The 121896-nt window shown below is 45.3% G+C and overlaps 5 protein-coding genes and 1 long non-coding RNA gene across 9 annotated transcripts; 3 read left to right on the forward strand and 3 right to left on the reverse strand.

The window, feature by feature from the left end:
* Window positions 1–4189: 4189 nt before the first annotated feature.
* On the forward strand, window positions 4190–9872 carry LOC101827227 (membrane frizzled-related protein). The gene is made up of 13 exons (XM_013112874.3): window positions 4190–4447; window positions 4526–4628; window positions 4739–4852; window positions 4956–5126; window positions 5261–5474; window positions 5921–6051; window positions 6166–6291; window positions 6400–6476; window positions 7587–7735; window positions 8066–8196; window positions 8312–8443; window positions 8923–9050; window positions 9139–9872. The coding sequence occupies exons 1-13, from the start codon at window positions 4394–4396 to the stop codon at window positions 9361–9363; spliced, it is 1755 nt and encodes a 584-aa protein (XP_012968328.1). The 5' UTR covers window positions 4190–4393; the 3' UTR covers window positions 9364–9872.
* A 195-nt stretch (window positions 9873–10067) lies between these two features.
* C1qtnf5 (C1q and TNF related 5) lies at window positions 10068–12031 on the forward strand. Of its 3 annotated transcripts, none has more exons than XM_013112811.3 (3): window positions 10068–10184; window positions 10549–10812; window positions 11137–12031. In XM_013112811.3, the coding sequence occupies exons 2-3, from the start codon at window positions 10599–10601 to the stop codon at window positions 11652–11654; spliced, it is 732 nt and encodes a 243-aa protein (XP_012968265.1). In that variant the 5' UTR covers window positions 10068–10184; window positions 10549–10598; the 3' UTR covers window positions 11655–12031. The 3 variants fall into 3 exon arrangements, with proteins under 3 accessions (XP_012968265.1, XP_012968264.1, XP_012968263.1); XM_013112810.3 differs by having other exon boundaries at window positions 10080–10214; XM_013112809.3 differs by having other exon boundaries at window positions 10156–10298.
* A 1602-nt stretch (window positions 12032–13633) lies between these two features.
* Rnf26 (ring finger protein 26) lies at window positions 13634–16352 on the reverse strand. The gene has a single exon (XM_040730002.1). It carries the CDS (start codon window positions 15785–15787, stop codon window positions 14504–14506), a length of 1284 nt encoding a protein of 427 aa, XP_040585936.1. The 5' UTR covers window positions 15788–16352; the 3' UTR covers window positions 13634–14503.
* A 17247-nt stretch (window positions 16353–33599) lies between these two features.
* LOC121133503 lies at window positions 33600–35380 on the reverse strand. Its single transcript, XR_005870362.1, has 2 exons — window positions 34742–35380; window positions 33600–33863 (listed from the first exon to the last, which is right to left on the reverse strand). It is a non-coding gene; the product is annotated as an uncharacterized LOC121133503 (long non-coding RNA).
* A 71-nt stretch (window positions 35381–35451) lies between these two features.
* Mcam (melanoma cell adhesion molecule) lies at window positions 35452–43660 on the forward strand. 2 transcript variants are annotated; one of them, XM_005069419.4, is made up of 16 exons: window positions 35452–35599; window positions 37315–37445; window positions 37533–37743; window positions 37833–37903; window positions 37998–38085; window positions 39820–39999; window positions 40120–40241; window positions 40354–40516; window positions 40600–40718; window positions 40789–40930; window positions 41066–41187; window positions 41288–41429; window positions 41522–41617; window positions 41769–41916; window positions 42174–42291; window positions 42676–43660. In XM_005069419.4, the coding sequence occupies exons 1-16, from the start codon at window positions 35533–35535 to the stop codon at window positions 42703–42705; spliced, it is 1950 nt and encodes a 649-aa protein (XP_005069476.1). In that variant the 5' UTR covers window positions 35452–35532; the 3' UTR covers window positions 42706–43660. The 2 variants fall into 2 exon arrangements, with proteins under 2 accessions (XP_005069476.1, XP_012968223.1); XM_013112769.3 differs by lacking the exon at window positions 42174–42291.
* A 7610-nt stretch (window positions 43661–51270) lies between these two features.
* Window positions 51271–121594, reverse strand: Cbl (Cbl proto-oncogene). The gene is given in 17 exon segments (XM_040730178.1): window positions 51271–52669; window positions 53942–54124; window positions 54891–54988; window positions 55333–55473; window positions 57367–57461; window positions 59055–59432; window positions 59520–59651; window positions 63067–63246; window positions 63248–63271; window positions 63709–63840; window positions 64364–64451; window positions 66179–66316; window positions 66938–67059; window positions 68307–68463; window positions 70510–70656; window positions 99950–100197; window positions 121275–121594. Coding segments are annotated over 17 exon segments (2745 nt in total). The 5' UTR covers window positions 121464–121594; the 3' UTR covers window positions 51271–52376.
* Window positions 121595–121896: the final 302 nt, after the last annotated feature.

A 121896-nucleotide genomic window follows, 5' to 3' on the forward strand; every position in this document is an offset into this window, starting at 1 on the left:
CTGTGATGAGCACTGCCCAGTCTGAGTTGGGGATGGAGAGGAGGAGGAGTCCCTGAGTCCCACTTTGAAACTGCTCCTGGTAGGTCATGAGCTACTAAGATGAGAATAACCAGCTGCATCAGCCTCCTGCACCACCCTACCAGGTCTGGTGTCTGCAGCCTCTAGTGAATAATCACACCATGGAGCTCACACCCCAAATTTACCATCTGCAGAGCCCAGTGCAGGCCAGTCCCTAGTCCCTAGGTTCTGGTCCTCTCCTCTCTCTGTCTCTGTCTCTCTGTCTCTCTCTGTCTCTCTGTCTCTGTCTGTCTCTATCTATCTCTGTCTCTCTGTGTCTCTGTCTCTGTCTCTGTCTCTGTCTCTCTCTCTCTCTCTCCTCTCTCTCCAACTCACTATGTAGACCAGGCTGACTCCAAACCTCACAGATCTGCCTGCCCCTGCCTCCCAAGTGCTGGGATTAAAGATGTGAGCCACCATACTTGGCTATTCCAAACTCTCCATGGCTAGGGATATGGCTCAGTGTGATCCAACCAGAAAGGGTAAAGACTTGTAGCCAAAGGTTATGTATGGTAGTCTCTTCAAGACACTTGCCCCTGAAGTACCAAAGCTGGCCTTCCCTAAAGACCAGGGCTGCTGGACTCCACGTTAGGAGTCCAGGAAGAGGTTTGAGGCCTAAACAGAAGCAGCCAGGCCCCTGAGAGGGCATACAGAGAAAGACTCCTCCCCTGAGTGCAGACAGTGTCTTAGATCCATCGGACTCTTCCACTCTCCTAACACGGCTTGGCCCCCTCTGGAGTGAAGTTGTATACACGCAGAACACATGCTCAGATTTAGCTCTTTTAGTCTCTTCATCTTTTCAGCCGTGTGACATCTCAGAACCTTAGTAGCATCTTTTGTAAAAATGGTTATGGTGCCTCATTGAGCTATGTGTGAAATGACAGAAAACAATATTTAAGACCTCTTGCCCAGGACCTAAAATACTATAGACATTTCTACAAGTGGTAACTGGAACCATGAAATTGTTTCCACTCTCTCAGACCTGCCCAGCACTGCAATGTAACAAGACAGACAGGCAGGCTGCTGCCTTTCTCCCTGGAACAGCTGTGCCAGACAGGGATAGGACACTCCCTTGTCGTATAGGCCTTCTATCCCATGACAGCAACCAAGACCAACAGCCAGACTCCTGCCTACAATGTCAGGCACCCTCTCCCACCCTGCCCTTCCTCCTGCAGGCTTGGGGACCCAGATGTGGGGAGCCAACCCCTCAATGCCATGCCACGCTTTCTGTGCAATGGCTTCTCCCCTCATTCTTGGAACACAGACAATGGATAGAACAGGGGCCTTTCCCAAGCAGAAATGAAAACGCACTCCCAACAGCAGGGAGACTGAGGCAACAGGATAGCTCCACGTTTGAGAGTAGCTTCAACATGGAGAGACCCTGTCTCAAAACAAAAGAAAAATAGCACAACAAAAAAAGAGCTGAATGGCCGGCGGTGATGATGCACGCCTTTAATCCCAGCACTCGGGAGGCAGAGGCAGCCGGATCTCTGTGAGTTCGAGACCAGCCTGGTCTACAAGAGCGAGTTCCCGGACAGCCTCCAAATCCACAGAGAAATCCTGTCTCGAAAAACCAAGAGCTGAAGCTGGAGCTCTGTGGGTGGAATGCTGACCAGAGTGCATGAAGGTTCAACACCCCCTGCTCCCTTCCCCCCACTGAGGCGCCATGTGCTGGTACACACACAGCACTGGCGAGCAGAGATAGGAGGCTCAGGAGCTCCAGGTCCTTTAGAGGAAATAGCTTAGTGGATAAAGCACTTGATACTCATGGAAAGGCTGTGAGTGCCAGTGAGGCTCAGTAACCCCGTCTGTGATCCCTGGAGTAAGCTGGCTGACTAGACAGGCAGAATCAAGCAAGCTCTGGGTTCAAGTGAGAGACCTTGCCTCTATATATAATCTCATATATGTATGTGATCAAGGAAGACACTGACATCAACTTCTAGCCTCCATACACACATGCATGAGCATAACACACACATTCACACACACTATATATATATACACTATATATATATACACACTATATATATATACACACGCACTATATATATATACACACACACACACACACACACACACACACACACACACATGCCAAAAAATGTTCATGGGCATCCTTGCCTACATACAGAGTTTGAAACCAACCCAGGCAATATGAGACCACCTCACAAGTGTCTTGAAGGTATCCTTTGGTCACAAGTCTTTGCCCATTCTGGTTGGACCACACTGAACTGTATCCCTAGTCAGAGAAAGATAGAAAGAGTTTAGAATAGCCAAGTATGGTGGCTTACACCTTTAGTCCCAACACTTGAGGGTGGGGGCAAGGTGTCAGAGGCAGGCAGATCTCTGTAAGTTTGAGACCAACCTAGTCTACAGTGAGAGTTCCAGGACTATAAAGAAAAAAAACCAAAAAACAAAGAACAAATGGGGACTGGAGAGATGGCCCAGGGGTTAAGAACACTGGCTGCTCTTCCAGAGGTCCTAAATTGGTACATGGTAGCTAACAACTATCTGTAGTGAGATCTAGTGCCCTCTCCTGGCCCTCAGGCAAACATGCAGGCAGAGCACTGTATACATATTAAATAAGTAAATAAATAAATCTTTTTAAAAAGAAGAAGAAGAAGGGCTGGAGAGATGACTCAGTGGTTAAGAGCACTGGCTGCTTTTCCAGAGGATCTGAGTTCAATTGCCTGCAGCCACATAGTGGCTCACAACCATTCGTAATGAGATCTGGTGCCCTCTTCTGGCCTGCAGGTGTACATGCAGGCAGGACACTGTATACTTACTAAATCTTTTTTTTTAAGTGGGGGAGGGGGCTCAGAAAGACAACTATAGTATGTACTCACTCATAAATGGATACCAGACATAAAGCAAAAAAAAAATCCAGCCTACAATCCACAACCCCAGAGAAGCTAGAACCCTCTTCTGAAACAGAAGGAAGCAGATGCAGAAATCCACAAGGAACCATTGGGCTAAGCTCCTGGAGTACAACCAAGTGAGGGAGGAGCAGTATTATGAACAAAGGAGTCAAGACCATGATGGGGAAACCCACAGCATCAGCTGACCTGAGCTACTGAGAGATCACTGACTCAGGTCTGACAAATGGGGATTCTACATAATACGGAACTAGACTCCCTTAATATAGGTGACAATGGCATGACTGGGACAATGTATGAGGCCACTGGCAGTGAGTCCAAGATCTAACTCTAATGCACAAACTGATTTAGTGGAGCTCATTCTATATGGAGAGATACCTTGCTCAGCCTAGACACAGGGGTGTGTGGGGTGGAGGGGTGCCTTGGTCCAGCCTCAACAAGATGATGGGACAAACTTAGTAGACTTCCTAGGGCTCCCTCTCCATGGAGCAGATGGGAGGTGAGGGGAATGGGAGGGAGAGAAGGGAGGGGGAACTGGGATTGGAATGTAAAAAGTAAATTAATAAAAAGAGAAATACCAAAAAAAGGGGGAGGGGGCAGGAGAGATGGCTCAGCAGTTAAGAGCTTTTCCAGAGAACCTGGGTTCAATTCCCAGCACCCACATGTTAACTCACACCTGTTTGTAACTCCACTTCCAGGGGATCTGACACCTTCCTACCAACGCACATAAAATAAAATTAAATACATTTTTTAAAAAAAGAAGAAAAGAAAAACAACAAAAAACAAAAAGCCAGGGTGGAGGGGCCGCTTCTTTCAGAGGTTCAGGGCTAGCTAGTAACTCTGCCACTCAGTCGGGGCAGAGTAGTGGGCTGCTGGCCTTATCTGTGACCCTTAGAAAGCTGCCCCCCTCTCCACCAGCGCTTGCTCCCTGCCTCTGACTCTCTTCAGCTGGGATGTCAATGCCTGCCTGCACTGCAGTCATGTTCTCCAGCCCCCAGCTCTCCAGGAGCTCCTGCAACACCCTGGGTGAGGGGAGGGGCCCGATGACCCCCCCTTGCCACATCTCACAGAACCCTGGGTGAGAGGAGGGGCCCGATGACCCCCCCTGGCCACATCCCACAGAATACCTCACTTTCTCTGTTGGTGCTTACGGCCACTGTGCCTTTAAGGCCTACTGCTCAGTGCCAGGGTCTTGACCCCAGCATCCTCAGCTGAGTTGGATTAAGGACCATTTCGTGCCTTTTGTGAATTCCTTCTCGCATCAGTTCCCTCCCCCGCGTGGAGACAGAGTAGCCTGGAGCCCCAACCATTCTGCCAAAGGCAACCAGAGAACTGGTCTCTCCTGACAGCCTTGTCCCTCAGAGTTGCTTCCTTGATAGGTGACTTGTGACCAGGGAGTGGACCCTCAGGGGTCTTGGGCTACCGAAGGATCTCCAGAAAGCCATGCAGAATCTTAAGCCATGAAGGACTATTCCGATGTCATCCTCTGTCCAGAGGCAACTGAGTTGAGCAAGGTAAGACCCACATGAAACCCCCCATGTCCCCAGTAAACCTACCTGCCACAGCCTGCAAGCCTCTGCCTTCCTTTCCAGACAGAGTTCTGTAATCCTGCTTTCGATCCTGAAGCAGGGCCTTCCTGCCCTCCAGCAGCCTTACAGAAAGATGCCAGCAGCAGCCTCAAAGCTTCCTGGCATGGTAACTATCCTAGGGGTTGCTAAGGCATAGGAGGGAGACCAAAAACTAAGGCGTGAGGAATACCTCATGCAGGAGTGCTTCTGAAAAAGCCCACTGTGTCCTCCCCACAGCCCAGCATCTCCGAAGGCTACAACCAGACTGCCATTTCTCCTGGTTCTGTATCCTGCTGCTCAGTGGCCTTCTGGTCCTGTTACTGGGGCTACTGGTGGCTATCATTCTGGCTCGTAAGTACTTGGGAGGACTTTATACGGAGAGTCCATGAACTGTTCGGTCAGCCTCCGGGGGCCCGCTCCACTAAATGATACTCCTCCATCCTCCTGCCCCCAGAATTGCAGGCTACATCTTTCCCCAGGACAACCCAGAGCCCACTGCCCACCCGAGGCCTCGCCCCCAAGGGTGGCATTTCTAGCACCACCCCTAACACCAGGACCACCGCCACCACCCCTCCAGCAACCACAGGGCAGCAGGAGGGGGCTGTGAGCTCTACACACCAGACCAGTGAGTTCAAAGGGCATTTTTCTGGAGAAGACCCAAGGCGGCTTGGGGAGGAAAAGCCTGGAAGAGAAACATCGGGGATGGGGAGAAGGCTTCTCTCCTACTGACCTCTGAACCCTGTCCTCCATCGTCTGCAGCCTGCGGAGGCCTCCTTCCTGGTCCAAGGGGTTTCTTCAGCAGCCCCAACTACCCAGACCTTTACCCACCCCACAGCCACTGTGTCTGGCATATCCAGGTAGCCCCAGGCCAGACCGTGCAGCTCAAGATTGAAGCTCTCAGCATAGAAGGTGTGCTCGCCTGTCTTTTCGATCGCTTGGAAATTGCCCCAGAGCCTTCAGGCCCTCTCCTCAGGTGGGTCCCTCTGTTTCCAGGGGATCCCACTTGTCTGAAGGGTAGAGAAAGAGGGAGCAGAAGCAAAAGTCCAGATGGAATGAGCAGAACTGATCTCTGACCCCTTCCTGCCAGCACCTTGTTGTCCTGTGGCCTAGGAAAGTCACTTCCCCTCTCCAATCCTTTCCTTTTCCTTTTCCTTTCCCTTTCTTTCTTTCTTTCTTTCTTTCTTTCTTTTGTATGTGTTTGGGGGGGGAGGGTCCAAGACAGGCTTTCTCTGTGCAACAGTCCTGGCTGTCCTAGAACTCGCTTTGTAGACCAGGCTGGCCTTGAACTCACAGAGATCCAAACTGCCTCTGCCTCCCAAGTGCTGGGATTAAAGCGTGGGCCACCACCACTGCTAGACTCTGATCCATTTCTTACCTGAGTTCAGAGCCTCTATCTCTCCCAACCTGGCTTTTTTACAGGGTATGTGGTAAAACGCCTCCCGCCACACTAAACACCAATACCAGCCACCTCCGAGTGTCCTTCGTCTCTGATGACGACGTGGAAGGGTCTGGTTTCCAGGCCTGGTACCAAGCTGTGGCCCCTGGACATTGTGAGTGGCTTCCCATCGTGTCCCCAGCAGCCTCCCCAGCAGCTGTCCTAGCACTGGCAAAGAGGACTGAAACTCTGGGGAATTGTGACTCCAGATGGTTTGTCCCTTCTCCAGGGAGCTGTGCCCATAATGAGTTCCGCTGCGATGAGCTCCTCTGCCTGAAGCATTACTTAGTATGTGATGGCATGACCAACTGCGCCGATGGCAGTGACGAGGCCAACTGCAGTGCCAAGAACCTGGGTACAGGCCCAGCTAGGGACAGGGCAGGCACATCTTCAGGCTGGGCTCCCCTGCTCTGACCCAGATTTTCTTGCCTGGTCACTCATGTGCCATTTGGCTTCTCTCCAGGGTGTGGAGGGAATCTGACTGGGCTCCACGGTGTATTCTCTACTCCCAACTACCCCCAGCACTACCCTCACCATCAGGTAAGTGTGGTGCCCTCGGGAACTGGTAGAGTACTCGTCAGACACCAGGGTTCCTAGGTTTGTGTGCCTGGGAACAACATGCCTGGGTAAAATCAGTTCATGCTGGCCAGAAGAAAACATTGTTAAGCACCAACTGTATACCCAGATATTTCCATGCTGGGTAAACATATCTATCTCTGAAACTAGACAATTTGAAGGGGCATTTATTTATCTATAGAGAAAGTCTCACTCTGTACCACATGCTGATCTTGTAACTGGTGAGAATCCTCCTGCCCCAGCCCTCCCAAGTGCTTGGATTATAGGTATGAGCCACCATGCCAGGCCTGGGGTTTTGTTTGTTGTGAGACAGGATCTCACTATGTAGCCCTGGCTGGCCTGGAACCCACAGAGATTCACCTGCCTCTGCCTGGGAATAAAAGTGTGCACCCCCTACTTTCACCCCACCCCCACACCTGCTGGGTTGTTTTTGTTTGTTTGTTTGTTTTTCCATGCTGAGGAGCTTGTGCCTGCCAGACAAGTTCTTTACCACTGAGCTAATCCCTGGTCCTTGGCTTTTTTTTGTTGTTGATGTTTGGGTTTTTTTCTGGGGGGGGGTTGTTTTTTCGTTTGTTTGTTTTATGTTTGTTTGGTTCCTGACTTTTTTTTTAAAGATTTATTTATTAAGAATACAACATCCTGCCTCCATGTATGCCTACACGCCAGAAGAGGGCACCAGAACTTATTATGGATGGTTGGGAGCCACCATGTGGTTGCTGGGAACTAAACTCAGGACCTCTGGAAGAGCGGTCGGTGCTCTTAACCTCTGAGCCATCTCTCCAGCCCCTGGTTCCTGACTTTTTGAGACCATCTCTGTATGTAGTTCAGGAGGCTGTTTTGGAACTTGACATATAGCTGGGGCTAGCCTTGAACTCTGCTTACAAGCACTGGAATTATAGGTGTAAGCCACCATGTCTGATTGACTCTTCCTATTTTAAGATGCGCCAATGATGAAACGTGAGGTAGACAACACCCACTCAAAGCCTGCCTCGTATGCCCTGCCCCTGGGCGTAGAAGACGGGGCTGAGGCAGGGGACGGTTCCCCGCGAATTGTCTCACCTGTACCCTCCCCAGCTTTGCACCTGGTACATCTCAGTGCCCGAGGGATATGGCGTAGGACTGCAGTTCCGGAACTTCAGCCTGGAAGCACAGGCTGAGTGCAAGTTTGACTACGTGGAGGTGTATGAGGCCAGCAGTTCCGGGGCCTTCAGCTTCCTGGGCAGGTACCAACCAGTGCAACCCATGCCCCATCTGGCAGGCTGGGCTCCCCAGCTTTACTGTCTATAAACTAAAGATCTCTTTACCGGCACCCTGAAACAGCATGCACTTGCCTGCCCTGCTCTCCCCATCTGTAGGGCCTTTGCCTAGCCCATCTCCCCTGACTTTCCCATCTCATACTTTCCTCTAACAAAGCGCGTGTCTGCTTCCCCAGACCCTAAGCTCCATGAATCAGCAGTCATGTTCCCCATCACCCCTGGCATGGCCAAGAGCCCAGTCAGAGCCCCCAGGGCTGGCCAGTGGCCTGAGCCAGGATATATTTCTACTCTGGGCAGGTTCTGTGGCGCTGAGCTGCCAGCCCCCCTCATCTCCTCACAGCACCAGCTGGCCGTAATCTTTAAGACGGATTTTGGAATCAGCAGCGGGGGCTTCTTAGCCACCTACGAGGCCATCAATACTACAGAGAGTAGGTGCCCCTGGGCAGGTGGGTGTGGGCAACAGAGGCTTGTCCATGGAACATCGCTGGAGGGCAGTGGGCACAGACATGTCCTAGGGCACTATCAGGCCCCTAATGCCCACAGACCCTTGTGGGCCCAGAGAGCTCTGCCAAGACGGAGGGTGTAGGGACCTGCAATGGATGTGTGACTTGTGGAGAGGCTGTGCGAATGGCAGCAATGACAACAATTGCAGCAGTCACTTGCTCCCGCAGCCAGGTAAGGAGCCTTACCCCAAGCAAGTCCTGCTGACCACAACAGGCTGGGTTCCTACCACACTCTCCTCACCTCCCTGTCCTTCCCCCTTGATGAGTTCATGCCTGGGCCCCTTCCCCTCACCCTGGGATCACTTTACAGAGTCTTGGCTTGGCGAGGCTCTCAGCCCGTGTTGGCATTGCACACTAATGTCACCTGAAAGGGACACAGGAATGCAGGAATCAGCGGTGGGGTGTTGAGACTTGTCTACCTTGTCACTCGCAGTCCCTCTCCACGGGCTGCTTCACAGATCGCATGACAGAAGTCCCTAGCGGTCCCCAGGGGGTGCTCCACACTCCCTAAGATCAGAGGGGCCTACATGACGCTCAGGCTGGCAAGCACAGCCCCTGGGAAACAGAAGCGCTCCGTGAAGTGTGAGAAGTAAGGGCCCAGAGCCAGACAGCGTGTCGTTTGCCACAGTGACCCGGCCTTCCCCTTCACAGAACTGGCCTGTGAACCTGTCCAAGTAGAAATGTGCCTTGGACTAAGCTACAGCACCACAGCTTTCCCCAACATCTGGGTGGGCCTGGGCACCCAGTCGGAGGTGGTAGACATCCTCAGGGGCTACAAGGTGGGTGCTGGGGCACGGAGGAGGGAGGCCATAGGAAGGGGCGGGTGCACGGGCCTGGACATCTGAGGTCTGACTGTCCCTCCCACAGAGTCTGACAAGCCTACCCTGCTACCAGAATTTCCGGAGGTTCCTTTGCGGGCTGCTTGTGCCTCACTGTACCCCACTGGGCGCTATCCTGCCCCCTTGCCGCTCCGTCTGCCAGGGGGCGGAGCGACATTGCCAGTCTAGCCTGGCACTACTGGGCACCCCCTGGCCCTTCAACTGCAACAGGCTGCCGGAGGCAGCGAGCCTGGAAGCTTGTTCCCAGCCGTGACCCGAAGCCGGCTCCTAACCCTGCCTGCCCATCCTCCTCTACCTCTGTGGGTGGGCAGGGCAGGCAGGAAACAAAGGGAAGTGACCTGGGCATGGGGCTCCCCAGGGAGAAGGACTGCTTTCAGTGCTGATCCCACCCAGGGCTGGTGGGACTCCCCGTCCTCCCTGTATCCTTGCCGCACCTTCATTTACCACGACAGCTCTCAGCGGCCAGGCCCCGTATTGTGCGGTTGGACAGCCCAGAGACTTCCTATCCAAGTCTCTGACCCTGACTCCCTATCTTCTGCCTTCCCCCTTTCCAGTTGAATATTTAAGATCATCAGGCCTTCAACTTTCCCATCTAGGCAACAAAACTGTACTGAGTGCCTACTGGTGTGGTGGGATCCTACTCTATGCCTGGGGGGTCTAACTGGCTCTCTGCTTTTGGAATTCTTCACCCTGGGCTCTGCTGATCCAGTCACACACACACACACACACACACACACACACACACACACACACACACACTAGTCTTGACTTTGATCTGTATCACTACCCCATCCCTCCCTCCCTCCCTCCCTCCAACTCCTGGGAACTGGAGCCCCAAGTGTCTGTCTGACAGTCCAACCTCTGTGTAATGCAGACTCAAGTCTCTCCTCCTCCTCCCCCCTTCTCCACACCCCCTACACCCTCGCAACTTTGGCCGGCCGCCGGGCGACACCACGAGTTATTTCCCTGCTATTTCCCAGCCCCGGAGCTCTTGGCCCCTGAACAACTGGTTTCCTCTAGGAGTTTGGGAGGAGCGCTGTGGAGCCGGCAAGGAACAACCAGAAGCTGGGAACAGTCAGCAAGGGCAAGGGCTGCCTGGTTGGGGTAGGAGTGGGAGCAGGGCCAGCTGGAGGGTCTGAGGAAGCCATTCAGAAAGAGCCGCTATGGGAGCTGGAGAGCGGGGAGGGGGTGAGTCTGGCAGAGGAGGAGAGTGGGTGGGGGAGGGGATTGTGGTAAAGCCTGGGCGCCAGCTAGGGGACCGGGTAGGGAGGACTTGTCTTTCCTTTCCTTTCCTATGCCCTTCCAGTTCTTGGTGTGGGACACCCTCCTCTTCATCCTGTCACACTACGCTCAGCCCATGTTTGTGGAGCTGGGTTCCACCTGGGTGGGGCGCGAGGTGGGTCCCCAGATTCTGGGTTCCGACTCTGGTCCTGCCCAGCCCACAGACTACAAGAGGATCCTGGCGTCTGGGCCTCCGGGGTCATCACCATGAGGCCACTTCTTGCCCTGCTGCTTCTGGGGCTGGTGTCAGGCTCTCCTCCACTGGATGACAACAAGATCCCCAGTCTGTGTCCCGGGCAGCCCGGCCTTCCAGGCACACCAGGCCACCACGGCAGCCAAGGTCTGCCTGGCCGCGACGGTCGTGATGGCCGCGACGGTGCGCCCGGAGCTCCGGGCGAGAAAGGCGAGGGCGGGAGGCCGGGTAAGAAGTCGTCTGCGCCCGCAGTCCATGGGAACATCCTAGTGAGCACCGCAGCTGCTCTCTGAGGTGCAAGGGCCCCTCCAGGGGGCGCTACTCCCCCTCCATTCTCGCCGGCTGGGGTGGGGCGAGGTGGGCTGTGGGTGGAGGGGGGTGAGTTAGCCCCAGTGAACCAGAAAACCTAGATCGCTCTACTCAGCACTTCAGATCTGCTCCCTGCAGGGGACAACAGCTAAGAAGGCTGGGAGACTTAGGAAGGGTCAATGGAGCACCCTCCTGAGCTCCGCTGCGGCTCCTAATTTCTCCCCTTCGCCCCTTCACCCCAAGGACTGCCTGGGCCGCGTGGGGAGCCTGGGCCGCGTGGAGAGGCAGGTCCCGTGGGGGCTACCGGACCTGCTGGGGAGTGCTCGGTGCCCCCGCGATCAGCCTTCAGTGCCAAGCGCTCCGAGAGCCGAGTGCCTCCGCCAGCGGACGCACCCCTACCCTTCGACCGTGTGCTGCTGAATGAGCAGGGACACTACGATGCCACTACGGGCAAGTTCACCTGCCAAGTGCCTGGTGTCTACTACTTTGCCGTCCACGCCACCGTCTACCGGGCCAGCTTGCAGTTCGATCTTGTCAAAAATGGCGAGTCCATCGCCTCTTTCTTCCAGTTTTTCGGGGGGTGGCCCAAGCCAGCCTCACTCTCAGGGGGTGCTATGGTAAGGCTGGAACCTGAGGATCAGGTGTGGGTGCAGGTGGGCGTGGGTGATTACATCGGCATCTATGCCAGCATCAAGACAGACAGCACCTTCTCTGGATTTCTCGTCTATTCCGACTGGCACAGCTCCCCAGTCTTCGCCTAACGTACAGTGAACCTGGCACTTGCTCCTAGAGGAGGGTGTGACACTGGCAGGCGCATACCAGGCGGGCTGGCCCCCTGGAATATTGTGAATGACTAGGGAAGAGAGAGAGCCACCTCCTGTCCCACCGCTGGCAAGGAATGGAGACAGAGGCTGTCTGAGGTCAAGACAGGCAGCCTGGAACAGTGGCTGGGTTACTGCCCAGGACTTTAGAGTGTGCTGTGCTGGCGACTGTGGGTTCCTGGTTTCCCTAGCCCGGGACTCCAAGGTGGGATGCTCCTTCCTAGTTCTGCGCCCCCTCTAGGTCCTTGACGCCATCTCTCCTGCTTCTAGGGCTGGCCTTTTTCTCAGAGGTCACTCAATAAACCTCAAAAACCTTCCACTGGATTCTGCCTTTCTTCTGAGATACACAGCCAGAAGGGTTCCTGAGTGGGATGGAGCAAACAGACCTAGAATAATCGGCTCCACAGAGCTGCCAGCTAATTATGTAGACTCTGATAGGGATTGCCTGACCAGGGGTTTGCCCTCCTGATTTGGGGCTATGGCCACCGGGAAAAAGGGACACGTTTCTAATTCAGACATGCCAAACCAAGTGGAAGAGGCCACTGTCTGATCTAAAAAACAAACAAACAAACAAAAAATCAGGGACTTTCAGTCACTGCTGCCCTTGCTGTGAGCCAGATAATGGTAAAGACACCTGCTTTCTTACTTAACCGGAAAGCTTTTGCTGTCACCCCAACCCAGGGATAAGTAGTTTCTAGAATGACCACAAGGGGGGGACCAAGCTCCAAACTGCAACAATGATTTAAGGTTTGAACTTCTAAGGTGGTTAGGGGAAAAAAGAATTTCAGATGGAGGCGGAAGAAAGGGAGGTCCTTGACCCTCAGCTCAGGAAGTTTATCTTCCCTAATAAAATGTTTATCCTCCACATTAAACAGAGACTGTAAGGAGCCTGGCTGCTCTTGGCTCAGCAGGGGGTGAGGGTGAGGGGATTGTTTCAAGCCCTGCCACAGGCCTTCAATTCAGGGGTGGAGGTGGAGAACTGTCTCCACTATGCTGGGCACAGCCTGGGTGGGCCAAGCCATTAAATGGAAGCTGGCCACAGGCCCCCTGAGGGCTCACCTCCTGTGACACTCAGCTTAGCAGGCTCAGGCAAATGACTAGCAAACATCCAGGGTTTGCTAATCCCAATTGCTCAACCTCTCAGTGCAAGAGTGGAGGGACCTCCTTCAGGAGGACCCAGCCTCTCCCCCTCTCCAGGAGGCATGTGCTTCTAGGGTAACACAAAATTACAGGGGAGTGCCCCTAATTTCCTGCGAGCCCTGGGAAGGCAGCTGTAGCAAAGGGGCCCTAGGTTTCCTGTGTCTTCCAGACAGGCCTGTAGGCCTCCAGGCTCCAGCTCACACTTCTAGAAAAAAATCCCACACTCCAGCTCATCACAGTGCCAGGCCCTGCCCCAAGACACAAGAGACAAGCACCACCCTGGGTATGGTGGTACATGCCTTTAATCCCAGCACTCAAGAGGCGAAAGCAAGTGGATCTCTGAGTTCAAAGCCAGCCTGATCTACATAGTGAGTTCCAGGACAGCCAGGGCTACACAGAGAAACCCGGTCCTGAAAAACAAACAAACAAAACAGCAGCAGCAGCAGCTCCTCCAGGAATTGGAGGGAGGCCTGGCCTTCAGGCAGCACTGCGCCCTCCAGAGAGTGGCCCCACTGGCAGCACGGGAAGGGCAGGCTACAGGGGCAGCGAGTTCACACTCTTCACAAGGACTTAATGCAGTACAGGTCAGAGCAGAAGGGGTAAGCACCAAACAGCCATGCTTTTGTGTGGGCTTCCCCTCGACACAGTCCTGCCACCCTGTCTCCTTGTCCCCACCCCCAAGCTAGGCAATCCAGATGCTCACTTCTTACTCTAGCCAGTCTGAGAGATCAGAGGCTACACTGGCTGACCACCTGCTGGCACTTGCAAGGACCACACTGTTAGAGCTGTCAACAGAACTTTATTCATAGAAACTGTGCAGGCAGACCCAATGGAGCTGCAAGCCCAGGGCTAGCCCGGTTTGGACCCTAGTGAAATGTGCAGAAGGCCCTCCCCAATGCCGGAGAGAGACCAGGAGGAATGACATGTTCTATGCCATGTGGGGCGTGAGAGTAACGAGCAGAAATCTAGTTATTCCTTCTGAGGCTCCGCCTGGAGCTGAGGGTGCCTGAGAGAAAATGGTCCCAAAGCCAGGCTTAGCTGCACTCCTGTGCCCAGGGATAAACTCCTGACGCCAGGTTCTGGGTCAAGTTGGGAGTCTTTTAAGACAATGACAGGCAGAAGTGGCTCTAAGGGCACCTTCGGGATTCTACTCCCAGACCCACCAGGGCAGAGGCTCTGACTGAGCATAAAGATTCAAGATCATTCCAAAACAAGAAAAACCAAAAAATAGAAAAATTAAGATCACTCCAAGGCCCATGAGTTGCCAAAATCCTCACATGACATGGATGTGGTGTGGCGTAGGGGGAAAGGACCAAAAACCCCAACAGAAAAGCCAGAAGCAATGAAGGTATCTAGGGGGCCCTGGGCAGACTGAGGAAGAGCCCACCATAGTCTCAGGACCCTTGCATAGTGACTCATCCCCTCAACAACACAGGGCCCCACACAGGGTTCAGGGAAACTGTTACCCTGCCCCATCCAGACTGCAGTCTTCCAGAATATTCCAGCTACGTGTCCTGGATATATGGCTTGAGGCTTGACAGAGTCGCCATCATGTTGGGCCAAAGAAGACTCAGGCCCAAACCCAGAGGCAAAATGTTGGTGCTGTCCTAGTGTGTGGCACACAGAGTGGGCAGGCAGGGAGGGAGTCATCAGAGGTAAACATTGAGGGTCTGCAGGATGCCTCGGCGGCAGAGTGGGCAGTTGCGGTGGTAGACAGGGTGGCGCATGAGGATCTCGGTGCAGGCCTGGCACAGGCACAGGTGCCGGCAGGGCAGAAGCAGGACGGTCTTGCTCTGGTCCTGGCAAATAACACATTTCTTCCTCTCCTCTTGTTCCTTCAGCAACTTCCATGGGTCTTGCCCGGCTGTAGGCTCTTCCTCATTGAGTCTCTCCCGGCCCCTAGCCGGGGCTGCTCTGGTGGGCCTAGCATCCTGCTCTTCTGCTTCAGGAACAGTGTCTTGTCCCTGGACCCTGGTTGAGAACACCCTCCGGGGGCCACCTTGGGGAGCCCCTGGCGCTCCTCCCCGATTCGGCCAGCTGGCCAGCTGCAGGCTTCGGCTCCAGATTCTGCGCCAGGCCTCCAGACCCAGTGCAAGGCGAGACACCCGTACAACATCCTCTCGCAGGCGGTGGTAGGACGGCCGGGCACGGAGCTGACCGAGTGCTCGGGTGGCCAGCCTCAAGGTAAAATCTGGGTGCAACACTATCAAAGTCACTGCCAGCACACAAGCCAACAGCACCAAACCGGTGAGGTGGAAAAGAACACAGCTGGCCAGGAGGCGACCAGCCGAGGCCAACAGCTCTAGTACCAGCTGGCAGGGGGTCCACAGGAGAATGGCCATGGCCACGGCACTGCTGGACATGTGAGCAAGGAAAGCGGCCAGCACGTCCGTCATCCTCCACAGAGGCCCCACCACGGCATCCCACAGGGCCAGCACCAGGGAGAAGAGGTTCTGAGTGCCAATCAGGCAGATGTTGACCAGACTGTTGATCACATAGGCCACCAGGCTCATGGCGATGGCACAGATGTCACAGGCCTGCCGCAGCAGAGCATGGCCATTGGAGACCATGTTCAGAATGCCCCTGTTCAGTAGTTCCCGGCTCCTCAGCGCCCCATGAGAGGCCAAGTGCCCCAGTAGCTTTAAGCTCTCCAAGCCAGAGTAGCAGCTATAAAGAAAAGTACACATGGCCTGCAATCCCCCAAAGGTAAATCGGATCAATGCTTCCACCAAAGCCAGCAAAGAGAGCAGAACTCCTCGACCCAAGTGCAGAAGGCTAGTCAGTACCGTGTGTGGCAGGTTATAGATGAAGGCCAAAAGCCAGGCCAAGGCAGCCACGAGAGAAGACACGAGCAGGAAGTTGAGATCCAACACCAAGGTCAGCAAGTCCAGCACCAGGCCCACTCCGTTCACCACCAGGAACACGGCCTCCATGATAGGGCTGTGGAGTTCAGGACAAAAGGAAGGCAGGCTCCTCGCTGAAGGCGGTATCACGGTTGCCAATATTTGGAGAGTCGGGGGCTCATTTGGAAGGGATGTGAGCGCCTACCCAAGGGAGAACCAAGGTCTAAAGTGGGCTGGAGGGGAGACTCTTGGTAGAGGGAAGGAGTCGCGGTTTGGAAGGTGGGCTGTTTGGGAGCGAGGAGGCGGAACATCTCTAAAGTGACAGTGAGCCGGCACTGGAGGGAATTCCTCGGCTTTGGAAGGTCGGAGCGGCAGACAAGGCCGGGCAACCGATCAAACCGGGACGAGACCGGGAAGGATGGGACGGGATCAGGAAGGGCCGGGCCGGGGCCGGGTGGGGGCGGCGCAGGCTGGGCGCGGGCTCGCGGTCCAGCCACGCAGGTGCCTCTGTCCCCGCCCGGCCCCTGTCCTCCCGCTCGCGGCGACTGGCACCCAAAGGGAGAGAGGGACGGGGAGTCAGCCCCGGCAAGCCCCAAGCGCGGCCTCTACTCCACTGGGCGCCGCCATCTTGTGTGCAAAGGGGAGGGGCAAACGGGGAGGCGGGGCGATGGCCTATGGCCAATCGGTGAGGGGCAATGGCAGAAATGTCGAAAAGCCATTGGTCTTTTCGAACGGCGCCCAAAGGACACAGTTTCCAATAAGAGGGGTGGAAAAATATGTAGAAAGCCCCTCCTTTTTGAAGCACTGATTGGTCCGTTCGCACGTCGGTGTAACCTCCCCCTCCCGCCTCTTAAAGAGCCAGAGCCAGACTTTGAGGAGGCCGCCTTTGAGAGTTATCACCCTGACCCTCACCCCAAACCCACTCCGGCCCAGGAGCCTGCGCTCTTTAAGCTCTGGGCTGGGCTCTGGGATAGCACGGCCTCCGTGTCCCGCTGGGACCCGCAGCTTCATCTTCTCACTCATCATTTGTTATTTTATTATTATTTATTAAGCAGTTACCATGCTTTGAAAACAACTCTTTTTAAGACACCCTCTGGTCTCAAGCTATTCGCAAAGAGAAAAAGATCCCAAACTGCTTTTCCACACTCCTTGGCAGATCTTTGCATCATCCATTGAGAAAAGAAGAGGAGCTACGGACTGAAGGAGCTCTGCTTCCTACCTTGGCCCCACTTAGCTTGTAGGCCATCTGTGGCCCATTCATCAAGAGCCCTGGTGTCTTCTACTCACTCGGAGGTCTCCTGGGTGACTGTCGTCCTTGTTAGCCTTAATTGTCAATTTGGCACAGCCCTGGAATCATTTTAAGGAATCAATTTAAGGAGTTGCCTAGATCGGCTCGGTGCGTAAACGTGTCTTGTTTATTGATATTGGAGGACCCAGCCCACTGTGGGCGGCAACGTGGGAGGGGGGGCGGTGGCTGTCCTGGGCTGTATAAGAAAGCTGGCTGAGCACGAACCAGGGACTGAACCAGCTAGCAAGCAGCAGCCCCCCCCCTCCCCGCTCTTCTTCTGAGTGAATTCCAAGGTCCGAGGTACTGTGTGGAAGATAGGCTGTGACCTGGCAGTGCAAGATAAACCTTTTCCTCTCCAAGATGCTTTTGGTCAGAGCGTTTTATCACGGCAACAGAAAGTAAACGAGAACACTTAACCCTGGTCACCACTGTTTGTTTTAGTTCCCTACTTGTTTTGAATTCCAACTCTCTGTTTTCAGCTCAGACCCTGAACACTACATAAGCCCTTCATTTTCTCCGGGCACCAGCCGTGACTGCTCACCTAGCATGCCTGAAGTCCTGCGCACAAACCGTAGCATTACATAAACTAGGCTTTGTGGGGCACTTGAGAGGTGCAGGCAGTTTCCGAGATAGAGTGGGTTTAAAGACAGTCTTGCCTACATGAAATCCTGTGTTTAAAAACAAATAAACAGCCGGGCGTTGGTGGCACACGCCTTTAATCCCAGCACTCCAGAGGCAGAGGCAGGCGGATCTCTGTGAGTTCGAGGCCAGCCTGGTTTACAGAGTGAGTTCCAGAACAGCCTCCAAAACAATACAGAGAAACCCTGTCTCGAAAAAAAACCAAATAAACAAAGCCCAGCTACTTAGTTCATACCTTTAATCTCAGCATCCGGAAGGCAGAGGCAGGCAGATCTGTGGATTGGAGGTCAGCCTGGTCTATGTATCAAGTTTCAGGGCCAGAGCTACACAGAGACTCTGATTTAAAAAATAAAAATAGAAGCCGGGCGTTGGTGGCGCACGCCTTTAATCCCAGCACTCGGGAGGCAGAGGCAGGCGGATCTCTGTGAGTTCGTGGCCAGCCTGGTCTACAGAGCGAGTTCCAGGAGAGCCTCCAAAGCCACAGAGAAACCCTGTCTTGAAAAACCAAAAAATAAAAAATAAAAAATAAAAAATTTAAAAAAATAGAAAGAAAAGAAAATGACCACAGAGATTGCTGAGCATGTTGTCAGGTCCGAAATACATAGCAGTGCTGGTGACATGGTCCTTCCTGAACTAGTGGTTCTCAACCTTCCTAATGCTGCAATCCACCCTTTAATACAGTTCCTCATGTCGTGGTGACCCCAACCATAAAATTCTCTCATTGCTACTTCGTAACTGTAATTTTACTACTATTATGAATCATATTATCTGATGTGCAGGATATCTTATATGTAATCCCAAAAGGGGTCGAGCCTCACAGGTTGAGAACCACTGTCCTAAACAGAACAACTCTGGGTGAGTTAACAGAAGGATTATTACTTTGGGCACAAGCCTAAAGTAATTTTTCTATTTATTAGAAAAATCTCTTTTGGCGCACACCTTTAATCCCAGCATTTGGGAGGTAGAAGCAGGAGGATCTCTGTGAGTTCGAGGCCAGCCTGGCCTACAAAATGAGTGCCACGACTGTTACACAGAGAAACCCTGTCTCAGGAAGAAAGAAAGAAAGAAAGAAAGAAAGAAAGAAAGAAAGAAAGAAAGGAGGAAAGAAAGAAAATCTCTCTGTGTGTTTTGTTTTTCGAAACAGGGTCTCTCTGTGTGTAGCTCTGGCTGTTCTGGAATTCTCTCTGTAGACCAGACTGGGCTCAAACACAGAGATCAGCTTTGTAGGGAAAAGGGTCCACCCAAAAAAACACACACTGAGCAGAACCAAAGAAACACACTTTGGCCCTGCAACCAGAACCAAAGAAGTGTACCCTGACCCTGAAACCAGTGCCAAAGAAACACACTTTGTCCCTGGAATCAGAGCCAGTAAAAGAAACACACTTTGGCCCTGAAACCAGAGCCAAATCTGACCCTAACCCTGTGCAGAAAACTAACCAATCCCTGAGCAGAGCTCTAGCCAATCTGAGCTCAGCATTGAAATCTGACCAATCCCCACCCTGGAAAGCTCCACCCCCCCCCAAAGAGTTCCCATATAAGCCCTGTGTCTGTTCAGCTTGTGTGCTGCCCAGCTGTCCCCTGCCGCTGTGGTAGAGGGCAATCACTCTCCTGGATTCTTCCCTTCCAATAAATCTCTTTAATGAGATTTGGGTGAGACCTTCTTTTGCTGGAGCAGAGACGAGCCTGGGTAGAGCAGAGCAGAGCGGGACTGTAACACTTTTCTCTGGGGTAAACCTTCCCCTGGTGAACTGAATTTGTTACACTCTTTGGGGGGAATGGAGCTGAAGTGTAACAACTTTGCCAGGAAGCCCTCTCCTCCAGGAGCAGAGTTGATATGCTGGGGAAGCCTTTCCCTGAAGCAAGGCTGTAAGCTGCTATGCTTACTGTGACCTGTGGTGCTCTGTGACTCCCAAATGCCAGAGTACCTTTCCATTTAAGCTGTAACACTCAGTATTCTTTGGCTCCTGAGTGCCAGAATCCATCCCTGTCCATCACATCTGATCTGTCGAGATGCTTACAAGCTTGTCTCTAGGATTAAAGACATGTGCCACCACGGCCTGGCTGAAAATCAGATCTCTGAACATGGTTTCTGTTCACCACGAAGTTCTCTTAATCGCCCTGAGATCAACTCCCTCTGCTAAGGGCACCTAGTTCTCGTTCAGATCAACCCAGACAGCCTGGGTCAGCTCGGATGCCCCACCCCTGCTGGCTGTCACATACAATCTGCTTGCCATCCACCGTGTTGAGCCTCTCTGCCCTCCCTGACAGAGGTCTTGGCAATTTGATCCCCAATAAAATTGTACCTGTTCAGGGAGCAATCTAGGTCAGAGGTTTCTCTGCGCCATCACCCACACTGGTAAAAGCACTTGCTGTGTGAAAGCCTCTGGGTGACTTGAGCCCAACCCCCAGTGGAAAGAGAGAGCAGATTCCACAGATACATGCATGGGCATACCCTCGGGCATACATTCCGAGGCCAGAGGAGGGTGCTGGGTGTCTGGTACTTCCCGCCTCACTTTGTCCTGTTTTGACTGGGTTCTCTGGTCAGTGAGTGGGTTCCAGGGATCTCTCTATCTCCAATCACTGGGTACTTCGATTACAGGCGTATTCAGCCACACCGAGCTTTCTATGGTGCTGGAGATTCAACCTCGGGTCTCTTTCCTAGCACACACAGTAAGTTCTCTGGGCCATCTCCCCAGGCCTATTCAGGCTGCGGAGTTAGACAGGTGTGGCCCCTGGAGCTCACACTAGAACTTTACATTCGTGCCCATAATCAAGCCTAGCAGACATGCCACACTGCTGTGGTTGCAATTAAACAGCCAGTTAGAGCCTATCACATGACTCAGCCGGGGAAAGGTGCCTGCTGCTGAGTCTAAGGGCTCCACCCCCAGGGACCCACACAGAAGGAAGGAATTGGCTCTCCCAAAAGTTGTCCTCTGACTCCTGTGTGTGAACTGTGGCTCACCTTTGCTCATACACGTGCGCTGGTGCACACGCACACACCACACCACAAGAGAGGTAAATGTAATCTAAGCACTAACAACACAGCGAAGCAGCCAACTTTCCACAGCCAGAAGCCAGGGAAGCCTTGTCAGAGCTGGCAGAGTCCCTGAAGGCCATTCCTGTTTGCCGGGGAACAGACCCTTCCCTCTGCCTGAGGTGAGGCCTACTACTCCAAAGCCAGTTTGGGGGCTTTTGTTTGTTTTGGGGGCTTTGTTTGTTTTTTTTCCAAGAAGAGGTTTCTCCATGTAACAGCTCTAGCTGTCCTTGAACTCATTCTGTAGACCAAACTGGCCTCAAACTAACAGAGTGCTGGAGTTAAAGGTGTGGGCCCAGCCCAAAGTCACTTTCAATGAGCCACAGCCCTTGACCCAAGAATCCCAACTGTAGGCAATGACAAAGACTCAGCTAACGTGGTGGAGGAGATTGAAGTTACTTTTCAGTATGATGGAGGGGGGAGCCAGCTCTGAAGAAAACTGCATGCCTAGAGACCCTGTCCTTGCAGAACTGGTAACAGGAAATGCTATGGCAAGACTGAAGCCTTCAGGGCTCCTGAAGCAGCCAGAAGTGTCTACACTGGTGGGAGCCAGCTTTTCTTCTACTCACTAAGAGAAAACCCAGCAGGACAAGAGCCAGGCTTTCTCGGGGGTTAGGGTTAGGGGACTGGATGAGACCAAGAGAGTGTCTAATTCAGGAGGCTGTTCTGTGTGCTCCTTCATCTCCTCCACAAACATTCAGGAAGATATAGGTTAAGCTGGTAGTGGTGGCAGCGGTGAACCATCTCTTTAATCTCAGCACTTCAGAGGCAGAGGCAGCTGGATCATTGTGAGTTCGAAGCCAGCCTGGTCTACCCAGTTAGTTCCAGGACAGTTAAAGCTACACAAAGAAACCCTGTCTCAATAATCAAAAACAAATGAACAAAAAAGATATACGTTACTTGCCAAGATTTTTTAGATTTGAAGGTTTTCTTTTTAATTTATTTAACTTAATTTAAAATTTTAAGATTATTTTTATTACATATACACTGTTCTGACTGCATGTCAGAAGAGGGTGCCAGGTGTCATTATAGATGGTTCTGAGCCATCATGTGGTTGTTGGGAATTGAACTCAGGACCTTTGGAAGAGCAGTCAGTGTTCCTAACCTCTGAGACATCTCTCCAGCCCCTTAATTTTATTTTTAAATTATACAAATTAAGGTTAGGGTGTATCTCAGTGGTAGAGCATGGCATGGGCAAAGCCTGTGTGTGTGAGCCGTGTGTGTGTGTGTGTGTGTGTGTGTGTGTGTGTGTGTGTGTGTAAATTATTTACAGGGCCTCAAAGTCAAAACCACATTAAAATGGAGCTGGGGATAGCTCAGTGGTAGAGCACTTGCTGGCATGTACAAGGCCTGACTCAGTCACCTGCACTGGGTGGGGGGAAACTATATGAAAAGGCAGATTCTGAAGCAAGCTTGTTGGGTCATACCTGCAATCCCAGCGCTCGGGACGCTGAGGCAGAAAAATCAACATGGACTTGAGGCCAGCCTGGTGTAAGGAGCATGTAACCAGACAGGCAGAAGCCTGAGGGGAAGGAGGTTAGGAAAGGGAACACAGGCTCGTTACCACGCTGCTAGAGATAAAAATGAAGGAGAGTGTGCAGAATGTGATAAGCAAGGTGTTTGCTGAGAAGCAGAGCCCATCCTGAGGGTCTGAAGGACATGCCCTGACTGGAACTCTCTTCAGCCTGAGAAGCCAACCCTCTAAACCAAGAGCTGCGGCCCCGACCCAGACATCAAGACCTGGAGGACTGGCTGCTTGAATCCAGAGGACAGGCACCCCGGTTGTGAGCCCAGTGGCTATGGTCCCTAGGACTTTGCTTCTGCTTGTGTGTATTGCTCTGATGTAAGTGTGAAGTAAATACATATACTCATAGCCAACTTGCTGAGTCTGTCATCTTTGCTCCCGGGTCAAAGCCCCACAGGCTCGTGACATCTGGTGTCTCAAACACAGAAAAATAAAGAAAAAGGTGCGTTCACTGAGGGCTTGCTCACTACTCCTGTCCTCTCCACTCAGGTCCCCCTTCCAGGATCATGCAAGGGTTAGAGGGTACACGCAAGATTCGAAAGAGCTCAGGAGAGAATGACGTCACCTGTCCCTTCACAGCTGCACTCAGCCCATCGAGGAGCTGTCACGAGCAAGGCCCACTCTCCCAAGCTGAATTAATGCATAAGAAGTTATGGGTGAGGGCTAGAGAGACGGCTCAGTGGTTAAGAGCACTGGCTGCTCTTCCAGAGGACCCGGGTTCAATTCCCAGCACCCACGTGGCAGCTCACAACTGTCTGTAACTCTAGTTCCAGGAGATCCGACACTGTCACACAGATATGCACGCAAGCAAAAATACCAATAAAATAAGCAATTTTAAAAAGAAAGTTGCGATGGCGGGCACATCCATGGGATAGTGCAGGCTTCCATCCCCTTGTGACTTTTGCGATGGATGAGTGTGAAGAGGGCATCGGGCAGCAGAACAACACTGAGGCAACAGAAGGCTTGGAACAAAGCCAATAGCAGCTAGTCACAGAAAAGCTCACACAAAGGACCTGTTTCACTGTGTCATGAAGTTGGGGCTAGTGGGATGGCTCAGTGGTTAAGAACTGGTTCTATTCCCAGCCCCCACTCGACAGCTCACAGCCTTTGGGGAACTCCAGTTCTAGGGATTCTATGCTCTCCTCTGGCCTCCAAAGGATACAGCACATGTGTAGTGCCCAGACATACATAAAGGCAAAACACTCATACATATTGAATGTATACAACTAAAATTTGTTTTAAAACAGATCATCTGCATTTCCATGAGTTTTTAAAAGATGTATTTATTTTTATTTATGGACATAGGTCCTTTGTCTGAATGTGCATGCCTGGAACCCAGGGAAGTCAGAAGAGAGATTTGATTCCCTGGGACTGGAGCTACAGTTGTCACATCACAACTACCATGTGGGTTCTGGGAACTGAACCCAGGTCTTTTGAAAATGCAGCAAAAGCTCTTAACCACTGAGTCATCTCTCAAGACTCCTCAAGTTTTTAGATAAAATTTTATAATAATAAAACAAGAATTGTCTGGATACATGTTAATTCCTCTGTCAACCAGGCAGAACCATTAACGCTAACATTCGTTATGGAAATAACAGGGTCCTGGCCCAGAGAAGTATTCCTATTGCTGGGACTGGAGGTCCTAGGACCAATTTAGAACTTTTTTTACATTTTATGTGTCTGAGTGTTTCCCTGCATGATGTCGTTTTACCACATGCATGCAATTCCCAAGGCAGCCAGAAGAGGGCATCAGATCCCATGGGCCTGGAGCTACAATTGGCTGTGAAGTAGCCCTTTGTGGGTTCAAGAAATGGAACTTGGGGTCCTCTGGAAGAGGAGCCAATACTTTTAACTGCTGCGCCACCTCATCAGCCCCTCTACAACTTCTTTATGCCCCGAAAAACAGGGAGAAAGCTGGGAGTGGTGTTGCACACCTCTAATCTAAGCGTATGGGAAGTAGAGGGAGAGGACCAGGGACCAGAGATTCTAGGACAGCCTGGGCTACATAAAATCCTGTGCCAAAAAACCAAGAGCAAAACAAAAAATTTGAAAGTGGTATTCCCCTTGAATTCAAGGCAATCCTGCCTCAGCATCCCACTGTATGCTTGACTGAGGAGATGGTCTTTATGCCAACCCGGATCTGAGGAAAATGATGTAAACTATCTTAAAACTCTCATTTTCAAAATGGCAAGAAAGGGCCTTGGAGGCTTTCTAAATATGATGGATGAAAATCCGTGCTGAATAGTCTTGCACCTGGGGAAGAATGTGGGCTTTCTTTGTGTGCCTTGTTTTAAAGACAGGCCCAATTTTGCAAACAAAAGAGGTTGGTAGGATGGGGAGGGTCATCTATGTCTTATTGTGTTTTTGTTTCTGGAGACAGGGTTTCTCTGTGTAGCCAGGGCTGTCCTGGCGCTCACTCTGTAGAGCAGGCTGGCCTCTGGGTGAAAAGATTAGAGGAAGGGAGGCTAGGAAGGCCACAGCTCTGTTTAAGATGTGTCATGTCAAACCCTATCAGGAGGAAGCTGAACCGTTTTCCCTCAGGGCAGGCAGTTTGTGGCTGGCTGCGTATTCCCTGGCCTGCCTGAGGATTAGCTGAACACCACCATAAACTCATGTTCTCGGTCCTTCTACGTGGTGTCTAGTCTCGGAACCCGTGTCCTCGAAACATGAAGTCACTTCGTACAAAAGCCACGAGGTCTGTGGTTGTGGGGGAGAGAAGTACTTGGATGACCCTGCCGTCCCTTAGGGGTTCCAGAGGTACAAGTCACTGCCAGCTACCATGATCGCCAGTACGCCCAGATAGGAAACGACTCTCTAAGTTGTACTTTTTTCTAGAGCCAACAATCTGAGAAGAAAGGGTTAACGTCCTAGAGAGCAAGCCAGGTGATCAGGATGCCCTTTGCCCCAGCACTGGAGAGACAGAGGCAAGCAGATCGCTGTGGATTTGAAGCCATCCTGGTCTGCATAGCAAGTTCCAGGCCAGCCTGGGCTAAATAGTAAAGTCCTGTCTCAAAAAAAAAAAAATCCTGGGGGATGGGGGCAGGGGACGGGAAGAGAGGAGGGAGGGAAAACTGTGGTAGGTACGTAAAATAAATGAGAAAATGTTTAAATAAGAGAAAAGAAAAGCCGGGCGTTGGTGGCGCATGCCTTTAATCCCAGCACTCGGGAGGCAGAGGCAGGCGGATCTCTGTGAGTTCGAGACCAGCCTGGACTACCAAGCAAGTTCTAGGACAGCCTCCAAAGCCACAGAGAAACCCTGTCTCGAAAAACCAAAAAAAAAAAAAAAAAAAAAAAAAGAGAGAGAGAAAAGAAAAAAAAGTCCTAGAGATTTGCCTTCCCTCGAATCTCCAGCTAGCAAATGCTAGAGGGCACGAGAACAAATTCAGTCACCCCATGGTCTAGTCTTCCTGCTCCAGGTCAGGTGCCAGCTGATCTCTGAGGCTGGAAGTGTTGACAGTTCTCATCCTGCTTTCCCCTGTGCACCTGGGATTGCGGGCACCCAAGGGGGCTGAGGCTGGCATTCCTTCTATGGCACCTTCACCTGGCCTGGGGTTAGCTCAGGGCTTAACAGGCAAATCACTGGTTGAGCCATTTGCAAAGTGTACCTGCAGATGCTGTTCCACAATGGGAAGTATGAATGTGCCCTAAAGGATATGAAAGTGGCCCCATCTGTCCTCTTGTCCCCTCTCAGAAGCACTCACTCTGGAGCTTGAGGCAGGAATTTTGGTGCCAGCCTGGGTTATACACATACATGTGTATACACAAAAAATAAAAATGTGCGGTTTTTTCCTTTTTAAAACGTACTTTCGGATTTTTAATTGCATTTTCCTTTTGAGAGAGGGTCTCACTGTGTATCCCTGGCTGGCCTGGCACTAAGGATCTTCATGGCCTAGCCTCCTGAATGTTGGGATTACTGGTTCCTCACTCTGCCTGGAAATATATGCAAATTTTAAGAGAAGTATGTATTGATGCCATAAACTGTTCCTCAGACATTGTTGAAAATACCAATTGTTGAGTACTTATGTTTTACTTTATTTTGTCTTTGTGACAGGGTCTCCCTCTGTAACCCAGACTGACTTCAAACTTGAGACAATCCTCCTGCCTTAGCCTCCCAAGTAAGTACTTCTGATAGGGTATTGATGCCTCTACCCAGTAAGCCATTTTGCTAGCCCTCAAAAAAAATCTTAGTGGGATGAGGTGGCGCACACCTTTGATCCCAGCACTTGGGGAGGCAGAGGCAGGTGGGTCTCAATGAGTTTGAGACCAGTCTGATCTACAGAGCAAGTTCCAGGACAGCTAGGACTGTTACACAGAGAAACCCTGTCTCAAAAAATCTAAACAAAACAAGACAAAATCTTGTTCGAGACTACAGAGCGACTTCTAAGACAGCCAGGACTACACAAAGAGACCCTGTCTTGAAATGCCACCACCAGTCCCCAATCTTAAACGTGGCTTTGTGGCACTCAGGAGATGGACGCTGGAGACAGTAGGGTTCAAGGTTACCCTTGGCTACATGAGAAGTTTAACACCCTGTCTCAACAATAAATGGCACCTATAAGAAAACCATATGCTAGGCCAGGCATGGTGGCTCAAGCTTGTAATCCTAGAATTTAGGAGGCCAGGCCAGAAGCATCTTCAGGGACTACAGATCAAGTTCCAGGTGAGTATAGGCTACCGAAAAAGAGCCTCTCTCAAAACACACAGAGAGAAAGAAAAAAAAAGGCAAGGAAGGAAGAAAAGAGGAGAGGAGAAGACAGGAAAATAAAAGGTGGAGGGAGAAGGGAGGGAATCTGTGTCCTGTACATGACTGTGGTATTTGACAGGGCCTCAGAGTCCCCTCCATGGAGCAGTGCAATTCTTTAAGGCCTCGGCCAAGGGTTGTGGCCTCCTCTATTTGGATGTGGGAAGTAGAAGACACTGCCAAGAAAAACTCAGTCCCATGTAGGGGACAAACGGCTAAAATAAGGCCACACCCTATATGCTGTTAGAGACTGCCTCCCTAGGGGGGAAAATTAGGTATTTCCAGTCTCCACCATCTAAGGGAGACAAGGGACTTTGAAAGGAAACGGGATCTTGGAAAGCAAGGCCTTCTTTGGTTCCGGCCCTCTGGGGCCTGAACTTATTTAATGGATTTAAAGTAGTTTGGGATTGTTGCCTTCCTGAAAACCATGGTGCATACCCTGCTGCTGTTAATAATTTATCACAATTTACAAATCGTCTGTAATCCAGCCTCGTCCTCAGTAGCCTCCCTCCTCCCTCGCAGGATGTGGAGGGCCCACAGCGCCTTGTACAGAGCGTGTCTCCCCACCCTCTAGACACAGCATGCCCCACATCTAATTACCTGGTACCCCAAAGCTCGACCCTCAGAATGAGGCTAGGTGGCACTCTTCCAGGAAGCTGCTCGACACACACAGCTGTCACCAGCAGCTGTTCCATGTGTTTGTTTGCGTCCCAGTGCTCGGCTCGTTTTATTATAACGGCTCATGTACTTTCCTACCTCATCATGAATCCACACTTCCCAAATACAGGGACTTTGTCTTTGCGGTCACCCTGATGGACGCCATTCCAAAGACACAGGTGTTAGAACAGAAAGAGAAGGAAGGGTGCCGCCACGCTCTCTCCTTACCTGGAACCTTCTCTGTCACATCGTTTTGCCTCAACGCTTTGTCATCGCTGAGGATAAAATGGAATCAGACACAGGAAGCCTGCCTTTCTGGAACTGAAATCCTGCAATTCCAGGCCTGAATCATCACACCTACTCGGTAAAACGAGGGAACAATACAATTGATAGACACCAGGGGGCGCACTTGTGCTAAGAAGACATCAAGAAACCAGTATAAAGTCAAATTCCCATTTCATCACATTATTCTGCCATTGCTCAAAAGCCAGCAGTGGCTTCCCATTGCCTAACTTATCTTGAAATCCAAGATGTTTCCCCATAACCTAGTCCTGCCTCATCTGAATGTATCCTCTACCCTGATGAATTTCTAGTTAGCCCTGTAATACTCTCTTTACTGAATACTACCTGTTCACCAAGGCTTGGTAGTATAGCCCAAAATTTCTGGTGAGGTTAACATATAGTGGGAATGAATATAGGCCTGATATGAAAATAAAACCACAAGGTAGGTCACCAAGACAGATTCTCACCTGCCTTCTTGTCTGATAGCTCTGCCTGGAAACTTTGTAACAGAGTCCCTGACCTTAGCAGACCCTAGACCTTAACACAACTGACTCCATGGTGGAAGTACCATTCTAGCTGTAAAACTCAGCGTGTAGACAGCACCACCTGCCATAAATAAGAACAGTGACCCAATCCATCAAAGCCCGTAGTTCTGGGCAAGTCTACATGTACTGCCTGTTGGCTTCGGTAGCTCTGCTTCTGCTAACTGTTCTTGTTAACCGAACATGATTTTTGTGCTTAAAAGCTCACCCTGAGAAAGGCTTGGGACTACACTGGGTGTTCAGGATCCCAGTGCAGCCACCAGCTGGCTAACTGAAGACTTTCCATTGGCTTAACCCACGCGTGACCAGTGTTCTTTGGTGACTACCCCAAGACAAACTTGCTACACAGAACTACAGCTGGCACGCAATGTGGCCTGCTCCCTGCTCCTCTCTCCCTCCCTCTTCCCTCCCTCTCCCCTCCCCCCTCCCTCCCTCCCTCTCTCCCCCTCCCTCCCTCCCTCTCTCTCTCTCAGATGTTTGTTGGTTTGTTTCGTCGGTTGATGGTTTTTAAGACAAGGGTCTCACTATGTCTGACCAGCCTCCAACTCAGAGACCCACATGCATCTGCCTCCCAAGTTCTGGGATTAAAGACAGCTGTATACCACCATGCCAGGTCATTTTGGTTTTGAGCCAGGTTTTCATGTAGCCTAGGGTAAAATCGAAACCCTGATCTTTCTGCCTCTGCCTCCCAAGTGCTGAGGGATTACAAGCATGTGTAATCCTGCCTGGCTTCCTGGCCCCCTTCCCTCTCTTTGTTGGTGCCATTTCCCCTGCCTGGAATGGCCAGCCCTTTTTTTTTTTTTTTTTTTGAGACAGCATCTTGTTATATAGACTAGGCTGCCTTCCAACTTGCAGCAACACAGCACAGCAATCCTTCTGTTTCTGGGTCTCAAGTACTGGGATGGCGGATGCACACCACCACACCCCCACACCCCACCGAGCTTGCTCCCTTCTGCGGCTGATCTTTCACGGGCACCTCCAGGTTTCCAGAAAGCTTTCCTGGCTGGCAGAGGCTGAGGACAAGGCTCTGACACTCCCTTTCCAACTTCTTGTCCCACCCTTTCAGTCCCACAGGGTCTCCTCACTGCTGCGGCTCAGAGGTCTAGCAGTTATAGATAAACCTCCTTCGGCGAAGTCCTCGCTGCTTGCTGGGAATGTAGCTCATTGGCAGAGTGCTTGCCCAGCATGCACGGAATCCTGAGTTTGATCCACAGCATTGTATCAAACAGGCAAGGTGGCACATGCCTATAATACCAGGGTATCAGAGCTGGAAGACCACAAGTTCATGTTACCCTTGCTGTTTGAGACAGGGACTTGAAATCTTGCCCAGGCTAGCCTCAATCCCCCATCTCAGTCTCCCAAGTACCAGGAATGCATATGCCACCCAGGGCATAGTTTCCTCTGGAAGCTTTCTTTCTTCTTTTTTTTTCAGAGACAGGGTTTCTCTCTGTAGTTCTTGCTATTCTGGAACTCTGTCTGTAGACCAGGATGGCCCCTGCCTCTGCCTCCGGAGTGCTGGGATTAAATGTATGTGCCATCACTGCCTGGCTAAAGTTATTATTATTATTTGGAGGTGGGTGTTTTGAGACAGGGTTTCTCTGTATTGTTTTGGAGGCTGTCCTGGAACTTGCTCTGTAGACCAGGCTGGCCTCGAATGATCCGCCTGCCTCCACCTCCCGAGTGCTGGGATTAAAGGCGTAGGCCACCCCAGTCTATTTTTTTTTTAAGTTAAGGCCTCACTATGTAAATACAGGCTGTCCTCAAACTCAGAATCCTCCTATCTCCATTTCCTAAATGCTGGGACTACAAGCCTATTCAAGCAAGCGCGCAATCACCTTTTACCATTTTCTGTTGTAAAGATCAAGATAGACACGGTCACCACGGTGGCCTGTAAGTCAAAGTCCTAAACTGTAAAGTCCCATGTCAATAGAGGCAGCGTTTTTCTTCCCTCAGAGCCCTGTCTTCTCTCCTTGTTGAGGTTAGCAGCTGAACATGTAGGAAGCTGGTCTCGAGGCCACCAGTTCCTTCAAGTGAGACCTCACTGCTTCCAGGGGTGCAGGCAGGCACACGCAGGGAAGGCGGCATCTTCTAAGCGAGTTTGGATCCAAATCTCTAACTTTTGGAGTTCCCTTGATGGCCCAAGTCATCAGGGTTTGTAGTCTGGAAAGACAGCAGGTCGACCTTAACTATCTCCTTTCTTCTCAAGTCTGCTACTTAGGATCCCAGTGCAGTCCTGTCCCTGTCTGGAAGCTGACAGAAAGCCTTAAGGAGGGTGTACCCCTGTCCTTCCGAGAACACAGTGGCCAGTAGACCCAGAACGTGATACATCCTGATTTCTCTTAAGCCCCCTAACAGAGGACCAGCAGCTGGTCTTTGCCTCCGGGACAACGCAAAGTCAAACTCCCTCTGGGGACATTCCTCCCCCTGGGTGGTGGCATTTGGGAGAGCGGATGTAGGGGTAGGTGTAAACTCCCAGCATCCGGCCTGGGCCCGGGTATCCTTTTCCCCCACATCTATGCTGGGGACAGGGAAGTGGGTTACGGTGTGAACCCCAGAGGCCGCGGAAAAAGGACTCCACAGGCGAACAGACTTGCTCCGCGTGGAGCTGCAGGGTGCTCGCCACCGGGATCCGGGTGCATGGGCAGAATCCTCGGCCCTGGACCCTAGGGTACTGCCACACCGCACCTCCGTACTCCCCCGAGATCTGCCCCCCCCTTCCCAGAGGGGTGACCGGACCGACTGAATCACTGCCGAGGGCCGCGCTGGGAAAGACTCTGAGACCGGATTCGGGGTTTCCGGAGAGTCCCATGGTCCCCCTCCCAACTCGACCGAGCCGCCTGAGCATTTTTGGTAATGTTTGGGTTGGTGAGTACGGCCGGATGCCCCGCCTTCCCCTCGGCATCCCCTGGGCAGGACCGCGGAGCGCCCAGCTGCTGCAGTGCCTTCCCGCCTCGGCTGCGTGGTGAGAGTGAACCTAGGTGCTGCGAAGCGGCCAGGTAGACTGTTTCACGAGGACAGACCCCTAGGGTCAGAGGCGACAAGAGGGTCAGTCTATGGTCTAAGCATTCACGAGGGCTGGGAGCAAGGATGGAAGGCCATTGACCTCTGTCAACAAACCCCATCCACTACTGCCTTGTTGGTTTTAAGGGTTCCCAGTCTCTAGGGAGTATCCTAATTCGTTCACGCCACCACTCCCCCCCCCAACGCTACCGCAAGGAAGGGGCCAAGAGAAGAGGCCCAAAGCTCCCGGGGGAGCCTTGGAATGTTGGGATCCTGGGAACAGACCCAGCGGTCCATGGGAAAGCCAGGCGGTGGGGATCCCACCATCCAGCCCCCTCCCCAGGATGAGCCGCCGGATGTTGCAGACCCCAGCTCCCCAACAGCGGGGTTTATGCCTGTGGAAGTCCCCACCCTAGCCTTAGTCCGGAGCAACCCTAAGGTTCAGTAGGCCAGCTGTGACGCCGACGCCCCTCCTCCACCCTGTTCCAACATAATCCTCCCCTTTGTGTCACTCAGCCCCCCTCCTCTGGCTCCCCCTTCTCCGACCCCTGCACAATAGAGCCTTTGCCGCCTCCAGGGTGGAGATGAACTCACGGTTTTTCCAAGTTTAAAAATAGCTCCTCCCACCCCCCCCAGAAAGTCACCCTCCCCCTTTCCCATGTCACTGTTAGCGTGCACCCCAAAACAGCCTGCACCTCCTTCCTCCTGTCCTGGGTCAGGTGCTAAGGACATGAGTGAGACTTCGTGTCCGGCCTGAGTAGAGACTGCTTCCCTCCATTCAATTTCTTCCCCCACATCTTCCACCCACCCGCTAGTATCCGGTTTCCTGGCTTGATGATGTCCTCCACAGCAATTGACCCCCACCTCAACCCACCCTGGGTTTCACTCTGTGGTGCCCTCCCAGAGCAGATCCCCCTACTCTGCAAAGTCTCCTGCTACCCCTCCTGGATTCTGTTTTCTGGCCAGGCCAGGGAGGGGGTTCCCCAGCCTCTATAGATGCCAAGATTGCTGCCCACCCCCAATCTCCTCATCGCAGCTGCAAGCAGTCTTTATCCGTTTCCTTCCTCCGCCCAGCCCACCCTTCCCAGCAAGGAGGTGGGGCATCCTTGTCTTATTACCTCCAACTCTACTTACTTTCCCAACTTTTCTTACTTTTTCAACTGCTTAATTTTCTGTATCTCTTCCCCACTTTAACAAGGAATGGAAAGCCCCGACCACAAGGGAGATTGTAACTGACGATGGGGACCGCGACCCCATGCGACCCCATGCAGCCTCGGTGTGTCCTGTTCTATGCTCACACGTCTGTGGCTCTCACTCCTGGTTTACCGGAAGTCCTGAAGATGTGGGGGCTGTTCTCTGGTGTCCCCCATGAGCTGAAGCCCTACATCCACCCCCACTAAGCTCTCTGCACTCCCTCCTGGCTCACAGATCTCTGAGTCCTCTCCAGGGTCCTGACCCGTCGTCTTTGGTTTGGAATTTCAAAATGCCCCCTTCATAAGAACCATTACTAATCTTTGTGTCCCCTGATCTTTCCATACCAGCCTGAGGCTACTGGCGGCAGCTTCTTCTCCTCTTTCTTCTTCTCCTCCTTCTCTTTCATTTAAAGATTTTTTTTAAATCTTTAAAAATATCTTATTGGGCTCATTTTGATAAAACTAGGTACTTGTAAGGCAAGATAGGTGTTGAGTAAATGTCTTGTGGGGTGGAGATGGGGTGTGCTCTCCCAGTGTTGTCCGAATCACTCTTGAACTCAGGCTCTGAGTCTGGGAGTAGCTGACTACAGCTCAGGCATCTGCCAGCCATGAGACGCTGTCTACCTGGCACATAAATGACCTGGTTTCAGGGGTTTGTTCTTTTTGTTTTTCCTAATAAGCTAGCAGCTGCTGGCATCGGGGTCACCTGAGAACCAAAGTTCTCAGGACCTGCCAGACATCGGATAGAGGTCATCCTTTGTGGCCCCAAAACTGACAGCAAGCAGAAAGGGCTTTGTGCCCTGCAGGCAGACAGGATGGAAGTGCAGGCACACCCCAGCTAGGCACTGAGATTCCACCATAGGCTTCCGTCCTTAGGTGAGTGCAGAATCCAGGAGAAGGAACGTCTGGCCCTGTATGGTCTTCAGAGCTCTTCTTTGCAAATTATGACACCAATGGGTGTCTTCAAACCCCTCACAGTAAATGAGACACAGAAACAATGGTGAGAGTCCTGGGCCACTAATCTCTCAGAGCCTACGTTACTACCAAGTCTGGCCTCAGGGGCCAGACTTCTTAAAGTACAGTCTGTTTGTTTGCGTTGGTCACGTACACCCGGGAGGGATGGGAGGGACGGGATGTCACCCTGGGCTCTAATCTTATTTCCCTTTCACTGCAGAAATGACTCCTTCAACCCCCACCTGGCATCAATCGAAGAGGAAGTATTCAGAATCGACTGTCCTTGGTGGTTAGCTGGCTTTGTTTCCAGGCTGCCAGAAAAGAAAATGATAAGTTAATGGTGTTAAATGAAGAAGTAGGGTGTGTGTGTTGGGGGGGGAGAGGGTGCAGCTCTTGGCCTGCCTAGTCAAACGACATCCTTTAACCATTTCTGCAGGGAAATGTGCTTATCTTCCTATTTTGCTCTGGGCCAGGGACCAGTGCCCATCACTTCACTCTGGAGGGTAGAGGAGGCAGGACCCTTATTCTCTCCCCTCAAGGGCCTAAGCCAGCAGCCTGGCAGGCTCAGCACGGCTCTGGCTGGAGACTAATGGACTGGGGGGGGGGGTGACGGGCGACTCTGAAAGATGAGGTTGATGTGGTTTGCCAGTCATCTCTGAGTCATCAGAAAGCAACCCAGAGCATCCTCTCAGGTCACCTGGCCATCTCTGGTGCTTGCTGCCTGACCCTCCTCTCTCAGGCAGCAGTGGAAAGGCTGCCGTGCAGGGGGCAGACCACTACCCTAAATCCAGACCCCTCTGACTCTCCCAGCTGAAGAGTGTGAAACCCTTCCCGAAGCTATGGTCTTGGGGTCTTTTTTGAGTCTTAGTTCTAGAGTCCAGACGACCCAGGGAGATGTTGGGGTTTGGAAAGAGGAGAATAGCGTTCCTGGCCTCTTGCTGTGTGAGAGACTGTGATCAGGATTTGCCGCTGATGCATATGGCTCTGACTCCTCAGCCACTGAGCCAGGACCAGCAGTGTGAGAGAACTGAGGGATGGGTACGGGGGTGGTGGGGCGGGACACACACACACACACACACACACACACACACACACACACACACACACACGATGACAGCTTTCAAACATTAGGGGGAGCAATAGGTTTCTGGGGGTCAAGCCGGGCACTTCCACATCCATTAATACTAACCTTTCCTCATTCGGGAAACTGAGCTGGAGACCAGGAAGGCATGAGGAGCGTTGGAACAGAATTATCTGGGCCTGGGTGTGGACCACGGGCTTGTGAATTCAGACCCCTTCCTTCCTTCTCTAGTGTAAGAGGGACTTGCAGGAACTTGAATATGAAAGAACGACCTAAAAGGCACCGTTTCCAATTCCCCTACCCCTCTGACGGCACCTCTAGGTCTGTGGGACCTGGCACAGTTCTTCCCCAGGATTGCCAGACAGCGGAGACTCTGGGGCAGTGCCAAGCCGGCAGTCGCCGCAGTGAAGCAGTCATTCCAGAAGGCGATCAGGGCCAGCTCCATGCCTCCAAAGCAGGGTAGAGGAACCTTATTGGGAGGCTCCCATTGGGGAAACCGCTCTCCTGTTTCTCTGCTCTAGGGTCCCTGGGGCTACACCCGTTGATAGTAGCCAAATCCCAGTGAGTGCTGCTACTGCGTCCAGAACAGCTCTAAGGCGACCGGGCCAGCTTCTTCTGCTGCCTTGGTCAGTCATTTGAGCCTCAAGACACCTGTCATTGCTCCCTCAACCTTTCTAAGCCAGGAGGCTGGGAAGCAGGAGTTGGCTTCCAGGCCAGGACCGGGGCTCAGCTCCCAGTCCGCGCGCCGGGGCCCGCCCCCTAGGGCGCGGGGAGGGGCCGGGGGGCTGCGCGGGGCGGGGCGGGGCCGGGCGGCGCCCGGGGTCCCCTCCCCCGCCCCCTGACGTCAGTCCGGACAGCCGCGAGCTCCTCACTTAGCTCTCTCCATCCGTCGGGGAAGCATGGGTCTTCCAAGGCTGGTCTGCGCCTTCTTGTTCGCTGCCTGCTGCTGTTGTCGCCGCGCCACGGGTGAGTTTTGTGTGTGTGTATGGGGGGCGGGGGACGAACCGACCCGCGTCCCGCAGGGCCCAGGCGTTGGGAGTGGGGGATGTCTTCGACGGGGCCGGAGTGTGCCGGAAATCAGAGCTGGCAGCAAGGCAGAGGCCAGGGCACTGCACCCAGGCTGGCGCTTCTAGTCAGAGTCCCCGATTCCCAGGCGCTCCGCGTGCGTGCAAGTTCTTTGCAGCAGGTTTGCAGCCTATAGATTATTCTGGTAACGGACCGAGCCACGAGGCTGCCGCGGCAAGCGGGAAGGGGTGGGGCCGAGCCTCTGCAGGACTGTGGGGCCGGCCTCCCGCAGGTGCTTACTCTGGGTGCGGGCGGCTGGAGCCGGGACAGAAGCGCGGCTGGGGCGCATCCCCAACCCGTGCATCCCGCGCCCGCCTGTTGCTGGAAAAAGCTGTTTCCCTTGTTGGAGGGGGGCGCCGATCCCTCCCCCTCCGTCTGGGCTTCACGCCAGTTTGGAGGTGAGCGAGGGAGGAGGGACGGTGGCTTCTGCTCGGGCTGGGCGTTGGCAAGGGCAGTAGCGGGTGGTGTGGGTCGCCTCGCGCCTCCCGGTTTGATTTCCATCACAGCACAGACGACGAATGAAGTTCTACAATAGAAACGACTTAGGTTAGGGAATAGAGTCTGATGGAGAGCGCCTTAGCCTCGGAGCTTTTCCTTGAGCCATCTCCTGGGTTCGGGCTTCCCTTGCACGGCCTGCAGCAGTGTTGTGTGTTATTCTTGGCTTCTTATCCCGTCCCAGCCACTAGTCGGGCTGGGGAAGGGGAGGACTGGGCATTACCCACTTCGCTGGCCTCTTGCCCAGTGCCAGCCTCGTCCCTGGGGTACTGGTCTAGTGCCTCCCAGGCTGACCTTATATCTGGGGAAAGGGCTAAGCCAGCTAGGCAGCCGCAGCACAGCAAACCTAGCCTCACTCTGCCCTGTTCTTCTGGCTCTCAGAAAACAGCCAGAGATCCAAGGTTCCTGCTCTTGGCTGAAGACCACCCCACCTGCCCTCCTGTCTGGAAGCCACACAATCCAGGCTTCCCAGTGCCCAGTCAGATTGTGTCCAGTGACATCACCTTCTCAAAGGGCTGGCAGCATGCTGGCAGCACTGATGTCGCTCCTGCCTGCTCTTTGGTCCTTGACTTCACCCCTGGGGGAGATTCCTACCCCTCTGTACTTGGATAGGGTCTTCTGATTGTGTTGCAATGTTCCTTGACATGCTGCCTTGGGAGTATGAGTTGTAGCCTCTGGCCAGAGTTGCCCCACTGTGTCTTCTGGTGGATCTGGGGGGCAGAGGGTAGGATAGTGACGTCTTCGCAGGGAGGTGGGGACACAAAGGGGCCTGTTGTGCCCCAGCCTGGCACATGCCTTGCATTCTCATAGTCTGAGCTCATCAGGACTAGGAAGGGGCCCAGGAGCAAAGGGGCCTTCCTCTTGGCCCAGAGCCCATGTTCCCCTTATCTGTGTCCCCACAAGTTTCTCTTAAGAGATACAGTCTATGTTCCAGTCCATATCCACTGGGAGAGGTCTGGCCCAGGTTGGGGGGTGGGCATGGTGAAGTAAAGGGTAAAGAGGACAGTGCCCTCCCCAGACCCTTAGAGTAGAACAGCTGCAGTGAACCATGCGAGAAGGGACAGGACAGCCTGGAGCAACTGGGGCTGACAAAGCTGCCTGATGCTCCCCCCCTTCCCCAGGTGTGCCAGGAGAGGGGAAACAGCCTGCACCCACTCCAGATGTGGTGGAGGTGGAAGTGGGCGGAACGGCCCTTCTGAAGTGTGGCCCCTCGCTTCCCTCTGCCAACTTCAGCCATGTGGACTGGTTTTTGGTGAGTGCTTGGGCTTTGGAGGACAGCAGTTGGTGGGGAGCCCTGCCCCTCGGGTAGGTAGCTCATCTCTGTGTTCCTTGCTCTCAGATTCACAAGGAGAGGCAGATACCCATTTTCCATGTGCGCCAGGGCCAGGGTCAGAATGAACCCGGGGAATACGAGCACCGTCTTAGCCTCCATGAGGGCTCAGGGGATACTCTGGCCCTGAGTCAGGTCACTCCCCATGATGAGCGAGTGTTCCTGTGTAAGAGCAAGCGGCCACGGCTCCAGGATCACTACATTGAGCTTCAAGTCTACAGTGAGTGCCCACTCCTTCCTGCCTTCAGGGTTGTGTGGACCATGTAAAGATGGGTTTCCATGTCTCTGTGCATTTCCCTTCTGTTGTAGAAGCTCCAGAAGAGCCAACCATCCAGGCCAATGCCGTGGGCATCCACGTGGACAGGCAAGAGCTTAGGGAGGTGAGATATCATAGGTCAGGTGATGGTGAGCAGGGGCTAAGCTGGGTAGAGAGGGTTGTCAGAAGCAAGGAGACTCCCATCCTATCCTCTTTAGGTTGCTACCTGTGTGGGGAGGAATGGGTACCCCATTCCTCGAGTCATCTGGTACAAGAATGGTCGGCCCCTGCAAGAGGAGGAGAACCGTGAGTAGTCCCTTACTGTGTAGGCCATTTAGCCTGCGTTTTTAGAAATTTTACTGAAACAAACCAAAATAACATGCAGATCATGTTGGATAATTCAGACTGTGGGCTGGAGAGGTAGCTCAGTTAAGAGCACTGGTTGAGCCGGGCGTTGGTGGCGCACGCCTTTAATCCCAGCACTTGGGAGGCAGAGGCAGGCGGATCTCTGTGAGTTCGAGGCCAGCCTGGTCTACAAAGTGAGTTCCAGGACAGCCTCCAAAGCCACAGAGAAACCCTGTCTCGAAAAGCCAAAAAAAAAAAAAAAAGAGCACTGGTTGTTCTTGCAAAGGACTTAGGTCTGTTTCTAGTACTCACAGGGACAGCTCACAACTGTCCACAACTCCAGTTCAGGGGATCCGATGCCTTCTTTTGACCTCCAAGGGCAGCAGACATGCCTGTGGGACATGTGTGCATATTCAGGCAAAATAGTCATACACATAGAAAGTCGTTCCAAAGAAAGTTTTTACTTTTTATTTACTTATATTTTGTGTATGAGTATCTCTAAATGTATACCTGGGGCATCAGATCCTATTGTAGATTGTTGTGAGTGACAATATGGTTGCTGGAACTCTTAACTCAGTCAGTGCTCATAACCCCTGAGCCATCTCTTCAGCCCCCACATTTTTAAAGGAAAAAATTAGGCTATAAAAAAGCTAGGAACGCCTTTCTGGTGGACCCCCCGCCCCAGCAGTGGCCTCTGCTGTCAACTAGTACGTTTCTCTCACCCCCTTCTGTCACAAACACGCTTGTTGCGGAGTGGAAGTCTAGGCGTGGTGTTTTAAGACAGGAACACATGCAATTCAGGCTGGCTTTTAACTGCTCATCCTCTGCCTGTCACCCAAGTGCTGGGATTCCATGCATGTACCACCTCTCCTGGCTCAAGGCTTATGTTTTGTATTGGTTTGGTTTGATTTTTCAAGACAGGGTCCTCTGTGTAATAGTCCTGGCTATCCTGGAACTCAATTTGTAGACCAGGCTGGCCTTGAACTTTACAGAGATCTGCTTGCTTCTGCTTGTATTTTTTACTGTCTCAACCAGGGGTGATTTTGCAAACATACCAGTCTGGGGTATCCTTTGCAGTATTGGGAGGCATTAGGAGTTGTCACAAACACAGAGGCTGCTATTGGCATCTGGTAGGTAGAGGTCAAAAATATAGCTCAGCATCCTACAATATACAAGGTGGCCCCACCACAATGAATTAATTCTGGTCCAAAGCCTCAATAGTACTGAGCTTGAGGAGCCCTGACCTTAGTGACGATTCGGGCACACCTCCTTTTTGTAACGTCTCCAGGTCTGTTCAGACACTCCTGTGTTTGCCTCCTGTTGGCTCACTGAATGTGATGTGGTTATTAGCATTCTCCTGTTGGCACTCAGCGTCTCAATTTTTCATCACTCTGTTCTTCTGTTTTGGACTCTGAGGATTGAACCTAAGGTCTTACACATGTTAAGAACACGCTCTACCGCTAAGCCTTTTGCCTAACTCCATTTTCCTTTGTCTCTGGGGCGATCCTGGCACATACACTTGCATATGTGCTAAGGTGTAAATGTCTTTTTAGGGTAGTTAGCAAGCAATAATGGTTGAAGGGTCACCGATTTGTATTTGACCATGGGCCTATCCCTTAGATTTCTCCCTGCTAATCCCCAGGAGAAGCTGGGGTGGGGGAGTGCTGAGGCCAAGCCTTGTTCCCTCCTGCCCAGGTGTTCACATTCAGTCATCACAGATTGTGGAGTCCAGTGGCTTGTACACCTTGCAGAGTGTTCTGAACGCACAGCTAGTTAAGGAGGACAAAGATGCCCAGTTTTACTGTGAACTCAGCTACCGGCTGCCCAGTGGGAACCGCATGAAGGAATCTAGGGAGGTCACAGTCCCTGTTTTCTGTGAGTGTTGACCTGCTCCCCTGGTTTTGGGGGTGGGCCTGGTGGGAACTTCTGCTAGTCCCTCTGCATGGAACTCAGGGCCAGTTTTTGGGCTGAGAGTCTTCCCCTTTGCCCACACAGACCCTGCAGAAAAAGTGTGGGTGGAGGTAGAGCCCATGGGACTGCTGAAGGAAGGGGATCATGTGAAAATCAGATGTCTGACTGACGGCAACCCTCAGCCACACTTCACCATCAACAAGCAGGTTTGGAGGCCTCCATCCTGGGTGCATGGACGGGGTGCAGAAGGGAACAGGCAATGAGGCAGACAGCAGCTGGAGGGTGGTTAGCTCACCCTTACCCTTTTGTACTCTCCAGAACTCCAGAACTGGGGAGATGGAGGAGGAGACCACCGATGAGAATGGCATCCTATTCTTGGAGCCTGCACAGAAGCAGCATAGTGGGCTCTACCAGTGTCAGAGCTTGGACTTGGAAACTATGACCACACTGTCAAGTGACCCTCAGGAGCTGCTAGTCAACTGTGAGGCATTAGGATAGGGTTCAGCCTAAGGCAAGAGGGAGCCGGCTGTCCTGCCCAGGCTGACACTTTTGCTGTACCTCCAGATGTGTCTGATGTTCAAGTGAACCCAGCCGCCCCTGAAGCACAGGAAGGCGGTAGCCTTACCCTGACCTGTGAGGCAGAGAGCAACCAGGATCTTGAGTTCGAGTGGCTGAGAGACAAGGTACCCAGCTGGGACTGTGGGTGAGAGCTTGCTCCTTCTCAGACCCCTCTGACCCATCTCTCACCCCTAGACAGGCCAGCTGCTGGGAAAGGGACCTGTCCTCCAGCTAAACAACTTGAAACAGGAAGCAGGGGGACGGTATCTCTGCGTGGCATCTGTTCCTAATGTTCCTGGCTTGAACCACACACAGCCGGTCAGCGTGGGCATTTTTGGTGAGGCCGTTTGTACAGTCACCTGAGTTGGGTAGTGTTGAGCTGTTGGGGGTCAAAAAAGTCAGTTGGCACCCAGAGAGCCATGGTGGGAAGTAGGAGGAGGTTTTTGGGGGTCTAACCCTTCCCTCCCTCAAGGGTCACCGTGGATGGCATCCAAGGAGAGGAAGGTGTGGGTGCAAGAGAATGCGCTGCTGAATCTGTCTTGTGAGGCTTCAGGACATCCGCGGCCCACCATCTCCTGGAATGTCAATGGCACGGTGAGAAGGCTTCATTTAGCTTCCCCGTTCTTTTAACCCGGCCTAGGCTTTGAGGCCATGGCCGGAGGTCCTCCCACTTGAGTTGTCCATTTACTTTTAGGCAACTGAATGGAACCCAGATCCACAGACAATAGTGAGCACCCTGAATGTCCTTGTGACCCCAGAGCTGCTGGAGACAGGTGCAGAATGTACAGCCACCAACTCCCTGGGCTCAAATACCACCATCCTGGTCCTAAAGCTGGGTGAGAGCCGTCTCCCTACAGAGGATGGCAGGGCATGCCCAGGCACGGGCATTAACCTGTGCTTCTACTAACCCCCTCCCTCTGCCTCCTAGTCACTTTAACCACCCTCACACCCGACTTCAGCCAAACCACTGGCTTCAGTACCTCCACAGTGAGCCCTCACACCAGAGCCAACAGCACCTCCACAGGTAAGCCAGGCCTGGCAAAGCCAGGGTGCCCATTCTGCCCCGTCGAGAAACGTGACCACCCATCTGTCACCCTGGGCAGGATAGGGTGGGGCAGCAACAGCAGTGCAGCAGCCTGGAGCAGGGAGTGACCAGAAGTGTTTTTGCCTGACAGAGAAAAAGCTGCCACAGCCGGAAAGCAAAGGTGTGGTCATTGTGGCTGTGATCGCGTGCGTCTCGGTCCTTGCTGTACTCGGTGCTACCCTCTATTTCTTCTACAAGAAGGGCAAACTGCCATGTGGACGCTCAGGAAAACAAGAGATGTAAGTCAAACTCATGGTCCTCATTTTCGGCTGCCCAGCTCGCTGCCTCATAAGGGACCTCCCCTGCCTACCCAGTGCCCACTTAGCCCTCGAGAGCAGAAATTGGACCTTTTTTTACTGCCCACTGCCCAACTTCCATCAACCACACGTCCCTGAATTGTCCCTTCCTGAGCTGGCCCCAAAGCACCAGAGTCCATAGAGTATCCATCCCCTTCCCTTGCCCCCCAGTTGCCAACCTCTCACCTCCCTCCTCCCAGCACGATGCCCCCGCCTCGTAAGAGTGACTTTGTAGTTGAAGTTAAGTCAGATAAGCTCCCAGAAGAGATGGCTCTCCTACAGGGCAGCAGCGGTGACAAGAGGGCTCCAGGAGACCAGGTAGGAGGCAGTTCCCAAGGCCAGGGTCTGACCCCCCTTTTCAGGAATTGGGAGCAGGGGGCTAATGGTTCATGTTCCTGAACACTAACTCTTTCTGTCCTTCCTCCTTGGTTGGAGATGGGGAGCGGGCCCATCCCGCCTTCTCATATTTCTGACAATGACAGCAGAGCCACCCCACCTTCTGCTAGAAGTGTAGCCCCTGTCCCCACTGCAGAGACTTAGTTGGGGGACTTCTACCTTTTCTTGTCACCTTCCCCTCATTTCTGCTGCTTGTCTCAAGGCTGCTGCAAATTCATCAGCTCTGCTTCAGCCTCTTTTTGGTGCTCATGCTGTGAACCCTGCTGGCTCTTCATGTTCTGGTTACTTCTCTCTACCCATTTTCAGGGAGAGAAATACATCGATCTGAGGAATTAGCTGAGTCACCAGTGTTCCAGCTCCCTGCTCAGACTTCACCTCAAGCGAAAACCTCCAGATGGACAGCAGGGAAGACCCCCACTCAGGTCCCCGACAGACCAGGCCCAGAGGGCCAAGAGCTAGAACAAGAGCCATTTGGAGGATCTCATTCAGCCATGGAACTGGTTTTAGACACCAAGTCCTCTGTCCCCCACTGAGTGATGCTTATCCCAAGTGACTGGGCCTCAGTCTCCCAGGAGTAGGGAGGGTTTTGATTATTTTTCTCTCCCAAATGGATTTTTTTCCTCACACAGCCAGTGGTTACTAATCCATCTCCTGCTGTCAGCTGAGTGGCTTGCCCCTCCGAGCAGGTGTTCTCCCCTCACAGGCTGTCTTCATGCTGACAGTATCATGTGATACAGGACACTGTTCACACTGGTCCTTGAGACAACCCCCAAAGTCCAGAGGCAGCTGCTTCTGTACCTTCCTGCCTGCTGCTCTTTCTGGATCTTTTGGGATGTTTCTCCTTTGGACAGAAGTCAGGGACTGGTGGTAATCCTTCAGACACATCCCTGAGTAAAGAAGCCATGCTGTTCTGTCTGTCTGTCTTGGAGTGAAGGCTACTAAGCCTGTTCTTCCTGCATTCTCTCAGTGGATAATGGGAGTCTGAAAGGGGAGAGGTGGGACAGAGAGGACGTCTACTGTTCATGGGGATTAAGCTTACAGGTGTGTTAGTACCACATTTCTACATGTGAGCTTATGGGCTTAGAAGAGAGTCCGAGTGGGAGAATGGTACTTAGAGATGAAACCTTGGCCTGGCAAGAGCTTTTGGGGTATGTGTGCATCTGTGAGTGTGTGTGTATACATACATAATACATATATATATATATATATATGGTTTTGTCTGTAAATTTGCAAATTGTTTCCTTTTATATATTATGTGTTAGAAAAATAAAAGTGTTAATTGTCCCAAAAACATGATGTCGCTTTCCATTCATCATGGATGACAGACACGGAGCTTCCAGAATCCCACGTGTCCTCACAGAAAGAACAGGCTCCCAGAGGCTGTTCCTTTACCTCTAGAGCATCCAGAGCGGAGTAGCCTACTAAATACCAACGGGCAGCTATGTTCTCTCCTTACCCCTACCGCCTGTACCACTGCCACCGTCTCGAAGAAGCTACCCTGTGTATTATCCCCCAGCCTCAGATGAGCCAGAACTCAAGTGTGCTACAACAAAAGAAATTTTATTTAAAAATATTTTTTTACAGACATGGGTGCTTGAAAAAGCTCTTTAGTTAACTGTATGGAAATGAAAAAAATTAATAAATAACATTAGTATAACAGACCTCTAATTAGTATAACAGACCTCTACACATAAGTACACTGGCAAAACAACATGGACTTGGGAGATCGAGTCTTAAAGCTCCGCTACTCTGCAGGAGTATTTACCTTTATAGAGTGATTAAATACTGCTAATAGAAATCTTTTTATATTAATGACATTTAAAAAATAGTCCACAAGAATCTCAACTAAGTGTGTTTTGTTTTCTTAACACTGATATACAAATTGGGACTCTATTCTGGGGAAAATATCAAGTTCTCTCTTGCCCCACCCAAGTCAAGAATTTTAAAATCTTGAATGAGGAGGGCTTTAAAAAGAACTGTTTCTATCCCCCACTCTTTGTTAGCTACAGGCAGGGGAGAAACGGGAAAAGGGAGGGTAAGAAAACTTGTGGTTGAAACCTATGACAGTATGAGTGACAGGCTTCTGGGTTCCACTGCCCTTCCCTAGGTGCAAGCAGACCCTCTGGAGGGTACCAGCCACTTAATGCTTTAAGGTTGAAGCCTTCAAATGAAAGGAAAGCCAAGTCTGAGGAGAGGCAGGAGGTTGAAGCTGGCTCAAGATCCAGCAAAATGAAAAGACAACAAATGAACCATCTCTCCTTCCCAGGAGAGTAACCCTCCAGCCCCACTGGGCAGGACACTGTTAGCAGGAGGCTGTGTGAGGGCAGCAGAACACTAACCACTGCCTGGAACCAACTAATGGATGCCAGGATAAAATGCTGCTCTTTTCCAATGAAGCCTCATTGCAGAGAAAGGAGACTACAGGCACCTATGTGCCATCTCCCCAGCCAGATATCCTTGTCTCCAAGACTCTAGGGTTAAAGATATTCAAGGTAGAGGAGCTCAGACTCTGGTATTTCCATATTAAGTCCTAAAATGCAGCCTGGGATACAGCGCTGCCTTAGAAAGGCACAAAACATTTGGCTTTTTTTTTTTCAGTGTGCTAAAAATTGTTTTGTTTTGAATAAAGGAAAAAGATATATAAGGTTAAAAATCCCAAGTCACCACAGCCAGAAAGCAGATGTAGGAGGTCCCTCATAGCTGCCATGCCCAGCATGTCTCAGCAGAGGTCACGTTTCCCACTTAAGAACACTGACAAGGAGGTCAGGAGGCAGGGGCTTCTCTCATGTGCACTGCAGGGAGGGTTCACTAGCCCAGAGAGCAGAGGAGAGGCTGAGAGACAGCTCTGACCATTTCAAGGCAGCCAAAACACGGTCACCCTCTCCACTACGAGGCGAGGTAGTGGGGAAAGAGCAACACAGGCCGGACACTCCGCACTTCCAGGCCTATGTGGGAGTCAGCGTGAGCCTGAGGAGCTGTACACAGCATCCACTGAGCAATCCCCTTCTCTGGCCTCCATTCTGTTTTAGAGGGCAGGAAAATTGGACATAATGTGGAAGTTTGCCTCTCACATTCAGTTGTGGGACTAAATCAGGCCTGCAGGGCCAGGTGATCACAACTCTTGGCTGATTTGATATGTTTAGCTGCCAGATCAGTAGATCTGAGGCTGGCACTCAGCCTGGGCTCTGTACAACACAAGGAGTGGTCAGCCACATTTTTCTCAAGCACTAAAACAGGGAAGAGGCTCTAAGCAGCTGTTGGTCGGCAACTGGCCCTTCCCCATGGTGCTCTTCATCAGGCATAAAACAATGTACAGGGCCCTCCCTGTCCCCATTTCTCCATCTCTTAAGTCTTGTGCTACTTACTAGAACCAAGAAATACTGGCACTTTCCCTTGCAACCAACCCAGATTTTCTGGGACACTGAAGGCACATGGCACTACTATCCCTCTGCTCCTTCATTCAGGAGCCTAGACGAGACATCAAATGCAAAATCTGATGACCTGCTCTTGCCCTTCCTATGTGCCTCAATGTGTATCTTTGGATTAGTAGGTTACTTCTGTGTATACCAAATGACTGAAACACTTATTTATAAGTTAAAAGCAGGGTAGTATGTATGATATGCTTTAAAATGCAGGGCAGGCTCTAAGATGGGATTCCAAAGATCCAGGCAAGCAGAAGCATAGTTTTACTTCCCCCACCCCTAAAAAAAGACAAGAACAAACAACAACAACAAAAAACCCAACCAAAACAAACAGAAAACCACCATGCGTATTACAGGACTAGAGAAGAAGCAACCAGACAGGGTAAACACAGGTAGCTTGTCTAATGAGCTCACAGAACAAGCTCTAGTTAACACTGAAAATACCTGTATCCTGGTAAATATCCCAATGGTGCCCAGTTAAGCAGAACTAAGAACATCACTGTAGGTTCCCTCACAGAAAGGCAAACGAAGAGGATGCGGATGCAGGAGACTGGTCAAGAGCCCACAGAATGAACAGGTATTCAACTAAAACCAAGCCTAAATGTAGTAGCTACAGCTGAAACTGAGGTCTACTCTTTAGGCAACATCCAAGAAGATTCAAGGTTGAATGGAGGCTAAGAAATCTACCCAAGAACAGACTAGAGTGGCCTCATGAGTGGGGAAAGCAATCTTGGGTGCCAAGACTCTAAGAAGAACAAAAGGAAGAAACCAACAAGCAAAGATGATGGTGACTCTGAGTAAGTTAGGGATTTCCAGTAAGGCAGTGATGGCACATGCCTTTAATCCCAGCACTCAGAGGGCAAAGGCAGGAGTAGTGATGGATGGAAATCTGTGAGTTCAAAGCCAGCCTGCTCACCAGAGCAAGTTTTCTTCAACTTCCTAGATGAATAGCAGGACAGCAACTGTGCTTCAAGCATGGAAGTCCCTTTGCATATCTCTTCTTCGAAGCTCACAATCTCTCTGTTCTCCCTGTAAGGCCCAGAGGGGGTGTGAACACTCAAATCAGTATTCTCACTGAGTGTATTCTTTCTTAAGAATATAACCTAGGTTTATATATTGTCTTCTGCTCCTTGACTGCAGGCACAATGTGACCAGCTACCTCATGTTCCTGCCTACGCAACTTGCCCACAATGAAAGATTGCACCTTCAACTATCAGACACAAAGGAAACTGCAGTGGAAGAACCAGAGGCCTATTGGCAGTGAAACTACTCCATCGGTAATTCGCACTTAAAGACAGCGTCTCCCCTCATGCACCAAATGTTGCTGCTTTCCCTGTTTCTGAGAATGAAGAGGAGAAAATACTGTCTATGAACATGTAAGACACTCATGGAGTCCAGTCTGGTCTTCACCTTGCAACGTATCTGAAGCTGGCCTCAAATTCCTAATTCTCCTACTTCCACCTCCCAGGAGCTGATAGGCGAACAGATCTCCTCAGGAGATACAGCCCAACATAGACTTCCTCGTAGGGTGCCTGGTCTGGCCCATGTATCCAACAGACAGGTTCTTTCTAAGAATTACTGAGTTTTTCTGAAGAATCTCATTCATTTTAAGAAGATCATGTGAACTCAAGGACAAGGGTACTTGTTTTGGAGTCATGTATACCAGTCTGCTGTGAAGTAGGAGGAGGGACCAAGTCTAAGGTTCCAAGCCCAGTAATACATCAGAACCAAGCCTCCTATGTATTATATAGCTGTGTGCATTCCTACAGAAGGACTGCCCATGTGTGACTGCGGTCACAGTTGAATCCAGATGCCCTGTGTAGTGCTAGAGTATTTCTGTTGAATTTTGAAGTGCCAGATGATAACTTTGGCTGGAAGGCTCTGGTACCTCTAATAAGCTGCCTGCTTTGGGAAGGTTATTGTGGACAGAATTTAGCCTCAAGTTACCGACTGGCTCCTACAAGACCAGACTGAGAATCAGGTCCTCACCCTTCCCCAACCTCTCTTAAGACAGAATTAGCTACAAAGTTTGTTGAAGAATGAAAAAAGAAACTTCAAATTGTATGGAAGATGGTGACAGGTCCCAGAAGGGTAAAACAAAACCTTTCCAAGGAGAACTGGGGACAAAAGCAGCTTAGTAAAAGGTAAAGAAGGCACTGGACTGGAAAGCAGACTGCAGCAAAAGCTTTGCTTGAACATTTAGTGCTCTACTGTGCAACTCTCAATCAGTGGACCCTCAACCCACTGGAGAGATTATGAAATTTGTAGCAAAAAAGGATAATCCATGAGGTATACACAACAGAATCTCCCAAATATTATCAAAGCTACAGGAAGACAACAGGGGTTAATGGGAAAGTCTTGGGCCAATTTTAAGCAGGACAGTTCTATAAGGAAAGGTTACTCTGTTACTCTATATAAGAGTTGTGAATAAACATATGTATAGTCAAATGCAAAGAGTTAAGGACAGCCCATGCTTAACTTCCCAACACCAGTAAACCACCATGAGGGGGCAGGGAAGAACATATAGCTGACATTTCTGACACATAGTAATCACTCCAATATTTGCAGAGATTAGCAAACCGTTATAGCCAGAACAGTGGTTAGAATACTCTATTCAGTGGAGTGATCATTCCAGAGTCAGAAAGGCCAACAGAAAGAAGAAAAGTCTGAGAAGGCCAGCAGCCTTCTGATTCTCATGATGTGAGGTAGGAGAACATTCAGCATCGACATCATTGCTCATCAGCACAGAAAGACTAAATCCTGTTGTTAATGGTGCCATAAAAGGAATATACAGCTGGTCCCTGGTTTGGTCTGCAAGCAGTTATATTACAAAAATTAACTTGTAAGTTTGCTACTTGGACCATAAAACACATTTATCTCCCACAGAGGAAATATTTTAAATATGAAGAAGTGACTCCTACCCATCCCAGACCCCTTCCCCAGTTTAAAAAAAAAAAAAACAAAAAACCAACAGAACAGCTGAAGGATGCTAGTACTACTATCACACACTGTGGTCCAGTGATAGGCATGTCTGACACTTGAAAGAGAAAGACAAAATGGCAAAGTATGCAGCGAGGGGCTGGGAGGAGGAAGAGGGGAGTAAGTGAAGGAAAATGGCCAGTCAGGGTCAATTCACTGTTTAAATAAATACTGATATACAAAAGCTGAGATCATGAGCTGCCCAGTCTGTTAACTAGGAGGTATAGTTCCGAATCCACAGGTTTTTAAAAAACATTTTAAGAGCGTTTCACTTTAGAAGGACAGTGGGAGGGCAGCTAGCAAAGTCTACCCTCAACTGGACTAGGAAAATCTTGCCTTGGGTCTTGGCAAGAATGATCCATCAATAAGGTGGCCACATGTAAAGCAAGCCACAAAGACACAGGAAGAGCAATGGCTTCTCTTAAGTAAAACAGCCTCATGAACTTGAGGAAAAGGAAAATGTTAAAGCTGTTTTCTTAATTCTAACACAGAGCAGGGGAAACGAATGGGCTTGCCAAAATTAGCAAAACTCAAAATAAAGCTTCTTTATGAAAGGGCAATTTTAGGTAAACTCAGAGGAAGAGCCAAGGAATAAAACTTACCATACAAATGGAAAAGGAAGAATGGGTTATTGGTGCCTTCAAAGGAAAAAGAAATTCAAATTTGGAGACTATCTTCAAAATGAGTGGCATGAAACCTCCTAAGGCTACCTAAGAATATCAGGCACGGGTCCCATCACACAACAGTCTCAAACCTTGATGCCTGCAGATATACATCTGATAAACCAGCACCCAAGCTAATCAAAGACCTGCCTGTCTAGCATAGGGACTGAATACCCACTCACACCCACCCATTTCAGAGCTCACATGGGTGCTCAGCAGAAGGCAGGACAAAACTGTCATTTCCCTAAATAGTAGGGGCAGTAATCACCACAGATTTGGTTTTTGTTTTCTTTTGGAGGCAGGGTCTCATGTAGCCCAGGCTAGCTTCAAACTTGCTATGTAGGCAAGAGTGGCTGTGAGCTTCTAATACTCTGTCTTCTCTACCTCCTGAGTGCTAGTTTAGAGGTATGCCTCAGCACAATTTGTTCTACAGAGTGTGGGATTGGACCATGGCTTTGTGAATGCTAGACAAGCACTCTACCAACTGAGCTATATCCTTAGCCCTCTCAGAAGACTTGGATACAAAGAAAAGGCAAAATATAATATATGTAGCCAATGATTTGTTTTCTTGCTAGATCTTCAGATAGTGGGTAATATCTGCAGGGAAAGAAACACTCCAATATACACAGACTAAGCCTGTAGCCTTTTCCTAGTTCTCTGTTGAGGTCTTCAATTTTTTGTTCTGTTTATCTTATATTTTTTTCTTACATTTATCTAATTTTATGTATATGAGTGTTCTGTCTGCACATATGAATGTATACCATGTGTGTGTGCCTGGCTCCCACAGGTCAGAAGAGGGCATCAGATCCCTCTAGATCTGGAGTTACAGATGGTTGTGAGCTGCCATGTGGGTACTAGGAAGCAAACCTGGGTCCTCTGCAAGGACAATGGCTCTTAACCCAAGAGCCATCTCTTCAACCCGTTGCTTGTTTTGAGACAGGTGTTGAGTAGCATTGAGTGAGCACTGACCCCCTCATCTTCTTGCCACCATCCCCCAAGTGCTGAGATTACAGGCACATGTCACCAAGACTGGCTTAGGCTTTCAATATTCAAAGGAACACAAAACTGGATGTCACAAGCTTTTTGAGGTGGATAAACTATTGTTTCCTACTCACTGCTATGTTAGAGGAGACACTGAGTAGCCATGGCAAGTCAATATAAAATACTGTAACGTCTGCCCTGGGAACAGAAACAGTTCTGAGACAAGAGGATAAAACCCAAAGACCTTGAAGCATCCAGAAACCAAAAGAGAGTTAAAAAGGTCTTAGTTGCAAAGATGTTAACACTGGAAAGAAAGTGTAATCTTAGTGGGTCATTTCTGTCTGAACCTAAAGAACAGAGTGGATTCATTTGGAAAACAGTTTGCATGTGACAAGAGAAAGGGCAATATTGCCAGGGGAGTCAGCAAGTCTCCAGTCAGTCAGAGAGCTAACTGAATCCAAGGGGTCATAACAGAGACTGAGAAGCAGGTCTCCAAACTGACTCCAAATCTTGATTAACTTGTAAATACAAACTACTATACTGTCCCAAATTGTCTCTGACTAAAAGATTTCAATGAATGATGGAATACTGTGGATAATGTAGCAATTATATCCAGGGCCTAAACAAAGGGCAAGGAAGGTAAGAGAAACCATCTCCAAAGCCCTAGGCACATGAGCAACCAAGTCACTGGGTGGCACCAACGTAGGGACACACTAGTCATCAGCAAATGCTGTAAGGTAACCAGGGTTATCCCTACTGACTAGAGGGCAAAGAAAGTAATCATTTTTCAAAGGTTAACCTTTCTCCTATTCAAGGGATAAATCCCTAAGCTGAAATTAACCACTGGCAAGAAAGACTGAATAGATAAGTCCTTACTGGTTTATTTTGTAAATCTAAATAGTATGTGACAGAAGCTTCCTAAAAACTCTATGGTATTTGGGCTGGAAAGCCACCCTGGAAACAAATGTTCTTCTTTCTGTTCCTATTAGGTAGAAAGACTCATGATCTATATCAGAAACACATACCTGGCACCAAGGCAACAGACTCCCACAGACTATTTCCTGGGGAAGACACGGAATGTATATGAAGGCCTCTATCTCAAACCAGTCATTAGGTAATTAGGAGAATTCAAACATCTTATTTTAACAAATTCAATGTTCCTATAGAAACAGCACTTCGGAGTGACCAGTGTTAGGTGCTAGCATCAATCATAACTGTAACCACAGAACAGTACTTTCCTTACCATCTTTTCTACCAAATAAACCAACACAATCAGACATTAGAAAGAACATCTTGAAAGCTGCCTGGCTTCAGGTCACTTCAAGCCTACAGACGCCAATGAGGAGGCGGTAAAGTTAGGAGTCTCCAGGGGAAAGGGAAGAGGGTATTCAGACACTGTAAAACTTAGCTAAGCACATGATAATCTAAGCCAAAGGGGAGTGTTGAGGTTATAACATCCAGCAGGGTTAGGTGCAATACCACAGTAGATGGGAGTCTTCAGAGATTCCTTCCTGAAGCTCTTGTGCTAACTCCCTGCATGGATTCACACACAGCAGGATAATCTTATAATCATAGGAAGGAAGGAAGGACGGACGGACGGACAGACAGACACCCTCCCTCAACAGGAAAGTCTAAAGTCCTTAACTAGGACTACAGCACAGCACTTCTACTGCTTTCTGTACTGCTCCAGGGGTTGGTTACCATGTAATAAAAATCCACTCTCTCCTAATGGGGACTGAAGGACTACAAACACACTCGTAAGACCAACACAACAGTGAACACACTAGCTGCTCCATAGTCATTCCACTGCTTTGAAATCTTGGAACCGTGGGTGTCGACCGATACCCACAGAAAAGGTGGGACCTCACTGTGATGTCCCAAAAGAAGCCACTGCTTTCCTAGGTGCTCCTTGAGTGGAAGCCTGGCTCATGGGTCCTCTGAAGTCACGGCAGGAAGAGATGTGCTAGGTAGCTACGTGGGCAGGAGAAGAAATAGAAACAAATTCCCGGAGGATGTTTTTGGCCATTTCAATGTTGTTGTGGGCAATGACCAAAGCTTTCTGAATGTCCTGGTAGGAGTAGCCCTGACTCATGAGACGCTCAATCTCACTCGAGAGCTGTGGTGAGGGGGCCGTGGAAGCAGGGTTAGCAGTGGCACCTCCACCTTGCTGACAGCTACTTGCTTTTCGTTCAGAGTTGATTCTCCGAGGGAATGGTTTAGGGGGCCGCTCAGGAACTTGGGAACTCTCATTGAAGCCTAAAAGAGAAAGGAAATATTTGTAAATCTTAAGAAGCTCAAATTTAGGCAATAACAATAACAACGTGCTAATAATGTGGTCTTCTGTCACAGGCTAGAGAGTTCTGTTTTTTTGTTTGTTTTAAAACAGTAGCTCAGTTGGGCAATGGTGGCACACGCCTTTAATCCCAGCACTTGGGAGGCAGAGGCAGGTGGATCTCTGTGAGTTTGAGACCAGCCTGGTCTATAAGAGCTAGTTCCAGGACAGCCTCCAAAGCCACAGAGAAACCCTGTCTCAAAAAACAAAAACAAAAACAAAAACAAACAAACAAACAAAAAAAGTAGCTGTCTCTATAGTCCAGACTGGACTCAAACTCACAGCTGTGCTCCCACTTCAGTCTCTTGATTGCTGAGATTACAGCTGTGAGCTACCACATCTGGCACAAATCTGGGTTTATCTATCTGTAGTGCTAGGCCAGAACCCAGGACTATAGACATGGTAGGTAAAGTGTTCTGCTGATGAACTAGATCATCAGCCTAAAAGCTAGGTTTTAGATCTAGACTCTTATCACAGAGTGAAGAACCTTCTGAATATGTCACACACCCAGTCTGGTAACAGTAATTGTGGCTTTGAGAAGCATATAACATCTACACTGTGTGTTATACTTAGCAACAAGTTTACACACTATCTAAACTATTTATTCTACAAAGAAGGTGACAACACAGCCTAAACTGCAAAGAAGAAGCAGTAAGCCAGATTGGGTGGGGGATTCTACCTAGATGCTAGATCTTTTCCATCAGCTGTTCTGAAAGTTGTCTTCAGTTTCCAAAGTGAGAGCTATTCTGGCTGTGTCCCTACCAGGTGGCCACAGGTGCAAAGACCAGTCCTGGATACCAGAGATCAATGAGTGTGTGGGGGGGGAGCAGGCAGGCATAAAATGTGTATTTGAGGGCAGCACACGCTTCCCAGTGGGACAAGGCTTAGGAAAACAAAGAAACAAAACAAACAGAAAGAAACATCACTTCCATCAAGCCTAATTCCCAGCATTAAACAAACACTCAGAATAGCTAGAAGCTCTGCCCTCCTCTACACGAGGAGCTGTGGTTTAAGTACCAGCTGCAAAGTTTCACTTCCTAATGTGGGACCTAGGACCAGCTTTCTAACATTTATATACAGTGTACAGTCTGCTATGTCTACTCTCTGACTTACTGCCACCAGAAGGTCATGACTTTTAGTTATAAGTCAGAGATCAGACAGCAATACAGGACAAGCAAGGCAGCCTACAGACTCACTTGTTGTAGGATCACCATCCAGAGATAACCAGCCAAAGGAGGAGCTGGCATTGGAGATGTCGGACAGAGTCCGGCGAGCCAGTACAGCCGGCACAGGTGGCTTAGGCACATCGTAGCCATCATCCTCATTTTCTGATTCTTCAGGGCCAATGCTGGTGTGGGCTGTAGCCAAATTCCCTTCCCCTGGAAGAAAGTCGGTAAAAGTAATTGTCCTCTCCTGACATACTTCATTTGCTAACATACTTCAATCCAGAGGCGTCCACGCATTCATCTATGGGTACAACCATTTATTTCATTCAACAGTTACTCACATGTCTACTGTGGGCCAAACACCATTTGAAGAGATGGGGATAAAACAGAACCTGCACCAGCTTTCTTGTTGAACACATCAACAGTCACTCTTGCTAAGGTTAACAGCTACAGATGGCCTCAGACTCAAGTGCTATTTTAGAGCCTCCTAGCCTCCAATCTGCATTTCACTGAGAAGATCAGCCAAAGGGCTGTGTGTGCAGACATCTTGAACTTTCACCTTGATGAACTGTTTAACATGAGACTTGAGTATTTACCACCCCCACACAAAAGAATTTCATCAATGTAATGGGAATAAAAGAGAGCTGCTAGTACTGAGATCCAGGCCATATAGCAAAGATGTCTCCAGGCCCGGAAGGAGGAAAAACAGGAACTAGGGTTTAAAAAGGAAAAGTGGGGCCCATTTTGTACATTAATCAAAGAATTTTTGCAAGGAGCACCAGGAATCATTTTCTCTTTAAGTGACTATCTAAACCAAATGTTACAGAGCATCCCCAGGGCTTTCTTTTCTTCTTACTCTTTGAGACAGTCTCAGCTATGGAGGTTATGCTGGACCCATCAGACTCCCAAACATTACAATTACAGACAGATGTTACCACACAAGATGTATCAGTTTTTAAGTAGAAGACAGGATACTCACCTAAGGTACTGTTTTCCGTTACAGATAGTGCTTGGGACTGAATGTTATACATTGCTTCATATGTGCAGCTGTCAATCTGCTGGTCACAGTCACATGCTCTGAACCACAAAGAAGTACAACGGTTTCACAAACAAAATTCTGTTATTTGCAAACTTAAAAAGACTAAGCTGTTTCTAACTGTCCTAGACCCTAATTCTTTCAAAACAACCCCTACTCTTTGTACCAGCCCCATTAATAAACACTGTGAGGCTGACTTATGACAAGCTAAAGGTGCACATGTTCTGGAGTCACTGTGCCACTGTGGAACCAATGCAGCTGCTTATCGACATTAGAGATGTAAGCCTTCGAATCTACATTTCTCTTTCTGCTTTACTTCTGACTCAGTTAAGTGAATTATCTGAGCAAACATACTTGGCTCCAGCTGAGGTTGTTGTGAGCATACCGTGAACTCTGGGTTGCCTCTAAAGGTCGTTTGGGCTCTGGCTTCTGAACCCCTACAGGCCTAGATGTGGGAGTCATATATTCTGTGTCCTCTTCACTTTCCCCCTGTTCCCCAGGTGGCAGTTTTGGCACAGGAAGAGGCCTGGAAGAATTAAAAAAAAAAAATTGGAAAGCTTTCAAGTATGAAATAGATTTAGAACTGATACAATTCAATTTGATAAAACAAAATAAACAGTACCTAGGGTACTATCATTTCCACTGACCATGGCAAATATACTTAAGAAAATATGCACCAACTACAAATTTTACGTTCAGCTGATCCAAATGATAAACTGGGATGGGTAGTTAGTTCCAGTTATCCTCAACTCACAAGTAAGTGTTGTTACAGTGCTCTTGTTAGCATTCTTTTTCTTTTACAAGGCATAAAATAAGAAACAACAGGTGGCTTTCTAACAGAATGCCAGAAATGTATAGGAGATATCAATACAAAAACCTATATATGGTAGTAAGATTATATACCTTGTCAAAAGTATTACTCTAAAGTATGATCACTTTTTCTCTTCAATAGTTCCTACCAGAAAAATCTAAAATAAAGAGATAAAAAGTAACCTGGTCGTTTAGCATCCCAGATTAGGTCCTAGACTTCTGACTCTTGATCGTTTCTTTTTCATTTTTTCTTTTTGACAGTGCAGGGATCAAACATAGGACCTTGCACATGCTAGGTTGACTATGTCACTACTTCAGAGATCTTGCTACTGCAGCATATACTATGTAATTCTCCCTCAGCTTTCTGCAATAAAACTTCTCGGGGCTGGAGAGATGGCTCAGTAGTTAAGAGCACTGGCTGTTCTTCCAGAGGACCAGGATCCTATTCCCAGTACCCACCCAGCAGTTCAAACCTATCTGTAACTACAATTTCAGGGTACCTGATTCTCTCTTTTGCATACCTCCATGGGCACTGCTTGTACATAGGGCACAGGCATATATATTCAGGCACTCACATAAAAAAAAACTTAAAAAGAAACAAAAATGTCTGCTGTCCCACCTTATGGAAGGAGATGAAGACAAAACACCAGCTTCAAAAGATACATGACCTCGCCTCATGCTTCTTGGAATAATTCTGAGTACCTTTCTTTCCCTTTTCATTTTCTTTGCATATTCTTAATCACCAACAAGAAACATTTGCATTTATTTGCCTCTCTGTATTTACACGTTTTCCTAATTATTAAAGGAGTACACATTTTTCCTTGTTTATTGTTTTGCTTTTTGTTTGTTATTCAGACAAGGTCTCTCTGTAACCCTGGCTGTGCTGGAACTTACTCTGTAGACCAGACTGTCCTCAAACTCAGAGATCTGCCTGCCTCTGCCTCTAGAATGTTGGGATTAAAGGCGTGTGTCACCACACCTGGCAACAGCACACATTTAAAAACCATGTCACAGAAATAAAACCGAATTGATTCTTTAAAAAGGTTAATAAAAATGACAAGACTCAGTAAGATTGATCTACACACATGTACAAAGAAAAAAGGATGAAAGTATTTCAAAACACAAAAATCACAGGACTCAAAGGGCCAGCCTAGGAGACTTGTGAGGTGACTTTTTATCTAAGGTCATTTTTATTACTTTTAGTTATAATGAAACATGAGACACATACGAGTGTCTACAAATGGGTATGTGTACATGAATACAGGTGCCCAAGGAGGCAAGCATTGGATCCCCTGGAGCCCAAGTTACAGATGGTTGTGAGCCTCCATGTGGGTGCTGGGAATTTAACTCATCAAGTCCTCTGGAAGAGCAGCAAGTACCTGAGCCACTGTCCAGCCACTTGTTTGTTTTGAGAAGGATTTTTGCTAGCTCTGTAAACTTGTAGCAATTTTACTACCTTAGCATCTCAAGTGCAGGATACAGGCATGTACCAACCATACCCAGTTTAGGGTTGTGGGTTTGAGGCCATCATTGTCTAATTAGGGAGACCTTGTCTCATGAAAAAGAAATATCCACCGCACGGAATGAAATATAGCTTTAATATGCTTACCTGGCAGCCAGAGAGTAAATGGCATTGGCAGATGAGGAAGGCTTGATTTTTGGGTGTTCACCCTCTGGACCTGCTATTGGGTTGCTATTCATATTCTGCAAAGTAAAAAAAGGTCTGAAAAGAACCTCTCTTTCCCAACCACAGTTAAGTATCTCCTCTTACTGAACCTACTGGAAAAAAAAAAATCACAAGAACATTAACACAGACACAGACCTCACAACATCTGACCAAAAAAATCGCTAATGGATTCTGATTCTGAAGGAATTTCAAGTGGGAGAGCCAGAGAGAAGCTAGGAAATACTTTCTTCATTCTAATTCTTTTTATTTTGGTTATTCATTCTAATTCTAAAAACAAAATTAGTTGCCTACAGAAATATCATTTCTACCATAAGAAAGTCTCCATCTAAACTCAAAATGGTTAGTCTCTATTGATGCTACTCCACAGTGCCACTCCAAATGTTATCTTTTCTGTGAAACCAAGAAATAGTCATCTGAGTGTCATTACAGTATTTAACTGTATTCTTCCCATTCTATCTCTCCTTAGATTTCCAACCTTCTTTTCAATTCACCCATCAAAGTTCAAAATCTGATGTCTGTTAGCCAGGGTCAAACCATCAGTTTATGAGAGAGTTCATGTCTTATGTCTGTTCACCCAATGACAGCTTTGTGAATTCCTTTCATGAACTCTAAAGGGTCCACCTAACCTACCTATTCTGTTTTGGCAAAACACTCGCAGTTGGTCACTGGCATCAGCTCCACATCCTCTCTCCCTCCCTCCCTCCCCCCCCCTTCTCTCTCTCTCTGCAAGTTCAAGGATAGCCAGGGCTGTTACACAATGAAACTCTGTCTCAAAAAAGATCACCCCCCCACAAAAAGAAAAAAAAATACTTATTTGTGTATGTGTAGAAGTTATAAGATAACTTTCAGGATTCTCTTCTCCCCTTTTATTATATGGGTCTCAGGGATCACACTTGGATCATCAGGCTTACCAACAAGTGTCTTTACCTATTAAGCCATAGTATCAGTTCTTGGATCTTTCTCTCCTTTTTTGAGACAGAGTCTAACAGTGTAATCCTAACTGGTCTAGAACTTGTTACGTAGACCAGGCTGGTCTTGAATGCAAGAGATCTAACACTGGATTCATGGGTGTGCATCTGGCTCCTTGGGTATTTTGTAAGCAGACTCCTTACCAAATTCACTTCTTTCTACTTCACTGTAGAGATCAACTCAAATGAGAAGTGTCTTTAGGTTGAACCATTTTACCAGCCCTTAGTTTATACACTTCTCAAAGCTAGGAATTATGCTATCTCTGAATTCTATACAAAACCAATCAAATAACTTTGACCCAAAATCAGGCACAGTTGTGCATATTTGTAATCTCAGCTACTTAGGAAGCTGAGGCAAAAAGAGCAAGAATTTGAGGCCAGCCTGGGATACAAACCAAAACTCTTGTCAACAAAACAAAATGTTCCACACCACAGACAGTCTCTCTATACAGCCCTGGCTTTCCTGGAATTCGCTCTGTAGACCAGGCTGGCGTTGAACTCAGAGGTCCGAAAGCCTCTGCCTCCCAAGTGCTGGGATGAAAGGTATTTACCACCATACCTAGTCCAAAAAAAAACCAAAACACTTTGACCATAAAATGCCACAGATACTAGTAGGCTAAATGGTCTAAATTTAGGACTCACCATGGAAGTATCCAGACTAAATGTGCTTCCAAGCCTAGGAACATCTACTCTGGGCTCCATTTGTGAGGGCAATGAAAAGGGAAGTGAGTGCCGATTGGTCAGTTCTCTTCCATTCCAAGGATCATTAGGGCTTGGGGTAGCTACTGGTACTTTAGGGATTGGCCGAGGCAACCATGAGTCCCCTGGGCGGCTAGAGGGGACAGGGGGCAGTTTATCTCTAGATGGACAATCGCCTGGTGTACAAGGCAGGGGGCGTCTCTGAGGTCGTGTTTCTGTTCCAACAGAGTAAGGCCGGTCTGGAGGAGGTGGTGGTGGGAGATCTCGAAGTGTTGGAGGTATTGGCAATGGTTTGTCTTTATGAAGAGAGCCAGAAGCAGCCTATGGAAATAAGATGGAAACAAATCAATCAAAACCACTTTTATAGAAGAAAGGCCCAGCAAGACGCAGAAATGGATAATGCTTTGCCTTGGAAGTAGTCCCCAGAACTGAAGAGCTAGCAGGAACAGATGCTCGCTGTTGCAGAAGATCAAGTCTTGGTGGCACTGGAGGAAGGGAAGCTTGTGGAGCCATGGAGAATGGAGAGGAAGGCCTTTCCACCTAGAACCAATGAGATGTTAACAGGTTACTCTTGTTTAGGAAATAGCATCTTTCAATCCTAAAGCCACAGACAAAAGATACTAGGTGATCACAGGTGCTGGGTTATACAAACCTCTAAAATCACAGATATTTTTGGAATCCTGGACTATGTTTATATCACCATAAGAGGACACTCTGAATCAGATAGCAAGCTACAAAAAAGAACCTACCTTACAATTTTTAAAATTCTATAATACTTTTATCTCTTATCTTTGGAGAAAAAAAAGAGTATTGTCAAGATTAACACTAGGTAAATGAGCTTGCTGTGGAAGCCTGGCAACCTGAGTTTGATCCTTGGAATGCATATAAGGTAGAAAGAGAGAGCTGATTCTACAAAGTTGTCTTCTAGGGACTAGAGAGATGGCTTAGCAGTTGAGAGCACTAGCTGCTCTTCCAGAGGTCCTGAGTTCAATTCCCAGCAACCACAAGTTGGCTTGCAACCATCTCTAGTGGGATCTGATGCCTTCTTCTGACATAAAAGCATGCGTGCAAATAAAAAATCTCAAAAAAAAAAAAAAAAAAGATGTCTTCTGACCTCCATAGAAAGGCCAAGGCAATCAGCGCCCACCACACACACAGATAATCATGCATAAACACACACACACACAATAAACTTAAGATAAAAGATTTAGATTATCTGGAAAAAAAGGGGATAGTAAGTAAAATTTCTAAAAAACAACAAAAATATGCAAGAAACACTGAAGAGAAGAAGACAGACTGAAGCCTCAAAAACCAGGTTCTACTTCAGTGGAAAACCCAGCTTAACATAGGACTAAAAATGCTGTTATTCACCAAGTTAACTCTCACTCCATCATTATCTAGTCCAGCACTTGCTGATTTCCCCTAAAGACCTTTAAATCTATAGCTTCCCTTTTACTTTTAATAATAGCTAGCGTCTTAAGGGGCAGGGCACTGTGGCACCCTTCCCTTTTATAAGAAGCCAAACATGAAGACTGTGGATAAAGGGTTAGAAAAGTGAGGACACCATGATTAGATGACAAGAGTGAGGATACCATGGTATACAGCAACAAGAATGAGGAACTGTTGCACATGGCAAAGAGTGAGGACACTATGACAGAGGTAAAAAGTGAGGACACGAAAGAGCAAAGCCACTAGAATATACAAGTCCTTGAAGCTTTTGTGACTCAGCACTGAGATCAATTATCTTTTTAAGTTTCATTTTTATTTGTGTGCCTGTGTGAGTGAGTAACAACTGTGTGCCACAGAGGATGGACTATGACACCAGACCCCTATGAACTGGAGTTACAGTGTAAGTGGTTGCAAGTCCCTTGACGTGGACACTGGGCACTGAACTCCAGTCCTTGGAAAAGCACCAAGGATCCTTAACCACTGAGCTACATCTCCCCTCCCTGAGCTGAATGTTTATAATTAGAATCCTAGAACTAGCCACTGTTCTTAGTTAGGGTTACTATTGCTATAATTAAACACCATGACCAACTAAATTTGGGGAGGAGAGGGTTTATTTAATTTACACTTCCGTATCACTGCTCACCATCAAAGAAGTCAGGACAGGAACTCAGACAGGGCAGGATCTTGGAGGCAGGAGCTGATGCAGAGGCCATGGAGGGTGCTGCTTACTGGCTTACTTCCCATGGCTTGCTCAGCCTGCTTTCTTCTAGAACCCAGGACCATCAGCCCAGATGGCCCTACCCACAATGTACTGTGCCCTCCCCCATAAATCACAAATCAAGAGAATGCCTTACAGGATGGTCCACAGCCTCATCTTATGGATGCATTTTCTCAATCCAGGTTTCCTCCTCTCAGATGACTACAGTTTGTGTCAAGTGACATAAATTTAGCTAGCACACCACACCTATCAAGTGCTGAATAAAAATGTTATGATATCATAGGTCCCAAAGGCCTTTACCTTTTCACAGATATTTTTAACATTTATTTTTACTATTTTTAATTATGTATATGTGTGTAGTCATTTCTATGTATGTGGTTGCATGTGACTACAAGGTCACAAGTGGGATCCTCCAGGAACTGGACTTACAGGTGGTTTTGAGGTACCTAATGTGGATACAGGGAATCTAACTTGGGCCCTCTTGAAGAATAGCGTATGCTCTTAACCATTGAGCCATCTATCCAGGATCCCAGAAAGGTATTTTAAGGGCAGACTTCCCTCAAAACAGGAAAAAAGAAAACATGGGATGCAAGAAATAAGCCTTTGACCAGAGGAGAGGCAATCATGTCCCATGGGAGGAAAGGGAAAGCCTCAGGGTGACAGGAACTTAGTACATTTAGAGAATAAGCAGGCCAGATGGAGGGAGCACAATTGACTCCAAGTGTCACGGCATAGTGTTATACATTATCTACTGCACTGTACAGCTTGCTTTTAGCATTTCTTTCTTTCTTTCTTTTTTTGTTTTTTGAGACATGGTTTCTCTGTGTAGTCTTGGATGTCCTAGAACTCGACCTGTAGACCAGGCTGGCCTGGAACTCACAGAGATCTGCCTGCCTGTGCCTCCCAAGTGCTGGGATTAAAGGTGTGTGCCACCACTGCCTGGCTTAGCATTTATTTCTTAATGCAGCTTCCTAGGAAGATGCTTGAAAACATGATTTACTTGATAGTGACAGATGCAAGCTGAAAACTAGAGAAATAATTATTACAGAAAAATCAGGAAGTTAGATTTAAAAAATATCCCTATACAACACACACACACACATCTCAGATCAATGATGTGGGTCAGTGGTAGCATTCAACTGTCTAGAGCTCAAGTTCAAGGTATAGGTCAGAAAAAGAAACAAAACATACAACAAGCTAGATGGTGGTTGGCGTACTCCTTTAATCCCAGCACTCCAAGAGACAGAGACAGGCGGATCTTGCTGAGTTGGAGGCCAGTCTGGTCTACAAGCAAGTTCTAGGACAGCCTCCAAAGCTACACAGAGAAGTCCTGCCTCAAAAAACAAAACAAACAAAAACTACAACAACAAATGACAGCCACATGGGTGTGAAGAACCAAGAAATCTCCTGTTTCCATATATTTTTATGATAAGATGGGCGGGGGGACTTTAATGTCTTTTAAAAGTTAAAATATAATAAACTGCAAGTTATAAGGAATAAAATAAGAAAACAATACTCACCTGCCATGCAGTGAAGAAATGAAATACTACTGTTTTTATAGAATTCTCATTCATCCCCTTCCCTTAATCCTCAGTTCTAACAAATGTTGTTTTGTTTGTTTGTTTTTAAAGAAAGTCTCCCGGTGTAGCCCTGATTTCCCTGATGATGAACTACAAGCTATAAACCCTTTCCTCCCAAGTTGCTTTTGGTCAGTGTTTTATCACGATAACAGAAATGCTGACCAAGACATCTGTCTAACACCAGCTATATCTCAAATTCCAGTCTTACCTTGGCACCTGCCAACTCCTTCATCATGAAGAGAGAATCATCAGCTCGTTCATCATCATCATCATCATAATTTGGGGAAGGAGCTCCTTCTGTTCCTTGTCTTAAGAGACTGCCACTGCCTCTGGGGTCGAATGGATCCACCACGATGGGCTCAGTACCTTTGATTTCACATCGGCAAAAAAGGACAGCCCTGACCTTCTGATTCCTGCAGAAGAAGCAGGTGAGAGTCATAGATATTCTCAAAAAACTTAAGTCACCTATTAGCAAATACATTTCCTAGAGATAAAAGTAGGAAATAACTCAGAGGCAGTGTGTTTAGCAGGCCCTGGAATCATTCTTCAGTGCCCAGAAGACAGAGAAAAGGAGAAAAGTTAGGCATTGTAGCCCACCCTTTGAATGCCAGCATTTGGGAGGTCAAAGCAGAAGGCACAGGAATTTGAAGTCACCTTCCAAAACTGATTCGAAGGCCAGCGTTGGTTAAATGAGGCTTTACCTTAAACATCCAAGGGGGCAGGGGAAGCAAGCAAGAGGGAGGAGGGGTTTAAAATTAAACTAACCCACCCCTTTCTATGTATAACGTACACAGAATACTCAAGTCTCAGAGTAATCACACACAAAAAAACAGAGTTTGGATATCCATACCTGCCATGATGTAAGGCAGGATGTGCACATGAGGTGACCACAGGGCTCAATCTTTACATCCTTATCATTTTCAGCGCATATTTTACATAGTTGAAATGTGGAGCCCATCTCACAGTATAATTCATATTGTTCCTGTGATAAAAAAAATTGAGAGATGTGTTGAATGACACTAAATGTTAGCAACATGAAAAACAAAAGACTGTCAAGTAATCAAATAGAAATGTCACAACAGGTGCTAAGAAGATGGCTCTGTCAGTAGAAAACTGTCTGCTGCACAAGTATGAGGACCTGAATGCAGATCCCCAGGACCACCTAGAGCCAGAAGAGGTGATACACAACTGTAACCTTAGTGCTGGGGGACAGAGACAGAGGGGTCCGGGGGCTCAATGCCCAGCCACCCAAGCAAATCAGTCAGCTCCAGGTTCAATAAGAAACTCTGTTTCAAAGAACTAGAATGAAGAGTGGCTAACAGATACCCAGTGTTGACCTCAGACAGGCCTCCAAATGCATATGCACTACAACACCCCCACACCCTTCCCCCCTCACATCCCCAATCTAAAATCTAACTGTTGCAATACCTAGACTATATATTGAGTTCTGAGAGCACATTCGAAAGCTTGGCTCCAGTGACATATAATTATAAAACAAAACTCACCTGGGTTACTTTGATATGATCTTGTGGAGTTGGTTCACATAAACCTGTCAGGTCAGGATTTTGATTTCGCCCATCAGGAAATAAATAGCTAAAAGGAGATTAATAATCCTTGGGGTTTCAACTAGGTCAATTTATGAGTGCAAACTAAAACAGACAAATGAGATCTACCACATCTTAAAAACAAGTAACAAGAGGCTGGAGAGATGGTTCTTTCATTAAGAGCACTGGCTGCTCTTCCAGAGGACCCTGGGATTTTTGTTGCGTTTTGTTTTTATTTTGAGACAGCCTCTCACCTTGTAGCTCTGGCTGTCCTTGAACTCAGAGACCCACCTTCCTCTGCCCCCACAGTGTTGGGATTAAAGGTCTGCACCACCATAGCCAAGAGGATCCAGGTTTTATTACTAGCATCCACTTGAAGGCTCACAACTGTGTGTAACTCCAGTTCAAGGATTCTGATGCCCTCTTCTGGTCTCCTCATGTAACAGGCATACAAGTGGTGCCGAGAGAGGCATGCATACAGGCTAAAACCACTCATACACATAAAAACAAGTAACAAGCCATATGTGGTGGTGGTGTACACCTTTAATCCCAGCACTTGGGAAGCAGAGGCAGGCAGGACTTTGTGAATTGGAGGCAAAGTCGGGCTGACAAAGTGAGTTTTAGGCCAGATAGCCAGTGCTACCTAGTGAGACCCTGTATCAAAAATCAAAACAAGGTCAGGTGGTGGTGGCGAACTCCTTTAATCCCAACACCCGGAGGCAGAGGCAAGTTCGAGGCCAGCCTGGTCTACAGAGCGAGTTCCAGGACAGGCTCCAAAAGCTACACAGAGAAACCCTGTCTCAAAAAATAAACAACACACACCCCACCTAAATCAAAATAAATTCCCAAGCAACTACTAACTTGGCCTGCAGACTGTATCAAAACAGGTAGCTGATAGATCATAGTTTGTCAACCCCTATCTTCAATGAATGGCCAGGAGGTATAAATATTGTTTTCTTTTGTTTTTGATGACTGAGGGAGGGCCTTGTTATGTAGCCTAGGCTGGCCTCAAACTCATGATTCTTAGTCCAGTTCCTGGAGGGCTAGAATTATGGGTGCATGCCCATCATGCCTTGCCCTACATTTGCTTTTCAACAGGCTTTATAAGACCCCCAATGAGCTACTGACATCATCTACCAGTGGCTTCTAATATCAGACTGCTCAGATGTTAGGAGAAGCACCTCTTCTTGCCTCAATGCTAATGCAGAGATGATACATAATTGAAAAACATATTTTCTTAGTAACTTTTCAACAAGGTCGCTTTTCTGATACCCACTCAACAGTATGTTCAGTGTTTACTGACTGAAAATGAATTTAAATCCCAAAGGAATGGTAATTCAGGAGTAAGAATTTAGCCATAATTTTATTAGCATACATCACAAAAGATCAAAGCCTGAAGAAAAAACTGCTGAATCAGACTAAAACTAGGTTGAAAGTCACTGAGGTCTACTGTCATTAGAACATCTCATCACCCTCACAATGACTAGTTAAATAAGCAGCAGAATGTCCTAATCCTTGCACAGCCTTTTATTCTAATTTGGCTTTAAAACTAAGTTATTTGGAAAAAAGAGATAAAAGTTTATTTGTGGCAATAATTTAAAAAAAAATCCTAAGAGCAAAGTAGCTTCAACCTCAAGGCAGGACAAGGTGGCATAATTAACACATTCATGAAATTTTAGTCTGCAGAGAAAACATGCAATAGAAGCCATTAATGAAGAGGCTCTGGTGTCTGGAGCTCCTAGATGTTAAGAGACGACAGAAAGCTGTGATACTTACAAGCCTTCCCTGAAGCCATCAATCAGTGCTTGGAAGAGCGGTTTATTGTGTGGGATTGTCTGCAGAATGTTCCCATCAGCAGTAACGTACCCAATAGCCCACTGACCCAGACGAGTACAGCTCAGCCGAAAGATGTAACTGAGAACAGAGATTACCAGAAGTTTCAATATATATGCTGGTACCAGATAGAAGGCAAGATAGAGACAAAATAAAAAAAGACCATTAAGAATAACTTCTTTAAGAGAAAAGGATGAATATGAGCAAAAACAAAGTAAATATGAAAACATAAAAAATAAAACTTTTTTTGGTATGCTAAGTTGAATTTAAAATATTTTTTTTCAAGGGACTGGAGCATAGCTTAGGGGAAGAATAAATACTTAGTATGCCTGCAGGCCAGTCTAGTTCAATCTCCAACTTAAAACAAAACAACTCCTCCAATAATTCCAGAACAGAAGCAAAATACATCTAGTCTTCATTGCCCTATTTATTGGAGAAAGAGTTTGCTATATTTGCAGACTGGTTTCAAACCATACTCCCGCTTTAGCTTTCCATGCTCCTGTGTACTAGGACTCCAAGCACCCAGCATAAACCCCATTTTAAATTGGCTTAAAAACATTTACTAAATCACAGTAGTTGGTTAAGTCAATCCCCTACCCAAATCTGGGTCATCAGGGAACCAATAAAAGATGATGTTCCTTCAACTCTAACAAAAATCATGAGTGAAACTGAGGACAAGCCTCTTTGCTTCAAGCTACTCACCTGCCAGGTTTGTGAATAAACTTCTGGAGCCGGGCTTTCACCTCATCGTAAGTCAAGAAAGCCATGTAACCAGGGTGAGTTACAGCAAGGCTGTTCCAATTTCTCAGCAAAGAGGACCAAGGCTAAAGAAATGAAAGATAAATCATAAACCATTTGGTTAAGACATACAACCAGCCTCAGAACAATGAAGAACAAAACAAACACACATACACACACAAAACAAAAAAGCCCTTCAACTCTCAACTATAAATTCTGATTTGCCATAAATTCTCTATTGCCATTCTTTGGAAAGACAACTATGTTTGGGAAAGTAGAAATTTTGAGAGCTAAGAATACAAGCTGCCTTGTATAGGGAGACAACTACACACACAAAATTACTCAGCAGCTCTTACCAGTATTAAGGTCAAACAATGACAAAACCCAGAAAAACAGAATAGGGCCTATATGTGCAATTATTAAGCTCTTAATAAATGTTTATTCAAGGTAGTGTATACACATATTGAAGCACCAATGCATTTTAGGATTAACAATCTAGAATGGAATAGGAAGTCAGGTACGGTGGCACGTACTGTAATCTTAATGCTTTGGAGGTGGAAAAGACAAGTGGATCAGGAGTTCAAGGCTAGCCTTGGTTACAAAGCAAACATGGGCTACATAAGATTTTGTTTTCAAAATAACAGAGAAAGAATCGAACAATAGAAAAACAAATTGGCAACACACATGGAAGGAATAAGAAAACAGCTTAGGACCTTCCCCAACTCTCAGACACACTTCTAATCTTGGGGATGTCTTTCCCTGTCTTTCTTAATAAACTGTCTCTATTTCTCCCACTCCCACAATTCTAAAATTAATAATAATATTTGAGTTAATTTTAATCTTTCTTTTGCTTACAAGTTTCTGAAATGAATTAAAATACTTATAGATTGTATTTATTTTATTTTATGTGTAGGAGTATTTTGCACACCACATGCATATCATATGATGCCCACAGAAGTCAGAACAGGGCATTAGATCACCTAGAACTAGGGTTATAGATAGTTGCAAGTCACCATGGGAACGAGGGTCACCTGAAAAAGCAGCAAGTGCTGTTAACTATTGAGCCATCTCTCCAACCCTGAATAAAAATACTTTTATGGTAGACAAAATCCTTAATGTTACTTTTTTTTCTAGTTCAGACACAGCTAGGTCATGCTTGCCTCTCACTCACTCTGTGGCCCAGGCTGGCTTTGAACTCAGCAATCATCCTGCTTCAACACTCTAAGTGGAAGGATTATAATTGCAAGACTATACTCAGCTGTATCTTTTTTTTTTTTAAAGCTTTCTCTTCAGAAAAATAGCACCAGGCTAGTCAAAGACTTTAGAATCTTACCTGAAACAGTCGTGTAAAGATATCAAATTCAAAAACAGATATATAATCATTGCAAGTCAGATCAATAGTGGACTTCAGAGCCATGGCCTCCAGCCCAGAACTGATGGGGTGTACTTCATGAAGGGCCTGTCGAAAGCTCTTCCAAGGAACTATTGTCCTGGGATGGATTGGGATGAGAGAAGGCACAATGAGGTAGCAGGCAACTGCAGACATCTATGACTGAGGAAAGGCAAGCAAGCTCCCAATATTAAAAGCAATTCTCTCACAGAAGTCAAGTTATATTTAGACTAAGAACAAAAAGAAGGAAATACGGGATATGTTTGTTAATTTTCTAATAAGTAACAGAGACGATTTTCTACAATTCTGTGGCCAAAAGTGTCACATATTAATCCTTTTCTTATCTTTCTACAGGCATTTGTTCTATTCTAGAAGCACAGAAGAAAGAGGAGGTTTATACCTTTAAAAAAAAACAACAACAAAAAAGCCCACAGGATTTTACCATGTAGACCCTGGTTAGCCTAGAATGTTCCATCCTCTTCCTCAGCCTCACCATGCTGAGATAAGAGGTGCAAACCACTACACCATTTTTTTTCTTTGGAGATGGCATCTCACTATGTAGGTAGGTCTGGCTGGCCTGGTGCTCACAGAGACGCACCTGTCTCTGCTGGAATTAAAGGCTTGATCCATCACACCTGGCTTTAAACTAAACTTTGAAAATCACAATCAGGTAGGGTGGTGGTGCAGGCCTGTAACTGCAGCACTTGGGAGACAGGAGGAGCTCTGTGACTGAGACAGAGTGAGTTCCAGGACAGCCAGAGCCACACAGAGACCCTGTGGAAAGGAAAGGAAAGAGGGATGGGGAAGGAGAGGGGAAGGGAAAGGGAAGGGGAAGGGAATGGGAAAGAAAGGGGAAGGGAAGGGGAAGAGGAAGGGAAGGGAAGAGAATGTGGGGGGACACAGAGACAGAGAAATCACAATCAGTCCATATTTTATGTCATATAATTTTATTTATTTTTATTTTTGTGGTGCTGGGAATTGAACCAGGACCTTATACATGTCAGACAAGCAGTATAATCTCCATAATCCAAGCTCAAACATTAGTATTTTTTATTATAGATTTTTATTTGCTTGTTTTTTGAGAAAAACAAAAACAAAAAAACTGGGCCAGGAACTTCTGTATTACTGCCTGGCCTCAAAGTCCTGCCTCTGCTTTCCCAAGTGCTGGAATTAAAGGTGTGCACCACCTTGCCTCAAGAAGTATTAGCGTTTTTTATACTTTTTTCACTTTAAGGGGTTGAAAACGGGACCTGGATCATTCTAGGCAAGTGCTGTACTGTACTGTAACTTAAGTCCTGGAACTCTTACCAGCACTCAGGAGGCAGAGGCAGACAGGTCTCTGAGTTCAAGGCTAGCCTGGTCTACCAAGAGCATTCCAGGACAGCCAGGGTTACACAAAGAAATCCTGTCTCGACAAAACACCAATAAATAAATAAGAAAGAATGCAACTCATACAAACTTTTTGAAAGCAATTAGGCAAAACTAAATAGAGGGAGAAAAAGTAAAACTCCATGACTTACCAATAATTTTTAGCTATGTAATTAAGGAGAAATCCTAGCTTATGAAAATAACTATGACACCGTTCACTTAAACACTGTTTGAAACAGCAAATAATTTGAAACGTGGGGCTGAAGAGGTGGCTCAGTGTTAACATCAGGTATCACTCTTCCACAAGACCCAGGTTCAATTATAGCACCACATCCAACAGCTCACTTGTAACTTCAGCTGCAGGAGATCTGACACCTTGTTCTGGCCTCTATACTGCACTCACATGGTGCACATGTAAATACCAGCGGAAAACTTTGTGGGATCAGTTCTCTCCCTCAGGTTCCAGAGATCAAACTCAGACTGTCAGGTTTGTGTGTCAAGCACAAACCTGTTGAGCCATCTTGCTGACGCACTGTATTTTAAAAGTTTAAATTCTTTTTTTTTTTTTCTAGACAGGGTTTCTCTGTGGCTTTGGAGGCTGTCTTAGAACTAGATCTTGTAGACCGGCTCACAGAAATCTGCCTGCCTCCACCACCCGGAGTGCTGGGACTAAAGGCACACGACACTACTGCCCAGCTTAAAAGTTTAAATTCTAAACAAATATCTCCTAACATAAGCTTTAGTTTTTCAGAGTTAGATTCATCATTTAGAGACTTACTTTTCCCCAAAAGCTTTTCTCCAAAATTCTGCAGCATCTGCTTTAGTAATCCGGAAAGTGTCTCCTTGGAAGAGTCCACTTGGAAAGATACCTTTCAGTTCTGCCAGCATGTGGCTGAAGATCAGGGATAGTTTGGTTAGGTTTCGCCTACAAATGATCATAAATTAAAACAATAATTACTGATTTGTTGTTGTTGTTGTGCTGACACAGGGTTTCTCTGTGTAGTTTTGGAGGCTGTCCTGGAACTCCCTCTATAGACCAGGCCGGCCTCAAATTCAAAGAGATATCTGCCTGTCTCCGCCTCCCAAGAGCTGGGATTAAAAGCACGCACCACCACCGCCCAGCAAATTACTGACATTTTAAGTGTACTGAATTCACCATACAAAGTAGCTTAGCATGAACATGAAAATAAGTTTATAATTTCTGGTCAATAATACTAAAAAGTATGGCAAACTATGAGAGGAAGGAATGTGTTACTGACAATAGCTACTGCCCTTTATGTAAAGCAGGGAGGACTTCAGGAATTATTTTGCTCTACCAACAAATGAAAAGTAAAAATCTAATGTATCTCATCTCTCTCCCCATTCAAATAAATGTCATATATTAAATAAGAAAAAGCCCCAAAGTCAAATATTTGAGTTTAAGCTAACAGGAACAAGTTTACTTTATGATGACAGATAAAGAATGCACCAAACAAACCCAAGAACTTCTCACAGCCAGAACCACACAATCACAAAAGAAAGGCAGTGGCAAAATGTTGAATTTACTGTTTTTCAGAAATCTTCTTTAAAATAAAAATTACATTTATGATAATATGGTAATTCATCTAAGATGATAGTATTATCAATAATAATTATTTAAATGTCCAGACCTAACAAATATTTTCATTAAATCAGACTTGGTAAAAATTGTACTAAAATTCCTAAATTTTATTAAACATTACTTCTTTTTTATCAAAAATGAAGTTAATATCCAAAGCAAATATGTACATATACTACCACTATTCTTAACAATCAACTTTATCCTAGTAATCTCTACTTAATGGGTGTGACTAAAGATGATAGGAAGTACCAATTTAACACAAGTGATGATGCCTCTAATTTGATCAGACTGTCCTCATTATTAAAAGTACCTCACAGAACAGGACCTAGATGTTTTGGATACTATTAAGTATCAAACCAACTACCAATTCGACATATTTCGCTTATCCTAATAATTTTCTATTTATGTGCTCAAAACTCTATATTCTTGCTACACAGCTGAACTGACTACAAAATCTCAAACCATGATCAATTATTGGTGTCCTATAAAAAACATCTTATGCCAGGCACTCTGGGAGGTGGAAGCAGGAGGTTTTCTGTGAGTTCGAGACTAGTCTGGTCTACAAGAGCTAGTTCCAGGACAGCCTCCAAAGCCACAGAGAAACCCTGTCTCAGAAAAAAACAAACAACAAAAAGGCATCTTTAAAAGATATTTTCATCTGTTATAATGGAGTGTCATCATCAGGTACCTTTTGTCTTTCCAAGGTAAAATGAATACAGCACAGACCAACTCTGACTTTTGCAAATTACTGCTGGGACATTTCTAATCAGTTTTTCAGCATATCAGCTTCTTTCTTGCACTGTGAAATCATCTGATTATGGCTGTTTAGGTAGTCTACTACTGACCAAAGTAGAACCTAACCCAAGATTAAGAACTCATCATACCCAGCCACACAATCTTCAACCTATAATTTGTTCTGCCTACAAGATATGCTGGAATAAAAGTAGTACAGAAATTGTGGAAGTGGCCAACCAATGACTGGTCTAGCCTGTGTCCCATGCCACAAGAGGGAGCCCACCACTGACACTACCTGGAGCACCAGGACCTAGAGGCTAGATAGCCCAGAGACCTAGGAAAGACCCAAATACAACTGGGGAAAAAAAAAAAAAAAAAAAAGGAATGATGCCTAATAATATTCTGCTATACTCATAGGTTGGTACCTGGCTCAACTGTCATCAGAGAACCTTCATCCAGCAACAAACGGAAACAGATGCAGAGACCCAAGGCCAAGCATTAGGCAGAGCTGTGGAAGCAGGGGAGGAAGGTTTATAGGAGCCAGAGCAGTCAAGGACGCCACAAGAAAACCCATAGAATCCACTAACATGGACTCTTAGGGGATCACAGAGACTAAACTGAAAACTAGGAATGTGCATGGGACTGACCTAAGCTCTCTGCATATTTGTTACAGTTGTGTAGCTTGGTCTACTTGTGGGACTCCTAACAGTGGGAGGAGCTACCTCTGACTTTTTTGTGTGTAAGTGTGTTTCAAGGAAGGGTTTCACTGTGTACACTACCTGTTCTGGAACTCACTCTGTAGAACAGACTGGCCTGGAACTCACACAGGGATCCATCTGCCTCTGCTTCCCAAGTGCTCGTATTCAGGGTGAGCACAACCACCTCCCAGATCATTCTCTAACTCTGTTGCTGGCTTTTGGAACCTATGCCTCATTCAGCCTCAATATGAGGGGAGGTGCCTGTTTTTTTTTAATGCCTATATTAGCTTTAAAAAAAAAACAATAACTTTATTTTATGTGCGCTGGTGTGAAGGTGTCAGATCCTCTGGAACTAGAGTTACAGACAGTTGTGAGCTGCCATGTGGGTACTAGGAATTGAATCCTCTGGAAGAACAGCCAATGCTCTTACCACTGAGCTAAGTCCCCCCTCCTCGAGAGAGAAGGCTTCTGTAGCTTTCTAACTGTTCACCTCATTTTTCCATCAACAGGAGCACTTACAAACAACACCATCAGAATTAATGTTTGTTCTCAAATCTGCTTTCTTCATAAGCCTATTCTGTATTTAATGATGGCATCTCTTATTTCCCACAAACTCACAATTTTTGGCTTTTTCCATTTGCCTTATTCTCATATTTGATTTGTCAAGTCTGGAGACAATGTGTTATCAATTCTCCTCTGAAATGTATTATTACTTTAATATAAATTCCCTACTACTTTAGTCCTATGCAGGTCCAATCTTACCTTTCTAAAAAAGTTTCATTTTTATTTAATTTAAACAAAAAAATTGTGAGTATGGTTTTCAAGACAGGGTTTCTCTGTGTAGCCCTGGCAGTCCTGGAACTTGCTCTGTAGACCAGGCTGGCCTCAGAGATCTGCCTGTCTCTAATTCCAGAGTGCTGGGATCAAACACATGTGCTACATAATTCCAAGCTTCATTTTTATTTTATTTTAAATAATATGTAGGCTGTTCAACAAGGTGGCCTCAAAAGCCTCTCTACATGGTGACCTTTAAACTGAACCTGAGGGAAGATAAAGGCTCTTATCATGTTGGTATCTACGGCTCGTCAAATATTTTTCCACTAAAAATCTACCAAGTATAGTGCTGTGTGGAATAAGAAACAAAAATGCATGCCAAAATAATAATGAACAGACAGCGTTTTATAAATCTATAAAGTAAGCCACACAAGAAAGGAAAGCTATTGACTGCAAGGGTGTAATGGCACCAGCTACCTAAGATGAGTTCAAAGTGCTAACTGAAATAGTTACTAAAAAATCAATTTAAGACATTTTTCAACTCAAAGGGACAGCTCCTCTCTCCCAAGCCAGCAGACATTTCTTAAAACTACCAGATGTGCACCACAACCATACAGGAAAACAATAAGTCTCTAAAAACCCATGGGTCAGAGTTTCCTAAGAGATCTGAGTTGGAACTTTGCCCAGTAACACTTCAAGGCTTTGGACATGGTTCAGTGTCTTAAGTGTTATTAGCAGAATCTGTCTTAACATGGAAACAACCAATGAAGCATGATGGCTTATTTGGATGCATGGCTAGGTAGGCAGTCCTTGTCAAAATACTGTCAGCAGTTATCAGTTCCCACGCTCTAGAGTCCTCCAACGACCAATGGAAAATACAACCACTCCATCTTTTGCAATGTGCTGAAGACGGAACCTTCGTTGCAAACTACCAATAGCTGCAAGAAGCACAGGTCTTTCTGTAACTGTATTAGAGGAAGGTCATTCTGTACTTCTTTTAGCTTTAACCACCCACATCTAAGGAACTGCAAACTGACTTTATAGCCTTCAACTTCCCCTTCCCTTCTCACAACTTCCCCATGATCAACCGCTGATTCTATGTGCAAAATCAGTTTTGTTTTTTCAGTGCTAGGGATCAAACCCCAGGGCCTTGTTTCTGGGAGGGTGGGTGGAAGCACCCTGCTGCTGAACTACATGCCCAATACATTATCAGTATTTTTTGCAGGGAAGGGTGGTGGTTGTGAGACAAGGCCTTGGCTGTACTGGTCAGGTAGTCACTATGTAGTACAAGCAGCTCCTTTGTTTTTTGTTTTGCTTTTTGAGACAGGGACTCTCTACATAATCCTGGCTGTCCTGGAACACAGAGACCCACCTGCCTCTGCCTGGGATTAAAGGCAGGATGCACCACCATGCAGGCAGGTCTTACACATAGCCTCCCAAACGCTGTGATTACAGACCTGTCATGCCAGCTTCAATCTTCTTTAAAAAGTCAAGATTAATCTATCTCACCACTAGGGAGGCAGATGTTTATGAGTTGGAGGCCAGCCTGACATAGCAATTTCCAGGCTAGCCAAGGCTACACACTAAGATAAGACCCTGTCTCAAAACAAACCAAAATTGAAAACAAATGGAACAACAACAAAAAACACTGCCATGATTATTTGATTATTTCTATTCTGCCTACGTTAGGTCTGAAGTAAATGTTATACTGTGTATAATTTCATCTAATAAGGAGCTGGCAATAAATACAAAAATACATTAAAAGATTAGATATAATTATTGTTCTTTGAAAGTAAAAATATAGGGTTGAGGAGATGGTTCAGCAGGTTAAGAGCACTTGTCTTGCAAGCATGAGGACGCAAGTTCAAATCCCCTCGTCCCATGTAAAATTGAACATTAGTACACAGCTCTAACACTAGCACTGTGGGACAGAGCAGAGACAGAAGTTTGCTGGTCATCAGTCTCGTTCCAAGCTCAGTGAGAAGTCTGTCTCAAAGGAATAGGGTAGAGACTGTGTTGGACTGGCATAGTGGTGTGTGCCTTTAATCCCAGCACTCAGGACACAGAGGCAAATGGATCTCTGTGAGTTCGAGGCTAGTCTTGTTTACAGAGCAAGTTCCAGAACAGCCAGAGCTGTTATACAGAGAAACCTTGTCTCAAAAAAAAAAAACAAAACAAACAAAAAGAGATGGAGATCCTCCATAGAAAGCAATGTGATGCCATCTAAGCATCGAAAAGCAGGTCACGTGGAGAGTAAAGGTTACGGTTTTGTGAAACTCCTTTGGTAGTGATAAATTTCCAACTGATAAGATCTCATTTATAGTAAGTCAAAAAGCCCAGGATCAAAATGCATTTCCTGTCCTATCAACATGCAGTGTACTCAAGCAGTTATCTAACCTCTGTGGGTTTCTACCATATCAGATGAGTCCCATCTATAAAAAGGTATGGGTTTATGCTATTCCATTCGTGTTCAAAGTGGGAAAGAAATCTGAGTTTGAGCAGTTTTAATTTCCTAAGACTGAAGAGGAAACACAAAAGATCACCAGTGCTTATAGTTGTTATGTCTGAGGATTAGAAGCTACATCAAGAAATGATGATTTGGGGTTGGGAAGATACGCAGAGGATAAAGTACTTTCTGTGTAAGAGTAAGGAACTGAGGTTAAAACCCCAGAACCCACAAGAAGCTGAGAACAGTTATACTTATTTGTTATCTCAGTGCTCTTACACAAAATGGGGATGAGGGGGGGCAGAATTCCTAGAGGCCCCAGACCAGCAGTGGCAAACAAAAGAGACTCTGTCTTAAACAAATGGAAGGTAAGGACAGACCTCAATGTTTATGCAATGTCACATATACACATGCATATCTCACTCACACACACACACACACACACACACACACACACACACACACACACTTTATTTATAAAAGTGTATTTCCTTTCTGCCTGTCAACAATGCAAATAAACTAATGTCCTATGTTATTTACATAGTTACATGCAGCCTAACCAAAGCCAGAAAAATTACTCTAATATGCTAAATTACTATTATCTATACTAAATCCAAGAACCTAGAAAGTAGCATTTATAAAGAATTTTACAGTCAGGTGTTGTTGGCACATGGGAGGCAGAGGCAGGAAGATTATGAGTTCAAGGCCAGGCTGGTCTACAGAGCTACAGAGAAACTCTGTTTAAAAAAGAAAAAAGAAAAGAAAAAAAGAATTTTACAATTTCTAAAGAAATACCAGACATTTTAAAAAAAAGTCATCTTAGTCATTTCAAATGGTTAAATGGTTTAAAAGGTTAAAACGTTTAAAGAGGTTTAATTTTTTTAAAGAAAAAAAAAACCTTTTATTTTCAAAAGCAGTACTTTGGACTGGTAAGCTAGCTCAGCAGGTAAAGGAAGGTACTTCCCTCCAAGTCTGATGACCAGAGTTCCATCTCTGGGACCCACATAGTGGAGGGATAGAATCAACTCTGGAAGGTTGTCCTCTGACCTAACATCACAACTCTAACAAACAAATACAGGCACATATAAAGTAAATAAGTAAAATGTAGTTTAAAAATTTAAATTTAAAAAGCAGTAATTTAACCAGTTGTGGTAGAATATGCTTTTAAACCCAGCACTCAGAAGGCAAAGGCAGGTGGATCTCTGGGAGTTCAAGGACAGACTTGTTCACAATAGTTGAGTCCCAGGCTAGCCAGAGCTACATAGTGAGACTCTATCGATAAGTAAATAAATGAAACCAAACAAATACAGCATTTTAGTGCATTGTAGCTCATTGGATGACTGTAAAACTCTTTCAAAATTATATGACTATGAAGCAGGTGTGATGGCTTTAATTTAATCCCTAGCTGAGGCTAGGAAGGGTTACATAGCAAGACCCTCAAAACAAACAAAAAAACAAAACAAGGGGTTAAAGAGAGGGCTCAGTGGTTAAGAGTATTTGCTGCTCTTGCAGTTCACAGCACCCTTATGGTAGCTGTCAATCATCCATAACCCCAACTCCAGGGGATGCAACAACCTCTTTCATGGGGACTGAATACATGTGGTGTACCTATACATGCTGGTAAAATACACATCAACATAAAATAAAAATAAGTAAATCTTTTCTTAAAAGATAGAAGAGCCGGGGGGGTGTGACACACGCCTTTAATCCCAGCACTCGGGAGGCAGAGGCAGGCGGATCTCTGTGAGTTCAAGGCTGGGCTGGACCGATAGCCTCCAAAACAATACAGAGAAACCCTGTCTCGAAAAATCAAAAAAAAAAAAAAAAAAGATAGAAGAAAAGTGTCCTCTAATAGAAACCAAAAAACTGTCTAATTAGGCCCAGAAAAATGGCTCAGAAGGTTCTTGGCCAAACATAATGCCCTGTGTCACATGGTAGAGACACCTGACTTCCAAAAACTGGACTCCAACCCCACCACACATGGTTAGGTTGTGGCGAGCATATGCCCCCAACACAAAATAAACAAATGCAAACTTTAAAATCCTTCATAACTGGAAGCGTCTATTAACAAAACATTATGGAAACCTAAAATACTTTAAGCATAAATTTAGATATAAAGCTACCTTAAGCTGGAGACCCACTTAGGTAATCATATTTAAAAGAAGTGACTGAAGCCTTTAAGTACTTCATGTACTAGTACTATTTCAAGTGATAACTGTAGTTTTTCCACTGGTTAAGTTCCAAAACCTTTCTATCCAACACTAGTATCATCTAAGAATGCTCAGTAGAAAAACACTGAGAAGACAATCATAACTCAATAGCAACATCCTCCACTCAGCACCCAGTAACCAACTTTAAAAATAGATACCACAGAACTCCTTTCAACAGGAAGTCAATGAAGTACTGCTTAACAATTATCTACTAAAGTTGTTCTTTGAAACAAGAGAGCCTGGAGTCATGGTACACATTTGTTATCCCCCAGCACTTGCTAAGACAGGAGGATCTCTACTTCAAAAACAGTTAAGGTCAGCATGAGTTATACAGCAAAACCATATCCCAAATCCATACAGAGAAACAAGACACACATGAATATAAACTACAGAAGGAATTCTTAATCAATATATCTAAAGAAAAAAAATCAATGATCCCCCCCCAGTTAGTATATGTAATACCAGCCAGCCATGGTGGCGCACGCCTTTAATCCCAGTATTCGGAAGGCAGAAGCAGATGATCTCTGAGTATGAGGCCAGCATGGTCTATATAATGAGTTTCAGGCTACACAGACAAACTCGGGCTCAAAAAAACAAAAAGAGCCTGGAAGTGGTGGTATACACCTTTAATCCCAGCACTTGGGAGGCAGAGGCAGGCATATCTCAAGTGAGTTCGAGGACAGACTGGTCTACAAAGCAAGTTCCAGGACAGCCAGGACTGTTAACATAGGGAAACCCTGTATCAAAAAACTAAACAACAACAACAAAAAAGAAACAAAACACAAAAAGAATGTATGTATGTACACACACACACATATCAAACCTATGGTCCAATTTATGAGACAGTCCCACTAACACTATATGGTTACAGCAGTAAAGGAAATACTAACCAAAGAGAGGAGGCTGAAGCTCATGAATCTCCCACAATCCCTTCATAATTCATACTTCTATTCAATCACTCATATATGTGTGTATGCTAGGCATGTCCTCCACAACTGAATTATTTTTATTTTGTATATACGAATGCTTTGCCTGTATGCATATATGTGCAGCATGTTCATGAAGTGCCTGTGTAAACCAGGAGGAGGAGCAGGATGCCCTGGAACTGGAATTACAGATAGCTGTTAGCTACCATGTGGATTATGGAAACTGAATTTAGGTCCTCTCCAAGAGCAAGTGTTCTTAACCACTGAGTCATCTCTTCAGCTCTCAAATGAATCTTAAAATAGAGATTCAACCTCTTTATTCTTTCCACATGCAACTCTGGCCAAGAGCCATCAAAGAGTACTCATGGTCTTATCCTAATTCACCTTTCTAAACAATACTCAATATTCTCCCGAAATAGTCTCTACTTTGCAGGCCCTACGCCTTTCACAGGTAGTATATGAAAAATGCATGCATCTCTTCATGGTCAACTTTCCTTTTTACTGCTAGAGATCTAACCCTGTGCATGTAAATACTCTACCACTGAGCCACACCCCAGTCCTCAGAGTTAACATTATGAGCTTGTTGGTAAGTGTCAGAGCTGATCCATGTGATTCAAGAGTTGGGGATCTCTACTATGGCACGTTTTTCCCTTCCAATGACTATAGTTATGGAAATTTCACCCATTCTTCAACATTCTCAAATCCTAGCTCCTTGGGTAGAGGAAGAGAAAAGTCACCCATCTACATTTACTGTCTATTCTCAGCTTCTGAACAAACTACAACATCTTATTTAGACTTTTCCCAGTCTCTGCCATGTCCTGTTCCATAGTAAAATGTCTTCCTTCCGCTATTTGGATGACAATTCCTTGGGGGCAGAAGCAGAAAGAATGTCACCTTCTTTATCAACTGTAGGTATTACTCATTTGTAAATGACCTGTTAATTTTGAAACAATTTTCTGAAGTTATAAAGATAGCAGTTTCCATATACCTACCTCTCACCCACTTTCTGTTTCCTCTAGCACTCTACTGTCTTAAATTAGGTTAGATGACACTAAACAGTACAGCATATGTTTATGGGCAAGAACCTGGTTCTATCCCCACAAGTGCCTCATTAAATCAATCAATTCAAGAAACCAGCAGGAGAGCAATAGTCAGGGTTTTTCTGTGTAGCCCTGGCTGTCCTGGAACTCACTCTGTAGACCAGGCTGGCCTTGAATTTACAGAGATCCGCCTGCTTCTGCTTCCCAAGTGCTATTCAAGGTGTGTGCCACCACTGCCAAGCAGAACAGTATTCTTAATGAAGTCCTAGATTTTTTTTCCAGGTCCTACTTTCCCACACCCAACCCTGAACACCATAATCTACTTGTTCTTTTTATCTGCTATGGTAGTTTCTTGATCTTTAACTGTTTTTCATGGCAAGTATTAAGGTATTTTTTTAATGTCTTCAACATACCTGACTTATACACTTGTTTTCACTGAAATTATGAGTTCATGAAAAGAAAAAAACAGTAACAGGCCCCCTTCATCACACATTACAGAATCTCACTGGCATCATTTTGATCACTTAATTATAGTAATCCTCACCATGCTTCTTCACTATAATATTATTACAAGAAAAGATTTGCTTTTTCATGAATATTTTTTCATAATTCCTTTGCAACAGACAAAATCACTTAAACTTTAAAACAATATGATACATTTGAATCAAAGTATGGGCCAAATGTGGTAATATACATCTACAATCCCAATATTTAGAAAGCAGAGAAGAGGATCGTGAATTCAAGGCCAGCAGCCTGGGTTGTATAGCAAAACCCTATCTCAAAAATCAAAATCATTTTGGAGGTTAGTACCTTTGGTTTTTTTAGTGTAGTTAGAAAACACAAAATATCTCAAGAATCATGATGAGCCAGCTCCTAATTTGCTCATTAGCCCATTTGCTGGGATTGTCTCTTAAGAGTCCAGGACTCATCAGCAGCTGAGAATCTACTAGCCCACAATATCAGTATTTTTCTGTACTAGCTCCTGAAGACTATTTCTATAAACTAGCAGCAACACAGTTAAGTAGTCTCCAAAACCTGTCATAACCTCATTCAACAAAGGACAAACAAGGAAGCATCTTTTAAGGTTACTAATGGCAAGCACTTAAAAATAAAATGAAAAATACACACTCAAAACAAATTACACTGAACAGGAGACAGTTATAATATAATCTAATCAAACATGAAAAGTCTAGTGTCGGGCGGTGGTGCTGCATATCTTTAATCCCAGCACTTAGGAGGCAGAAGCAGGTGAATCTCTGTGAGTCTGGTCTACAGAGTGAGTTCCAGGACAGCCTCCAAAGCCACAGAGAAACCCTGTCTTGAAAAACCCAAAACAACAACAACAACAACAAAATGTAAAGTCTATCTAGTTATGATCAATTATTTAGTTCTGAGTATATAACACATTAAACATCAATTTCTATTTAAACACATGACTTCCCTGAACAAACACACAATAACTACTGCTACCAAGTTTTGCTGTTCTTAAAGACTGGGAAACAATGTAAAACTTTTTTAGATTAGTCTAAATTTGCCAGTATGAATCAAAGTGAAGGAATATTCATCATCAAGGCCATCTCCCCAATTTAGAGTAATGGACCATACATACACTTTATAATTTAGTGTAACTTAGTAAGTTTTCTAGACTTGAAAGCACAGATGGGATTTCTATAGACAGTATGGGAAAGGAGCATAAGTCCATTTCAGCAGACCAGGGAGGGCTGAGTAGCATAATCATGACAACATAATAAAATTGAAAACTGAAAGAGTTAATGATTTTACAAATGCAACAGGGCATCATTAACGGCTTGGAACTAGGAAGTAAGATCTGCTTCAATGTAAATGACAGCCAAATGCAAAATAAAAAGATTACAAAAGCAGAGAGATGGCCGGGCGTTGGTGGCGCACGCCTTTAATCCCAGCACTCGGGAGGCAGAGGCAGGCAGAGCTCTGTGAGTTCGAGGCCAGCCTGGTCTACAAAGTGAGTTCCAGGACAGCCTCCAAAGCCACAGAGAAACCCTGTCTCGAAAAACCAACCCCCCCCAAAAAAAGCAGAGAGATGACTTGGTAGAGTACTGCCAAAGAAAGGTATGCTATCCTGAATCATAAAAGAAATGGGAATGATAAAATAAAACACTGCAGAAACCAAGATATGAGCCTAAAATTGAGCCTGTGCAACTGAAAAGAGGGTATTCCTAACAACATAACAATTAGAAGTGTTCCATCTTTTTCCCCATGCCCAGGGCTCACAGACACAGATAGACAAGTACTCTACCACTAAGCTACCTCCCCAGACAAAAGTTGACGATTTTTTAAGATTTATTTTTAAGTATGTGTGTGAGAGTATAGGCCACATGTGTTCAGGTGCCCACAGAGACGAGACTATGAAGGATATGGAGTTACAAGTAGTTGTGATCAGCCAAACAAGGGTGCAGGGGACAGACCTCAGGTCCTCTGGAAGGGCTGGAAGCACTAAAAGCTAATTCTTTTTAAGGGCTTATTAGGTACCAGGAATTTACACTGGATTTTTATTGCCATATCATAGGGAAAAGAAAAAAAAAAAAGGCAAAGCTGGGAATTGGTGACATTCACCTTTAATCCCAGCACTCGGGATGCAGAGGCAGGTGGATCTCTGTGAGTTTGTTGTCAGCCTGATCTACAGAGCAAGTTCCAGGACAAGCTTCAAAGCTACACAAAGAAATTCTGTCTCGAAAAACCAAAAAAAAAAAAAAAAAAAGAAAAGAAAAGAAAAGAAAAAGAAAAACAGGCAAAAAGAAGTTCAAGGCAACAGTCAATTTCAACAGTGGATTACCATTACCACTACATTACACTAACACAATAATTAAGGAAAAAATTGTATGCCCATAGGAATTAGTGTGCAAATAGAGGAGACCCTACATCCAAAGGTGCTGACTCTCAAATATGTTAACATGGCAATAACCCACAGGCAAACTTGGTAGCGAGGGAGGCATGAACTGAGTAAATACAACGTTTTAAAAATTTCTAAGTGATTATATGATGGGGGAAGTCCTTTTGTATATGTTTCTCTTATTGGTTGATGAATAAAACACTGTGGCCAATAGAGGCAGGGAGGTAGGCGGAACTTGGAGTAAGGAGAATTCCGGGAAGCGTAATCAGAGGAGATAGAGGTCAGGACCCTTCTTCAGTAAGCCAAGACCACATGGAAATACATAGATTGATAGATTAATAATTAAGACAGAGTTAGCCAATAAGAAGCCCAAGCCACTGCCAACAGTTTTATAATTAATATAGCGTCTGTGTTTATTTGAGGCCAAACAGCTGTGAGAAGCTCTCATTACAATTACAGGCACTGTGGAGGTAACTTGGAAGTAGAACATTTGTCTAGCATGTTATAAGGCCTTAGATTAGATCCCTAGCACTGCCTAAAACCCTAGCAAATCTAAATGACTATTAATCACTAATCTAGTTAAGTAGTAAAACACACATATTTTTATGTGTGAATGTGCTTGTATGAAGGCCGGAGGTTAACTACCAGTATTGTTCCTCAGGAGCTGTTCACTTTGTGTTTGAGACAGGGTTTTTCATTGGAACCTTATGCTTATCAATTTTGGCTAGGCTAGTATCCTTGTGTGATGCAAACACAAGCTACCACTTGGCTTTTTATGTAGGTGTTAGATCAAACCCTGATCTTCACTGCTTATGTGGCAAGTACTCTACTGACTACTTTCTCTAGTATGCACACACGTACACATGCATGTCACGAAACACACACACACATACACACACAAATATCTAAACTAGGGTTTAATGCAAGAAGTTTTTTCTTTTTAGGTTTATGTGTTGGTTTTTTTTTGTTTGTTTGTTTGTTTTTGTAATTTATCTCTAGATCAAGACAGCCTGGAACTCCCTATGTAGCAAAAGATGATCTTGAACTTCTGATCGGATAAGTACCTATCCATATTTGTTTCTATTTTCAGCCAACAGATCAAACTTAGGGCTTTATATATGCTACCCAAGCATTGCACTACTAAACTATAACCCAGCCCCCCTGGACACTGTAGCTTTACAAACCTACCAAGGTAATTTGCTGCAATAACAAACTATAGTAGAAAAAAACATGATCATCTCTTGGTGCCACATCTTCATCTTAGTCCATTATTAACCTGATATAGCCCACCACCATCTATCTCATTTTGATTCCTAAATCTGATTAAATGGTCTTATGCTTTCTATGTTGCTTGGCAACAAGTTACCCAGGACCCAGGATGTCCCAGATGACCCCCCCCACACACACACACCAGAAAGAAGAATCCCTCCTCAACATCTTCCCAAAGATTCCCAGACTCTAGGTACATGGCAGAGGAATCTAATCTGAGCAATCCAGCTTCACTGATCTTACTTTACACTGCCTGCACTTGTTTCTAAACTGTCACTATGTCCCTGAGTAAAAAGTACTGGAACTATGAAACAGGGCCTGCCAGGAAGACAAATCTACGAACTTCACGAGGTGACTAAAAGATAGTTATTACCTGGCCTTCTCTAGGCCAAAGGTTAACAACAAGAGAACTAACTAAGGCTACTTTTACCAAAAACAACAATGGAAGGCCGTCTTTCCTGAGGGGCCATGCAATCATGTTCACTGGAGTTAAAAGTAGAAGAATGGCATCATTATTATCTGGTCCAACTTACAGAGAAAATAGAAGACTTAACTGTTTTTTATGTAAATAATCAGAGAAAATATCATTAAAAATTAACTATGATACAAGCTAAGGAACATAAATTCTGAATACTTCAATTTCAACCACCCAGATACGTTTCATCAGTTTGGATGACTGCTTTGCATGGCAAAAGAATGGGGCAAAGTTTACCGAAAGAGGAAAGAAAAAAACCACAAACGAAGCCAGCGTTGGTGGTGTACATCTTTAATCCCAGCACTCGGGAGGCAGAGGCAGGTGGATATCTGTGAGTTCGAGGCCAGCCTAATCTACAGAGCAAGTTCCAGGACAGCCTCCAAACAATACAGAGAAACTCTGTCTCGAAAAACAAAAACAAAAAACAAACAAACAAAACACCAATGAAAGCTTTTTATTCAATTTCTTTAACAATTTAATACATTGGCTTACGCTTTCTGGAGAAATTTCAAATTCCACGCACAGCATATAGGAGTGAAAAGTAGGAGGCAATGCTGCTAGCTTCTCTACTATTACTAGGCACCGCCAGCAGCCTCACTGGTTTTGTATACCCCCTGGCTGGCAAGGGCATTCTGTGGCCAACTTCTGAGCTGGTTCTTTAAGACACTCTCATTTATATGCAGTTGCAGACCTCACAGGCATTATGGTTTTGGAACAACTCTTAGCTGGCACTATTAGAGCAAAAGATTAGAGAAGTCTTTGCACATTCGACTTGGCATTCGCCACTCACTTAACACTCTGGTTTATAAAGCATCACTGGTGCCTGAGGGAACAGAACATAGTTTCTTCATGGTCTGTCTTTCTAACTGCATTATCAAGTCTATATTCTAACCAGAAGTACCTTAACTGGAACTGCTATGTGACTGCACATTCCTGTGGTAAATCACACTGCTGAATATACTTATGCTCAGTAGACATGCCTAAAAACAGTCTATTAAAGCAGGTTTTAACTTCTCTCAATTTGTATAGTTGAGTATTTAATCAAAAGCTTCAAAGATGTGGCCTTGCTGAAGATGGCAGATGCCTTTCATCTCAGCACTCAAGAGAAAGAGGCAGGCAGAGCTCTCTGAGTTTGAAAGGAGTCTGGTCTATATATTAAGTTCCAGGCTACATAGAGAAACCCTGTCTCCAAAATAATGAGAGGCGGAAGAGGAAAAATAAATTAGATATAGAAACTGTTACCTGATATCCAAATAAACAAGGCGGTTCTGGCATTAGCTGGTTACAATGACTTTCAACTTCTACATCTGAAAAGTACTGTCCTTACATAAAGGCAAAATGAATATAATATGCTAACAACAGACAAAGTGCTTCACACTACATGAAGACTGGAGACCACAGCAAGTTTTAAATATATGTACTAAGCAAGCACAAGCTAACCATTCATTGCATCTGAACTTGGAAATGTCCCAAAGTAAGTTTTATGTTGACTTCTGCTTTCATGGTAACCATAGGGGCTGGATTTACCCCTCCACCCAAGAAAGAACTTAAAACACTGGACCAAATATACAGAACAATAATTTTTAGACATGGGATAGCAAAGGAAGAGACTGCTGAAGAGGGACAAGAAAAGAAGTCTTATGAATGCTCTAAGGGCCCAGAAAGCTCCCAGATCTGAGCATTGGGAGGTGAGCCCAGGAAACCTTGGACTCTGTAGAAACAGGAGAAAAGACTGAGTCTAAGAGAGCAAAGGAAATGAATGAAATTCACAAGGCAGAATGTCAGAGAGGCGAGAGCTCTATACAAATCAAATGCATTACCCACTGTATCCAGAACCAGGTAAAAGGGCTACAAGGGGAGATTATATTTACTGACAGGCACGGAGAAGTACCAGAGGCTGAAGAAGGTTCATACTTGAAAAGAGTATACCAGCCTCTAGTTCTCATGAAAAATCTTGTTAATTCAGTAGGCATGGAGGAACTGTCATAAATTAAAAGGTTGTTTTGGTCTTGCCTAAGAAATGTTAAATGAATCAAAGTACTCAAGTAACAGCACTATTCTAGAACATGGCTGAAGAATAGTTATGTAGAATACAAAAGTATCTATTCTCCCACAAGGAAAAATTAACAGCTTGGCATCCAATCAAAAATTACCAAGCAAAGCTAGGCATAGTGACACACACCTTTAATCCCAGCACTTGGGAGGCAGAGGCAGGCAGATCTCTGTGATTTTGAGGCCAGCCTGGTCTACAAAGGGAGTTCCAGGATGGCCAGGGCTGTTACAAAGAAAAACTGTCTTGAAAGCCACTGTCCCCACCCCACAAAAAAGTTAGCAAGCATAAAATAGAGCAGGGAAATATGACTCTTACCCAGGATAAAAATAAATGAAAAGATTTAATTCCATGAGTGACACAGAAGACAGAATTAACAGATGAAGAGATAAAACTAGTCATTATAACTAAATTCCTTGTATAAAAAGTTAGGGCAAGGCTCAGTGTGATGGCACATGCCTTTAATCCCAGTGCTCAGAAGGCAGAAACAACTGGATCCTTATGAGTTCCAGGCCAGCCTGGTATATATAGTAAGTTCCAAGAGAGCCAAGGCTATGTAGAAAGACCTCAAAAGGAAAGGGGGGGGGGGAAGCCAGGCAATGGTGGTGCACACCTTTAGTTCCAGTACCCAGGAGGTGGATCTCTGAGTTAGCCAACCTGGTCTAGAGAGTTTCAGGACTGCCAGGCAGGGCTACACAGGGAACACCTGTCTCAAAAATCAAAAGCAACAACAACAACAAAAAATGGAGCTGGAAAGATAGCTCAGTGGTTAAAAAGCACTGTCTGCTCTTCCAGAAGACCCAGGTTTAATTCCCAGCACCCATGCGGCAGTTTACAGCTGTCTCCATCTCCAGTTACAAGGGATCTGACACAGACATGCATGCAGGCAAACACCAGTGCACATAAAATAAAGACTCCAACCCAGGTCCTGGAGGCATGGCTCAACAGGGAAAGACATTGCTGTGAAAGCCTGGCAACCAAATTTCAATCTCATGTAAAGGCAACAGGAAAAAACAAGTCCACAAAGTTGTCTTCTCACCCCCAAAAGTGTCAAAGCAAGCCCTTTGTATTGTGCACATGCAGTAACAATAAATACAAATTTGAAAAAATCTAAAATAAACTTCATGAGTTGAATTTTGTTGAGGAATTTCTGTCATCAAATTTTTATTTTTTCATGAGAAGACACTGAAATTTATTATTTATTTTTATGCATATGGGTATTTTGCCTACATGTACTTACATGAACCACATATATACCTGGTGCCCACAGAGGTCAAAAGAAGGTGCCAGATCCTCTGAGACTGGAGTTACAGACAGTTATAAACTTGTTTGTGGGTGCTGGGAATTGAACCCATGTCATCTGGAAGAGCAGTCAGTGCTCTTGACCACTGGACATTTTTATTCATCTATTATTTCATGTGTATGATGTTTTGACTGCATGTATGTCTGTGCACCGTATGCAAACCTCGTGCCCTCAGAGGCCAGAAGAGGGCATTGGGTTCCCTGGAATTAGCATTACAGACAGTCATGAGCCACCATATGTGTGCTGGGAACCAAATCCAGGTCCTCTAAGGGCAGTCAGTGCTCTTAAATCACTAAGCCATCTTCCCACCCACAGAAATTAAAATTTCAATGGGCAGGATTAACAGCTGATACTTTGGAACCATCCTAACGATGCGACCTTTAATATAGTTCCTCATATTCTGGTGACTTCCAACCATAAAATTATTTTGTTGCTACTTTGTAACAGTAATTTTGCTAGTTATGAATCATAATGTAAATATCTAGTATGAAGGATATCTGAAAACCGACTGCTATGAAAGGGTCAAAACCCACAGGTTGAGAACTACTGCTTTTCTACTATAGTGACATTTGCATTCATGGCACCCAGAAAACAGTAGAAAAGACTGTAGGGGAAAAGGCCCAGTCAAAGAAACACACCCTGAGCAGAGCCAAAGAAACACACTTTGGCCCTGCAACCAGAACCAAAGAAATGTACCCGGACCCTGAAACCAGTGCCAAAGGAACACACTTTGTCCCTAGAATCTGAGTCAGTGAAAGAAATGCACCCTGGTCCTAAAATTGGAGCCAAAAGGCTAAAAAGGACCAGAGAAAGAAACACACTTTGGCTCTGAAACCAGAGCCAAATCTGACCCTAATATTGTGTAAAAAAGTAACCAATCCCGGAGCAGAGCTCTAGCCAATCTGAGCTCAGCACTGAAATCGGACCAATTCCCACCCTGGAAGCCCTATATAAACCCTGTGTCTGTTCAGCTGTTCGCGCTACCTGGCTGTCCTCAGCCACTCTGGCAGAGGGCAGCCACTCTCCTGGATTCTTCCCTCCCAATAAACCCCTTTGACGAGCTTCAGGTGAAGACCTTCTTTTGCGGCAGAATAGAGGCGACCCTGGGCAGAGCAGAGCTAGCAGAGCTGTAACACTTTTGCCAGGGAAACCTTCCCCTGGCAGAGTGGAGTTGTTACACTCTGCTCTCTACTCTGCAGAGAGCAGAGCTGAACTCTAGCAACTTGGCCTGGGAAACCTTCTGCCTAGCAAAACTGCTACATTGGGCAAACATCCCCAGCTGGAAGACCCTCTCCTGCCGGAGTAGAGCCAATACACTGGGGAAGCCTTTCCCTGAGGCAGGGCTGTAAGCTGCTCCACTTACTGAGGCCTATGGTAGTCCTTGGCTCCCGAGCTCCAGGATACCTTTCCACCTGAGCTGTGTAACACTCAATATTCTGTGACTCCCAAGTGCCAGAATACCTGACCATCCGGATCTGCCCAAAATGCCTACAAAGACTGCTAGTTCCAGAGACTGAACTGAGATAAAAGCACCAAACTATACATGTGGTGAGCAGCTGTGTTTTTACCATGACTTACAATTAAACCAAATATTTGTTGCTTGCACTAAGAATTTATTTAATAGGAAAGGTAATAGCAAGATGGTTCGGCGGTTAAAACTGCTTGTCTCAAACCTTGATAACTGAGTTCAATCCCTAGAACTCACATAAAGGCACATGAGCCATGGCACATGTACTACACACTCTCTCTCTCTCTCTCTCCCTCTCTCTCTCTCTCTCTCACTAAATTTTTTAAATTTCCTCAGTTAAATAGAAGCCCTTAATAAATACTTCTATTAAATCTACAATGAAGAGCTTTAAAAAATAAACATTCTATGTGACAATAAATAAGGACAGAAAGTACTTTTGTTGCAATATGGTTGACCTTAGGAAAAGCACTTACGCAATGGTAACATTAATGCAAGCTTTTTTCATAAGCCACTTTTTCCTTTGTTTCCCTTCCTTTCTTTGTTCCTTTTTCTTTTACAGTGTTTACTCTTTGATAATTTTATGCATGTTTATACATATACATTTAGCAGGGAATGATCTTCAATTTCCCTGGTCCTCCTGTCTCTACCTCCTGGGTGCTACCATGCTGGTAATAATTTGTTTGTTAAGACAGGTCCTAGCCTTGTGTTACACACTGGATTTGAACTTGCAATGATATTCTAGCTTCAGTACATTTTGAGTGCTAGAATTTAAAGAATGTGCCTCCATGCCCCATTTCCAGAATTTTTCACTTATTCTGGCTCTATAACCATTAAGCAGTAACCACTTATTTTCCCTCCTTTCAGTTCCCAATAGCCCTATATACCTGTCTTTATAAATCTGCACATTCTAAATATCTCATAAGTAAAACCATAAAATATCCTTTTGTATCTGGCTTATTTCAGTCAACAAAACATCTTCACGGTAAACCTGTGTTGTAGCTTCTATATGAATCCCACCCCTTTCTGTGGGTGAGCATTTAAACTTTCTGGGCCAGTGAGATGGCTTGGACAGAAGTGCCTGTGCAAAAGACCTGAATTTGATCTCAGATCTCTGAATCCCACAAAGTGACAGGAAAGAACGCACTGCTGAGTAGTGCGTGCGTGAGTATACATACACAGAGTAATACAAATTTAAATTTAAATTTAAATTTGCTTAACAGTTCTATACAGTATGTTAAGCAGCCGGGTGGTGATGGTGCACACCTTTAATCCCAGCACTCGGGAGGCAGAAGCAGATGGATCTCTGTGAGTTTGAGGCCAGCCTGGTCTACAAAGCTACACAGAGAAATCCTGTCTAGAAAACAAAAAGCCAATGTTAAGCATATCCCCCGCCCCCTTCCCCATTCCCCTCCTTTATTCAGCCCCCCCAACACTAGTTCCCACCATTCCCCTAGATAGTCTCACTTTCATTTAGTATCTACGCATACAACTTTATGTGACTGTAGAAACTCTAGGAACTACAAATGAGAGAAAATAATATTTGGCTTTCTTTTTTTTTGGTTTTTTCGAGACAGGGTTTCTCTGTGGCTTTGAAGGCTGACCTGGAGCTCACTTGGTAGTCCAGGTTGGTCTCCAACTCACAGAGATCCGCCTGCCTCTGCCTCCCGAGTGCTGGGATTAAAGGCGTGCGCCACCAATGCCCGGCCAATATTTGGCTTTCTAAGATTGCCTTAACTCACTTATTAATATTGTCTCTAGTTGCATCCATTTTTCTTGAAATGACATAATTTCATTCTTTATAGCTGAAAAAGTTTCACTGTGCAAATGGCACATTTTCATTATTTCCTGTTGTTGGACACCTAGGCTGAGTCCATAACTTAGCTATAGTATACTACTTCTGTGATATGCCTACCTCAGAAGCCTTTGGGTAAACACTCAGGAATAGTGTAACTTGTACACCAACATTTCATTTGTCCATGTATTTGTTGATAAATGTTGGACTGTTTCCCACCTTTGCTTGTCATAAATACTGCTATAATGAACACAGATGTACAAACACCTGACCAAGTCCCTCCTTTCAATTCTTAGAAGTGTATGTCTCAACTTTTTGTGGAAATGCCAAACTTTTCTATATGGTCACTCAGTTTTTCATACTCATTAGTGAAGCATGATTCCATTCTCTACATCCTCACCAATATTTATTACTTTCCTTTTCTGATAATGCATATCCTAATGGGTATCCACTTGGTTTTGATTTACATTTCCCTAACGGTTGATTATACCATCTATCTTTTCATGAGCTTACTGGCTAATTGTATATTATCTTTGAATATAGGTATATATAAATACTTGGGGTGTGTGTGTGTGTGTGTGTGTGTGTGTGTGTGTGTGTGTGTGTGTGTGATATCAACCTCAACTGTTGTTCCTTGGTATCCATCTTCCATCTTTTCTTGGAGACAAGGTCTCACTATGTAGCCCAGGCTGACCTCCAACTCACAGAATATTGTGATTAAAGATACTTAACACCAGGCCCATCCAGCTCACTAGGACCTGGATGTCTCCACTTTGCCAACCCTAGAATTCTTTTCATAGCCTTACCCATAGGTACTGAGGATAGAACTTGACCAACTAAGCCATCTCTCTATTCCCCTTCTCTCATAAGATACTTACTATCTAGTCCCACGGCTTTATTTTATGTGTTTAAGATGTATTTATTTTATGTATGAATGCTCTATCTGTATGTACGACTTTATGCCAGAAGAGGTGTGAGTGACTATGTGGGTGCTGGGAATTGAATTCAGGACATCTGAAAGAGCAGCCAGTACTTTTAACTGCTGAGCCATTTCTCCAGCCCCATACTCCCAGGACTTTAAAGACCTCCCTGAACCCAATTTTTTTTCTCTATTCTAAGTATCCCCATTCTGAGCCCCAACTCCCAATCAGATTGCCAATTGCTCATTTAACCTTTCTTTAAATGGCTCATAATTTCAAATTTGGTCCAGTATGATAGTGTACATCTTTAATTCCAGCTCCTGGGAGGCAAAGGCAAGTGGATCTCTGTGAATTCCAAGCCAGCTAGTACTACACAGTGAGACCTTGCCTCACAAACAAACTTCAAACTTAATACATCCCAAATGAAACTCTTGCTTCTTCCTATATTTATATCCTAAATTCACTGCCATAATAAATGTGACACCATCAGCAGAGTAATGAAACTGGAAACCATTCTCAATTCTCTGTCACCTTTTTCTGCATTCCACTTGTCTAAAATATCAACAAGTCTTACTAATTTTAGCTCTAATCCACTTACCTATTTTTCTTTTAACTTCCTCCTCCCTTGTCTATTTCCATTATTGCCATTGCCACAAACTTTTATCTCTTTTACAGACAGCAACTGATACCATCATTGTAAAATACCAACCAGGTCACATTTCTTGCCTGTTTAAAACCTTTCAGTGGCTTCCCACTGTACTATCAACTTGCTCTAATTTAGAAATCTATCCAATATACTAGTCCTGGTATGCTACTTTTTTTTTTTTTTTTTTTTGTGGTGGTTTTTCGAGACAGGGTTTCTCTATATTGCTTTGGAGCCTGTCCTGGAACTAGCTCTGTAGACCAGGCTGGCCTGGAATTCACGGAGATCCTCCTGCCTCTGCCTCTCAAGTGCTTGGATTAAAGGCATGAACCACCAACACCCAGCAGTATCCTAACTTTAAAACAACAGATCTTGCCCACTTCTTTGTAACTATCTCTCTTCCATTAAAAGCTGGTCATGATCATCTCTCTCCAAGGTTGAAAGGACACAGGCACATGTTCCACCCCCTCTCCAAAATGTAAAAACAATCATTCCGATCTAACTAGAAATCGTTTCCCACCAAGGCCAAACTCTTAAACACAGAGATAGTTGCGGTTCATTATCTATCAGCAGCACATGTCCTGAAGGGTGCTAAGAAAGGACTATAAGTGCACAAACCCTGTTCAGTTTGTGAAATACCACAATTCCTCTGGAGGAAAATGTCAAGAGTTAAATAAGGAATATTCTTTGAGCCAGGTGTGGTGGCACACTCCTTTAATCCCAACACTCAGAGGGCAGAAACTGGCAGATCTCTGTGAGTTCCAGGCCATAGGGGGAAGGGGACTTAAAGTCAACAAGCTTCTTGAAGGAAAGGTTTCTATGTCTCCCTGCTCTATCTTGTTCCTGGAGCAGTTGTTACTACAAAGAAACTCACTACTGCTGAGTACTTAGCAGGTGAGTGTTTAATTAGGTCTGGATTTTTCCAAATTATACAAGATAAGCAAAATTTTGATAACTGAAGTGTAACTAAAAAGGTAGGATAATTTAAAAGTACAATCTACAATTAATATAAGCTAGTTTTAAAAATTCAGTTACACTCTATAGCCAGCCCCTTTCAACTTTATTCAAGCATAATCAATTATTCTATACTTCACCAAAGCCGAAACCATAAGGGTGCTGCTGACACAGCACATTGAGAAAGCACTTATCTGGAAAAGCAAACCACACAACTGAGAGTCAGGCCTCTTGCTCGAGCAGAAGCTCCTAAGAAAGAGAACTCAGGTTTTCTGCAATGTGGATCTAATGTGCACTGAGGGAATAGAAGTCACACAAGGAGAGTTATGGCTAAGAGATGGGGCCTGGCAACATTCCAATCCTGCAGTTAGCTGTACACAAGGCTGACACCTTTCCAAGATTCTACAAGGAGACAAATTCCACCTTCGTACAAGCTATTCAAACTAGTTTTTTGTTTTTTGTTTTTTTGGTTTTTCGAGACAGGGTTTCTCTGTGGCTTTGAAGGCTGTCCTGGAACTGGCTCTTGTAGACCAGGCTGGCCTCGAACTCACAGAGATCCGCCTGTCTCTGCCTCCCAAGTGCTGGGATTAAAGGCGTGCGCCACCAACACCCGGCTTCAAACTAGATGCAGAGGAATAAACCCAATAAAAAATCATCTCCAAGAATCCAGTGTCATACTTAACTAGTGAAAAATTACAAAGGTGCCTCCAAAAACCAGGAAAAAGGATGTCTATTCTTGCCACTTCCACTCAACACAGGTTCCAGCTGACATTAATCAGCATAATTAGGGAAGAAAAATAAATAAACTAAGCAAGGAAAGAGAAGTAAAACTATCTGCTTGCACATGGCATGATCTCTTTTTCTAAGAAAGTCCACTGTACAAACTGCTAGCTAGCTCTTCAAAGTTGCAGAGCACAAGAATCATGTATAAGCATCAATTTCACTTCCATGTATGAGCAATGAACAGTCTAAAACTGGAGTCATCAAAAAATTGAACCAAGGTTAAAAGATGTGCACAACTGCTAGCATTTAGATGGGAGACTGCCTGGGAATACCCAGTGATGTAAAATTTAAAAAAACATAGATATGATGTGAACAATGAAAACTATAAAACATCACTGGAGAAAGGAAAGAGATGTAAGCAAAGGAATTTCAAGAACTTCAAAATGTACAGTACCTACAAACTGAGCTACACATCATATACAACCCCTACCACATTTCTACATATTCTTTTCATTACGAATCTAACTGCCTGATCCTACATTATGTTCTTTGAATATTCTTCCTTTTCTCTCCCAATCCATTCTGTTAATGGGCATTTACATTTCAAATTATTGGCTTAAAAATTTTTAACTATGTGTATATACTGTGTCCACAGTGTCCAGAAAGGTGTCAGATACCCTGAATCTGGAATTAGAGGTAATTGTGAGCCACCCCGCATGGGTCCTGGGAACCTAACTCTGGTCTTCTGGAAGAGCAATATGGCCTCTACCTGCTGAGTCATCTTTCCAGCCACAATTCACATTTAATGATTTCAAACTTCTACAAAAGCATGATAATATAAGTTACAGTGACATCAGCATCAGGACAGGTAATATGGGTTACACAATTCAAAGTCTAGACATAAAGCCTTACATTATGGTCCATTTTCTTTTGACAAGAACAAATAAAAGACAAATGGTATTTTGACAAAGGATTTTATATATGCCAAGGAATGAATTTGGACTCTTATTTCACAGAGGAAAATCTACAATAAACAAACTCATAATCAAACAAAGAACTAAACAGAAGAACTAAAAATACAGGGAAAAAACAAACAAATCAAGCAAACAAGAAACACAGCCATTATTTTTTTTCCATAACCATTATCTTTATGGCCTTGAATTAGGCAATATGGAGAGAAGGGAATCTGGAGATAGCCTGTAGCCCATGCTGTCCTAGAATTCACCATGCAGTCCAGTTTGGCCTTGAATTCACAGTAATCCCCATTAAGGCTTCCAGAATGCTGGGTTAACACTTGCTTGGCTTATACCATGTTTTCTTAAAAGTACAAGTCTGACAATGGTGTAGCTGGGACAATATGAGGCCAATGGAGTGGGTCCAAGATCTAACACTAATGCACAAACTATATGGAGAAATACCTTACCCAGACTAGACACAGGAGTGTGGGGGTGGAGAGGTGCCTTGGTCCAGCCTCAACGAGATGATGGGACAGACTTAGTAGACTTCCTAGGGGAGTCCTTACCCTCTCCATGGAGCAGAAGGGAGGAGGTGGGGAGTGAAGGGAGTGGGAAGAGAGGAGGGAGGGGGAACTGGGATTGGAATGTGAAAAATAAATTTAAAACCAGGGAGCAAGCCTTTAATCCCAGCACTCGGGAGGCAGAGACAGGTGGAGTTCTGTGAGTTCGAGACCAGCCAGGACAGCCTCCAAAGCCACAGAGAAACCCTGTCTCAAAAAAACCAAAAATGAATGAATGAATGAATAAAAGTACAGAGTGTTATTAAACTTCATCAAAGTTTAAATCTTTCATTTCAGAAGATATTACTAAAGTGAAAAGACAGAGAATGGGAGTAAATTTTTACAAATCAATTTTTTTCCATCATATGTGATATGATACTAGTTTAGTAGCCAGACTCTACATAAAAAAGAATTTTTACAATTCAATAGTAAAAGGATAACACATTTTAAAATGAGCAGAAGAACCATGGAGCCTCCCATACTGCAAAAAGTAAAAACAAAAAGGCAAGGCCAGGCATGTGGGAGCTCACACCTTCACAGTGCTCAGTCCAGCCTGGTCTACACAAGAGAACCTGTCTCACTGGGTGGCAGTGGTGACATATGTCTTTAATCCCAGCACGCGGAAGGCAGAGGCAGGCAGATCTCTGTGAGTCTGAGACCAGCCTGGTCTACAGAGTGAGTTCCAGGACAGCCTCCAAAGCTACAGAGAAACCCTGTCTTGAAAAACCAAAAAAGAGAGAGAGCGAGAAAGAACCTGTCTCAAAATAAGCAAACAAACAACAAAAAGGCAGTAACTTTCTTTTGGGTGGGCAAAAATGGTACATGTCTCTAACTATAGCACTTGGAAGGTAGAGATATGTGGTAGGAGAGAACCAACTCTCTCTCTCTCTCTCTCTCTCTCTCTCCCTCTCTCCCTCTCTCCCTCTCTCCCTCTTTTTAGATTTCCGGAATGTACCTAAGTGGATACAGTAGCATGCTACTATTTTCAGTTTCTAGGGGAGGGGAGTTTGGAGCAGCCTGAACAGTATAGCAAGAGCCCACCTCAGAGATAATACTAACTCCCAAATAAATATTTTTTTCACATATATTCTTTTAAATATATTTCTTTTAAAAAAGAAACTTCTAGACAACTGATTACCTGTAAGACAGAGTCTAGAGTCAAAACCAACCCTTATAAACGGACTCCAGCCTGGACTTCCACTATCCAATGCCAGTAATTCTAGCCAAACCAGAATTCCCACATTCCTTAAACATAAAGTCTGTAGGTTCTTGCACTTACTGTGTTAAAGGCTGACTTCTCCACCTAGAAACAACCTTCCTGATGCTGCGACAGCTTGAATACAGTCCCTTATGTTGTGGTGACCCCCCCAATCATAAAATTATCTTGTTGCTACTTCATAACTGTAATTTTACTATGTTATGAGTCGTAAAGTAAATATCTGACATACAGGATATCTGATATGTGACCCCTGTGAGGGGGTCATTTGACCCTGGGGTCGTGAACCATAGGTTGAGAACCATTGGCCTACTCATCCTTCAGAATCTAATTCGGCTCAACATTTCCTGTGTCACCTCTGATGCCATCAAATAGGCAAAACTGCATTCTCACAACAATCTGTACATAGTTCTATTAAATCCTTGACACATTACATATTTCAGTATCTCTCTTCTCACTTCCTAAAATTAGAGAGGACTTAAGTTGGTTTTTAAGGCAAACTGCAATTATTTTAGTCCCTGGTATGGCAAATCAAACAAAAAACAATATAAAACGATTAACATTGAACCCAGAGCCTTGTGCATGCCATAAGAGTGCTCTACCACTCAAGTCTCATTTTTTATGTGTGTCACAATATATCCGTGTGTGTGTGTGTGTGTGTGTGTGTGTGTGTGTGTGTGTGTGTGTGTGTGTGTGTGTGTGTGTGTGTGTTGAGGACTGGCCAAATAGCATGTCACACACAAGATCTCTGTCTGGCTTAAGATTAAACTTTAGCAAGTGACCTCACCCCTCCCAGCTTCAGTTTACTCGCTGGGGAAAGTGCCTGTAACTGGTCGCCTCACAGAGTGACAGGTGAACTGTGTGTGTGTGTGTGTGTGTGTGTGTGTGTGTGTGTGTGTGTGTGTGTGTGTGTGTCGGGGTCTATCTCTGAACTGGACTGGCTGTGAGTTCCTGGGTTCTCTTTACCCCCACCACCCTCCACCACTAAAGATTTTCACCCACTGAACCATTACCCCTGCCCTTAACATTTCATTTTACTTGGGTGGTGGTGTACACCTTTAATCCCAGCACTTGGAAGCAGATGCAGGTAGATCTCAGTGAGTTCAACAGGCCAGTATGGTCTACAAAGCAAGTTCCAGAACAGCCAGAACTCTTATACAGAGAAACCCTGCTTTGAAAAAACAAGGGGAAAACAAAAAATAAAACTCACCAAGGTGGCACATAGCTGCAATCCCAACAACAGTACTTGCCTAGCACTCACAAGGTCTGGGTTCAATCCTCAGCATTTAGGGTGGAAAAGAACAACTGGAATTTATATTATCTACTCCAGAAAGTTAATATTTATTTCCAACTGGATAAAACAAAACCCACGACCTAGTTTTTGCCAGTAGGTATTTACAATAACCAAGCTAGAAACATGTAACACAGCCTAACTGCATTTAAAGGGAGGACACCTGCCTAGCATGCATGAGGTCTGGGTTCTAACTCCAACACCAGGAGAAGGCAGGTATTATACATTTGTCTCTATTTATTCTAGCTAAAAATTACTTTTTTTTTTTTTTTTTGGTTTTTAGAGAGAGGGTTTCTCTGCATTGTTTTGGAGGCTGTCCTGGAACTCGCTCTGTAGACCAGGCTGGCCTTGAACTCACAGAGATCCACCTGCCTCTGCCTCCCGAGAGCTTGGATTAAAGGCGTGTGCCACCAATGCCTGGCCTAAAAATTACTCTTATACATAAAGAAAATTGCAGTTCAATTTGCTTTATTTGAAAAAAAAAAAAGGCTGGGTGGTGGTGGCAGTGCATGCTTTTAGTCCCAGCTCTCAGGAGGGAGAGGCAGGATGATCTCTGTGAGTTCGAGGCCAGCCTGGTCTACAGAGTGAGTGCCAGGACAACCAAAAAACAAAAAGTTGAAGGAATGGTTCAGCAGGCAAAGGTGTTTGCTGACAAATGATCTGGGTTCTTTACCCAAAAGTTCACATGGTGGAGGGAAAGAACCCTTACCTATACATTGTACACACACAGACACACACACCCACACAAGCACATGCATATGTATGTGTAAAATTTAAAAATGCTGGTAGCTGTGGCTCACACCTTTAATCCCAGCACTAGGGAGGCAGAGGCAGGCAGATCTCAGCCTGGTCTATAGGTCAAGTTCCAGGACAGCCAGGGCTACACAGAGAAACCCTTTCTCAAAAGATTAAATACATAAAATTAAAATAAAAAACAAAAGCCAATTTCAAGCAATGTGTTGTTTGTCCTTATCTGACTTGTGATTTATCAATCTTCTGCAGCTTCTGCTAACCTCAGCTTAACCTCTACCCTCTTTCAAACTCTCATCTACACACAAACGTCTGCTATCTCTAGGGATCCAAAGGCTCTACTGCCTGCAACCTTTTGCATGAGTATAAATCACTCTTTCTTTCACAGATAAATCTATCTGGCCCAAAATGGCCAAATGGTTACCATTTATATCAAATGTGAGCTTTCTATTCCTATTAAAATAAAATTCAAAGCAACTCAACTATTTCTAACATTACCATCTGACAATCACAGACCTGAATTAATATTTGTGTAGTATTTCTCCATTACCTAGGCTGAGAATTCTCCTCATACATTCTTTCTTTTCCCTCCTTGAAGAGGCTTATAGTCTGCTTAGTCTTCTTCATCAAATTCTCCATGAACACTCTAAAATACTCATTTTCTCCAAGTGTCTCCATCTTCCCCTCATATCTTGACAAGACCGTGCGGAGATGCTGGTAGGTGTCAGGTAGCAGGTCTAAGATATAAGGTGGGCTGTTCTTGAGCGCCAGCTTTGGGTTTTGACACAACCGCACCACCTGCAACAAACGGGGGAAAAAAGGGCTATTACTCAGAGGACCTTAAAGGACAGCTTTCCTTGTTTAGTTACGAGCTATGAAATATGTGCTATTTGCATAAATATGAAAGATACATGAGGATAATAAGAAATTATATGTAGCCCAAAGCCATAGGCAACCACTCTGTACTAGTGACCCTCCTACACAGATTGGTGGTTTTCTGAATTATTTAAGTTATATGTGTGTGCATGTATTGGGGCATGTGCATGTGAGTATGGGTACCCACAGAACCCAAAAGAGAGTCAGATCCCCTAGAACAGTTATGAGCCAGCATGCTAGAACCAAACTTAGGTCCCAGCATGCTAGAACCAAACTTAGGTCTTCTGCAAGAGCAGCATGTGATCTTAACCCTCTAAACCATCTGCCTGTGAGATACAGGCTGTGCAGTGGGCGCGGCATCTGCCCAGCCCCAAGAGGACTTGGGGGGTATAGCTCAGTGGCAGAGCACCTGCCTACCATGTCCATACTGTGGGTTCAACCCAGAACCTGGGGCAACAAAAGACTCTCCGAAAGACTAATAGTACAGACAACACAATCAGGGATGGGGGTAGAATCTCCCACAAATGTCTGAAAATATGAAAGATGAAATAAAATATAGCAGGCAGGGTACACTTTAATCCCAGCACTCGGGAGGCAGAGGCAGGTGGATCTCTGTGAGTTTGAGGCCAGCCTGATCTACAGAGTGAGTTCCAGGACAGCCAGGGCTACAAAGAGAAACCCTGTCTTGAAAAAACAAAACAGGAAAAAAAAAAAAAGCAAGAGCTGGGTATGGTGGCAGATGCCTTTAATCTCAGTACTTGGAAGCAGAGGCAGGCAGATTCTGTGAGTTTAAGAAAAAAAAAATTCCCAGGGGTTCAGGGGCAGATAGGAAGAACATGGCCATCCTGGAAGACAAATCTCTGCTCTGGTCCATAGATTTGAGTTTTAATATCCACTAAGGAACAGAGCATAAAGGCCTTAAGCCCAGCAATACTGGAAAGTGAACTGAGATGCCCATTTCTTCCTAAGAAAACAAAAATGTTCTGGTTTCTCTTTACATTACATATACATACCACCGTTTATCAGTAAGATTTGCTGGTAATTCTTTTCCCCATCTTTTACTTTCAAATTTCCTGAGTTCCTGTGTTTTAAGTAAGCCTCATTTAAAAATGACATTTGTTTGTTCGGGGGGTTGTTTTGTTTTGTTTCATTTTATTTTTATTTTATGTGGATGGGTGCTTTGCCTGCATGTATATGTATACAGTGTGTATGTCTGGTGCCCATAGAGCCCAAAAGAGGTTGTCAGGTCCACTGGAACTGGAATTTACAGCCAATATTCCAGTGCTGGCAATCAGACCCAGGTCTCTATAATAGCTGAGTCATCTCTGCAGCCCCTGCTTCAGATGTTTTGAGGTCTCATGCAGGCTGTCCTCCTTGCTTTCATATCTCAAGTGCCAGGATTACATGAGCATGTCGCCACACTCAGCTCTTAAATCTAGACTAATAATCCAATATAACAATCTTTATTTCTAAATCATCCATCATCTATTGCTTTTAAAAAAAAAAACATTTATTTATTATGTAACAACAGTATGTTGCCTGCACTGCCAAAAGAGGGCCCTGAAATGATTTATAGATGGTTGTGAGCCACCATGTGGTTGCTGGGAATTAAACTCAGGACCCCTGGAAGAGCAGCCAGTGCTCTCAGCAGACTCCTATGGGAGAAGGGTCCAACAGAACCATCTCATCTCTCCAGTGCCCTCCGCCATCATCTATTTCTTACAAAAATTGGTAATTTGTATTTATTCCTATTGTCTAATTTGTGCTATTTACACTAATTATCCTTGTGTCTGAACAAGACACTACTAGACAAAAAGTCCCGAAACAGACCACACAGACACAGATCTTATATTTGTATCAAGGAAGTGGTATTTCTCAAAAAAAAATGTTAGAATAACTGAGTATCCATAGTGAGATTAAAAAAAGAACTAAACCATCATCTTAGTCTATGCATACATTCTCTGTGGATTACTGACCTAAATGTGGAAGTCAAGTCTAGATAGCTTTATATTACACGAAAACTGCATTACTTCATAAACAGCACCATGAAAATGACAAACCATAAAGGAAAACACTATTTAAATTCTACAACTTAAGTGGGCAGAAGCAAAGAAAAAGAAAGAGGGGTGGAGAAATGGCTCAGAGCTTAAGAGCGCTGACTTTCAGAGAACCTGGGTTCAAATCCCAGCACCCACACACAACTCAACACTATAACTCCAAGTTCTGACACTCTCATACAAATCTACCCATAGGCAAAACACCAATGCATATAAAATAAAAAGTAGGGCTGGAGAGATGGCTCAGAGGTTAAAGAGTACTCAATGCTCTTCCAGAGGTACTGAGTTCAATTCCCAGCAACCACATGGTGGCTCACAACCATCTACAAAATAAAAAGTAAATAATTAAATTTAAAAAAAGATTATTAGCAGAGTACTTGCAGATAGACCTTTGTGATGTCTAAATTATCCATTCAATAAATATATCTTAGCTATCTTTGTTTCCTATTGGAATTATGTTGTTTTCAACTCTTCATGAAAAATATCATAGTGAGACATATGCTTAGTTAGGCATGCTTCCTTAAAATCGGTCCCAGCTGCCAGGTGTGATGGCACACACCTATAATACACCCGATATAATGTCAATACTCAGAGGCAGGAGCAAGCCTCATCAGCAACTATGTATTTTATTCTCGGCAGATCATTTCTGGTACACTCTTGGAAAATAGCCTTATGTAAGGCCAGCAAATAAAGACTAGCTACCTCATCAAAAATACTTGATGTATAAATATTTTAACATAACTTTAGGCAGTTATTCATTCTATGAATCACTAAGAAAGGAACAACTTAACCAAGAAGAAAGGCTCCATTCAAAAGACTATTATATTCTAAGCTGGACAGTTAAAATTTTATATAATAAAACAAATGGTTTCCAATTTGTATGACATTCCAAACCTCTTTGTAATTTGATGTCACAGCTCAGCATATACTTTATAATAAAATTGCTACATGGTCTCAGATACATATGGTGCATCTTGGGTAGAGGGAAGACTGACTGACACTAAGCAACTAGGAACTTATTAGCATATGCCATAAATATGTAGAAAACGACTCAGCAAAGACCACAAAAGTCTTGTGACTGAAGACTTTTTGTTTATTAGGACAAGGCCTCATTCCAGGCTGGCCTCTATTACAAGTATAGGACACCATTCTCCGATTGCTTTCTTATGTAGTGCTAGGATAGAACTTAGATCTTCATACACACTAGACAAGCACTACTAAAGGAGCTTCTCTCTAGCCCAGGTTTTTTTTTTTTTTTTTTTTTTTTTTTTGGTTTTTCGAGACAGGGTTTCTCTGTGGCTTTGGACGCTGTCCTGGAACTTGCTCTGTAGACCAGGCTGGCCTCGAACTCACAGAGATCCGCCTGCCTCTGCCTCCCGAGTGCTGGGATTAAAGGCGTGCGCCACCAACGCCCGGCAGCCCAGGTTATTTTTGTTTGTTTTTTTTTTTATTTTAGAAGCACTCTTACATATCAATCCCCCCATTCCCTTACCCTCCCATCTCCCCATGCTCCCCACCAACCCCCAACCCACCCCCCACCCACAGGTTTTTATTTTTAAAGAAAGCTGAACATGTTTGACATTGAGAACAAAGAGAACGATAATAAATTCCTGGTAAAACAATAGGAAATGAAACTTGAAATGCAAGTCAGAAGGACCACACCATCTAAACAGACTCCTAAAACTAGAAGAAAGGGGACCAGAATGGGTTTAGACAACAGCAAACACACAGATATGGAGGCAATTAAAGGGAACCTGATGGCTTCAGTTTTTCTCAGCATACGTGTCAACTGCTGGGAAATGAAGTTTAAAAAGTCAAGGTCCCTGACCTGACAGAAGTTATGGAGCAAAAAAAAAAAAGGAAATCAACAAAGGAAGCATAGTCTCTGCAGAGAAAGTAGGGTAATGAAAAGTGTTGGGCGACTGCATTAAAACAACACACAGGGTTCTATAAGGTGGTATTTACACTAAGAGCTGAAATCACAGAAAGAGTCCAGTCTGTACAATCAGCAGAAGAGGAGCCAACAAGACATCTACTTCAGCAGTCCTAAGGTGCATTGAGTTAAGATTTACCTGAGGACTATGAAGTACACAAAGGTCAATTAGAGTAAAGTGCAGGCACCAAGGCACCAAATGTGACTAAGAGATTTAATGGCCAGTCAGAAAATTGCTTAGGAGATATAACAAACATCAAATTTAAATTTTTGATTAATGTTTAAAAGAACTAAATCATACTTTAATATTTGGTAATACTGTACCAAACAAATATCAAAATGTTCAACTTCATTTAGCTTGAAAAAACCTCCGAGCCTCATTCTCTTACCTATACCGAGATAAAACCTATCTCATAAAATGTGGGTGAAAGGGCCTCCAAACTGCCAATGAAGTAGTCATCCAATATATATAGTTCCCCTCCCATTTCCATACATCTTGACCAGCAGAATTGAGAGGAAGAAATAATTAATGGTAGCTATGGCATGAACCTGCAGTACCAGTGACTCAGGAAGCTACAATAGCAAGTCAGGTGAGGTGGTACACACCCTGAAAAGCAAGATCAGAAGTTCAAGGCCAGTTTAGGTTATAAACTAGACCATGTCTCAAAACAAAATAGAAATGACACACACACACACCAACTCCCATGCTCTTACTTCTCTGCTGATCAGCATTAAGACTATACCACTGGCCGGGCGTTGGTGGCGCACGCCTTTAATCCCAGCACTCGGAAGGCAGAGGCAGACGGATCTCTGTGAGTTCGAGGCCAGCCTGGTCTATAGAGCGAGTTCCAGGACAGCCTCCAAAGCCACAGAGCAACCTTGTCTCGAAAAACCAAAAAAAAAAAAAAAAAAAAAAAAAAAAAAAAGACTATATCACTGAACTGCTGCTGCATTCCAAGTTAAGTAACATACCAAAACCTGTCTTTTAGTCTCTACTTGACTTGGGGCACATTGCTGAGTTTGTATGTACTCAAGAGTTTAACATTTTGTGTATCAAAATAATAATAAAGGAGAGAGGCAGAATGGTAGGCCTCACATTACCTTTTGCTGACTCCCAGAAGCCAGTAATAAATATTCCTACCACCCTGGGCCATGCCAGTTTCCTTCCCAATCCTACAGTAGTCAGAAACCAAGAAAGAGGTAAAATGGAGTAGGTAAAACAAAAATAGAAAGATCAATCCCCAACAACAGCTTTTACCCCTTTAAAGACAAAAGACAAAATATGCACGGGGCTAATGGCTTTAATTCCAGAGGCAGGCAGATCTCCATGAGTTTGAGGTCAGCCTGATATACACAAGTTCCAAGACAGTCAGGGCTGCACAGTGAGATCATGTCTCAAAAAACCAGAAGAGCCAGGCAGTGGTGGCAACACATTTAATCCCAGCAGCACTTGGGAGACAGAAGCAGGTAGATCTCTAAATTTGAAGCCAACCTCCTCATCTACAGAGGGAATTCCAGGACAGCCAAGTCTACACAGAGAAATCTTGTCTTAAAAAACCAAAATCAGCCACACACAACATACTTCTCACAAATGGTATCTGTAGTTTGTTAAAACATGACCTTATAATCCCAGCACCTAGAAGGCAGACACAGGAGGATCTCCTGTGAGTTTGAGGCTAGGTTGGTCTACAGAGAGAATTCCAGGGCAGCTGCCTCAAAACAAAAACAAAAACAAAGGCTTAGTAGAGATTAAATATCTCCTTTTTCCAAAAGATTTTTTAAATGAATCACTGCACCATAGGGAAATTAGCATTCCACTGAACTCCAAGTCCTCAACTATGGAACACTAGCACTGACCATAAAGAAAATACAGAGGTAGTTGTACTCTTAATTATTAATATATTCTCTAAGGAAAGAAGATGGCATTTGTAGCCTTTTAAAAGACATTCCTAAGGGCCCTCTGTGAATAATTCAAGTGAAGAGTTAACACACATCAAAAGCCATAATGACTTACAGAATTTTACAATGGCAGCCAGTTAACCTCCTAGGCACAAATGCATACTGCTGAGCTTTAAAATCAAGCCCAATATGGTGGCCTTTAATCCCAGCACTCAGGAGGCAGAGGCAGGAGGATCTCTGATTTTGAGGCCAGCCTACTACACAGCTAGTTCCAGGACAGTAAGAACTACATAGAGATGCTATCTTAAAATAGATAGAGAGTTGGAAAGATTGATTGATTAGAGGGGGGGGAGGCAGAGAAATAATTGATCAAAAAATTCAGAAATAAAAAGAATTTTGTTTTTTCAAAAAGCACTGGGTGTTGGTGGCACACTCCTGTAAAACCAGTACATGAGAGGCTGAGGCAGAAGAATTTTGTTAAGTTTGGGGTCAGCTTGGGCTACATAGTGAGTACCAAGTATGTCAAGGATATATAGCAAGACCCTGTCCCAAGTACGTCAAGGATATATAGCAAGACCCTGTCTTTAAAAAAAGGAAACTAAACCTAAAGGACAAAAATTTCTTAGTCTTGCCTGGCGTTGGTGGTGCACACCTTTAATCCCAGCACTCGGGAGGCAGAGGCAGGCGGATCTCTGTGAGTTCGAGACCAGCCTGGACTACCAAGCGAGTTCCAGGACAGCCTCCAAAGCCACAGAGAAACCCTGTCTCGAAAAAAACAAAAAAAAATGTCTTAGTCTTATCCTCTAATTTGGCAAATTGTATTTTTTTTTTTTTTTTTTTTTTTGGTTTTTCGAGACAGGGTTTCTCTGTGGCTTTGGAGGCTGTCCTGGAACTCCCTTGGTAGTCCAGGCTGGTCTCGAACTTACAGAGATCCGCCTGCCTCTGCCTTCCGAGTGCTGGGATTAAAGGCGTGTGCCACCAACGCCCGGCGGCAAATTGTATTTTATATATCCTTCAAAAGTGGCTGCTTTTTATTTATTTCTAGCTATATATTTACAGAATCCCTGAGAACAATATCAAAAAGACACGTGCTTAGCTCTGAGAAACCAACAGTGTCCTTGTACAACTGCCACATGTTCCATTCATAATAGTTTTTCACTGGCTTGACTTCTCCCTTTACTTCTGCCAAGGCTCACTAGTCAATAGACGACAAACAAAAAGAAAAAACCCCAAGATTGGAAACTGCTATGTTCACAATGAAGAGAAGTAAAACCATGTTTAAAAACTGCTACATTTGGGGGCAGCAATATGTTTCAACTGGGAAAGAAACTTGCCTCCAGGCCTGACAATCCTGGTTTATTTTTAGAACCCATATACAGGAAGAAAAGAAGCTGTGACCTGACCTCCACAAGTCTATCATAGTACGTGTACACACACACACACACACACACACACACACACACACACACACACACACACACACACACACACAGAGTTAAAAAAAATTCAGTGATTTTCAAGACAGGGTTTCTCTGTGACTTCGGAGACTGTCCTGGAACTTGCTCTATAGACCAGGCTGGCCTCGAGATCCTCCTGCCTCTGCCTCCCAAGTGAGTGCTGAGATTAAAGGCGTGTACCACCAACACCCGGTCAAAAAAACAAAATCACTGAATTTTTACAAAGTAAAAAACCACAGAGATCAGTGCCTAGGCCTACTTTTGTTCTAAATACAGAATTTTTTCAACCTGTCAGGAATTTGCATCTCCAACTAGGCAGAAAAGGTACATCTAAGCCTGTTTTCTAAGGGCAAGAACTTGTCTTTGGTTCTCAGAACAAAACTATAGTACTTAATACTCTGAAAATATTCTGTATCACGATACTTAATTTTTTATTTTTATTTATTTATTTATTTATTTATTTTGGTTTTTCGAGACAGGGTTTCTCTGTGGCTTTGGAGGCTGTCCTGGAACTAGCTCTTGTAGACCAGGCTGGTCTCGAACTCACAAAGATCCGCCTGCCTCTGCCTCCCGAGTGCTGGGATTAAAGGCGTGCGCCACCAACGCCCAGCTAATTTTTTAAATAAATGCTTTTGTCTCCAGAGTTCAACCTGTCCTTAGCAGCATTTTTTTTAATTTATGCATGATGTATGTGCAGGCACAGGTGGAGTCAGGACAACCTCAGGTGTCATCATTCTTTGAGACAGTGTCTCTCACTCACTAGCCTGGGTCTCAACAAGTAAGCAGGGCTGGCTGGCAATGTGTCCTCCACCCCAGCCAGCACTGGCATCACTAGTGTGATTATTTCCCAGCTTCTGACATGGTGCTGGGGCTTAGATTCTGGTTCTCGTTTTTTGTGAGCAAAGCACTTCACCACTGAACCCATTTCCTCAGCTCCCAATGACATACTCTTCATTTTACACGGTGTTCTTTACAAGGAATAAAAATTGGAAGACAGAGAGATGCCTTGGCAGATAAAATTGCTAGCCACACACGTGTGACAACCTGAATTCCACCCCTGGAACTCACATGAAAAGCCAGGTCCATTGCTGCACATCTGTAACCCCAGTGTTTATAGCAAGCAAGATGGGAGGTGGAGAACTGCCAAGGCTCCAGAGCCAGCTGGTCTGGAGTTCACAGCACAGCAGAAATGAGAGAACCTGTCTCAACAGGGAAGAAGCCCAAACCCTACTCCCAAAGCTCTCCTGACCTCCACTCCAGGAACACACACAACACACCTACACACCCCCTGAAAGCTCCCTCAACACACACACACACACACACACACACACACACACTTGAGATCCGCCTGCCTCTGCCTCCCGAGTGCTGGGATTAAATGAATGTGCTACCACACTGCCCTGCCAAATTTTTAAAGAAACAAATTACTATACTAACAAAAACAAACGTTTCTCAAGTAGAGCTATACTTAAAACAGAATGTAAAACTACTACAATTTTGACAGCCTCCAAAGCCATAGAGAAACCGTCTCGAAAAACCAAAAAAAAAAAAAAAAAAAACCTACTACAATTTTGAAACAAGCAATATCGCTCACAAACACAGGAAACACAGTAGGAAAGGTCAGAGACCCAGGGTCTGGGTTTACTCTGGTGGCTTTAGACATTAACCACATACACATGAGCATGGGCAATTACTCATTTTTCTAAAAGTTAATTTTGCCTGTAATATAAGCATCAGATCAATTTTTTTCTAAAGTGTCTTAAAATGTCAAGGTTAGCCAGGCTGGGTTGCACACACTTGACCTGTAATCCCAGCACTTGAAGAGATAAAGGAAGGAAGATGGAGATTTCAAGGCCGCCTCTCAAAAAAACATAAAATAAAATAAAAAAAATAAAGGAGCTGGGCGTTGGTGGCGCACGCCTTTAATCCCAGCACTCGGGAGGCAGAGGCAGGCGGATCTCTGTGAGTTCGAGGCCAGCCTGATCTACAGAGCGAGTTCCAGGACAGCCTCCAAAGCCACAGAGAAACCCTGTCTCGAAAAACCAAATAAAAATAAAAATAAAATACAGAAAGGGCTAGGGAGATGTCTCAGTGGTGAAGAGTGCTTACTGTTCTTGTAAAGGACTGGAGTTCAATTCCCAGCATCCATGTCAGGTGGCTCACAACTACCTGTAACTTCAGCTGCAGGGGAATCCTATGCACCTGTACTCACATACACACATGCATATAATTAAAAATAAATCTTTTTGACCAAAATAAATGAATGAATGACTGGATGGATGGACGGACGGATGGATGGATGAAGACCACAGAAACTTCAGATGATAGAAACTCCAAGCTTGGCATGATGGAACACAACCTGTGATCCTAGCACTCGGGAGATAGGAAGAGGATTGCAGTGTGTTTAGACCTGTCTCAAAAACCCAACTCCACCATCTTGGTTTTGCAAGTGTAAATACATAGGGAAGCTTTTAAACAAAAAGAAGTGGTAACTGTTTTCACTAACAAATGTGCAACCTATACTATTCATAGAAACTGGCTGTCACTAATAATTTCGGGCCCAAAGGAAAGAGCTTCTTTCTTCTAACTATTCTCCAATACTGATTTATCAAAACTCCATTCAGGTTCTTGAATTATATTATTCTATTCAAGTGCTACCCAACAGCATGTCACAAATACAATGCCACTTAAAACTCATTACCAACCTCATTACTTTCATTTATCACACCAGCTGAAGAAAAACTACATTCAATACAAAATGACATATTCTGACAATCATACTTTATGGTTAAGCTTTTATACATACTCTATTTTTGTTGTTTTTTTTTTTGGTTTTTTTTTTTTTTTTTTTTTTTTTTGGTTTTTCGAGACAGGGTTTCTCTGTAGCTTTGGAGGCTGTCCTGGAACTCACTTTGTAGACCAGGCTGGCCTCGAACTCACAGAGATCCGCCTGCCTCTGCCTCCCGAGTGCTGGGATTAAAAGCGTGCGCCACCAACGCCCGGCTCATACTCTATTTTTAAAGAGAAAAACATAACTATCCAGAATTAATCAGTGTAATGTCAAACCAAATGGTAACATGAATGAGAGATTAAGAAACATTAGAAAAACTTGAGGATGCCATCACACTATAACTTCAGATTAAGGCACTACCGAAGTTCCTGCTTGAGCAAAAGTCCTTCCCTTTTCTCAATCCTTTTGTCTCCTCGGGGATTAAGCAGTGGTCTGGTCAAAATCAAGTGCCCAGAGCCCTTTCTATACTTAAAATGTATCAGGGTTTGTGGGTTTTGTTTTTGTTTTTCAAGACTGGGTTTATCTACATAGCTTTGGAGCCTGTCCTGGAACATGCCTTGTAGACCAGGCTGGCTCACAGAGATCCACCAGACTCTGCCTCCCAAGTGCTGGGATTAAAGGAATGTGCTACCACCGCCCTGCCAAATTTTTAAAAGAAAAAAAAAATCCTCACCCTCCCCCCCACACCCAAGACAGAGTTTCTGTGTGTAGCCTTAGCTGTCATGGAACTTGCTCTGTAGAGAAGCCTAGTCTTGAAATCAGAAAAAAAATTCTTTGAAAAAAATCCCACTGTTTCAGTTGGGCACTAGTGGCTCACACTTTTAATCCCAGCACTTGGGAGGCAGAGGCAAGTGGATCTTTGTTAAGTTTGAGGCCAGTCTGCCTACAAAGGGAGTTCTAAATCAGGCAGGACTACACAAAGAAACCCTGTCTCAAAACAAACAAACAACTCACTATTAAAAAAAAAAGTATTACTTTAAGAATGTATTACTTTCATAATTTAAGATACTACACAGCCATTTCTTTTAACAGAAAAGCCAAGCTTTTCTAAATAAAAGCAACTGTGGTATACTGCGTTGCTATATCAAGTGTGATCCTTAGACCAGGTGGACTGTCTCCTGGATGATGGTCAGGAATGCAGAGTACTAGGTCCCACCCCAGACCTATCAGTTTCTCACAGTTAACAAGCCCTCCCTCCAGGTGATCTGAACTCATGTTAAACTTTTGAGGATCACTAGTTCACCAGTTCAAGAGCCACTTGAAAAAAAGGGAAAGAATTGGAAAAACAGCTCAGTTGGTAAAGTATTTACCTTGCAAGCATAAAGACCTGAATTCAACTCCCAAAATCACATTAACAGCACCAAACAACAAGTGTGGTGTCACTTTGATGCAATCCCAGCACTGGGGAGGGAGAAACAGGCAAATCCCTGAGGCTAGCTGGGATTGTGTAATGTAGCTAGCCTAGCCCACTAGCAAGTTCCAGAGTGAAAAGGGGGAAGGCATCTTGAGGAATTGCATGCACACAAGGACATGCACACATGCACATACACACACAGTAACTTGTAAAATGCTCTTCATGTACATTAAGACTTTAAACACAGTATTTTGAGATTTCTTGAGTTATAAATTATAAACTGCTTCAAGATATAAAGAATGACTAATTACTGATCTTGATTATGTTGTTCTGGAATAAATGTTTAGCCAGAAAGGATTTAAACAGTATTCTCAAGGCCTCTAGTTTCACCTCCAGTGCCAGAAGAGGGGGAGAAAAGTAAAAGAGACCAATGCTAAAAACTTAACAATCCACTAGTCAATAATGCAGTAAATGACTCAAAACAAACAACTCACTATTAAAAAAAGTATTATTTTAAGAATGTATTACTTTCATAATTTAAGATACTACACAGCCATTTCTTTTAACAGAAAAGTCAAGCTTTTCTAAATAAAAGCAACTGTGGTATACTGCGTTGCTATATCAAGTGTGATCCTTAGACCAGGTGGACTGTCTCCTGGATGATGGTCAGGAATGCAGAGTACTAGGTCCCACCCCAGACCTATCAGTTTCTCAGTTAACAAGCCCTCCCTCCAGGTGATCTGAACTCATGTTAAACATTTCTTAGAGCCATTCAGGAAATGGGATATGGGGTGGAGGAACATACTCTGGATACTTCTGGAGAGGGTATTCATTTGGAGTTTTGAGAGTAAATGTGGACTTTACATTGTTCATATATTTTATGATTCTTTTTCTGTCTCTCAACAAAATGCTACAAATCCATTCAGCTATTCCAAACAGATCTAAAGGAAGGGGTCTTGAGAATGGTACCTGGATGCCTACGACCCTAACACTTGAGAGGCTAAAAAGGAGGACCTAAAAAAAAGTGTGAGGTCAGCCTGGACTACACAGTAAGGTCCTATCTACAAAACAAAACAAAAACTACAGAAATTTGGATCCCATCCTATCTAATGAAGCTCCAAAGAATTCGTCTTGTTTAAAGTCACCTTCCATGGCAGATCTAAGCAGGAAGAAAGGTAGGAAGCAAGCAGGCACTAGTAAGTTAAGGTACTCTGGCATCAGACCCAACTAAGCACTTCTTACCCACTACTCATTCCAAAAGATAGAGAAAAAAGATGGAGTCATTCCTGAGTGCCTGTGTCATCAGTGCTGTCATGTCCTGTCCTCACCCCACCACTCCAGCCCCTGTTGTACCCAGGACCTTTTGCACAGCTAACAAGCACTCTGCTATTGAGCTACAGTTCCAGCCCATCAATGTTGATCTCTGATGGCTATGGCTGTGGCTAAGTAGTGGCACCATTTCTCTCACCAGTGCCTGGGATCTCCAGGGACATGTACCACCAATGTCACTATTAGAACCCTTTCTCCCTTCTGGAAGCTATTGTAGGAAGGCACATTGTGGGGGACAGCACAAGGCTGCTTTCCAGGGCTCCTAGCTGACTACTCCCACCTATTTCCTTCCAGCACAAAATGTACTAAACACAAAAACACTTACAATAATGGCTTGCTTGTTACAATCCCCCTCATAAAACCTAATGTGTGTCAGAATTTACAACTTCTTTGGATACTGTGATTAAAATTTTGGCTGTTTTCAAACTAAAACTCAATCCATTTTTTTTAAGCTCCAGGTTAATCATTAAGGAAATGATTTTTTCACAGTATATGTTTGAATACAGCATAAATTCTACTAAGGGGGAAGACTCAGAGACCAATTTGATCAGTTTTATTATGTGTATATTACCAGTTAACATCATAACAAATTTTCCTATAGTAAGAACAATCGAAAAATTTAACTTTGATTTAATCCTACTTTAAAATATTTTTTATTGCTGAGCAGTAGTGGCTCTTGCCTTTAGTCCCAACACTTGAGAGGAAGAGGCAGCCAGATCTCTGAGCTCTAAGCTCAAGGCCAACCTGGTCTACAGAGCAAATTCCAGGATAACCAAGGCTACACTGAGAAACCTTGACTCAGAAAACCAAATAAATAGATAAATACTTTATTTTGTGTGTACAAATGTTTTACCTGCATGTTCACCAGTGTACTGTGTCCATCCATGCCTGGTGCCATGGTGGCCAGAAGAGGACATCAGATCCCTTGGAACTAGAGTTAAAAACATGGCTATGAGCTGCCATAGGTGTAGTGGGAATCCAACCTGTCCTGTCCAACTAAACCATCTCTCTAGGCCCTTAATCATATTATTAACCTTTCAACCTTGAACACTAGTCACACAAAATAGTTAATTTAAGTTTCACACATTTGGAGTTAATTACGAATTTTATATTCTCTGAGGGAGTCCAAAAATACATAAAAGAATGGATTTCCCAGGCACTGTGGCAAATACCCAAAATCCAGCACTTGGGAGGCAAAAAACACAGGATCAGAAGTTCAAGGCCAGTCTGAGCTACAGTAGATCCTCTCTTAAAAAACCAAAAATATCAAAAATAAAAAATAAAAATTATATGCCAAACATGGTGGTGCTCCCAGAACTCTGGTGGCGGAGGCAGCCAGATCTCTTGAGTTTGAGGCCACCCTGACATAGAAAGCAAGTTCCAGGACAGACAGAGGTACACAGAGAAACCTTGTCTCTAAAAAACAAAACAAAAAAAGTAAAAATGGTAAAGGTGCTGGATAGGGTTGTACTGTGATCTAGTACCCGAAGAGGGGTAGGTGGGAGTTTGATGAAAAAGATCATTCTGATTTCAGTGACAATCTGGGAAGCATACATATAATTTGAAGAAACACTAACTCAGAAGCCAGGCATGGTAGCACATGTCTGCAATCCTAGCACTTGGGAGGCTAAGGTAAGAGGATTGAAAGTTCAAAGCCAGTCTCAACTACAATGAGTTCCAAACCAGTCAAAGTAATAAAATGAGCCTATCCAGGAGAGGAGTAGGCAACAATTATTTCACTGAATACATTATCTTAAAACCATTTGAGACAATGATGGTGTCACAACAAACAAATGAGGGTAAGAATCACCACTGAGAACCTACACAAGTCACACTCTCTAAATACTATCATGATTCTCTTAGAAATGCATCTTTAGGTTACTACAGAGTGTACCTGTACAAATACAGATGATATAGTTAGTCATGATGCTCACTCTTTTGTGTGTGTGTGTGTGTGTGTGTGTGTGTGTGTGTGTGTGTGTGTGTGTGTTTTCCAAGACAGGGTTTCTCTGCGGCTTTGGAGGCTGTCCTGGAACTAGCTTTTGTAGACCAGGCTGGTCTCGAACTCAAGAGATCCACCTGCCTCTACCTCCCGAGTGCTGGGATTTAAGACGTGCGCCATCAACACCCGGCAATGCTCACTCTTGATTACAGTAAGAGCTGCTATAACTATGACATCTATAAGGCCATTTCCAGCTTAATACTTCATACTATATTCATATTTCATACTATAACTTTTCAGAGCTGCCTTTTCACTAGAAGGAACACATACACTAAAATGAAAAAGTATAGTCTAGTAAATGTTATACATAAGTCCCTAACAGTCATTTGTCATCATTACCAAGTATTATATACTGTAGTAATTGCATGAGTCATAATTCTATGTGACTGGCCTCGAAGAGGGATTTATACCAGCACCATCAAATATGAAAGTACTGTGTTGTTCCATGAAGTTCAGTAAGTGCTCCGTTATTATCTTGAGACCAGCATCATCAATGTGGTCTGTGACTAACAAATATCCATTTTAGAACTACTGTGAATGGCTTCTGTAACTGAGAATTTGTTGTAAACCTGAGAAGGAAGTACATAGAATAACTTATGAAGCCTTAGGAAGTAGGTTAATCCTAGATTCCAAGTCAGGAAATTACTTAACCTCTGACCCTAACTATTTTCACCTATAAAACAAGGATGAAATCCCAGCACTCGGGAGGCAGAGGCAGGCGGATCTCTGTGAGTTCGAGACCAGCCTGAACTACCAAGCGAGTTCCAGGACAGCCTCCAAAGCCACAGAGAAACCCTGTTTCGAAAAACCAAAAAAGAAAGAAATTTATTATGGCAGAATTAAATTCTCCCACAACAAAACAGTAAGTTACCCACATACCTTTTCCTTCCTTTGGGATATATAAGCATTCTAATTTAGCAAACACCTATATACTACCTACTACGGTAGAGGGTCCCTGAATGAACAGTGTACAGACAAGTAGCTAACAGCTGCTTTGCTTATGAAGTTCTACAGCTTTAGAAATTGTCTGGCATGGTGCCCTATGGCTATACCCCAACAGTCAGGAGGCTGACCTAGGAGGATCACAAAAAGTTGGAGGCTAATCTAGTGTAAAACAAACAAACAAACAAACAAAAAACAAAAAAGCCATGGTGGGGTTTAAGAGAAGAAACAACAAGAAAAGGTCAGGTATGGTAGTATGTCTTTAATTCCATCACTTGGCAAACAGAGACAGACAGATCTATGTGAATTCCAGGTTATAGTGAGAACCCATCTAAAAAAGAAAAAAAGGGGGGGGGATACAAGCATCAGAGGTTAAGATAAACCCAGAACAAATATGTTTTGTGTTTAAAGCTAAGAGATCCCAGATCACTTTGGACAACTTCAGTAGTCACTTATCATTACAAATCACATTATCTCCTAGAGTGTGTGAATTTAACACCTAGCATGTGCCTGGAACACAGCACACAAATCCAATGTAAGAAGGAAGACTTAAGGGAAGTGGGAAAGAGCCAGAAGTCCAATGAAACAAATGAGCTTAAAAATCCAACTAAAGACATTTTACTTCCAAAACATACTAATTTACCCAATGTTCTTTAGGGGAATAGGTATGGCCAAGAAAAGATAACCTAAAAATAATCACATTTTCCTTCATTTTCACTTATTTATTTAGCGTGTGCACATGTGTGCCTGTATGTGTGCCAACCTGCTGAACTTGGTTCTCTCCTTCCACTTTGTAGGTCCTGAGGCTCAAACTAAGGTCATCAGATTAACTTGGCAGCAAGTATCTTTACCTGCTAAGCCATCTCACTGCCTCAAAATAATGTTTTTGAAAATACTTCTTTTAAACTCAAAAACTTAAAGCTTGTGTGGTGACGCCTGCCTATAATCCAGGACTGCTGTTAGTTCAAGGCCAGATTGAGCTACACAATGGGTTGGTTTTTTTGTTTTGCTTTGTTTTGTTTTGAGACAGGGTTTCTCTGTGGCTTTGGAGGCTGTCCTGGAACTAGCTCTTGTAGACCAGGCTGGTCTCTAACTCACAGAGATACACCTGCCTCTGCCTTCCGAGTACTGGGATTAAAGGCGTGCGCCACCAACGCCCGGCTTACACAATGGGTTCTAAGACAGCATAGACTATAATGATCCTACCAACTCTACCACTTCAGAGGGAGAAAATCATGGCCTGAAAGACTATATATCCCCCAGAATATCTGAAAGCTAAGAATAATTTTTACAGTTTTAAACCGTTAAATGGGATTAAGCATGTAACCAGAAAGATTAAAACATTTACTTTATCTGAAATAGTTGACAACCCTTGCTGTACTTTACAATGGCATTTTTATATCTCACTAAATTAAATATCTTGGCTTAAAATTTACATGAAGCCAGGTGGTGGTGGCACATACCTTTAATCCCAGCACTTGAGAGGCTGAAGCAGGTGGATCTCTAAATTTGAGTCTAGCTTGGTCTACAGAGTTCCAAGACAGTCAAGACTACACTGAAAAACTCTATCTCAAACAACCCCCCCCAAAAAATGTACACATTAAGGTCATTTATGAGTTTTCTTTCCATACTCTCTTCCCTGCCTAGTCTTTAACATACTAGCCAATTCCTTTTTTTTTTCTTTGTTTTTCTTTTTTTTTGTTTTTGTTTTTTTGAGACAGGGTTTCTTTGTGTAGTCCTGGCTGTCCTGGCACTCACTCTGTAGACCAGGCTGGTCTCAAACTCAGAGATCCTCCTGCCTCTGCCTCCTGAGTGCTGGGATTAAAGGCGTTCCAGCCTACCAGCCAATTTCTTTACAGAGAAATAATTCTGTAAATATTACAATATCCTGTTAAGACAAGGAGGGACAGCCAAAAAAGTTGGTTACGTCCATTTTTGTTTAAGGGATGTTCTAATACAAGCATTTTTTCTAACAAGTTTATGTCCCACATGGCTGTGCAAAATGAGCCTGTGTTAAGCAAAGCCCACAACTTACAACAGCTGCAGACATCCAATATTGGGGGAAGGAAAGAGACCAGCAGTACCCAGGGCTAACTCAGTAAACTGACTAGCATAGCAGCAGGCTGGAATAACACACATCTAACTTTTATAAAAACAAAACAGGTATAAAATGATGACTCAGGACTTACTATATAATTTCACGTATCAGAAAGATGCAGTGAGATGCTGGAGACCTAGCTCAATGGTTAGAGCACTGCTGCTCTTGCAGAAGACTAAAGTTCAATTCTCAAAACCTGCATGGAAGTTCACAACAGTCTGTTACTCCATTTCCAGGGGATAAGACTCCTTCTTCTGGCCCTCTCAGAGGCACCAAGCATACACGGGATACATATACATGTGTGCAGGGCAAACACTCATACATATAAAATTAAAATAAATGGTATAATGACCTCATTTAAAAACTTCAAAAGAAAGCCGGGCGGTGGTGGCACACCCCTTTTTAGTCCCAGCACTCGGGAGGCAGAGGCAGGCAGATCTCTGTGAGTTCGAGGCCAGGCTGGACCGATAGCCTCCAAAACAACACAGAGAAACCCTGTCTTGTAAAACCAAAAAAAAAAAAGACTTCAAAAGAGGGGACAGCAAGATAGTAAAGATGGTAAAGATATATGGGGACCCGTTTGATGGAAGGAGCAAACCAATTCCAACAAGTCATTCTCTGACCTCCACACATGGGCTACGGCATGCATAAAAACATCCAAACATATGCACGCAAAGCAAATAGTGTATATTTAAAAAAAAACTTAAAAAGTGAAGTAAAAAGAAACCCCAAAACAACAAGGGCAAAGGAGGTGGTACAATCTAGCAAGTATTAGGTAAATGCTAAGGAATATACTTAATATGGAAGTATTAAGACAATCTGGAAGTCTGAAAGGCCGCACAAACCTGCAGGCCTAACGTGAGAAAGGCCTGGGCTTCACTTCAGCACAATTAGTAGCGTGCTATGGGACACATTGCTGAAACCATCTTCTGAGACAATCAGTAAGGAATGAAACACCCCGCTGGGCGTTAGTGGCACATGCCTTTAATCCCAGCACTCCGGAGGCAGAGTCAAGTGGATCTCTGTGAGTTCAAGGCCAGCCTGGTCTACAGAGTGAGTTCCAGGACAGCCTCCAAAGCAATACAGAGAAACCTTGTCTGGAAAAACCAAAAAAAAAACTAAATGTACCTAGAAAAACTCAAAAGTTCAATACTTTCAAGTGATGAAAACAGAAGACATAAAATAAAGGAGGGCTTACCTGGATTAGCTACCATGTAGAATATGACTAGCTATAAACTATCTTTCATTATCAAAAACACCATTTTTAAAAGTTCATTATTTTAAGGAAGTCACTTACTTTGATACAATGAACCCACTCCCCACATCCTATATGGGAAACTAGAAATGAAACTATTTTTCTATACCAGGAGTTCCCAACAGCTAAGCTCCAAAAATGTAAACCTTTAAACTTCAGATTTTAAGGACATTCAATAGTTTTTAAGATGTCAACACAAGGATCTAGGCAGCACTTGACAGGCTGAGGCAGAGAGATTGCTATGAGTTCCAGACTGGCCTGACATAGTGAAAGCTTGTCTCAAGAAACAAACAAGGATTCATTCCCCAGCATCTCCAGATAGCCACAGCTACATTAGGGCTGGGGAGTTGGTGCAGTGACTAAGGGCACTTTTTCATGCAGAAGACCCAGGTTCAATTTCCAAAACCCATACAGCAGCTCACAACCATCCATTAACTCCAGTTCCACGGGAGTTATGGCCTCAAGACAGCCATATATGCACACAAAACATCCACACACAAAATAAAAAACTAAATTAAATAAAAAAGAAACAAACAAGATGTCAGCACATCTTTATGGTGGTTTTATAATTTCCAATAATAAAGTTAGTTCTACAACATCAAAATAATCACCACTCAAGTACTTATGTCATTAATTACAATACCAGTTGGGACGGAGGAGGGAGGCTCCCACAACTCAAATTACTTAAGGTAGAGAAAATCAACCCTGGAAAAGTGGCTCTGAAACCACTGGTATACACTGCAAGAGTGTTAATTCTCACACAGGACTTGTTAAGCATTTATATAGCAGTTACATTTGCCAAGTGCTTCATAATAATTTTATTGGCTGTTTCTAGTCCAAAACAACCCATGAAGAACTTTACAGAAGAGGAACCTGGGCCCAGAGAGGAACCAAAGAAAACCAAGTCTACCCTGGAGGAAATAACACCATTTGCTTACATGCCAGATCATCCTAATCACATTTATCTGCAATAGGGCTTTTGAAAAATTAATGAATGATAAGAATCAAAGAAACAGCGCATCGAACTTGAACAAAATTTTAAGTGGCTATGTGTACACTTTTAAGTATTTGAGTCAACTGCAAGACTACATTATGCAGACACAACTATAAGGAAGTAAGATTCTCCCGAATGACAGGCTTAAAGAGCTAAACAAAGTGTTAGCCCCACCCTGCACCTGATTTTATTTAAAATGACTATCAAAGGGGTTCATGAAACAAGCTCAAAGTCAGGCTCCGAAATAAGGGGCAGATAGGCCCGTTACAAAAATCAAACACTACAGCCCAGCTAAAAGCACCGAGTACAGGAGGAAGTTCTGTACAAGTCTGACTGCAATTTGGCACGCTCAGTCAGTTCACCTTTCGAAAGATAATGGCTCTAACCAAAACTTGTGGTTTAACCAGTGCCTATCTCAGCCCCAGCAATGGATTACATCCAACACTTCGCAAGACAACAAAAAACTTAAGCCCTTAGCGGTGAAGGGAAGTTCCTTCCCTGCCCCCATTTAAACCCACCTCGTTCTTTGATCTTCGTGTTACATCTTAATGAGAAAAGAGCTATAACCTCACCCAGACCGCAGTCAGCCCTGGCGTCCGGTCCTCTGACCCCAGGTCCCTCACCCAGGACTCCTCTTCCGAGCCCGCAGATCCAACACACATCTCTCAGGCCCACCTCCCAGGGCCCACTCGGCGACCCACATCCCCAAGCTCCGCACCCCCATCGCACTTCCGCCCCGGTGGCGCGGTGACCAGCCGTCCCCCAGCCCCCACCCCATCTTTGTCTGGCTCCCCCACACCTCAACGTTCCCAACTGCCAACGGCAGCCCTCCCTCCCCACCGCCCACGCCCACCCGGCGCGGCGCGCGCCCGCCCGCAGGCCGCTCACCTTGTCCATGAGCTTCCAGCACTTCTCCACCATCTTCTTGTCCACCGTGCCGGGAGGGTGCGGGCTGAGGTGGTGGTGGTGGTGGTGCGGCTGGAAGGCGTCCTTCATGAGCCCGATCAGGCCGCCAGAGCCCGAGCCCCCCGAGCCGCCGCCGCCGGCTCCCGAGCTCTTTTTCACGTTGCCGGCCATGGCCAGCGGAGGGTCGGGAGCCCGCTCGGCCGCGAGCGAGAGAAATGAGCGGGGCGAGAAGGAGGGGCCTCTCCTCCGGCAGCCACCGCCGGCGCTCGCAGCCGAGGGAGTGAGAGGGAGGCGCCCGCCCGGAGGCGCGCCCCTGTGCCAGCGCGAGCGCGAGCGCGGCCGGCGCAGCGCGGGGGCGCGCGCCCGAGACCCACAAGCCGCGGACGCCGCGGCGTTCCCCCCCCCCCAACTCGCGCGCGAGCTCACGAGCACCCGCGTGCCCAGCAGCTCCCGGAAAGCCTTGACCAAGTTTCCGCGCCCACTGCTCCCGCCCCGACCCTTAGGGACGGGGCGGGGCGGGGCCACCCGGGGCGGGGCCCAGAGGAAACCCGGTGCCTGCGCCCTCTGCTGGAGAACCGAGGAATGGAAAGAGGTGGGGTCCAAG

Source organism: Mesocricetus auratus, unplaced genomic scaffold (genome assembly GCF_017639785.1).
Source record: "Mesocricetus auratus isolate SY011 unplaced genomic scaffold, BCM_Maur_2.0 Super-Scaffold_100022, whole genome shotgun sequence".
Taxonomy (NCBI): Eukaryota; Metazoa; Chordata; class Mammalia; order Rodentia; family Cricetidae; genus Mesocricetus; species Mesocricetus auratus.

Coding starts and splice junctions, on each gene's coding strand:
- LOC101827227 (XM_013112874.3), top strand. CDS start 4,394: ATGAAGGACTATTCCGATGTCATCCTCTGTCCAGAGGCAACTGAGTTG. Junction 6,052..6,165: donor AGCTGTGGCCCCTGGACATT/GTGAGTGGCTTC, acceptor TCCCTTCTCCAG/GGAGCTGTGCCCATAATGAG. Junction 6,292..6,399: donor CTGCAGTGCCAAGAACCTGG/GTACAGGCCCAG, acceptor GCTTCTCTCCAG/GGTGTGGAGGGAATCTGACT.
- C1qtnf5 (XM_013112809.3), top strand. CDS start 10,274: ATGGGAGCTGGAGAGCGGGGAGGGG. Junction 10,299..10,548: donor AGCTGGAGAGCGGGGAGGGG/GTGAGTCTGGCA, acceptor GGTCCTGCCCAG/CCCACAGACTACAAGAGGAT. Junction 10,813..11,136: donor AGGCGAGGGCGGGAGGCCGG/GTAAGAAGTCGT, acceptor CTTCACCCCAAG/GACTGCCTGGGCCGCGTGGG.
- Rnf26 (XM_040730002.1), bottom strand. CDS start 15,787: ATGGAGGCCGTGTTCCTGGTGGTGAACGGAGTGGGCCTGGTGCTGGAC.
- Mcam (XM_005069419.4), top strand. CDS start 35,533: ATGGGTCTTCCAAGGCTGGTCTGCGCCTTCTTGTTCGCTGCCTGCTGC. Junction 40,719..40,788: donor TCGAGTGGCTGAGAGACAAG/GTACCCAGCTGG, acceptor TCTCACCCCTAG/ACAGGCCAGCTGCTGGGAAA. Junction 42,292..42,675: donor AGAGGGCTCCAGGAGACCAG/GTAGGAGGCAGT, acceptor ACCCATTTTCAG/GGAGAGAAATACATCGATCT.